The 121,896-nt window shown below is 41.3% G+C and overlaps 1 protein-coding gene across 1 annotated transcript; it reads right to left on the reverse strand.

Annotated features, from left to right (window-relative positions):
* Window positions 1-35,080: 35,080 nt before the first annotated feature.
* PES1 (pescadillo ribosomal biogenesis factor 1) lies at window positions 35,081-121,603 on the reverse strand. The gene is made up of 15 exons (XM_073630964.1): window positions 121,456-121,603; window positions 114,543-114,622; window positions 109,414-109,567; window positions 107,967-108,076; window positions 99,576-99,747; window positions 85,427-85,516; window positions 61,787-61,903; window positions 59,063-59,140; window positions 58,746-58,838; window positions 50,564-50,694; window positions 49,739-49,864; window positions 45,709-45,893; window positions 42,959-43,107; window positions 42,697-42,864; window positions 35,081-38,600 (listed from the first exon to the last, which is right to left on the reverse strand). Exons 1-15 carry the CDS (start codon window positions 121,477-121,479, stop codon window positions 38,517-38,519), a joined length of 1,761 nt encoding a protein of 586 aa, XP_073487065.1. The 5' UTR covers window positions 121,480-121,603; the 3' UTR covers window positions 35,081-38,516.
* Between the last annotated feature and the right edge of the window lie 293 nt (window positions 121,604-121,896).

Here is a 121,896-nt window from a genome sequence, read left to right on the forward strand (position 1 = left end):
ATTGATTTTCTATATTGTTTCTTAGGTTTATTATAGATATGGAAGAGGCAAGTCCAGATGTTTTGTTCTATTTCTTCTTCAGTTATTTATTTTATGTTATTTAACACTTCCTTCCAGTACTCCATTATTATTGGGCATTCCCACCATATGTGTATGATCGTTGCTATTTGGCCACATTTTCTCCAACACAAAGAGGTTTTGTCTTGATGAAATCTGTGTATTCTTACTGGGGTCATATACCATCTTGATACTAGTTTATAATTCATTTCAATAGTCTTCATGTCCCAGGCCTTATTATATCCCATTTCTATCATTTTTTCCACTTTTTGGTTATCTATTTTTATATTAATTTCTTTTTCCCATTGATTTATGTATTCTGGTCTTTCTTGTGCTTCCAAATCTGTCAGTGTACTATAAATTTTTGATGTTCCGTTTTTCAATGGTATTTCATTGCTACATAGCTTTTCCAGTGCGGTTAATTTCGTTTCGTCTCTCAGTGGGTGTGGTATTGTGCTTACTAAGTGCCTTAGTTGATTATAACTCCATTCATTCATCTTCCATCCATTCCTTTCCTCTATTTCTACTCGTGTTCTTATTTTGCCATTTCTAGTGATATCTTTCAATTGTGGGTTACGTATTCCTTGAATTCCAAATATTTCCTTCCCAGGGGTGAAGAAATTCGATCCTGTGAGTGCTAATAGTGGTGAATTATATTTCCATTCATTCTTTAAGTGAATGGTGTCCCAAATTTTAAATACATTTTTTGTTATTTCGTGTGTGTCAGTGTCCAATGTTCTATATTTCCGTGGAATCCAAATATTCTTATGTAATGTGACTCCGCTTATTATGTTTTCCATTTCCACCCATTTTTTTTTCATTTTTCTCATTTGTCCACTCTAACATTCGTGTTAAAACTATGGCTTTATAGTACCTACTTATATCTGGAGCGGCCAGACCTCCGTGCTCCTTTTTCCTTGTAATCAGCGTGTATTTGATTCTTGGTTTTTTATTAAACCATATGTATTTTAACAAAATTGTTTTAATTATTTTAAAAAAGCTCTGCGGGATCTTTACTGGTAACATCTGTAATCTGTAATTTATTTTGGGTAGTATCATCATCTTGAACATATTTATTCTTCCAATCCATGAAAGTGGCTGTATTCTTAACTTTTTCATTTCTTCTTTGACCTCATTGATCAATGGGATAAAATTTGCCTGGTAAATTTTTTCCACTCTAGGAGTTATTTTAATTCCAAGGTAATTTAGTTCTTTTACCCACGTAAATGGGAATTCTTTTTGTAAACACTGAACTTCCTTTTTCTCTAGTCCTATGTTTAATATTTCCGTTTTTATTGGATTAATTTTGAAGTTTGACAGTTCTCCGTATTTTTTTATTTCTTTCAATATGTTTGGGAGTGACACTCCTGGGTTGGATACGTACATCAAGATGTCGTCCGCGTAAGCTGCGATCTTATGCTCTTTTCCTCCTAGTCTCGCTCCTTCTACCTCTTTGTTATTGCGGAGTGTTGCTAATAATGGTTCTAAAGCCAATACGTATAATAGTGGAGACAGTGGACAGCCTTGCCGTGTTCCGTTCTGCATCTTAATTTTTGGAGAGAGTCTACCGTTTACTTTTACGACTGCTGTCGGGCCATTATACAAATTTGTTATCCACTTCATCATTTTTGTCCCGATACCCAAGTGCCGCAATGTATCCATCATGAAACCCCAGTCTACCCTGTCGAATGCTTTTTCTGCATCCAATGACAGGAATAGAACTGGGGTCTCATTCTGCACCTTCTTGTGCAACATCAGTAATGATTTTAGGCTGTTGTCCCGCCCCTCTCTCCCCGGGACAAAACCAGTCTGGTCCGGGTTGATCCACTGTGGGATTAGTTTTTTTATCCTAGTGGCCAGGATCTTGGAGTACAGCTTCGTATCAGCGTTCAATAGGGCTATTGGCCTGTAGCTTGAGCAGTTAACTTTGTCTTTCCCTTCTTTTGGTAGTATTGTAATATGAGCTAGTAGCGATTCACTTCTTATTTCTTCATCTTCCCCTAAGGAATTCATATATTCTAATAGTTTTGGAGTCAGCTGTTCTTCACATTTTTTATAGTATTTGACCGTGAACCCGTCTGGTCCTGGACTTTTTCCTACGGGAGTTTCCTTTAATGCCAGTTTTACCTCTTCTTGCGTAATATTTTTTTCCAATTCTTCTAGTTGGTCTATTTTTATTTTTGGTAAATTTGCTTTTTTTAGATATTCTTGTATCCTCTTTGTTCTTGTATTCGCTTCTTTCCAACTTTCCTGTCCTTTTATTGCATATAGGGAGCTGAAGTATTTTTGAAATGTTATCGCTATATCTGTAGTTTTATTTACCACTTCTCCTTTTTCATTTTTGATCTTCTCAATGTAATTCAAAGACTTCTTTTTTTTTACCAAATTTGCTAGGTATTTTCCTGGTTTGTTACCCCATTTGTATTTTTCTTGTACTACTCTGTTGTACTCCTTCCTTTCTTCTTGTTCCATCCAGTCTTTTAATTGCTCTCTCTTTTGAGATAATAGGCCGAAGATTTTGTTGTTTACTTGATTTTTGTGTTTTCGTTCCAATTCATAAATTTCTTTAATTATTTGTTGCATGTTTGTTTTCCTTTCCTGTTTTTTTCTTGCCCCTATGGCTATTAATTTGCCCCTAATAACAGATTTATGCGCCTCCCATATAGTTGCTTTCGATACCTCTGGTGTATCGTTTTCCTCAAAATATCTTTTAATTTCTTCTATGATACTTTTTTCGGTCTCGCTGTCTTCTAATAAAGTTTTGTTGATTCTCCATGGACCCCTTTCAAAGACTTCTCCTTTTATTTTCATTCTCAACGTTACTGGGCTGTGATCTGAGGCGGTTATTATACCTATTTTTGTTTCTTCTATTTCTTCCAAGTTTCTATGTTCGACCATGATGTAACCCAATCTGGAGTAACGTTTGTGTACTGTTGAGTAGAATGTGTAGTCCTTTGTGCTGGGGTGCTGAATTCTCCAAAGATCTATTAGTTGCTGTTCATATAGTGTTCTTTTTAATTTCTTTAGTTGTTTTACCTCTTTGTCCCTTACTATTGAGGTGCTGTCCATTTTGTTATCCATGCTGAAGTTGAAGTCTCCGGCTAGTATTAATTTTCCTTGTTTGAATTCCATTAGTATTTTAATGATATCTATCAAATATTTTTTAGGGTTCTTATTAGGACAATAGACATTAGCCAATGTATATTTTACCCCTTGTATAGTTCCTGTAATAAAAAGATATCGACCCTCCGGATCTATTTTCCTTTGATCTATTAGAAAACGTACATTTTTCCCTAAACCGATGGCTACTCCTTTGGCCCTTCTTATTGGCGAGTCTCCTTGATACCATGTTGGTATGTTTCTTGAATAAATTTTGGTATTTGAGTTTTGGGTTATATGCGTCTCCTGTAGGAAAATTATTTCTGCTTTACTTTTTTCTAGTTCTCGGAGAATGATGTTTCTCTTCCCTGGGGAATTTAGTCCTCAGACATTATAGGAGATTATTTTTATGCTGTTTACGTTTTCCATTCTTGTGCCTTTTCTTCCCCGCCCGTCCTCCGGCCCTCCCCCCCACCCGGTCCTCTTAGAAGGCCGGGTGGAGGGGACACCCAGCGGACGCACGGGGTCTCCTCATCTCTTGTCTCAAAATAGGTGCGCCTATGTAACCACTCATGTGGATCAGACCTTTCCCTCCCCTCCCTCCTTCCCTCCCTTTTCCCTCCTCCCACCCTCCCCCTCCCTTTTTTCTGATATGGGTTTTTTACCCCCATATTCTCTAGAGCTGAGAGCATTTACTTTGTTTTGTGGGGCACACCCTCTGCTCTATTTATTGTGAGGCGGAGCTCTGTGAGACACCCTATTCCCCCCTCGCCTAAGCACTAATAGGGCGACCCCCTGTCCACTCTGTGAGTCCCTGTCTTCCTCTCCCTGCATTTTTGTTGTGTTTTACCAATCCTTTCACTTTCCTTTTTTCCCATCCCATCAACCCCAGCCCCCCCCCCCCTTTCCACTCTAAGGCCCCTTGCACTAATGTGTGGTATTTTCTCAGTTATTAATTTCCTCGAGGTTCCACATCTTGATGTCTGTTCCTTGAATTTAATTGCCATTGCAGGTCATCTCCTGCCGTTATTCGCTCCTGTCTATTTGCATATTTTTCCAGTTCTGGGGAGGGGATTTCTAGTTTGTTGCAAAAGTCCGGAATCTCCTCCACATATCTTAGCCTCGCACTTATTCCGTTTTTCCTTGCTATTAGACATGCTGGAAAACCCCAGTTGTATTGAATTTCTTGCTCCCGGAGGATTCCTAATAGTGGTTTTAATGTCCGTCGTCTTTTCAACGTTTCTTGAGACAAATCTTGAAATATTTGTAATTTACCTTCCGCAAACTCTATTTGTGTTTTCCTCTTTAGGTTTATCCAGATCTGTTTTTTTTCTTCCCATTTTTCGAAGCGTACTATTACATCTCTAGGTGTTTCCCTTGAGAACCTTTGAGGTTTTTTTACTCGAAAGACACTTTCTATTCCTATTATGTTGGTTGCATCCTTTCCCAAGATTTGGTTGAAGAGATTGTTCATTTTTTCTATTAGGTTTTCTGCTTGTTCTGTTTCCGGTAACCCGCATATTCTCAAGTTTTTCTTTTTATCTCTATTTTCTTGCTCTTCTATTTTATATGATTGTTCCTGTTGTTCCCGTTTTAGTTTCTTTATTTCCTCTTCCAGTTCCTTTATGTTTTTTTGATGTAGGTCTACTTTGATCTCTACTTCTTCCACTCTGTTTAACATATATCCCATGTCTTTATGGAGTGTTGATATCTCTGCTTTTAGGGAATTCTCTAGTGCCGCGAACATTTTTTCCATATCCTGTTTTGTTGGCAACTGTGGCCCTTGTTGTCCTTCCTCCTTTCCTCTGTCTTCCTCTCCCATTTCTGGCTCCATTCTGGGTTCTGAGAGGTGGCTGGTTTCTGTTTGTACTTTATACTGGCCTTTTTTATCCTTGTTGTCCTTCTCTTTTGTATCTATTTGTCTGCCCTTTGAACCCACTGCCTTCCAGAATACCCCTTGGTTGGGGTCTCTTAATGATGAAAAAATCTCCCAGCCTTCTTAAATTGACTTATTTTTACTAATATTTCTTTTGTTCCGTTCTCATACCCACCATCCTCCCCACAATCCAATAATAGAGATAATTAATGAGATATGAGTAGTCTCCGTTTCCCAGAAGTTATGTTACTACCTTAAGTACATTAAGCATTCCTTGGTGCTGTTCAATTGTTTAAACCATAGTATTAAGTCCCCATGCACACGGACATCTCTACAGCTGCTTTTCTAAGCCCTTTCTGCAGCTCAAAAAGGCCTGTCTATGTTAGTCTATGGCTTCATGCCCACCTAGGCGTCTCCGAGCTGCAAGTGGCATAGGCGTTCCTAAGCTGCAAAAAAAAAAAAAAAACCCAGGCCCAATGGGCTCTGAGAGACGTTTTCCAGCTGCAAAAACGCTCCAACGCTAAAAAACGCTCAAAAACGCCCAAAAACATCATTCTCCAACGTCCTCCAGCGTTTTTGATCCATTGAAGAAAAAAAAAAAAAAAAACGCTCAAAAACGCTATTGCAAAAACGCTGCAAAAAGCTGAAAAAAGTTAAAAAAAGTCACTGCAAAGACACCGGCGTCTTCACATCGCTTTTCTAACAGCCCGTGTGCATGAGGGCCCAGGTGCTCAGCAAAATAATTCAAATGTTTTAGCGATATAATGCAATCTAATTCAAGTATTCAGCAAGATGATTTATATATTCAGCAGTATAGTTCCAGTATGAGCTTATATGTTCCACATTTTTGTTACTATGAAATTTCTTCTTATTCTATAGTTTGTACTATCAAGCCTATAGTTAGTACCATTTGCACAAAAAAAAAAAAAAAAAATCACAAGAAAGGGAGATACTGCAGCAGCAGCAGCAGCAGCAAACAGGTGGGGGCTGGGAGACAACTCTTCCGTTGGCTTGTCTCTCTTTCACCTTCTCCTTCTCTTCTCCCCTGTTCCCCCCCCCCTGTTTTTATTATTTTTCTTAGCTCACTTGATTCTACTTTTTCAGCTCTTTCGCCTTCGTTTACTTTCATTTACTTTCGCTTTTCATTCCATTTTATTTCAATGTGTTCTTTCCCTTTCCCTTTCTTTTGTTCTATTACTTTTCCTTTGCTTGTTCACTTCAAGACAATTGCAATAGAAAAAAGCCAAAAGAGGAAAAAAAAAAAAAAAAAAAAAAATACGGTACTTATCTTTTAGTTGTTGTTGAGGTTGGGACACAAAGGGACGCTCACTACTGCTTGCTGCTGCTCTCTGATGCTGCGAACGCTCAGGTGCTGTCTCTGATGTTATCAATCTGCCCAGGTCTGTCTGGCCCGCTGAAGTCGCAGCTGTTCTCCGCTCTCAGCTCTTCAGTGTCCGCTGCCGCTGCTCCTTGCTCCGCTCACCCACCTTCCTGGCTCTCTCCTCCGAAATTCCCCGGTGCACTTCAGCTGGTTCCTCCGCTCTCCGCGGCCGGCAACACCGCTGGGGACTTGAAACAGCCCCCAGCAGCGCACCGGTTTCCCTGCTGCCGTCGCTTCCGAAGCGCTCCGATCTCCGCGGTTTTCCAGTTCTCCTAACCCCCCATCCTCGATGAGCCTTCTAGCCCGTCCGACTACGGAGGGGTGGGGGGGGGGGATGCAGGCAGACGCAGGTACAAACTTCCTCTGGCTTACACCGCAAGACAGCTCAGAGAGTGATGAGAGTGATGAGCAGGGGGGGCGGGGAGGGAAGCTACCTACACCTTCTCATCAGGCCGATCATTCCTCTCAGCTGCAGGGAGAGGGTTCTCAGGATCCTCACGCCGTGCACAGAGCCATTACCAGGCTCCTCGCTCCTACCCAATCCCTGCCCCATTGTTTTTAATGGGAAGGGGCGCTCCTATAGCTCTGCAAAGATCAGTGTTAATTTCGTCGACTAAAACGACTAAAACATTTTAGTCGACTAAATGAATATTATTTTAGTCGACTAAATTAATATTATTTTAGTCAACTAAAATACGTCTAAAACTAAAACAACTGTGATTACTAAAATACGATTAAAACTAAAATGGCACTTTAGTCAAAAGAGTAAAATGGAACTAAAACTAAAATGCCATTTTAGTCAAAAGACTTATGCCCTGTACACACGGTCGGACATTGATCGGACATTCCGACAACAAAATCCATGGATTTTTTTCAACGGATGTTGGCTCAAACTTGTCTTGCATACACACAGTCACACAAAGTTGTCAGAAAATCTGATCGTTCTGAATGCGGTGACGTAAAACACGTACGTCGGGACTATAAACTGGGCAGTAGCCAATAGCTTTCGTCTCTTAATTTATTCTGAGCATGCCTGGCACTTTGTGCATCGGATTTGTGTACACACGATTGGAATTTCCGACAACGGATTTTGTTGTTGTAAAATTTTATAGCAAGCTCTCAAACTTTGTGTGTCGGAAATTCCAATGGAAAATGTGTGATGGAGCCTACACACGGTCGGAATTTCCGACAACAAGGTCCTATCACACATTTTCCATCAAAAAATCCTATCGTGTGTACAGGGCATAAGACTAAAACTAAATTGAAATTTGACTTCAAAATTAACACTGGTCTGTAGTGCATGTTCATACCTCAATGCCATAATAAATAACATATTAGATTTTTCACTCCAGCAGTATATAATATATAATGAGTTTGGAAATTGTAGAGAAATGTTAACTAATGCATTACAATTTAATTACACCTATTAGATTTTAGACGACTAAAATGAGTTTTAGTTGACTAAAATGTACTGGAGATTTTTGTCGACTAAAACGTAGGACATTTTAGTCAACTTAAATGTACTGGAGATTTAGTCGACTAAATACGAATAAAACTAAAATAATTGCAGAAGACTAAAATGGATCTAAAACTAAAATGCCATTTTAGTCCTAAGACTAAAACTAAATTGAAATTTTCTGCAAAAATCAACACTGGCAAAGATGCGGCTTGCAGGACTTTTTTGACCGTCCTGCAAGCGCACCGCTCCAGTGTGAAAGCCTTTGGGCTTTCACACTGGAAACACAGGAGAGGCGGTATACAGGCGCTATTTTTAGCGCTGTAGCGCCTGTAAAGCGCCTGAGTGTGAAAGTAGCCTTAGGCCACAGTGAGCCACCCTGACTGAGATTCTAACTAGATGATTTATTGCCTATGCCGAAAAGTTCTATGTGACAGTCCGTTTCTTCTGATTAGCTTAATGTATGCACCTTCCTATGTCTTTGAGAAAATATCTGTCCATTCTTTTGGGGTACTTTTTCTGCATACCATTGTATTCCGTGGCGGCTGGTGGTATATTTGCACTCACAGCCTCTGGCTCTAAGCACATGCTTCAATAAAAAAAAAACGCATTGGAATTCATGCGTCCAGCACCCTGCATGTAGATTAGGGGGCTGGACGCATGGATGGGGGGGGGGGGGCGGCGCCCCTGCGCCCCTTCTCTATGGGCCGCCACTGATTGTATGCTGTAATACTCATTGTACACAGAGAGAGAGAGAGAGAGTCAATCAAAAAAAGCAACATTTATTCGCTTGAGCCTGGTTATGTCATGCCATCTGAACACTATTGTTTGTGAGTGTTTTTTTTACTTTTTTATTACTGATACATTTTATTCAATATACTGCACTATTGGATCGTTTGCACTGCTTCAGTTTTGGTTTGGTTTCTGCATGCAATTGGAGCCCCCACTCCTCTACAAGCAAGCTAGCAGCATTGGGTCTTTAGTTGTTTTACTTGTATATTTAGTACTTGGGCTCACCTCCTAGCTACAGTAAATATCCAGGTTCCTGTGCGAGTTTATGAGAGTTGGTATTTTATATATCACATTTATTACACTTTGAAGGTTTGTTTTTATTTACTGTAAATGTTCATACCTGCTGTGGTGCAATTGAGTGCTGTTATAAAAGGCAGGTTCAGAGCCAGTCAATTTAAGTTATGCACAAGCTCAGCTGATTTAAATCGTTTGGCTCTGATGTGTGACATCACAGACTGCAAGGTTGGAATCTATTGAGCACAACGCAGGTCTTTAAAGGTCCACCTGCTGCACTGTTCTTGCTGTCTTCATGCTTCTTGGCTTGCATTATATTGGCTTTTGCATAGCTACCCTGCTGCTCTTCTGCCTGGGTTCCTTCTTCCACCAGCTTAATGAGGGACCCATTTAAATCCTCTTGGACTTTTGTCCCTACCTGTGTAAGCTGCCCTGCCCCTGCTATCTCCCCCTCCCCCCTTCTCCTTCTCTCTCTTCCTCTGTCTCTCTCCCTCCCTTGACTGCTGCACTGTATACACTGTGTTGTTACTCTTCATACCTGTACTCTGTATACACTACGTACATTACTTAGCTCTGACCAATGTGTTCAGTGTCTCAACAGTTCCTGGTTATAATTAAGTTCTTCCTTAAGGTAAGCTCACTCCGACAAAGTGATATATTTTTGTGTGCAAAAAAGCAAATGCAATTGAATAATTAAATGTTTAAAAAATAATTATTTGTTCTGAGGTTTGTGTGTGTCTGTGAGACTCGTGGCACAGCATGTAGCAGTTTTCTTGGGTACAAGAACTGGGGGGTAGGTGTGCAGTGTACACAGTGACTAGGCCCAAGTTCTGTTTAATCATCATTTTTAAAACACTTTCACTGGTTCAGGACTTGGTTTTCTGCTTCATCCCAGGGTTCTCCAGGTTTTGATAAAAGGATTTTACACTATGTGAGATTCTTTTTCCCTTTTTGGTGGATCCTGCGCTGGGTGAGGGAGAGAGATTTGCTTTTGAGGAGTGAGAGATTCTGGTCCCCTGCGTTAAAAGGGGAAAAGCGTTACATGATCCACTGCACACTAGAGGGTCATAGTGATCCGATAAGCAGCTTGTGTTATTGGTGGTGGCACAAGTGTGGTTTGATTCCACAGAAGATTAAGTTATTTATTGAAGAATTCAATAAAGCACTGCATGATACCACATGTATTTATGAACACTTATTATGGACACTTTATAAATTGTGTTTACAGGCTTATTTGCTTTATTGAAGCACAAACTATTGCATGATATTAGGTATAAGCATGGACTCTCATTATGGTCATGTTATAAATTGTGAAAATATGCTTTATTTATACCTTTGTTGCTGCATACTGATACACTAGCTTTGGAAGAGTTGGTACACTGTACCTAGCACAGCTATATTTTGGCATATATAAAGACAATGATGCCCTCACGAGCAAAGTATTCTGAAGAATTATGAAGTAGCCATTTGTATTATATGTCAATAGATCAACTGAATTTGTCTAAATCATTAATACTTAGGTAAAATTGAACAAAAAGGTCAAATTAAAAGTAAGGAGGATAACAGGAAACTAAAGAAGAAAAGAAAACGTGTCTCGCTTTTACTTAGATAAGCATTAGGTACAGGGGTGGACTGACCATTCGGGCTCTCGGGCACTGTCCCAGGGCCCAGGGTCGGGGGGCCCCATGAGAGGCTCAGTCTGCCCCTGGAGGTGCCCGCAGCTTATCATGCAGATTGCAGAATTGAGAACACTATACCCGGCCCCGAGGAAACAGTGAACTATTAAATCCTTGCCGGCGGTTGATGCGGCTATATGAGAGGAGCGAGCTGGCCGGGATGGATCAGAGTGAGAGAGCAATCATGGAGCCATCAGCCATAAGGGGATTTATGCAGAGACAGGTGCGCCTCCGGCCACCTTTCCCCCTGGGGAATTTAGCTGAGGGGCGGGGCCATATCTCACTGCCGCGGGGGACAGTCGATAAGGGAGCTGGAGGCTGAAGTGCAGAGTGCAGAGAGTGCACACAGAGCGGACAGCGGAGTCTCATCTTGGAATTGGCCACCCACACTGACCTGCCCTGTGTGCAGAAGCAGGTCAGTGTTATGATGACAGCACAGCAGTTGTATGCATGTTGTTTTTATAAGAACTTGCCCTGTGCCTATTTACCAGGTCCAGGTGCTATTCACTAGTGCACACTGATATCTGGTACATTGAATGCCACTCAGTATATTGATACCAGTGTTATATACAGGGAATAGCACTTAGCCCTGGTTCACATTGGAGCAATTTGGCTTGTGATTTGACGTGTCAAATCGCATAGCAAAATGGCGGTAATTGCCAGCAATGGCACTACCCGAATCGGTGTGGCGCCGCACTGATTCCCAAAAGTAGTTTCTGTACTACTTTTGGCGACTTCTGGGTGTGCGATTTCCATAGACATCTGTGCAGCAACCCGCACAGATGTCTCTGAAATCGCCGCCAAACTCGGACTGACATGCGGGTATGAAATCGTGTGAGTTCAGCTGAACTTGCACGCTTTCATTCCCACTGTCAGTGTGAACCTGGGCTAAGTGAGTGTTATTCCCTATATATCTATATCACTGAAATATATACACTGAGTGCTTTTCCCTAATGCCCCGTACACATGGTCGGATTTTCCAACGGAAAATGTGCGATCGGAGCATGTTGTCGGAAAATCCGACCGTGTGTGGGCTCCATTGGACTTTTTCCATCGGATTTTCCGATACACAAAGTTTGAGAGCAGGCTATAAAATTTTCCGACAAAAAATTCCGATCACATCAATTCCGACCGTATGTGGACAATTCCGACGCACAAAGTGCTACGCATGCTCAGCAGAAATTCCAAGATGGAACAGCTCGGTCTGGTAAAAAAGGGACATAGTTTTAGTTTTTTATTCATCAATCACACACAATTTTCACCTCATGACTGTTGCAAATTGAATGTTAACAAATATAACAGACTATCATTCTGAGCCCAGCATTTTTCATTCTTGTCCCAATTATTTTTGCCCACTACTGTCTATTGATATGTAAAACACTTTATTAAATTAGCAATTAGTGATCAATAATAACATCTAGGAAACATCATTTATTTATTGACCAGAAATCTGTAGAAGAATGCTATACCTGGCTCAAGCTGGGCTCCTCCACTTCTTCCTGGCTGGAAGTCCCAGGTTGGACATCGGAAGCCTCAGCTGGGGTGGAAGATAGGGTGGAAGGAAGAGTGGAGAGGGATTCCCTGACTTCAGTCCGGTCCGACAGAAATCACGGTCTCTCATAGTACCACAGCCTGGGGACATAAACGTCATCTGCTGCAGCTCCGGATCTCTGGAAATATGTGACCTTCTTGCGCTCCCTAAGATAAGTGCTCCACAGGCCACCAATTTTGGCTTTTAAATAAGGGATGGTTGCCGTGGGGACCACCGGCTTCACCAACTCCAGAAGTTTCTCCAGCGCTGTCTGCCTCTTTTGTTTCTGATTATAATGTGGATGTTTCACCTGCCACAGACAAGGCAGCTCCCTGTATTTGTCTATGAACAGGGGGAGGAAGTTGTGGTCATTGAAGCCATCCATTTTCTCTGCAAGACACAACACAAGACAAACCCTAATGTCAGGCAAAACTCTCCTAATCTTGTTACAATATAGGCCTCAATTTAGAAGCAGTATAGGCCCAAGTTTAGATCTTACCTTCGTTATCACGATCAGCGCCTCCGATACTCCTTCCTCCGCTCACAGATCGTACATACTACGCACGCGTGTTACGCTTTATAGACACTGTGCATGCATGAACCTCCGCCCGCCCCTGACATTCTTTCTGGTCTATTCCCCGCCCCTTCTCGTTTGGCGCAGTGGGGGAAGAGCAAATGGCTGAGACACAGCAGGTGTCTGATAATTACACCAATGAGGAGGAGGAAAGCCCAGAGCTTGAAACGTCCCGATCCAGAAGGAGACAATTTAAGGCATCGAATATGTCCTTTGGGGAGATGTTGGAGATGGTGGTTATCCTGAAGAAGGCTAACTATGACGGGAAGTATGGACCTTACCCCAACTCCAATGTCAGAAAAGCCAAGATCATGGCGAAAGTGGTCAAGAGTCTGCACCGGAATTTCGGGGTACGACGATCCAAGGATCAGCTCAGGAAGAGGTGGTCGAACCTCAAATTAAGGGAGCATGAGCAGTACAGAAGGATCAGGAGAGTGCTGCAAAAAAGTAAGTACTTGTCCTGTGTTCCTATTCTTTATGTTTATTACGTTCATGCTGCTCCATGTGCTTTTCTTAACTGTTGTCCAGTTTAAAATGGCAACTTTCATGTTCATGGGCACATTATTCGTTCATATGAAACATTGTTCGTTCGGCCTAGAACACACCATTGTTTTGGCCATATGCATTTTAAAACATTTTTTATAGCCTACTTGTCTGAAAATAATTTGGTTGTGTAGATGGGTTTGTAACTAGAATGAAATGCAAACTAGATTCTGTGTAAGGAGAGGACACTCAGCAGCTGTTTACACATCTGGACGCTGGAGCACTAGTGTGGGACACAAGAATGCCCTTTTTATTAGGGGCCCCACACAGGTGCTCCAGTGTATACTATAGGGGTGACTCCATCTGTGAAGCTTGTACTAAACAGGTAAGTATTCAAGCTTGACAAAGGACAATAAAATTTCAACAACTTGGAACTCTGCCAAAATAGACAATTGTACCCCACTTCCAAGCAATGTTTCATATTTATAGTTCTGCCATCAAATATCTGTGTGCTAAGTATACCTATTTGTTTTTACATAGAGGATAAAAGACTCTGAGGACACCCCTCATCCGAGGAGACCACAGACCCCCCACCTCAGGAAGAAGTGGAGATCCCACAAAGACAACATGAGGAGGAGGAGGAAGGAGATGTGGTGGAAATAGTCACCACAACAGGTGAGTGTCTGCGACCACAGACTCAGGTAAAAGATGGATTCCAGCATATTTATAATACATGGTGTGCTGTTTTATTTTAGGTGATGTGGATGTTGTGGAAGAAGAATCTCATTTCACAAGGGCACACGTCCTCATTGGGGAGATCATGGTGTGCAATCGTGATTTACAGAAGATCAAGGAAGACATCAATGATGTGGAAAATGGACTCAAAAACATCATTGATGTTTTAGGCAGAATCTAAAACACCCCAAAATTCTTCTAGTTTGTTTGTATTTTTATTATTTTCACACATTTTAAATATTTTTTAGAAAGCCAAATTTTGAAGATGCACACAGTGTGTCAACATGTGCTATCTGCCATCATGGGATATCAATGTATGCATTTTGGGGGTGCAACCCCTTCCTCGCAACTAAAGTAGATGAGAGGAAGGGTTGTTACGATCAGTACAGAAAGATCAAGAGAGTTCTTCAAAAAAGTAAGTAGTTGTCGTGTGTTCCTATTATTATTATTACTTGCATGCTGCTCCATGTGCTTTTCTTTACTGTTGTACAGTTTAAAATGGCAACTTTCAGGTTCGTGGGCACAGTAACCGTTCGTAGTAAACATCGTTCGTTCGCCCACTAAGACAATGTTTTTGGCAGATGCAGGTTAACTACATTTGTTCATGCCTATTTGTATTAAAAGAAGTTTGTTGTCTAGATGGGCTTGTAACTAGAATGAAATGCAAACTTGATTCAGTGTAAGGAGAGGACACTCAGCAGCTGTTTACACATATGGACGCAGGAGCACTAGTGTGGGACACCAGAACACCCTTTTTAGGGTTTCCCATACTAGGGGTGTCTCCATGTGTGAAATTTGTACAAAAAAGGTAAGTATTCCAGCTTTATAAAGGGAAAAAAAATAATGTCTTCAGCTTGGAACTCTGCCAAAGAAGACAATTGTACGACACTTCCAAGCAATGTTTCATATTACTATTTCTCGCCTCAAATATCTGTGTGCTAAGTATACCTTTTTTTTATTCACATAGGGGAGAAAAGACTCGGGACATCTGAGGACATCAGGGACCCCCCCACCTCCAAAAGAGAAGCAAATCCCCACACCACAACCAGAAGATGTGGAGGAAGGAGAGGTTTATGAAGTGGGCGAAATAGTGACCACAACAGGTGAGTGTCGGAGACCCCAGCTTCAAGTAATAGATGGATGCCTGCATATTTATAATACATGGTGTGCTGTTTTATTTTAGGTGATGTGGATGTTGTGGAAGAAGAATCTCATTTCACAAGGGCACACGTCCTCATTGGGGAGATCATGGTGTGCAATCGTGATTTACAGAAGATCAAGGAAGACATCAATGATGTGGAAAATAGACTCAAAAACATCTGTCACGGACAAATACTCACCGAGGCCGAGATGCCGAGAGCGGCTCGCCCTTACGACCACGCGCACCCAGACCCCCGAAATGGGTACAGGAGGCTGAGGGCACGCGGAGGCACGGGCTTCCAGACGGATAGTAGGTTCAGAAGCTGGAAGCGGGTGTCCTGGGATCCGCAGGGAGCAGAGCTGAGAACACAAGCAGAGGTTAGGGAACAAGCAGATAATAATCAGGGTATCACAAGATCCAGCAGCGCGGTGGTTAAACAGGCCAGGGGTTTGGTACACAGATCAGGCAGATTAGTAACAGGAGAGTCCAGCAGAGTAGTAGTTAAACAGGCCAGGGGTTTGGTACACAGATCAGGCAGGTTATTAACAGGAGAGTCCAGCAGAGTAGTAGTTAAACAGGCCAGGGGTTTGGTACACAGATCAGGCAGGTTATTAACAGGAGAGTCCAGCAGAGTAGTAGTTAAACAGGCCAGGGGTTTGGTACACAGATCAGGCAGGTTATTAACAGGAGGGTCCAGCAGAGTAGTAGTTAAACAGTCCAGGGTTCAGTATACAGAGCAGGCAGAAAGATACAGGGGCAATCCGGAAGAGTGGTGTTTCAGGCAGGCTGAGGGTTCGGTACACAAGTCAGGCAGGTCACAGGGTAAACACAGGCACAAGGAACAGGGAGAGCTGACGACAAACCAGCAACCCGACTGGGCGCTGGAGCCGTCAGATATAGTCTCCCTGCCCGGCGAGCGCGTCAGTGTGACGTGCTACCGGCACCCGCACGGGCGACGGCGCGCACACGAGGACCGCCGTGCACCCGCGCACGCCGCACCATCAGGCCGCGGACGGGTGTGCGGCGAAGCGCCCGTCCCGTGCGCATGCGCACCGGAGCCCGGCGAGCGGAGACGCTCCCTGGCTCCTGACAGTGCCCCCCTCCTAAGGGCGGACAATGGACGCCAAGGCTGGCCATCAATTCCGGATGAGCTTGATGAAACGTTTGAATTAACTGTGGAGCGTGCAGATTCCTGGCGGGCTCCCAAGAATTATCTTCGGGTGGATACCCCTTCCATTGAATCAGGTACTGTAGCTGCCTGCCCCTCTTTCTACAACCTAAAATGGATTCCACTTCGAATTCATTCTCGCCATCGATTCTGACTGGCGGAGTAGGAGGTTCTCTTCTTCCCGGAAAAGGGCTGGGCACCACAGGCTTCAATAGTGACACATGGAAAACGGGGTGAATCCGATATGTCTTGGGAAGTGTCAACTCCACAGCCACAGGGTTGATAATCCTCCTGACTTGGAAAGGCCCAATGAATTTAGGCCCGAGCTTTCGAGATGGCAGCGGTAATCTCAGATTAACGGTGGACAGCCAGACCTCGTCTCCTACGTCAAATTTTGGGTTTGCCTTTCTGCCCCGGTCGTACTGTTTCTTGTAGTCCTCCTGGGTTTTGCGTAGTGTGTCTTGAATTTTCTGAAAGTTGGATTGTAACGAAATTATCCTGTCCTGGACTGCAGGAACTGCCGTTTCGGGGATGTTGTTAGCGAAGGATGTGGGATGGAACCCGCAATTGGTCCAGAAAGGAGTCTGGTTGGTGGAGGCATGGATAGAGTTATTGTACGCAAATTCAGCGTAGGAGAGGAGGCTCGCCCAATCATCCTGAGAACCCGAACAGAAGCAGCGGAGGTATTGCTCTAGCGTCTGGTTGGTCCTCTCCGTCTGGCCATTGCTTTGGGGATGATAAGCTGAGGAAAGACAAATGTTGATACCCAAAGCCTTGCATAGTTCCCTCCAGAATTTGGACGTGAACTGGACGCCTCTGTCTGACACGATGCTCCTTGGTATCCCATGGAGCCTAACAACCTCCTTTAGAAAGATGTTGGCTGTGTCTACGGCAGAGGGAGTACCCCTCATGGGCAGAAAGTGGGCCATTTTGGAAAGGCGGTCGACAACAACAAGGATGGTGGAGAAACTCTCTGAGCTGGGTAGGTCAACGATGAAGTCCATGGACACATCAGCCCATGGTCGTTCCGGAACGGGCAAAGGTCTGAGCAGACCCCAGGATTTGGTGTTTTGGCCCTTGTTTCTCTGGCACAGGGAACAGGACGCCACATATTCCTTACAATCCCTTCTCCATCCTGGCCACCAAAATGAACGAGAAAGGAGTTCAGCCGTCTTCTTATTCCCAAAATGTCCTGCCATCTTGTGATCATGGCACATCTGAAGGGCTAAGGGCCGAGTCACTTGTGGTACAAATATTTTTCCTTTAATCCAGAAAAGATCTTCGTATCTTTTCAGGGAATGCACAGCTGGTTCCGTACATGCGCCTGATGAAGATTTGATGGAGGATATTAAGTCTGCTTGAGTTAGTCCGAGGAAATTTTGAGGAGAGAGGATCGTGCTGGGTGTTGGTATTTGGGAATCTGCGGAAAACATCCGTGAAAGGGCATCAGCCTTCCCGTTCTTTGCCCCAGGTCTGTATGCTATATGGAAATTAAAGCGAGAGAAGAAAAGGGCCCAACGGGCTTGGCGGGGTTTTAACCGTCTTGCTGTTCTGAGGTACTCGAGATTTTTGTGATCCGTAAAGATCATCACCGGATGAACTGCCCCCTCCAGCAGATACCTCCATTCCTCCAAAGCAAACTTTATAGCCAACAGCTCTCTGTCACCCACGTCGTAATTGAGTTCCGGTGGGCTGAGTTTCCGAGAAGCGAAAGCTACTGGATGTAGAATGGCCTTTGGTCCCTGTCTCTGGGAAAGAATTGCTCCGGTTGCGATTTCCGATGCGTCTACCTCCAGTACGAAGGGTTGAGTCGGGTCAGGATGGCAAAGGATTGGAGCGGAACTGAATCGTTCTTTTAACTTAAGGAAAGCCTCTTGAGCAGCTGCGGACCACTGGAAAGAATGATGCTGCCGAGTTAATTGGGTAATAGGTGCCACAATGGCCGAGAATCCCACAATAAATTTCCGATAGAAATTGGCGAATCCGATAAACCTCTGTACTCCTTTTTTATTAGATGGAGCTGGCCACTCCTGGATTGCCTGAATCTTCTGGGGGTCCATTGCAACCCCATTGGTAGAGAGTATGAATCCCAAGAATTGTATGGTAGATTTCTCAAACTCACACTTTTCTGCTTTCAGGTATAGCTTGTGTTGTAGAAGAATAGCAAGAACCGTTTTAACGTGCCTCCTGTGCATCTCTAGCGTAGGGGAGAAGATAAGGATATCGTCCAGATATACCACAAGGAAGTTGTCTAGATATTGTCGAAATATGTCATTCACTAGATGTTGGAAGGTGGCTGGAGCGTTGCAGAGACCGAATGGCATCACTAAATACTCGAAATGACCGAATCTGGATCTAAAGGCCGTCTTCCATTCGTCTCCAGCCCTGATCCCGACGAGATTGTAGGCCCCTCGGAGGTCGAGTTTAGAGAACACCTTGGCTGATCGGAACCTCTGGAATAATTCAGGAATTAGCGGCAACAGGTACCGGTTCTTAATTGTGATGTTGTTAAGTTGTCGATAGTCTACGCAGGGTCTTAGGGTACCATCTTTCTTCCCAACGAAAAAGATACCCGCTCCGGCGGGTGAGGATGAAGGGCGGATGAAACCTTTCTCAAGATTTTCATCTATATACTGCTTCAGAGCCTCCAGCTCGGTTTCAAAAAGGGGAAATATCCGGCCAAATGGAATCTCGGATCCAGGAAGAAGGTCAATTGGACAGTCGTAGGCCCTGTGAGGTGGTAGGCGGTCAGCCATTTGTTTACTGAAAACCTCTTGAAATTCGAGGTACTCGGAGGGGACGTGTTGGAGATTGCCTGGTGGTACCGCCATCGTGGCGCAAACTTTGGAATCCGGGAGCAGGCAGTGCTGAGAGCAATACTGAGAAGAGAAGGATACTGACTTGGTGCTCCATTTGATTAGTGGATCGTGAGCTTGTAACCATGGTAGGCCCAGTATGATGGGAAAGATTGGTGAACGAATTAGGTCAAGCCGTAAGAACTCCCGGTGGCCGGAGTCAGTAACTACTGAAATAGGTTGGGTCTCCTGGGTGATGGGACCAGAGCAAGGAAGGGATCCGTTGGCCAAATATATTTGTAGATCCTGCTCTTTGGTTTGTAGAGGGATCTTCAATCTGTGTGCCAAGGTGGAATCTATGAAACAACTGCAGGCCCCGGAATCAACGATGGCCTGCAGGCGAGTCTCCCTTTCTGGAAGCTGTAGAGAAACAAACAACATTACATAAGCCTTGGGAATGTTATTGTTTGGAAAGTTCAATACGTTTGACTGAGGGAACTTACTAGGCCTGATCGGACAGCTGCGCAGGAAGTGTCCGGTTCCTCCGCAATAGAGGCAAAGGTTAGACTGCCGCCTGCGCTGCTTCTCTTCGGAGGTTAACGGACCTCGGACCAAGCCGAGCTGCATTGGTTCGACCTCAGGGACCGATGCAGTGGTAACTGAAGATGAAGTTGAGGGTACCGTAGAGTGAGGTCTTGGTGACGCCCAGGCAGGGCGAGGCAGCTGAAACCGTTCTGAACGCCGCTCCCGAAGACGCCGATCGAGCTTTGTAGCTGCTTGAATGAGTTCCTCTAGGGAAGCAGGGGTCTCCATCCTAGCTAACTCATCTTTGAGTAATTCAGACAAGCCTTGACGGTATTGATAACGTAGGGCCGGCTCATTCCAGTTTGTGTCGGCCGCCCACTTACGGAATTCCACTGTATAGTCCTCAATAGGTCTTCTTCCTTGGGACAAGTGGTGCAAGATAGCTTCGGCTGTGGCCATGCGTTGCGGATCATCGTAGAGCTGGGTCATGCTCTCAAAGAAGGCCTCGATAGTGTTCAGGGCAGGACTGCTCTGTTCCATCAGGCTGTGGGCCCAAGCCTGGGGTTCTTCGGATAGCAGGGAAATCACAAACCCCACCTTGACGATTTCTGAGGAGAAGGTTCTCGGCTGTAGAGCGAAGTAGAGGGAACATGCGTTTTTAAAAGCCCTAAACTTCTTGCGGTCTCCCGAGAACCGTTCAGGTGTAGGGACCCTGGGCTCAGGAAGAGCCATGACCACAGTGGGGTTGGCCGGAGCTTGGGGAAGTGAACCCCCACTGCTGGGTGCAGGAGCTGCGGCTGCGGAGGGTAGTAACCCGGTGATCTGCTGCAGACGTTTATCAATTTGTGTATAACCTTCTTGTAACTTCTGTACGGAGTCCGCGAGGGTAGATACTTGTTGGCACAGGATCTCCAGAGGAGAGCGCGCTCTGTCGGCCTCAGACATCTGGCTGGTTTGTACTGTCACGGACAAATACTCACCGAGGCCGAGATGCCGAGAGCGGCTCGCCCTTACGACCACGCGCACCCAGACCCCCGAAATGGGTACAGGAGGCTGAGGGCACGCGGAGGCACGGGCTTCCAGACGGATAGTAGGTTCAGAAGCTGGAAGCGGGTGTCCTGGGATCCGCAGGAAGCAGAGCTGAGAACACAAGCAGAGGTTAGGGAACAAGCAGATAATAATCAGGGTATCACAAGATCCAGCAGCGCGGTGGTTAAACAGGCCAGGGGTTTGGTACACAGATCAGGCAGATTAGTAACAGGAGAGTCCAGCAGAGTAGTAGTTAAACAGGCCAGGGGTTTGGTACACAGATCAGGCAGGTTATTAACAGGAGAGTCCAGCAGAGTAGTAGTTAAACAGGCCAGGGGTTTGGTACACAGATCAGGCAGGTTATTAACAGGAGAGTCCAGCAGAGTAGTAGTTAAACAGGCCAGGGGTTTGGTACACAGATCAGGCAGGTTATTAACAGGAGGGTCCAGCAGAGTAGTAGTTAAACAGTCCAGGGTTCAGTATACAGAGCAGGCAGAAAGATACAGGGGCAATCCGGAAGAGTGGTGTTTCAGGCAGGCTGAGGGTTCGGTACACAAGTCAGGCAGGTCACAGGGTAAACACAGGCACAAGGAACAGGGAGAGCTGACGACAAACCAGCAACCCGACTGGGCGCTGGAGCCGTCCGATATAGTCTCCCTGCCCGGCGAGCGCGTCAGTGTGACGCGCTACCGGGCACCCGCACGGGCGACGGCGCGCACACGAGGACCGCCGTGCACCCGCGCGCGCCGCACCATCAGGCCGCGGACGGGTGTGCGGCGAAGCGCCCGTCCCGTGCGCATGCGCACCGGAGCCCGGCGAGCGGAGACGCTCCCTGGCTCCTGACAACATCATTGATGTTTTAGGCAGAATCTAAAACACCCCAAAATTCTTCTAGTTTGTTTGTATTTTTATTATTTTCACACATTTTAAATATTTTTTAGAAAGCCAAATTTTGAAGATGCACACAGTGTGGGATATCAATGTATGCATTTTGGGGGTGCAACCCCTTCCTCGCAACTAAAGTAGATGAGAGGAAGGGTTTGCACCCCCCGAAACACGTCCATTGATCCCCTATGATGGGAGCTAGCACACGTTGACATTAGGCATGGGATCAGGAGGGAAATCCCCATTTTGACTCTCAATTTGTGTGCATCTTCAAAATTTGGCTTTCACAGGGGTGACATCACCCCATCTGATGAAGGCAATATCAACACAGTTTGGACATACTAATGTCTGATATTGCCTTCACTTTTGTCAAAGTTGAACTTTGTAAGTTCCTGAGTTGTGTATTGTTTTATGGTTTTAAACATGCCTGTTTTAACACAAAAAAGGCTATTTGTACTGTCAAAAACAAAAATTGTATTACTAAAATATGTTGGTTTGTTCAAAAACCATTTTCTAACGCACATGTTAATGTGCACAGAGTAAAAAGTTTTCTACTCAGTGGTGCTTGCTACAAGTTATCAGGGAACCCAACACCCAGTTTAAAACTAGGTGTTGAGGGATGCTTTGGTTAAACTGGTCCATAATTTGGGGATCAGAGACTACAAATTAAGGATTTCCTAATACCGTATATACTCGAGTATAAGCCGAGTTTCTCAGTCCATTTTTTAGGCTGAAACCCCCCCCTCGGCTTATACTCGAGTGAGCCGTACCTTTTATTACTAAAACAGCCTGTCTCCCGCTGTGTTATGCAGTCTGTTCGGCTGTCCATTGTAACAAAGCCCCGCCTCCTGAAGTAGAATAATAACGTATCGAACCAGGCAGGACTTCAGTGATGCAGGTTTTCTCTATTTGACTCGTACGAGGAGACACGTTACAAAAAGGAACAGATATTTGCCTGTTGGTTCTCACCGCTATAACCCGTGCGATAGGGCTGCATATATAGCAGTGAGCCTGACAGACGCCTATCTGGACTTGTCTGTCTAACAATTGTAGAGCTTGCATTTATATACCCTTTTACAAGCCTTATCTTAACCATCTCTCCTAGATATGATTGGTTGCTAAAATCTACGTCAATGTAACTATCCATAAATCTGACACCTGTTCTACAACCAGACAAACTTATTCATTACCAGAATTCCTATACGTTCATTAAAGTGATTTATAACTGGTTTTGTCCAATTAAGAACACCTGTGTAGAGACAGCATGGAACCCAGCTGTGTTAAATCAAACCCTCCTCATCTTGATAAGATTTAACTAACTTCAAGGATTACAGATTTACGACTTTGGGAGAAGGAACTTTCAATAACCCCACCAGATGTGTTATATGTCTGACAAAAAGTATTTATCATCTACATTATATATATATATATATATATATATATGCACATACACAACTACACATATATACATTCCATACAAAGCCAATTACTTTATTCAATATTGTCTAATTATTAATATATACATATATCAGTACTTCCTTATTCAATGTATTTTAACAGTTTTAATGAGGGCACAAGCAGACCTTTGTTTGACCCTGTCAAACTTAATTAATGTACTGTACATAACTTTCCCATTTTCCACATAATTATTTTAAACCACCTGTATCACTTATCTTTGACGGTGCTTATCTTATCAGCTATATTTCAACTGCTGTCAAAAGTTCTCTCTTCTTCTAATTAGCGAGTTTAAAAACTATGAAGCATCCTAATGAACTTTCACCCAGTAAACTATCTTATAAAAAATATCAAGGAAGAAGCAGAGAGGTCATCTAAAGTTCAGCATTTAAAATGAAGATTTTCTCTATATTTATACATTAATAAAGATTATTGCTTTATTTATTGAATAATAATATTGATAAAAACACTACTGTATAATAATAATAATAATAATAATAATAATATGAATAACATAAAATATATATTGGTTAATATGAAATTCTGCTACATTTCCCCCTGTTGAGGCATAAGCCTCACAGTAATTACAGTACAGATCACCCGCCATGCCCTTCAGAGACCCCACATACCCAACAATTATCACATAAATGATCCAAAAAATAAAAAATAAATCAGTCCAATCAAAACACACTGCATCTTCTTCTGTATCTGCAAAGTCCTTCTCCATATGTGGCACGGAAAACATAGTTGTCAGTCTCAGTGGCATCGTGATCATTCTTGCCACAAACTTCTTGCAACAGGCAACAGTTACTCAGCAACATCACACCAAGGATAACAGGGAAGAGGAACAATCTGTTTAGCTAGTGAATGAAAGCCAAATATGTGGTTCCAGGGACCATTCAGCAGACTCAGTCCCATAAGGCTGTGCCTTTTCCTGCATAGGTCTTTTCAGCTTAGCCAAGTGCTTGATGTTTTTGGAGAGATCTTCTTCTTCATCATCATTTGCTGGTCCAGTATCATAGCACAAACTGCTTTGGATGCTGTAAGACACAAGTTCAGTGCATACCTGTTCTGCAAAGATACAAGTCTCAGATTTTCCAGTTCCTCCTTTATTGCATGAAATCCTTCCTTTGTAGCAATTAACATTTGTAACAAGTTGCATCATGTCTTCTGCGATCACCCGATATTTGTCTGGATATAAAATACACTTTAGTGTATTATAGTTGTAAAAAATAAAAAATAGTCAGTGTCAGGATACAATAGGTCTCTGGCAAGCAGTTCAGGGCAACCTACAAAGCAATGGCTCCTACACTCTAATTTTATCTAATAACTTAATTTAATGCGGTCCTTTTACTTCTACAAAATCCGCTAAAATAATATACATGTATCTATATAGTTTTATCATAATACAATACTCTTAGAATATTCCTCAACATTATTAGTACATGTTTTCAGTATGAAGTATTTTATATAGATTATTCTTTTACATTTTATTTCCTAGTTTCCAGCCAATACTATTTCCCATACAATAAATTTAAAATTCTTATAATTTCTTAACCTTGACTCCACCTACCAGTCACTATTACCCTGGTCATGTCATAGGTCAATATAGTCAGTCCAGATATATCATTAGTTTTAATTCTGTAGTCTTCCCACAAAGTTTGCTAAACCCAAAAACATTTCACTTTTTGTCCATCCCTGCACATACTATACTGTAGAATATTATAAAATAACAGTCAGCATGGGTCTCTTCTGTCAGTCACTGCTATACTGTCTAAGTCAGTAGCCTACCTCTCCTATGTCTTAAACCATGAATTATAAAACATCATATTAAATAACTCTGCAAATATCAAGATAAATAACATAACGTACCTTATAAAGCATCAATATACATTCTTATCTTAAATGTCAAACTCATTACATTGCACCTCCCCACTTATTTTTTTCTAGAAATGATAAAACTATTTGTTTATAATGATTGAACATTTACTCAAAGTGGAACTCTACTCATAAAAATGTGATAAAATAAGGTTCATTAGCAAGAAAAATACATTCCACATTAATTATTATGCTACCACTTTACTGAAGCCCAGAACCTTTGAGCAGCAGTAGAATTTCAGACTGTCGGCAGACTGGCCTCTAGATTTTAATCAGTGCAAGAAAAATAGAGCACAACTGAGCATGTGCTGAGCAGGGTGGAACAGTGGATTTAAACAGTATAGGCATTTATTTTTAATGTGTTTCATAGCTATGCCTGCAAAAGGGGTCAGCCTGAAGCGATCCAGCAGGAATTAATTTTCTGACCAAAGTTCAACTTTAAGGTGTTCACAATAATAATACTTATATCATATATAACAATCAAAACAACGGTAATTCTCTACATACAGAGTATCACATATAATTATTTAGAGTTTTCCATTACTGAAATACTTCTAATGTCTTTTTCTGCACCAGTCTCTTGTATGCATTCCACTTACACTTATGTAAATAACACTCCTGCTAATCTCACTCAAACTTTGACTGCTATAGAAACTGAAAATGTCACTGGCACAAATGTGGATTTAAATGGACACTTAAATTGTGAATTCTTCCACTTCCTTTTATGATCTTTAATGTACTTGCAGTCATCAAGAGTTACTGACATACATTCCTTTAGTGGCTTCGATTGGAACAAGAGATCACATCTAAAACAAGGATCTGTTTAGAAACAAAACTACACCAATTTAGTTAATTCTTTTAAGCACATGAACATTTTATCTTCCACTGTACAGCATTAAGTGTAAGCAACTATCATTTGCCTCTAGAACTCCTAAAATGAGTGACAAATCTATCCAAAGTTTCATATGGCCCAGTAAATTATATTTATTTTGGTCTACAACAGTCCATACATCCTATCCACCAATGAATATGAGTGTGGACACAAGGTTCTATCGTCTATGCCAAGCATAGAACAGAATGGAACTGATTTTTCATAAAAATGGGTACAATTATCTGATATCAGTGCTGTATACACCCCAATCCTGGGAAAAAAACTTCCCACATCAGACACTTTGTTGTCTCGTATATTTGCATGACCATATGAAAAACTTCGATTTACTTTAAAAAAGAGCAGACATTTATTAAAGTATATCTATATCTACAGCTTTGTTCTTTCATTGCAATAAAGTCTATATGTAGGAACACAAAATAGACTTTGTAGAACTACATTTTATGAAACTACATTGTGATAATGTTCATAATTAAAAGAAATCAAATAAAACTACACGGTCACTTGCACAGTCTGTTAAATCCAAAGAGGTTAAGAAAATGTGCATTACTATGTCCCTACTTATCTGAAAGAAGACAATAAGACCTAAAAACATTAATCAGTGTAATTATCAATGATGAAACAATGCCTAGATCAACATCCTACAAACTTAAGATATCTAAATATTTGAGTATACCATCACTAGCAACAAATACCACTGTTTATGAGCGAAAGAAAGCTTCACATTTTTATAAGACACAGTTTCTGTTGTCAGTAAAACTTTATAAATTTAAGATTACATGTATCATATGTCCTTTACAGGGGCCATAAGTAAATAGAATGTCATTACAGTTTATTTAATTACATTTGACACATTAGCACATTGTGCTCATGTCTCCATAAAACATTTTTCCCCACATCAATACATGTAACCCTTATAATTGGTGACCAAAAACAAGCCACATATTTGGGATAAGGCTAACCCAATGTTTAATAAAGTAACAACACTATAGATTGATCCCACAATACATATATATACTTCTTGTACAAAAAAGTATTATAATTAATTGGTTGGTTGCAGATTTACATTGCATGCTATTACTGTGTATGATCCCCAAAAATCCTAATTTTAATATATAATGTTATTCAGGAGAGCCCCTCCTAAAATATGTCTCATGTATATTGCACCCATAGCTTCCAGGTCTTTCAAAATTTTATTAGTTAACTAGAGTTTCCTTAAGAATAATTATATACACATTTTATTGTTAATTAGATCATATTAATGCAGAGTGACCCTAATCCAAAAACTGACTTTGCCACCAGTAGTAGCATAACTAGGAACTTGAATAATAAAAAAATCAAAAGGAGTGAAATTTTACAAAGTATAAAACTTTACATATGAAAACGTGCTGGCTGCTCCTGGAATAAAGAAACAAATTATTACTTTACTCAAACTAATAATCAGCCTGATGATTACTAAATATTGTAATCAGGTAAGACAAAATAAGTTATAGGCAATACCAATAAGGGACATTGCTCACCAGAGCCTACAAGCTAAGATTAAAAATTAAGACTAATTATCGAACTCACCCCCCTGTATGTGCTACATATAGCACATATAATAGGATGGTAGCACTGTTTTTACCATGCATCACTCTTCACTATTCTTTTTAGAAATTAAGAAACAAATATAAATTTGGAGTTCCCTTTTACCAAATAAATAAATCCCATTGCTATCTTTGTGAATACTACTTCACAAAGTAGGCAAATATATAAAGATGACAGTATACATAATACTGTACAATAAGATAGGGACAGGACAAAATAAACAACAAAAGCTACAAGGGAGAATAAGCACCCTACTTACAAGAGTGATACACTAAAAATAAAATGCACCTTTCACTACTGCAGTCCATAATATAAAAGACAGAATACCTATGATAATCTACAATTTATATTCTAATAAATAGAGACCTATTCCTATGATAGATATTTCCCTTTTTAGATGCATAACAAAATAAAAAATTAACAAATGCTTAAGAATAAGAACGTATTCTGAGATTTTTCTGGTCAGCTCATCAAGTTTCTGTCTAAATTCACCAGACATAACTCCTTAAACGTGCCCCTTTCAACTCAGCACAGAGTACTGAGATGAACTGTCACAAAAGTGATTTAATGTTGTTGTTGCACATACGTGCAGACAGCTATTTTTAAAATGTGGCTATACTTTCTGCTCTTCTACATTCATACTGAAAGAAATACATTATCTTGTCTAACATGAAAAACCTACAACTGTAAAAATCTTTTTTTTAAGCATGCCATGAATTACATTAGCAGCAACAAAAAAATATGGGTGAACTTTGTGTCGTAAATTACCTAAAACAAACAACATTCTTTTTTCTGTAGTTCCTCAGCTTATTCATGGAGCTATCTAGCTGAGGTGACAAACCAAAAAACTGCCTGCATTCAATCTCTCCAGGAAGAATTGGAAGCAGCACTGGCAAAAGTTGATGACCTGGAGGACCGCTCCAGGCGCTACAATTTCAGGATTAGGGGGCTCCCTGAATCTTTTAACGACACCCCTGCTGTGGTTCACATGTTTTTGAGAGAGCTATTGCCTGATCTTCCTGAACATTGGCTGGAAGTGGATAGGGGTCACAGGGCTTTGCAACCCCTCTGCCCGGATGGTTTGCCTAGGGACATCATTGTAAAACCCCATTATTACAAGGTGAAGGAGACGGTCATGAAATGTTTCTGGGATTTCCCTTCTTGGCTATCCAGGAACATGGAATTCAGGTCTTTGCAGATCTTTTGCCATATTCCATCCAGAGGCGACCGACCCTCAAACTTCTGCTGTTGTCACTCACAAAGGAGGGAATCAAATATCACTGTGCCTTCCCTTTCCATCTTTCATTTACATTCCAGAAAAAGTCTTATGCTTTTTCCTTTTGCTGAAGGGGAGCGTCTGATGTTGCAGCTGGAGATCATCGTTCAAGAACCGGTGGTCTCTCTGCCATGCAGTGGGTCTGGTACATACAAGCATACCCTACCACCACGCCCTATTTCACCTCTGTGCCAAGAGGCTAAATACAATCAGACCAGGGACTCTCACCCACTGTGAACTGCATCCCTAGCCTTGGGTGTTTTTGTCTTGTGATGACAATTGTGGGACTTATGTCACCTAAAGCTGTGATTGGGGACTCTAGTCTCCTTTAGTCTTATATTTGTTACACTGATTTAACAGTTTTTTCATTACAGTCCTTGGGATCATGAGGGAGCCACTGGCTTCTGTGAGTCTCTCTGGGGCAGTCTTATTTTAGTAGTGGGTCAGGTCTCCTCCTTGGAGCTTCTTCACCTGTTTTCCTTAGCTGCTGGGGCTCTTGGTGGGGGGATTCCCCTGCTTATTGTTTACACATTGTAATTGAGTTGTTAATATGATCTTTGTTGAGTTAAATTTGGTGGCTGTAAGGCCGGCTCTGAGAGGGTTGCTTCTCCGCTTGATCCACTGTGCTCAGTTTTGCCACCTTGGCTCAAGATGTGGTCAACCATTGTGTTGGACAGGGTAACTTTGTCTGCAGACAGTGGGAGTGGGCTGGCCCCCTCTCACTCCCCGCTTGTCAATTTGTCACCTTCTTCTGTTCTTATCTGTTCCTTAATGCATTTTCAGTTGTGTTAAAAATACTAGCAGTGTGTTTAATAAAGTGAGTAAAGCTCAAAATCTTTATAATAGCTTTAATTTCCATAGAGGCAAATGCATTGGGAACACTGCACCCCGGGGAGGTTGGAAATTATAGGCCCATTTCTTTCATTAATAATGACTTGAAACTGCTGACAAAAGTATTGGCTAATTGCTTAGCCTCATTCATTGGCTTATATAGTCACAAAGACCAGGTGAGGATTAATCCCTGGATGGCAGGGCCCTGATCAATTCGCCGGGCAATTGATGTTGTGTCTCCGCTTTGGTCCGGAAGGGATAGCAGTCCTCTCCAGGAGGGTTCTTGTTTTCTATAGACCTTCAGAAGGCCTTCAACGCTGTCCCTGAGCCCTACTTATTTAAAGTTTTAGACATTTGGGATTTTGGGCCTCACTTTCTTGGAATATTGCAAGCCCTGTATTCTACCCCACAGGCTCAGGTGTGGTCGCAGGGCCAGTTTCCCTGCCGAATCTCTATTGCCCCAGGGTACAAGGCAGGGCTGCCCTTTATCCCCCAATATTTGCAATTGAGACCCATGCAGTTTGTGATCCAGGCCGACCCAAATATACGTGGTATGTGTTGTGGACAGCAGGAGCACAAGTGTGCATTGCTTGCAGCCGACCTCCTTTTATTCTCGACTTCCACGTTGATTTCTACGCCCAACGTTCTCAGCTTTCCCAAAGTCACGGAGCAGATATCGGGACTAGAAATTAAAGTCAAAGTCTATAGCTCCAAATGTCTCTGTCCCCTCTGGGGTGGTTGATAGTCTTCAAGACCACTTTCCATTCTTGAGGAGCAATACTCATATTCCATAGTTGGGGATACAACTTCCTGCCACTATGGATTTACTTTATAGATGCAACTACCCTCTGCTTTTTAAGAAATTAGAGACAGACCTGCAACAGTGGTCCTCGCATAGTCTTTCCTGGTTAGGCGGGATTCACGCAATTAAAATGACCCTACTTCCCAGACTCCTATGTCTTTTTCATTCCTTACTAATACCTGTTCCACGATCAGCAATAGTATGGTTACAGTCTAAATTGATTCAGTATCTGTGGGGTAGCAAGGGACACTGTTTTTCCAAGAAGATACTATTTTATCCCAAAACACGGGGGGGGGGGATTGGGGGCTGGGCTGGGGCTACCCGATTTGTTTCAGTATTACCAAGTGGCCCAACTGATACAGATCTCGGTGGTATATTCCCAGTTTCTTAAACTGGACTGGGTGTGCATGGAAAGGTCAGCGACCCCAGGAAATACTTTAGATTATCTGCTTAGGTGTTCCCATAAGCGTCAACTTCCCATCCTGGCACCTACCCTCTCACATTCTTTTACTTTGTGGGACAAGCTCCGCTTTAACAGTAACTTGGTTTCCCCATTTCACCAGCTTGTGCATATTTTAACAACCCTAGATTTCCTCCGGGGATAGACATGAAGGCCTTTAAGTAGTGGTCACATAAGGGCTTGTACCGAATCGGGAACTTTTGTACACACAGGGGGCACTTCACCTTGCGCCGTAGAAACCCTTCAGATGCCCCCATCAGAATGCTTTTGCCAGATTTTGCATTTTTTACGATCACTCTGGCCTGAAAAACAGGACCAATACCAGGCGTTTGTATGCAGTGGTGTACGCAGACCAGTGAGAGGGTTTTATCTCATTTATAGTTTGCTGCTGAGCACACCACCTAAATTCTCTTGTATGCTTGCCTGGGACAGAGACCTTGGATAAGAAAGAGATCTGGAACCATCGCATCTGTTTTTTTAGTTCTTATACTGGCATTTTAAATGTTACTTTGACAGAGGCTAGTCTGAAGGTACACACCCGTTGGTACTTATTCCCAATACACATCCAAAATGTACCCCTCTGTTCTGCCTCTTACCTCCAAGGGTGCCATTTGCGAGGCTCTATGTACCATGTTTGGTAGTAATGCCCTCAAATTTGTAGATTCTGGAACGGAATCTTCGCCCTTGTGTGCAGTCACAGGAGTGTCAGTTCACCAGATGCCCCACATTGCTCTCATCAATGCTCCAGTAGATGGTGTCCCTAAACACCTTCAGCGCTTGCTTTTCTTTCTTAGGGCTAAATCCTGGAAGCAGCCTACTGTGTCTCTGGCCCAGGTGAAGACAAGAGTTATGTGGATTATGTTGCACAAAAGGAGAAAATAAGGGGTTGCGCTAATACCTGTGTACCATAATATAAAGTCTACAGTGAAAAGATATTTATATAATAACTATAAATAAAACAAGGATAATGTGCAAAACATTTTGCCCCTGGAAGACGTGATGATGTCACAAAACGCGTAGGGCGGAGCCAGACGACGCGTTGACATCACCCCCAAGCAAATCGCATTCCAGCAGGACGGGTTTGTCCGAGCTCCGGTGGCCACGGAGCCGGACTTAAGGCTGTTTATTGCATCACGCTTTGTAAGTGTGTATTTTGTTACTTGCTTTTATTTAAATAAATTTATCGGTTTTACACTATGTGAGCTCCTTCTATATTTTATGGTATCCTTGCCATGGGTTCGTTGGTGTGGCTGATGATGAGATGACCTCTGGTGGACATCGTTGACAGTTCTCACTTTTGGCTTATAAAGATTTCTGCTTGCTGTGATCCTCTGTGGTGGGGGGTCATGGCCATCTGGTAAGGAGCAACCCCTTCCATTTTCTGGTGGTGGACCCTCCCTTGCTGTCACGGATTAACACCAATCATCACTTGGACTTTTGTTGTTTTTTTTGTTGGTGATTTGGATTCACTAAGATATCTTATTGATGTTTCAACTGATGGGACTTCTTTAGATCACTATCAAATGTTTTGCACATTATCCTTGTTTTATTTATAGTTATTATATAAATATCTTTTCACTGTAGACTTTATATTATGGTACACAGGTATTAGCGCAACCCCTTATTTTCTCCTATGTTTATCCACAATTGATGTTTTTTGTGGGGATTGCAGCTTTTCATATTAATCGATTATTTTGGTTTATAGCGCGGTTTCTCCCAATTTTCTATGTTGCACAAAAGTTCAAAAATTTGAGATAACTTGGAAACCGTAGGCTACAATATGCACGTCTCATTTGAAACAGCTCAGCTTAAAACTAACTCTAAATCTACTAGCAGCCACATTTTAAAACGAATCCATCTAACCCTGTAAAGAAAAAATCGCTATAGATACCTTTTCTGCACCTGCTCTGGTCTGGTCTCCAGTGGCGGATGCTGTGTGGAAGAGACAGCCGACAACAGATGGGAAATGACGTCACCCAAAGACTTACTATGGGGCTTCCTTTATCAGCTGCCTCTCCTGCACATGCCTACACAGAAAAGCCCCCACTTAGTGTGGGACCAGACCAAATGCAGAAAAGTTATGTATAGCGATTATTGCTTTATTGGGTTAGATAGATTAGTCTTCGATTGTGGCTGCCAATAGAGTTAGATTAAGGCTCCATGTACACAGGACGCTGAGGCAAATGTCCTCTGAACGTTTTTGTAAGCTTGAAACCAGCGTTTAGAAACGCCCGCTTAGCTGCGTTTGCGTCTAGAAGCGTTTAGTAAGAATAATATCATAAGACCCTCCCCAGGCTCAAAAAAAGGTTTTAACTATTTCAGCCATTTTGTGAGACCAGAGTTAGTAGCAGCAGCAGAGAGAGCAGCAGTGTCCTTGTAATTGTCCCCATTTCTGTGTTTTTTTTTTTTTTTTACAATGGATCCCATAACGAACATATGTGAGGAAATGCTCCTGACGTTGCTCTTGATGAGGCTAGAACGATGCCGAAAATGGCGTGCGAGGACCAGAATACATCGCTACTGGACCCATCCATTGATCACGCAGCGCATGTCAGTAGGATATTTTACCAACATGTACGTACAGCTGCGTACCTACCCTGATAAATTTTTAAATTTTACATGCATGTCCATTGCCTCATTTGACATTCTACTAGAATAAGTTCGGCCCAGTCTGACAAGCTTGGACACGAACATAAGGAACAGTGTGCCACCGTGGGAAAGTCTGTTGGAGACTATCAAATTTCATAAAACTATGTTTGATCACATCGGTGGTCATGCTCAATGGTGGAGTCATCTTTTTCATATCCAACAACATATGGGTCAAATTACAATTATACTTTGTAAAACAACATTGCTAGTGGTGTATTGGATTGGATCAAGGGCTATATATGGTCTATGAATCATTGCAAGTAAACTACCAGTTTTTAAACTATTTTTTAATGTTTTCTCATCGTTTTCCATCATTTTTTAGTGTATTAATGTCCAAAAAATTGGGTACCTTTAAAAACGCTTATAAACGAAAACGCGGCTAAACCCTGGTACCGCATCTTCACTCATTTTTTTTGCCTTCAAAGAAAGGCTGTTAAACGCAACTGCCTAAAAACGACTGTAAACACACACATGTAGACATAGGATAACATTAAATGAGTTCAAGGGGCAGTTTAAAAAAGCATCCAACTGCCTCTGAATGTGCGTTTAGCAGCAGCAGTGTACATGGGGCCTAAGGCTTTATTACTCTCCAACCAGATTTCTCTTGATTCTTTTTCCTCCATCTCTTGGACTGCCCTGATACTCAGGTTTTTTTTAATATTCTCTAGGTTGCTTTTGCCAGATATATGATCATGATTGTGTACATGTATGATACTTGCTTTGGGAAATGGGCCTTTTAGATGCCTTGAGGTTGAGTCTGGCTCATCTGCCAAAATACCTTTATATGTTATTGTTTTACTTTTGCCCTTGAGGAATGGGAGCTGTTTGTCTTTCTTCCCACCTTATTTGTATATGGGATATGGATGATTACTGGCCTTTTATACTTCTGTTGGCCGTGTGTCTATACAAGCTTAATAAAAATATTGAAAGTAAAATCCCTGTAATGTTAATAGACCACCCAGAGGGGATTTTTTTTCTTAATAAAAGTGGAGTTATTCTTTAAGCTTGTATTGCATAGATGCAACACCACAGGTGGCTCTAGCTTGATAAAGGGGACCCCGCACCCTGAAACATTATGCATCCTTTAATTCAATTGGTCAACTGAATCCTTGCTTATCTAAGCCCTGTCAAAAGTAAGGTCACTAAGATTATTTTTTTTGTATGGGAAACTCACAAGAATTATATGATGTCATGTGTACTGCACTTTGTTAGCTAGTCTATGTATAGTTCAGCAATTGTTGTTTTGTGTATTTTAGTGCAAGGTGGATGTGGAACCTGTATTGTTGAAAATATAAATATATACAGTATATATAAATATATATATATATATTATGTGAACTATAAAGTCTGTTTGGGGCACTGACTATTTCCTACTGTAGTCTAAAGGACACAAGGCTAGAAACAGCACTAGTCGAAAACAAACGTATACTCTAGTTTCAGAGTGATGGACACCACATCAATAAGAGCCAAAACAGTCTTAATATAGGAGTAATAGCAGTGGACTGCAACTTCTCAGGTGCACATTCAAGGAATGGAGTGACTCTGAATCAGAATCTAAAAGGCTGATGGCTCAAAAGCTGCTAATGCCATGGGTAAGTAAATACAGAATCAGCAGAAAGTGCTGGGGTGCACTTGTGACCTATGCAGTTGGAGAGAGCAAATAGCAGAGTGATTTGGGCTATAAAGTCTTGCACGACTATAGTAAAAACAGCCAAAGAGGGGATGAGGAAGTGGCTACACCCAAATGGTACACTAAAGAGGACTCCATTGACAGAACAGACTCTAGGAGTAGAGTAAAAAGATTCCAGGCTGCAGATGTCAGCAATCTTTTTTTTATTCAAATCAGAATTTATTTTTGAAAGTTTTAAATATAACAAATTAGAGACAGAACAAATAGTAAACAAAAAAATTTTTTACAATATTTTAATAAACAATTCCCTTTTCTTTCAGCACTGCAAGCGGCCCTGGAGCCATTAGAGCGTGACCTGGGGGTAGCCCTTACAGAGGGACTGATCATTCCCCCTATGTCTAAGATCAGACATGTTTTGACCACATGAGTGTAAGGCAACATATAAGCTTAGGGTACACAGAGGCTCAGGGAGCTGGTAGCAGGCAAGGATCAGATGGCCAAAAGTGACCAAAGTCACTGTATGTGGCAAGCAGGAACAGAGAGAAGTTCCAAATGGCTCTTTACAAGCAGGATCAGCAGTGGAGAGATGCTTCCTCGACTCTGTATGGTGGGAAAGAGACCATGTGACACTCCACCCATAATAATACATAGGCTGTAAGTAACCTCGGCTACATAGCAGCGGAACAGACTTCCGTTCCTGCTCCTGGAACAAAACTAAGTTGGGCTACTTTCACAAGAAGCCTTGTATTCTATGAATATATAGCTTCCTTTGATTGGCTGAGGCAGGCTAATGACGTCACCAGCTCTGCCTCAGCCAGAGAAAACTGTGCATTCATTAATGTGACATGGTTCACTGGGCTTCATTTCCGACACTTAGCTGACCTTAAATTTGTGACTGAAGAACCCATATCATGTTGTGCTCTAATTCTCCCTGAGCAGGTTTTCAGGTAGTGTATGGGGTGGAGCCTTATCGAGCCCCACCTATAACCCCCCCCCCCCCCCTCTCTTTTTTTTATTCTCTGTCTTCATTATCATTTTGATATCCCCAGTCCTTATATGCTTCATTTCCATTTGGTCTGCCTTCCTTTATCTATAGTAGGTAGAACACTCTTTATTCCTCCTGTGTGTGCTTCTAAATAGGACTAGAGGTTCACAAGTCTTTTTGTTCTAAATATACTTAGTGAACCCTACACGATCTTTAGGTTATGAACCTTAGCATGCCTATTTTTCACAACTAACAATATGTGCCTCATTGATAGCATGTATGGACCATTTAGGAAATTAATTTTGATGGTCAATGTACTATGTACATTGATTATAGTCCATTAATAGACTTACATGTACTAAAATCTTCCATATCAGGTTTTTTTTTTTTTGGTTCATACTTTGTACTATTTATATTCATTTTTCTGAAAAATCACTTTTTTTGCTACATATAAAGACCAGTGCTTTCCAGACTCATATTGGATATATGAAAGGACCCCCTATCCATTCAATTACATCTGATCCATCACATGTAGGTCTGAAAAAATGGAAAAGGACATTTTCTTTCCCCTGAGCTGGAAAGATCCTAAAATAATTGGATGTAAAAGGATGCATGTCCATTTAAGTTTGTTTGCCCACAGACTAACATGGAGCTTTCGATCAGATCCACCTGAAAAACTGAAAGGCGGACCTACTTATGTGAAAGGGGCCTACAGCCAACTAGCTTTTTGGCCATCCCAATTCTACGTTTCTTTTTCCAGGCTTGTTATATCAATTAAGTTTTCTCTAGCTACAATATACACACACAATACATAGATTATAAACAGTGTTGCCATTTATTAAAATTAGTCAATACAGAGGTGGCAAAAAGTTATTCCCTAGCCAGCAAAAGAAATAATTTTTTTTAATAAAAGATTTTGAAGAGAGCTGAATGCTAACAAAATCCTGCCTCACTGAAACTTTAAGAAAATATGGTGATATCAGATTATTAAAGCTCATGACATTATACTGTACAAGTTTATACTCAAGAGTGAACCTAACTTGCCTGTCTCAAGTGATCCACCCTGTGGACAAGAGTTTATAAAACTGCTTATACAAAGGCTCATCTTATGACTTACAATTCACATTGTTGATAGAGCTATAAATAGAAATCTATATAGGTTTCTTTTTTACTTAACGTAATGGAAATGCTGTAAAAATTTGTACACGGGCACATGCAATTTTGCAGTGGTAGACTAGTGGTAGCTTCAGTCCAACCTGGTACAGACTTGCAAAACTACAGGCTTTTTACATCATATACTCTACATACAGTGTCACTGAAAAGCAGGTACTTAAAAATGTATTAGCCAAGGTTTACAAATGCCTTTACCATAACCAACAGAAAATTTCTGTTACATTACATTTTAATATTTATTTCTACATACTATAGGTGCAGGTCTTAAGCCCCATTCACACCGATGCAACTTGTCATGTCATTTGACAGATCAAAGTCGAATGACAAGTCGCACCCTATTTCTGGCTATGGAACCATTTAAAATCAGTGTGATTCAGACTTGCACCAACTTTAAAAAGGTTCCTGCACTATTTTTTGGGATTTCATGTGCGACTTGCATTGACATCTATGCATCAATTCACACAGATGTCAGCAAGCCGCACATAAAATTGCACTGACCAGCAGCTTTAAAAATCACACTGAAGTAGTGAGATTTCTAAGCCAAATTTGGTGTGAACCAGGGATAAAGGTTAGTCTTAAGCTGCCTACAGATATTAGAAAGCAGCTGGCCATGCATGTGTGAGCTGGTCACTGAAGGGTCGCACCTGTAGGGAGGAGCTGATCTGACACTAAATGGCAAGATCAGGCAAATGCTCTTAAATCTCTGTAGATCATAAGACAAAATGTAATGTGCAGGAAAATAAAATTTTGCAGTGATGCACTATAGAGCTGGTCTTGCGTACAACTGATTAATAACAGAGTTTATGCTTTCCAACTTCTAATATATTAAAATGGGCCCCCCCAGGAAAAAAAATAAAACATTGTATATACCTTTGATTAGTCCAGCTAAGTTGCCACTAATGCTGGATATATACTACATATGGAAGGCTGCTGGAGATGCCAAAAATCTTAGTTGCATTCATGCCAAATACTACTGTCAGCGTGATCTTCCAGCTCTGTGTTCACGACACACACAATTTACTAAACCTCTTTTATTCTGCGAACAGAATACACACATTGGAGGCAACTTAGCTGGACCAATCAAAAGTATAGAAAAAAGTTTTCTTGAGTTTCACTTGAAATTCCTATGTTGTACCAGAGGGGGGCTTTGATGCCAGAAGTATAGAAGCCCCCCACTCTCATCCCCTCTCTGCAATATATCAAAGAGTGTTGTGTCCAGGAACATTTATTTACAAAACACAGTCTGTATAACAGGTTTTAGAAGGATATCATCTCCCAGCTGATTATTGGGTCCAAAAACCACTAACGGATATATAAGTCACAATGCATGTGCGGCTTTCTGCATGCATTATAGGAAAGGTGTAGATACCCAAGATCTTCTTGTCATATGTAGTTAAGACTACACTGTAAAAGGCTTTAAAATATGCTCTTTAAAAGGATGGAGAGTGTTAACTCTGGCGTACATCAAGGCTTTTTTGACTTCTTGGTTTTGCGTTCAGCTTTGGCAGCTTCATCATGGGCCTTTCTCTTCATTGCCAGCTTGTTGGCCTGTAAAGAATAAAACAAAAAAAAAAACACTAAGTCTATTTTGACTCAACAGGAAGGGACAGGATATAATTTCAATGCGAGATCCCCTCTTAGGCTACTTTCAAGCGATTGTAAAGTGTCTTTGTTATTTAAAAAAAAAGAAAAGAAAAAAAAACATGTAATACTTACCTGCTCTGTTGCAGTGGATTTGCACAGGACAGCCTGGATCCTCCTCTTGTGGGGTCCCTCTTGGCTGCTCCTGTCCCCTCCCTTCTGTCGAGTGCCCCCACAGTAAGCAGCTTGCTATGAGGGCATCCGAGCTGAGCTGCAGCTTCATACGTCTATTTAGACAAGGAACTGCCATTCAGCCCCGCCTCCTCTCTCCTGATTGGCTAACCGACTTTGATAGACAGCCACAGGAGACAATAGCGCTGCTGCTGTGTCTCAGGAGGGAAAGTCTCGGACAGCCAAGAGGAATCGTGAACATCGCTGGATAGAGATGGGGCTCAGGTAAGTGTTAGGGGGTACTGGGGAGGCTGCTACACACAGGAGGATTTTTTTTATCTTAATGCATATAGGGGGTTGTCAGTAAAAAAAAAAATTGTGTTTCTAATCCTTCGCATTATATCCAAATCTAAAAGGAAAAAAAAAAAAATCCAAACCTATAGTTTTATAGTTGTACTATAAACTATGACATGCAAGCCCTAACAGTATAATGTTTTGTCAAAGCGTTATTACATTTCTCACATGGTTCAAGTAGGTCTTAATAGATATGTAAGAGTTTTCTATTGTCCATTACAGCAACAAAAACAAAGAAAAGCATAGTAAAGCAGTTTATGCATACTAAGTGATTTGCAAGTGTAACACTTATGAGTATTACCCCATAAGAAAGATTAAATAATGCCTTTAGCTGCTTTTCTTTGCACAAACACAGTGCCATCTTTGTTCAGACTTTATCAAGAGTCATTGTCTACTTCCTAGACTGAGATGCTACCCACAATCTAGTAAATTTCGATGCCTGTGAAATTTATTGGTTGTGTTCACAAACACCTGACAAAGAACAACCCCTGCTGCTTTTCACCGTGTAACCTGCTAAAAAGATATAACTAAGTCAGTGATCAGTGGAGAAAATGAGACAGGGAATTCTTCCTCCTGTCTGCAACAGACACCTCAGCTTAAGCAAAGTCATAAGACTGGAGCCCAAAGACTGTTTTTCAATGATACATTTTTGGAAAGTCATACTACTGATGTGCAAGTCAGAAATTTATTTTCATGCATACCTCTAAAGTTGTCAAGAGTGGAAATACAGCGCTGTCTCGTAAACAAATCAGCTAAAAAATGTATAGCATAAACAATAAATTTTGCTGCAGCTCAAATGTGAAATACACACAGTGCAATATTAACAAAAAGAAAAAGCTGCGCAACATGGGATTAAGAAGAAATAGTTAAAATCCTCATATGACTGTATTAGGTGGAAAAAATGGTTAATTTCAGTATATTGCTAGACACAAATCAATAGAATAACCATATATACATCATGTGATCAGAATGAATGTGCTATAAATTGGACTACACAATATGTCTCTGAGATGTCCTGAGTGCAGTTCTGAGTCACAGAAAGTCCACATAAAGAGCAATATATTAGACCCCAAATGAGTATTGTCCTCAATTCGCTGGTTATTTGTGACTTCAAACCGAAAAAACACCTCAGAAGGAACGATCAGGGATAGAAAAAGATTCCTCCACCTGGAAAATGACAGCCGCTTACCAGCTACATAGATCTCTTATTACGGAGATCATATCCGCTTGTGGCAAATACCCCTGTCAAGGTCTTTATAAACTTCAGCCAGATGTCACCTCTCTCCCCACAAAGATCGCCTCTGAATGGCTCCCGATCAGTAATTCCCCATGTTGAGGAAAGGACTTACATAGTGTGATACCGTAAACACTTTATTGTAGTTTAAAGGATAAGGTTACACTTACAAGATGGTCGTATTAGTAAAGGCAGATCAAAAACTCGAGCCGGCCGGCTCTCGAAAAAACGCCTGCTGCTTCCGGGACTGCGTTGTCGTTGTGGTGACGTCAGCACGTCGCTCCTCCCTATGCCATTTCCTCACAGAAGACGTCGTCCAGGGGCCCTAAGTGTTTATGGTATCACACTATGTAAGTCCTTTTCTCAACATGGGGAATTACTGATCGGGAGCCATTCAGAGGCGATCTTTGTGGGGAGAGAGGTGACATCTGGCTGAAGTATATAAAGACCTTGACAGGGGTATTTGCCACAAGCGGATATGATCTCCGTAATAAGAGATCTATGTAGCTGGTAAGCGGCTGTCATTTTCCAGGTGGAGGAATCTTTTTCTATCCCTGATCGTTCCTTCTGAGGTGTTTTTTCGGTTTGAAGTCACCAATAACCAGCGAATTGAGGACAATAGTCATTTGGGGTCTAATATATTGCTCTTTATTTGGATTTTTTTTTTCTTCTTTCCACATCAGCGAGAGGGTTTTCCCCGGGAATAAATTTTTTAATTATTAAATTTCAAAATCTTCCCGCTTTGTCGTCACATCATAGTGGCCATATAAATCTGTTTGAAAAACTAAGCCAACGTATTACAAAAAATATTTACTCCACCAGTTACGGTTACTTCCCTCCTGAAAACTCTTCCCCCGCGAGACCGTACCCCATCAGTTTCCCCCCACTCTTCTCCTCCAGCTTCCTCATATCTCCTCCTATCTGCCCCTACTTTAGGTTCCCCTCTGTATCATTCACTGGTGCAGTACCCCCACTCTAGTCTATGTAGTCCACATCTCGACTGCTTTTGGGGATTCTTTGAATTTTACCCATTCTCTCCACTTTGATTCATAGGCCCCCATTTTCATCCCTTCACTAAACCCTAAGTACTCTAGACAATGTATCTCGTTGATTTTATTAAACCAGTCTCTCATCGTGGGTCTCTCTTTCTTTTGCCAATGCTTAGGAATTAGGCTTTTAGCCGCATCGATAAGGTATGGCAAAAGCGTCCTAAGGTATGTTTTAGTGGGCATATCGCTCAGGTGAAATGGGCATACCCAGGGGTCGTTGGGTATGTCAAAACTTGTGATTTCTTTGATATATTTTCTTATTTCGCCCCAAAATATTCTCATTTCCGGGCAGAGCCACCAAATGTGAGCCATTGACCCTAGATCTTTACAACCCCTCCTGCAATACTGTGAGGTTTCCTTTTGAAATTTATGTACCCGATCCGGGGTCAGATACATTCTAGCCATGCACTTGTAGTTTAGCTCTAACATTTTACAGTTGACCGACGTGGCCGAGGCCCTCTTCAATATCAATGACACTTCTGGAGCTGAAAGCTTTCTTTCTAATTCCTTCTCCCATTTCCCAATAAAGGCCGGGGTGTCTGGGCTTCCCAAATCAACTAAAACTTTATAGATAGTTGATTTGGGAAGCCCAGACACCCCGGTATTTGGACTTTCTGTGAATCAGAACTGCACTCAGGACATCTCAGAGACATATTGTGTAGTCCAATTTATAGCACATTCATTCTGATCACATGATGTATATGGTTATTCTATTGATTTGTGTTTAGCAACATACTGAGATTAACCATTTTTTCCACCTAATACAGTCATATGAGGATTTTAACTATTTCTTCTTGCTTAATCTCATGTTGCGCAGCTTTTTCTTTTTGTTAATACCTCTAAAGTTACTGAAAGGTTTACTTAAGGGAACAAGAAGTCTAAATTACAATCCAGATATTTTAATTTTCACTTCACGCATAAACCTCACTTTTAAGAGTGTCGAAGGGAAGCATTATCTTCTCAGTGTTCCACCATAGCTTCCAATTCATTTTTTTTTCCCTTTGTGCGAAAAGGTAAAAGCTCCTTGATTTCTATGAGTTAATGAATTATTACAATTCATCTCCTGGTCACTTGCATAAAGGTGGCAAACAATGGCTTTGTATAAGGTCAAATGCAGCAGTGGAAGCAACAGATATTAACTTACATTACATTATCACAAGATTTCGATTCTGGAAAGGGTTCCTAAAATTTTAAAAGTTTGATTTTAAAAACTGACTTTCATGTATTAATCCCATTTTTGATAGAGAAATCTTACCTCTCTAACTTTACGTTTCTTGCCAAACATGATTTTGTTGTACAGATACTTCTCTTTCTTTTTCATCATCATGATAGCCAGACGCTTCTCCTCATTCTTTTCGTGTTCAACTGCTCGAGCTTTGTCCTCTAGCTTTACAGTGCCTGCCGTTACCTTTACATTTAGCTTCTGTGTGTGACAGGACAAAATAAGCAATGTAAATGGAAATTAAGGCAGAAATACATCTGGCCAAAAGAGAAGGTTTGAGCAAGTTGTACATTACCTTCCCCTTAAACTGTTCATCTTCTCTTTCTCTCAACTTCTTATCACTCTCTATATCCTCTTCATTCTCCTCCTCTTCTACCTCGTCATCCTCTTCATCCTCCTCCTCCTCATCATCTTCCTCCTCTTCATCTTCCTCCTCCTCCTCGTCTGTTGGTTAACAAAATAAAAAATAGTCATCCATCTCAATTCAAGCAAGGTATTATCTTTGGATAGGAGTAGCTATGCTAATAATTCTGACAACGCATTCCACATAACACAGAATCGAATCAAATGTTGAGCTGTACATATAAGGTTAGGTGGGTTGTGCAAATACAACCCTAATTCCAAAAAGCTTGGGATGCTGTGTAAAATCGACATAAAAACATAATTCAATCATTTGCAAATCTTATAAATCCATAATTCTATTCACGATAGAAAACATAAAATGTTTAAACGGAGAAACTGCACCATTTTAACCACTTTTATGCCCCGTACACACGGTCAGATTTTCCGATGGAAAATGTCAGATCGGAGCGTGTTGTCGGAAATTCCGACCGTGTGTGGGCTCCATCGGACATTTTCCATCGGATTTTCCGACACACAAAGTTGGAGAGCAGGAGATAAAATTTTCCGACAACAAAATCCGTTGTCGGAAAGTCCGATCGTGTGTACACAAATCCGACGGACAAAGTGCCACGCATGCTCAGAATAAATAAAGAGATGAAAGCTATTGGCCACTGCCCCATTTATAGTCCCGACGTACGTGTTTTACGTCACCGCGTTTAGAACGATCGGATTTTCCGACAACTTTGTGCGACCGTGTGTAGACGAAACAAGTTTGAGCCAACATCCGTCGGAAAAAATCCTAGGATTTTGTTGTCGGAATGTCCGAACAAAGTCCGACCGTGTGTACGCCCTATAAGACTCTGGCTTTTCTTACATTGTTTACATGTAAAAATCTGTATTTTTTGCTAGAAAATTACTTAAAACCCCCAAACATTATATATATTTTTTTAAAGCAGAGACCCTAATAAAATGTTGGTTGTTGCAATTTTTTATGTCACACTGTATTTGTGCAGCAGTTTTTCAAATGTAATTTTTTGGGAAAAAATACACTTTTTTGAATTTTAATGCACAAAAACACAATACCCAATTGTTCGGTACAATTTATAGGATAATGTTATGCTAAGAAAATAGATACCAAACATGTCATGCTTTAAAATTGCACAAGCCCGTGCAACAGGGTCAACTGACGTAAATTTTGTTAACCTGCAAAGGCTTTTAAAGCATCACCTATGGCTAACACTTTAGATTTAAAAAGGAGATCTGGTGCTAGAATTACTACCCTTGATCAGATGTTTGCGGTGATACCTTACAGGTGTGGGACGATCGTATGCATACGTGCAGGATCAATGTATTTGCACACTAGCACGGGGGGATGGGGGTACTTTACTTTTTTTTTAATTGTTTTTTTTCTGTGTGATTCTTTAAATGTTTTTCTTTGATCACTTTTATTGTTATCACAGAGAATATAAAATATCCCCTGTGATAGCAATAGGCAGTGACAGGTAATCTTTATGGAGGTATTTGGAGTCCATTAGACCCCAGATGTCTCCCCTGCCCTTAAAAGAATCTGATCACACCAAGATCTGTGTGATCAGATGCTTTCCCAATTTAAAAATGGCACTGTTTAGACCCCTTTCACACTGGGGGGCTTTGCAGGTGCTACAGCGCTAAAAATAGCGCCTGCAAAGCGCCCTGAAAGAGCCGCCCCTGTCTTTCCAATGTGAAAGCCCTCGGGCTTTCACACTGGAGCGGTGCGCTGGCAGGACGCTAAAAAAAGTCCTGATAGCAGCGGTGAAGGAGTGGTGTGTATACCACTCCTGCCCATTGAAATCAATGGGCAGCGCGGCTATACCGCCGGCAAAGCGTTGCTGCAGCAGCGCTTTGCGGGTGTGGTTTTAACCCTTTCCTGGCTGCTAGCAGGGGGTAAAAGCGCCCGGCTAGCGTCCGAATAGCACCGCGAAATTGACGGTAAAGTGCTGGTAAAAATAGCGACGCTTTACCGCTGACGCACCCACCGCCCCAGTGTGAAAATGGCCTTACATCCAGCGAAACCGGAAGTGATGCATGCTCATCGCTTCCAGTTTCTAATACCATAGATTGCTTGGGGAGATGGGAGAGCCAGAGAGAGTGCAAAAGGTGGCAGGAGGGCATGGACGTCCCCTCACACTGCTTGTAAAAACAATCCTGTAACTGCTAATTCTCCGTTAGGATGGCTTTTACAAGAAAGCCGGTTGTCGGCTCTAAAAAACAATACCGGGATGACGCATCATCCCATTATAACCACTCGAAGTCCAGTGGGTAACGTCACTGGTTGTCAAGTGGTTAAAAAAAACAAAAAAAAAACGGTTGAAATTAATAGAAGCATCACATTTTAAAATATTATGTTTTTACACAGGTTCCTAATTTAAGGTTTGTATTAAACCTATTGTACATTATTGAGTATTGGTGCTAGGCTATTTCTATTCCATACATATCTATTTCTGGAATAAAAATGTTCATGTTCACGGTCCTCTAAATTGAAAAGTACCCATTTATGGGCTATTTATATAATTTGACAAGATGCAGCTCAGCTCTTAGAAGCCCCCTGCTCATTGCGGTAATCCCCTTTATATAAGTTTTATTTCTTGTACTTGTATGTAGCAATACTGGTAATTATGCATTTATTCTATTTTTTTTTTCTTTTATCATTATTTGATGAATTACCAAGTCTCTCTCCTCTCTGCAGTGCCAGAAGACGCTGCTTCTCTGGTGGAATGTAATCTCCTTCCTTCTCCACTACAAATGGTGAAAGATGGGGAGGTAACAACACTCCTGGAAAGTAGTCTTCCACAGGCAAACGTAGACGGGCATTCACAGAGTCAAACACCCACTGTGGCTGAACATAATATCTGCAGAGGAAAGACCAAATTTTTAGTGTATTGTTAGAATCAAATCTCTGTCATGCTGGAAAATACAACAGATACAAAAGTAATTTTTGCACTAAGTTTACAAACAGATGCAGCAGATTTATTGGGTATAGGCCCCAACTTTGGGACAGTACAAGACTGCAATGCAGGGCAGTGAAACTAAAGCAAAAATCACTCAATCACAGTATACAAGAATCCATTAAGTAAGCTACTGTTCTTTCGCTTGTTTTTACACTGCTCCATTGAAAAAACAGTAAAAACGCATGTGTTTTTGCCACAATTTTACAGCATTTTCTGTACTCCTGACTCCAATCATGCACCTGTGAAACTTGGACAATATTGATGCATTTTCTATAGAATTCAATGGGAGATGTATTTTCGGTGCTCTTTTGAAAAGCGCACCAAGGATGCAGCATGCAGGACTTAAAAAAGCACAGCAGCCGCAGTGTGATGATTTCCATAGGGTTTAAAGGAATACATTTTTTATGCATTTTTTGTTCGCTTTTTTTTTACCCCAAAAATGGATCTCTTTGAAAGGGCCCTTAGGCTTTGAAAAATATTTTGTAACATACACTAAACATTGGAAGATGCAACCCACACTAGCAATTATGATGCAACTAAACTAGTATTGCAGATCTCATTAATAATCCTGCTTCATTAGGCCTCATGCACACTGGACGTAATAAAAAAAGCTAGTAGCGTTCGCTCTAGAACAAGTTTTGCAGCGTTTTTGCGGTATCGTTTTATAGCAAAACTATACTCTCACACAAGCTTATGGCTCAAAAACGCTGATAAATACAGAATAGCCACGTTTTCTTTTTTTTTTAATCTATGCTTTTATCAGTTAGGAGCGTTTTTACAGCTGAAAAACTCCTCTTAAAATCTACTAGTTCTGGGGGGTTTTTCCAGCCAGGAAACACCCCTGCCAAAAAATGTTGATATCAGCCTATGTGTGTATGGACACACAGGATAACATGCTAGGGAGTTTACTGGCTGCAGAAAAAAGTGCCTGAAGTCAAAAACAGCAGCTGTAAAAACATCCAGTGTGCATGAGGCCTAAAAGATACACGTCACAGGGAGCAAATGTAAATGTAACCCCAATCCCAACCATAAACGTAACCACTTCAGCCCGGAAGGTTTTACCCCCTTAATGACCAAAGCATTTTTTGCGATTCGGCACTGCGTCGCTTTAACCGACAATTGCACGGTAATGCGACGCTGTACTTAAACAAAATTGACGTCTTTTTTTTCCCACAGAGCTTTCTTTTGGTGGTATTTGATCACCTCTGCGGTTTTTATTTTTTGGACTATAAACAATAAAAACCGACAATTTTGAAAAAAAGAACCAATATTTTTAACTTTTTGCTATAATAAATATCCCACATTTAATTTTTTAAAAACAAATTTCTTCATCAGTTTAGGCTGATATGTATTCTACATATTTTTGGTAAAAAAAAAAAAAAAAATCTCAATAAGCGAATATTGATTGGTTTGCGAAAAAATTATAGTGTCTACAAAATAGGGAATAGATTTATGGCTTCATTATAATTTTTTTTTTTAACTAGTAATGGCGGTGATCTGCGATTTTTATCAGGACTGCGACATTGCGGCGGACAGATCGGACACTTGACACTTTTTTGGGACCATTGACATTTATACAGCAATCAGAGCTAAAAATAGCCACTAATTACTGTGCAAATGTCACTGGCAGGGAAGCGGTTAACACTAGAGGGCGATCAAGGGGTTAACTGTTTTCCCTGAGTGTTTCTAACTGTTGGGGGGGGGGGGGTGGTCTTACTGGGACATGACAGAGATCACTGTTCCCGACCACTGATAACAGTAGATCCCTGTCATGTCACCTGTCAGAACGAGGAAATGCCTTGTTTACATAGGCATTTCCCTGTTCTGCCTGTGTACATGGCAATCGCGGGCCGCCGGAGGACATCGAGTTCTCCCGACCCGTGGGCATGCTCCCGCAGCGGCGTGTGCCCGCAGCGGAGCCTGCGCGAGCCGCTGTACAGCTACAGCGAATCGCGCAGGAGAGCCATTGTGCCGCCGTCAAACTATGGCCGCCGGTCTTAAAGCGGTTAAAATGTCAATGCAATTTCAAAATTTAATTTTCAATGTTTTCAAAATATAAACCATAACTTAGTTATCTCAGACCCTGGTTAGCTACTTGTTATAGGGTGATAAAAGCTCAATCCCTGTCTCCTAATTATGCTTCTGTGTTGTCACCCTGTTATATGGGCTTCAAATGGAGGCTACAAATGACAGTCCCAACACACATCACACAGGCATGGTTCACTGTTGTCAGCATCAAAAGCCCATCCTGGAGAGCATGAATGAAGACAAAGTGGTTTTTATGTGAGATACAAAATGCTTTAACAAAGTAAACGTCATCCAGTTAAATTTTACATCTACTTGAATAATATAATTTAAAAAAAAGACTAAAATATGCTTTAACCGCTTGCAGACCAGCCGCCGTCATACTGCGGCAGGTCGGCTCTCCTGCGCAAACCGCTGTAGATGTACGTCTGTCTTTGCACAGGAGATAGCAGGCCGTCGCGCCACGGGAGCCTGCCCACGTGTCCGGCGTACACGATGCCTGCTGGCAAACCGCGATCCCGGTGTACAGAGGCAGAACAGGGAACTGCCTATGTAAACAAAGCGATTCCCCATTCTGCCAGATGACAAGTCAGAGATCTTCTGTTCCCAGTGATCAGGAACAGCGATCTCTGTCATGTGCCTGGTAGCCCATCCCCCCTACAGTTAGAATACACCCAGGGAAAACACACTTAACCCCTTCATCTCCCCCTGGTGTTAACCCCTTCCCTGCCAGTGTCATTTTTTACAATGATCAGTGCATTTTTATACCACTTGATCAATTGTAATAATGTCACTGGTCCCCAAAAAGTGTAATTTGGGGTCAGATTGGTCTGCTGCAGTCCCGCTAAAAAAAATAACAGATCGCCGCCATTACCAGTAAAAACAATACATAAATAAAAGTCCCTAAATCTATCCCATAGTTTGTAGATATGATAACTTTTGCGAAAACCAATCAATATACGCCTATTGCGTTTTTTTTTTATACCAAAAATATTTTGAAGATATATCGGCCTAAGCTGATGAATAAATTGGTATATATATATATATATATATATATATATATATATATATATATATATATATATATATATATATTTTTTTTTTTTTTCAAAATGGTCGGTCTTTTTTTGTTTATAGCGCAAAAATACCACCAAAAGAAAGCTCCATTTGTAGGAAAAGGTACAACATTGAACAACCGCGCAATTGTCAGTTAAAGCGATGCAGTGCCATATTGCAAAAAATGGCCTGGTCATTAAGAGGGCAAATCCTTCTGTGGCTGAAGTGGTTATATTGTAGATGTTATACTAATTTCTTTTGTAATATTCTATTAGCTTGGACTGTACTACAATCAGAAAGTTCACAAATGTAACAGTATGCTGACAAAATGTGCATGAATTTTTTTTTTTTTTTTTTTTTACACAGGAGCCTGCAAAGCATTGCACCAGCAATCGGTGGATCACAGGTTCCTGCAAACTCTTCTTTGTATATAATCACCTAGAGGGCAAGGTTTATACCACAAATGGCCTGCTGCAGTGAAGAAGAGCAAAATACCTAGAGAAATAGTATTTACAGTAGAAGTAAAGTTCCGTCCGAAAAAATGCTAGTGAACGGTGTATACTTGCACTATATGACAAGAGCTCTGGGGGCTCTAAATAACCACAATCCATTTTTAACACCTAAGTATACAATAGGGACTATATCTAAGATTTCAATCTGGTTACCTGTTGATGATCTGAGTCTGCACATTTGGGCGGTCCACAATATGATGTGTGATGGTAGGCTCAGAGCTGTCATATGTTGCTCCTATGTAAAGTGTGCTGTCCCATGACACTTCACCCCCAAAACTCCTGTTGAGACACAATGCATGCAAAACAATACATCAATAACAGTCTGCAAAATAGTATAAAGAAAAAAAAAACGAGGACGATGAAAGTATAACTAAAAGGCAAAACTTTTTACATACTGTGAGGGTTAGATGCCCCATCATATTTATATATATATATATATATATATATATATATATATATATATATATATATATATATATTTTTTGGCATTTGTGTCAGTCATACCCATTTTCCTTCACTTCCTGTCCCATAGCCAAAACAGGAAATCCTGGGGTGTCAACAGAACTAGTGCCCTGATTTCCTTTAGATTACTGTTCTGGTGTTTACCCAAAACTTGGAATTTTCTTTCACTTTTGATGAGAACAGTAAACTGAACAAACAGAGAGGGTGAATCTCCCTAACGGGGACACAGATAGCAATAAAAACCTGCCGGGTGTTCTAATCCCTCTCTGCTCAAAATGGAAAAAAAAGTGTTGGTTTTAGTTGCACTTTTCCGTTTAATGTCATAATAAAGTTCCTTACTTTCTATGCAGAAAAAAAAAACATTCCTCTTCTACATATATTGACTTTTTTCAAAGAACACAATTTTATTGAAGAATTTTACACAATGACAAGAAAGAAAAAAAAAAACTGAATACTGCAACAACTACATTTGACAAAGATTCCAAAATGATAAATTGGCACTCCTTTCTGACTCACCGAATGACAAACGCCAATGCTTCTCTAGGTACCTCCCGGTTCAAGAAGAATTTAAGACCCACAAATAAAGATTTGTGTTTCTCTTCCTCCTGCTGCTGCTTTCTTTGCTCCTCCTGAAGGTTGCCATTCTCCTGCACGAGAATTCAGAATGAGAAATCCTATTATGCTGTATAACCTCTCAATACATCAAATAAAGACCGTTCAGAGAAACCTGTATAGTGAGAAATATGGGGAGGGATCCCACTACTGAGCAATTTTTGAAAATGTTACATGCCTGACTGTCTCTGGCATCATTCCTGTTTAAATCCCTGACCTGAAATGCAACAGCCAATTCAGAACTCTAAACCAGCTTGCTTTATTGGGGGTCAGTGAATCAACATAATGAAGATACTGCATATGAATATCTGCAAGGAAAAGACTGCTTTCAGAAAGAGAAGTTTGTAAAGGCAGCCTGCCTATTTCCGGAGTACAGGCTTTCTTTAAAAAGAATGCCAGGTTTTTTAACTACACAGATACCATACCTAGCTGATGCCCCTGAAGGCTAGGAACCACTGAATAAGACGCCGCTACTCCAGTGTTCTTCACTAGCCTCTAGGTCCCATGCTGAGGGGCTTGGATGCTTACTAAAATACAGGAGGTCCGCTGCTCAGCACAGGTGCCATTCAGAGAATGCATTCTCTGCTTAGACAAGTGTGACATCACTGTCCCACCTCATCCAGTCAGAGAACACTTTACATGCATAGAAAATCCAAAGCAAAGTATTCTCCTAATGGAGCCTGAGCAAAGCAGTTGACTTCCTGCATTCAGACTACTTGACGGTCTTTGGCTTCAATATTTTCTGACTCACTGACTTGGAATAAATATGTAGATATAATCAAAGTGAACTCTGAACAAGCATACTTGTTCTTGGTCACTGACAAAAACAAAATCTAAAAGTGTACGTAAGCCTTTGTAAGAAGTCGTTTGAGCTGAAAACTTCCTGTGCTTTGTCTGCACTGTTATCAGCATTGTAACTCGCTATCTGTGTGGACTAAAAAACACCTCTCACCTATGTTATAGAGATGAGGAAGATGTTCTATTTCCTTAACACAATTCCTGGCCTAGACTGACAACGTTCCAGCTCCTCCGTAGATACAGTATGGTGAGTGAGAGTTGTCACTTTAGGATAAGAAGATAAATAAATACATAGCAAAAAGAAAAAGCATGGGGTTTTTAAGGTGCCAAAACGCAACAACAAAAACGTATAAAATATCAAACTTTTATCTAGAAACATCTGAAAATCAACATATTGTCATCATATATAAACCATACGATACATAGAACAAATGCAGCAGATTCTATTCTCTACATTATAAAAATATTACATTATAAAAATTACATAATTTAGATAAAATTCATAAAGACCAAAGATAATTAAATCATAACATGCATTTACACAAAAATATTTTTCATACATCTCAAATGTGTACGAACCTGTACATTATTCTTTAGATCTCCATTACCTGAATGTTGATGAATATTATAAAATCCAACAAGTGTTTGGCTCCAGAACCACAGGGGTAGATAGATATGGACAATTGGTAAAATCGCACAGGGAGGCATACAGACGCACCCCTATTGGCCCATCTGGGAGGGAGATTACAATATAAGTGACCGTCACAAGACTGAAATCAAGAAAGACAGGATGACCGATTTCCTGCCTACCTGTATTAACAGCAAGCAGTACCAGAATCTTGATTGTTAAATAATGAATCCAAAGATTTCCAGCTATTTCCTTTTCCCAAGCTGAAGAAGAGGGGAAAAACAGTTTTCCCCAGAGCAAAAAATGCAGAGAAAACCGCCATCAATCCTATATGAAAAACATAGTGGGATATTCAGGAGATTAAAGCGGGGTTCCACTCAAATATTTAACTTAATCTTACCCCCTTCAGTTAATTGCATAGATGTTCAAATGCCGCACGAAATTTTTTTTTTATCGCTGTAATTACCTTTATATTGTACTTTATTGTGGCACTTCCTGTCTCTCCTCCCATGGGAGTAGGCGTGTTTATTGCCTTTCCTCGGCGCCGCACTGTCTCCTGGGAGCTTAGTGTCAGGCTTCCCAAGATTCAGTGTGGGAACAATGATTATGCTTGTGAACAGCATTCACCGCATCCAGGAAATCAATGCTTGTGGGCTTCACATGCCCACAAGCAAGATGGAAACAGCCAGCATCACATTTTTAAAGTTATTCTTCAGTACGAAAACAGACAGAGGTGGAAATATTACACCCAAACTGAGTATTATTTTGGGATTAGCAAAGTGTCTCAATGACCTAAAAAAAAAAAAAAAAAAAAAAAAAGTTGGTAACCGGACTCCCACTTTAAGGTTGCATCGCATGCGACTGTCAATCTGTCCCAGATTGAGTTGCAGACACTATAAACATTTACGGCAAATCCCAACATTGCCATAAGCCAGCTGACAAAGGCGGTAACATCATTATTCAGAACAACATTGACTACATACAGTATGTGTATCGACATCTTGAATAACCGGGAACGGTATTGCCCAATATTTAAGACCTTAGTCAAAAGTTTTGCTGATCAACTCAACAATCTTGTGGATGAGGCCTTTCATTGTGGAATACTGGATAAAAATACTTGGGAATTTGTAAGGATTAAACATCCTAAAATAGCCACTTTTTATGCCCGCCCGAAGGTGCATAAAAACTCAAATAATCCACCAGGCAGACCCACTGTCTCAGGAAGAGGTAGTCTCACTGATAACCTCAGTAAATCTATCGATAATCAGTTAAGGCCACTAGTTGAAAAGTTGCCTTCCCATGTTAAAGATACTATTCACTTTTTTACAGATTCTTGATAGCCTCCACATCAATGGCCAGACCATTTTAGTGGCCATTGATGTTGAGGCTTTGTATAGCTCGATGCCTCACGAGAAAGGCCTGATTGCTCTAAGCGATATTATTGGGCGCCAGAGTCAATTTGAGCGTGCAAGGGTTCAGTTTGTATTATCAGCTCTAAATTTTGTATTATTATTATTAAAATTTTTTCTCTTTCCTCGATTCCCACTTCCTCCATGTACAGGGCGTGGCTATGGGCACTTCGTGTGTGCCCCATCTTACGCCAATCTGTACCTGGGGGAGTGGGGACGCCACTATTTATGGATGACAATGTTTACTGACCATGTAACCACATGGTACCATTACATTGATGACATTTTTGTCACCTGGGACAGTTCAGTTACACTTCTCAACCAGTGTTTGAATCATATCAACTCTAAAAAATGAATTACATTTACCATGAATTTCAGTATGGAAGCAATAACATTTTTGTATCTCAACATAATTAAACATCAAGATGGACACTCATTAAGTAGTCTTTACCGTAAACCCACTGCAGGTAACACCCATTTTGGAAGCTTCCAGCTCTCATCACGCACCACTGCTCAATTCTATTCCGTATGGCAAATACATACAAGCCAAGCGGAATTGTTCTACTGAAGTAGAGGCGGCCAATCTAAGAGTGAGACTAAGAGCCTGTGGTTACTCTAATTCAGGTTTGAAAAGGGCCTATCATAAGGCAAAAAACAAAACACGTTCAGCACTCTTATTTCCACACAAGGTGGTGGAAACTGACAACTCTATTCAAGTTGTCATTCAATACACCTCTGAACATCAAAAAGTCAGGAATATCTTACAAAAACATTGGCATTTGCTCTATAACGATGCCACGTTGGTGCCTCTATTGGGTGAACGCCCTTTAATTACATTTAGACGGGCACCCTATCTCCGGGACTGATTAGTGCACAGTGGACTTATCACTAAACAAAACATTCAAAAATATTGTGGTACTTTTCCTTGTGGTCATTGTGGGTACTGTAAATACATGGATACACAAAGGGATATCACGTTGCCAAATTGGGAAAAATTTTAAACCCAGACAATACACGAATTGCCGCACCACGGGTGTGGTATATCTACTCACCTGTGAATGCGGCAATTTTTATGTCGGTAAGAGCAAATTAGAGTTCTGGCGCCACATTTACCGACATATAGTGAGTATTCAGAAACAAGATTTGGCCTTGCCTTTAGGTAGACACAGTGCCCTCATACATGGTGACAGATGTCCAGAAATTAAATGTTTGGCACGTGATCACATTGGCCCTACATCTCGGGAGGTGACTACAATTATTGTTGCAGGAACTCAGATGGATTTTTCATCTGAAGGCCATTGTGGCCTCGGGACTCAATGAGGCCTTTAATTTTAGGCCTTCTCCTCCAGGATTTGAGTCTAGAGCCTGTGAACTGGATATGTAAACTAATCTTTTAATTTTTACCTTTTGATAACGGTCTTTCAATAATCACTTATACTTCTCATATAAGGTGGATGGGTCTCAGTCAGAACCTGTTGGCATTTAATAATTGCTGACACTGATATCCTTTAGGAGTAATAATTGATATTTGTACTGTTTTCGGTATCAATAAATTATGTATGAACCATTTGCTTACCACTTTGATGGTAGGTACTATCATGATTTGGAAATTCATTCAATTTGTTCAATGTGCTGTATTTCAATGTATTTCAGTTGTCCTACGGGTTCTGTTTAACACATTTGACTCATTTTTTCACTGTTATCTACAGCAGAGTATATGCCCCTCTCTTTTATGATCTATACTTGATGGTCTGTGGGTGTGGCGCTCTCCTGTCCATCCGTTGACAGACCTGGATGGGACTTCTTTGCCCCAGGCGTGCTGGGGTCCTGACACGCTTCCACCAATTTACAGTGGTGGCACGGCTCCGGACATCCTCTTTTGGGCAAAGTTGGTCCCTCCTGGGCCTCCGTATGTTTGTGTTCCATTAGTGGAGCGCAGGTGTTGCCATTGCGCGTCGGCAGCGTCATGACACGGTCCCGCCCCCGTTTGGTGGGCGGTGCTGCGTGCCGTGTTGCCGGGGGGCTCCAGGGAGACGGACTGCACAATGTTTTTGCGTGGTGCCCTCCCATTGTCTACACCAGCTGTTCCCCATCGCGATTGGCTCCTGTTCTCCTCACAGGTGCTCATATACCGACCCCAGGCCGCTTTTCAGATGCTGATGGAGCGGTCGGTTGTGAGCAAGCATAACTCTTTCGTAAGGTTAGTTCACTATTCTGTTTGGTTCTGGCACTCTTTGCCCTGTACAAACATACTCTTTGAAATGTCAGGGCATATGGATTGTTGGATATATCTCCACAGCGATTGTTTTTTTATACAGATACATACATACATATCTTTTTATACCATTTACAACAGCAATGGTTCCAGTTTTGGTGGGTGACTACCTTGTGCCCTACCGTGTCTAAGTCCTCGTAGTAAAGCCAGCCCCATTTCCTACATTAGTTTGGTTGCCTGGTGGATTTGGAGAGTGCCTGTCCCACTGATCAATGAGTTTCCTGACCCAGTCAATTCCTTCGGACATTTGCCTTATGTGAATTATTTGCCATGTAAGTAAATTAATTCATGTATTATATCACATATCATGTCAATTTGCTGCTTGGTTTGCTATCTAGCTGAACAATGATAAATATTTTTACTTTGTACTAATGATGAAATTATTTGTACACTTCCTTTCTCGTAGTAGAATTTGATACCCATTTGAATCAATAACATAAAACCTCTGAAGGACTTTCAGGTAACAGGTAAGATGTTATATACACGGTATCGATTGCTGCCAGTCCTTAGCACCAGGATGGTGTTTCATCTATACAATTGTATCAATCAGGGTATCATATATGGCTTTTATGCTTTTTATGTATTGTTTGTACATGTATATTATTGATATTTTGTAATAAAATTTATACTTTTATACTAACAGTTTGATCTGTCTATTAAAGACCCTAAGGGGTTCTTCACCGTACCACTGGTGCCAGGTGTTTTTTCTATAGTGGGAATTATTTACAACAGAACACAAAGTGTTAACTTCAGATAAAATCTCTGAGTCAAAGACTTCTTATATTGCAATGTAAAATACGCTAGTTATCTCCTCCTCTTCTGTATTGAGCCATGGCATTTTGCCACAAATTTGCATCCCCTTATAAACCCCGCCATCGGCAGCCAATGACACTGATGGAGGCACGGACGCCGAAAGGAAGCTGGCACGCATGCGTGAGCCACGCCAAGAACTGAGGTCATGTGCTGCACGACGTGCATTATCCCGTGTCACGACGCAGGCCAAGCGCCATCAAGGAAACAATGCCCACAGGAGGGCATGGTTATAGATGGAAAATACTGCCCCTATAAGGATATCACTGCACGGATTGTCAATTAAGCCAACCGACAGACACATCTCACTGGAGGGACATGGCACAACCCCGATGAGCAAACACAGGAGAGATTTCCTTGGGCACCCAGAATGACGCCCCAGGCATCCATGTGATCACCAGTTTATAATCAACACCCCCATTAACTGACCCACCAGGGCACCATCTATTGTATATTCCCATATTTATACAATAGATGGCACCCTTGTGGGTCAATTAATGGGGGTGTTTATTAGGGCAGGTGATCACACGGACACCCAGGGCGTCATTCTGAGGGGCACCAGGAAATATCTCCTGTTTACGCTCATAAGCGGGCCTTGTGCCGTGTCCCTCCAGTGAGATGTCTGTCGGTTGGCTTAATTGACAATCTGTGCAGTGACATCCTTATAGGGGTGGCATTTTCCATCTATGACTCAGAAGAGATTTTGTCTGAAGTTACCACTTTATGCCCTGTTGTTGTAATTAGTTCCCACTATATGTTTTTCATATAGGATTGATGGCGGTTTTCTCGGACAGTGTGCTCTGGTGAAAACAGTTTTTCCCCTCTTCTTGAGCTTGGGAAAAGGAAATAGCTGGGAATCTCTGGATTATTTATTGAACAATCAGGGTTCTGATACTGCCTGCTGTTAACACAGGTAGGCAGGAAATCAATCATGTCTATCTTGATTTTAGTCTTGTAATGGTCACTTATATTGTAATCTCCCTCCCTGATGGGCCAATAGGGTGTGTCTTTATGCCTCCCTCTGTGATTTCACCAATTGTCCATATCCATCTACCCCTGTGGTTCTGGAGCCAAACACTTGTTGATGAATATTATAAAATCCAATATTCAGGTAATGGAGAGCTAAAGAATAATATACAGGCCCGTACACATTCGAGATATATGAAAAATATTTTGTTTGTAAAATGCATGTTATGATTTACACAAATTTTGGCATTTTTAATTCATAGTAGAATTCATCATATATGCAGTTCCTGATAAAAGTTCTCCTGAGGAAGCCATCGTTTGGTGAAACATATAGAGGATAGAATCTGCTGCATTTGTTCCATGTATCATATGGTTATATATGATGACAATATGTTGATTTTTTAGAGGTTACCAAATAAAAATTTAAAATATTAAATATTTAATTAATATATATTTTTGCGTTTTGGCACCTTAAAAGTTCCATACTTTTCCTTTTTGCTATGTATTTATCAATTAAGGGATGTGGTGCTGATCACTTGGACATTCAGCAATTTTCTCTTTGCAATTTCAAGACGAGAGGAGCCTAACTAGGAGGATCACCAAGAAAAAAAAAAAAAAAAAAAAAAAAGAAGAAAAAAAGGAAAATAATGCAGCCACATCTAAGGACTGGTAAGCTGCAATAAATTACATTTTTGTTCTTCGGTTAAGACAAGCTTTAGGCCTTTGGATCAGCATGACAAGCCAGCCAACTAGCATTTTTAAGAGTTCAGCAACTACTGCCTATTTAGTTTGCTCCTACAAATTTTTCTTTCTGATGTGTTATGATTTTTGGAGGTATGGGATAACAATTTTTTTTTTCACAGAAAAGTTTAGTTCTATGAAACCGCATTGTGGTTGCACTTAATTATTACGGTGGTGCTGATTGTTTCACACATTTGTATAGCATTGTAGTTATGTTATCACATCAGATGGGAAATATACAATTTTGAATGGTCCCTTCAAACAAATGCATCCAGGTGTGATCAGGAAGCCAATCCTAAGGAATCAATATATTTAAACACAGCAATATGGTTTTCATATTACATTACTGTTCGTTCACTTGGGTATAACCTAATATTCATGCAGAATAATTTTCTTGGCAGCACCTGGCTGAGCACTCACAATGGTGAAATAACTAGCTACCACAAAATTCCTACTCACTGGATCTGTGGGAAATTCATCAAGCTCCACTTCTGGATCTTCAGGTTCAGATGGAATCACTCTGGACAGACTGGCACTGAAAGCTGTCAATTTCTGAAAGAGTAAGCAGACTCAGTGGGCTGAATGTCAGGCAGACTGAAATAGACACTTGGCAACTGGATGCATAAGAGCAGATGAAGAAACAATGAGAGGACAAGAAGGGAAGTACAAACACATCAGAATGAGCACCAGTTAAAAACGGCAGATGTAAAACATAGTTATATGTAAGTGAGTTAGTCAGTTATATTGTCATTTTTCCTTCTGTCCCAGCAACATACCTCCATGTAGGCTTCAGACTCCAGAGCATATTTGTCTTCATCATTCACTTTCAGATCTGCCTCTGAATGCGAATCTAGCTGATGGAACACAGGAAGTAATACAATGTTAAAACGGGCAAAAACATATGAAGAAAAGTTCTTAGTCAACAGAACAACATATAAGCAGCCATTTACAATTAAGGCTGCATTCACACCTGAGCATATCGGTTTCAGGCAGAAAGTCACACATTTTTTACAGCGATTTTGCACAGGTCAAAAGGTTACCAATCTAAAAAGCAGAAAACACCTGCCTAAAAATAAGTGTAGCACCCTGGAGTTAGGCAGGGATGCTCCTCACAAATTTACTTGCCAGGAGTCATTATCCTGGTTGATTGATAGAGATCGATTGATTTCTTGCGCCTTGTTGCACTTTTCTCTTCTACCACTAGGTGGCCGGGTACTTGGTGGTATTATATATGGAAGGGCAACCCAAGGTCAGGTTACGGGTATATGGGCTAGCTCAGCCAATGGGCAGGGGTCTTCTTGAATCCCTTGGACTGCTGGAAGAATCTATATATTCGGGTGGAGCAAGGTGATCTATGTTCCGTGCCACCTGGACAGCTGTCTGAGTGGACGTGTGTCATCTGCCCCAGGTTGCTAGGCTGAAGATTGGGCCTATCCTGGGGGCTTCTGGCTGCTAGGCTGACTGAGGGCTTATCCAGAAGCAAGAGAGCAGCGCAGGGTTGGGATTGCTTCTTGCAGTCCAAACAAAAGTGACGATTCTGCCGGCCGGAGAACCTGTCAGTGGTCGGAGGTAGAAGGGAAGCTGTCGCCACTAAGGGACAAACCACCTTATTACCAGGGACCACAGTGAGTAACCGAAGCAAGTACCGGAGCAGCATTCTCACCGAACGGGCACGGTGGAGAATCGGGAAACTTCAGGCGGTGATCAAGTCAGGGAACCAGCCAGTTGAGGCCACGCTTGCAGAGCAGCCTTGTGTGTCAAGCCAGGGACCAAACAGGCCAGTGGGGTAAAGCTTGAGAAGTATCGGGAGTGTCAAGCTAGGGACCCAGCAGACAGGCGGGGGGTGGCGCTTGAGGAAGGTACCACCGTGAAGATTGGAGAACCTCAAGGTATTGAGTGGCAGTGATTCAGAGGATCTAGCAAGAGACCGGGAGCTCAGTGTGCTGAAGAACTACAAGGAGAAGTTGTAGTGAAGGTGAAAGAACTGTTACCCTTTGTGTTAGCAACTGTTAAAGACTGTTGCCATAGGAGACCGCATTTCTGCACGTGCAGATGTGGCTTCTTGCTGGAGGCCTTTCCCTGCATAGCTGTCCTCTTATTGACGTCTCGGATCCTGCTGATTGAACTTGCAACTACTCAAGGGTGTTCTGGCCCTAACCTTCTTTCCCCCATAAAAGTTTGTAAGAGAAATAAACATCTCTTTTGCATTCAAGAAGTGTCTAGCGCCCAATAACTTTATCCATCTTGCACCCACTATGCCTCACAACCCACCACATATAGAAGGATGTCACCAATCTTTGGCCCTGGAGGTTCTCATGAGACTGAAGGAGGCCGGAGACCTTGTTACAGAAGCTCATGTACTTTGAGCTTCAGGCGACAGAATGATCAGATGTGAACAGGGGCCATTTAAATGAATGGGATTTTGCTTGTTGGGCGTTCTGGAACTTTTGAGATGAGCGTTTTCCAAGCTGAAAACGCTCAAGTGTGAAGGCATGCTTCAGACGAAAATGTGTACTTTTATTTTTAGTCACCAAAAATGTACATACATCATCAACCTCATCAATGTACCTACTTACATCAATCAACCTACCTTTTTTTAAGCAGGGTTGTTGTTAAAAGTGGAAATGAACGTCACTTTTTAAATTTGTTTTATCCATGCATGCTAAGCAGTGTGGTAAACATCCCTACTACTTAACATGCATGGCACCTGTGCAAAAACACTTACCTTGTTCCTATTCACCCCCACAGTCTGTGTCCCACGGCGCAGGCTTCTCCAACTTTCATTTGGGTGACAGTGTATGCTCACCTAGGTCAAAGGGAACAGCACTAGCAGCCAATCAGCCTGGTGGAAGGAGAAGGGGATTTGCATGCATGAATCGTGTTTGACGATGCATGTCTACTCCACTAGTCTCAGTCAAAAGCTTGCACACAAGGGTGTGAAAGGAACGAAAACAAGAGAGACAGCATATTAGGTAATTCTTCACCTTAGCAGCTTAAATTTATTTTGAAAAAATGTAACCTTTAGTTAGTATCATTTTAAGGGTCTCACATAGGCAGTCTGGATCTGTCTCAGTTTTTCAGATGGATCCATTCTGAACCACAATGTATTTCTATGTGCAGGTGGATGTATACAGATGATCATTTACATCCGCCTACATCCGTGTCCTTTCAGGTATGTTTTTCTTTTTTTTAACGCAACAAGGCTGTGTGCTTTTCCGTTTAGACTGATCTGAATGGATGTAAACGGATGTCATTGGTTTCATTTTTTGTAAAACTTTTCTTAGCGGTGATTGGTTTCTGCAAAAGCTAAACAAAAAATGATGCAAAAAACAGATGTAAAATGAACTGAAGTGCAAACTACTGTAAACTGATGTACCCCGAATCCGTATTAATCAGCGATGACACCTGTGTGAAAGGACCCTAACAGCTGTAAGCAACCAATTCATGAGGATGCACTAATTGTAACTTAAAGCAAGACACGAGGGCATCTTTATTCTTACCTTGGGGGGATATTGCAGGTTAAGAGTCTGATAGAGGCGAAAGTTGACAAATCCCAAGAGGGTGGTATAAAACTCTGTAAATGTGGCCATAACCCTATAATCCACATCTGTAGGGTGCTGCAGAGAGATCAGCATAGTAGTGACGTTAAAAGGGTAAAGAATTATAGATTCAGCAAAAAATAAAATATTCATGTCATTTTACTATCTGACAACATGAATATATCAGCAAAGCTGCCTATACATTGCTATCAATAACGCTGGCAATTTTAAGTCAATTTCAACCATATTCCCTCCAAGAATCACAATACGAATACAAGTAACAGTCAAACTGAGCAACTGACCAACAGAATATGGTTGCTTTTAAATTCTAAACTGGGCAATAAATTGACAGCTTCTATAAAGTTTGTTAAAAGATCGAACCAAAAACAGAAAAAATAGCAGCAACGCTGTGAGTTTCAAGGGGATTCGATTTTTCTGTCAGCTTTGATTAACGCAATTTCAATCCCAACTTTTTTTTTTTTTTTTTTGCCTTTCGAAACCATACTACCACCTCTGATTGCTTCAATTGGACAAAATGACTGACATGTTTAATTGCTTTATGAAATAGCCAAGTATATAGCCAGCTTTAAGATACATACAAAAATTGGTTAGGCGCTCGAGAAGCACTACAAATGACTTCTACAGAGCATTTCGAAAGTAGCAATAGGTTTGTTTAGTGCTCAAGTTCCATGACAACCATCTTTAATGAGTGCTTGGGATTAGAGGTCGACCGATATATCGGCCGATATTTGGCTTTTTTTACTTAATCGGCATTGGCGGATTGTGCTGATAAAAAAAGCCGATTCAGCGGGACTTGCAAATGACTTCTGTAATAGAAGTCAATTGCAAGTTGTGTGAAGTTATCTACTTTCCTCCTCTGGGCAGCCTGCCAAGTCTGATAAGAAGATACATTTGTATCTCTTTCAGGTTCTTTTATCAATAGACTGAGTGGAGAAGTTTTCAGTTTAACCATTTAGCCCTCATGCACACAGGCTGTTAAAAAAACGTTATGAAAACGCCAGTATCTTTGCAGTGAATTTTTTTTAACTTTTTTCAGCTTTTTTCAGCGTTTTTGCAATAGCGGTTTTTAGCGTTTTTGAGCGTTTTTCCGCGTTAGCGTTTTGAGCGTTTTTGAACGTTTTTAAGCGTTTTTGAGCGTTTTTCAGTGTTAGAACGTTTTTACAGCTGAAAAACGTCTTTCAGAACGCACTGGTCCTGGGTTTTTTTTACAGCTTAAAAACGCTTATGCCACTTGCAGCTCAAAAACGCCTAGGTGGGCATGAAGCCATAGACTAACATAGACAGGCCTTTTTAAGCTGCAAAAAAAGCTCAAAAAAGCAGCTGTAAAAACGTCCATGTGCATGAGGACTTAAAGACTAAATCTTTTCTGACACTTGTTGCTTACAAGTAAAAATCCTGTATTTTCTGCTATAAAATCACTTGGAACCCCCAAACATTATATATATATATTTTTTTAGCAGAGACCCTAGGGAATAAAATAGCGGTTGTTGCAATATTTTATGTCACACAGTATTTGCGCAGCGGTCTTTCAAACGCAATTTTAAAAAAAAAAAAATACACTAATGAAATTAAAAAAAAAAAAAAAAAAAAAAAAAAAGCAGTAATGTTAGCCCATTTTTTTTCGTCCAAAAGTTTTGATTACCTGTTTTTGTGTATTTAATATTTAAGATATAGTTATTTTTTTTTAATCTAAATTCTACATACAAGTGAACTGATTGGAGGTTTGTTTTGTTTAATAAATGTTTAAATATAAAAAAATTACTGTATCACTTATTACTTAAGGCTGCTTTCACACTAGAGCGGGCAGGCGTTGACGGTAAAACGCTGTTAATTTTAGCGGCACTTTACCGTCATTTTAGCGGCGCTATTCGGCTGCTAGCGGGGCACTTATAACCCAGCTAGCGGCCGAAGAAGGGGTTAAATGCGCCCCTGAAGCGCTGCTGCCGAAACGCTTTGTAGGCGCTTCGGCAGCGGTGCGCATTCATTTCAATGGGCGTGGAGTGGTGGAGGAGGGGTATACACCGCTCTAAAGATGCCGCTTGCAGGACTTTTTTTTAACGTCCTGCCAGCGCATCGCCTTAGTGTGAAAGAACTCGGGCTTTCACACAGACTGCAGGGGAGCCGTTTTACAGGCGCTATTTTTAGCCCAAAAGCGCCTGAAAAACGCCCCAGTGTGAAAGGGGTCTAACTGTTAGATTTTATGAGATGAAAGGAAAAAAAAAAAAAAAATCGGCCTAATATATCGGCCCAAAAAAATCGGCATCATATATCGGCCATCGGCCACCGCGATTTCTAAATATCGGCTTTGGCATCGGCCAGAGAAAAACCCATATCGGTCGACCTCTACTTGGGATATTGAGAGTACATGTACTAGGTGTCCCAGTAGCTGTGTTGTAGCAGTCCAGAAGAAAGGTCACTTGTTGGATCACTTTATGAAATAGGTTAGTATAAGAAATTCACTTTTGAACACCCACAGTCTGTACACTAGTCTCTTCTTCCGCTTCATTTCTCACCCCATCGCTTTCCTCACCACTTTCTCCAGGGTACTACCATCCATACTAAAGGGACAGGTGTAACTTCCCTAAATAGATGGATTAAATGTAAATACTGATTCCCACTTGTTAAGATTTATATGCAAAAATGCACTTTGATAAAGATTTGTCCACACTGTGCAGCAAAAAGTTACAATATAAAAACAAAGATTTGTGTTATTGTAAGATCAACAGATCCCTTGTACATGACATGAATAAAACATGCAAACTGATTAAATGAATGCTAAACAATTGCCTCCTATTCTCCAGTTTGCTTTATTTCTTTGATACCATATAAAACTAGCTGAAATCTGTTTCATGTAGCAGATCAGATCAGTTTTTTATAGTACGACTAGCAAAACTGCCTGCTTGACTGCATGAGCAATCTGGCCACAATAGAGTCAAAAAGATCTACAATGTGAATATCGCACCAAGATATGCTACCTGAAGCAACAAGACATGACAGGCCTTTCATTCAAGAAACACCCTGAGAAAAGTTGCATTTTTTGTTACAAGAAAGCATTACGAACTCTATGAAAAACAGGCACTTTACTACCCCATCCATGACTAGAGTGCACTGACGTCAAGATGCCCATAGCAAATTTAGTAGCTTCAGTATGCATCAGTGAATGTGGCAAAAATACTGTCCAACAACATGGACATAAAAATACTTCCATTTTCTGTCCAGTCTGAATGAAGTTGGTTGCATAAGCTAATAAAAAAGCCAGACTGAGGTATTAATAAAAGAAAATGTGTGTGTATATATATATATATATATAAAAAAGACTAAGGCTGGGTTCACACTGCAGCACGCTCCGGCTCACAGCAGGAGTCCGATGCATCCCCATTTACTGTTTCAGGTCCGATTTCAGCCCAATTTTTTTGGGCTGAATTCGGGTGAATGGAACTCCCCACGGCGGCTCCGTTGAGAATTGCACAGGAATCCTGTGCATCTTTTGGTCCGTTTCAGGTCCGAATTCAGCCAAAAAATTGCAAAATGATCCTAGAGCTGTCCAGTGGATGAATCATCTGGTTTGCTAGCAGTGTTATCTATATTCTACACTATGATGCTCAGCTCGAAATCTATAAAAAAGCTCCTAGATATAACAGGCATACAAAGGCACTACCAGTAGGAACACAAGAGTTCTGGAATGGCACTACAAGCAAAGACATTTCATGAATTGATAACCAGTTCAGATCCAGGGCAATTTTTTTTCTTTGTCGCATACATTAAAAAATCATTAATTTTTGGCAATAAAATTACATCAACCCCCAGAACATTATATATTTTATGAAAGCCGAGGCCCTGTAGAATATAAAAGGTGACAGTTGCAAATTTGTGTTTCACGTGATATTTGTGCAACTGTATATTAAAACGAAAATATTCTGGAAAAAATATAATAAAATTAATTTTAGTGCAAAATCCATGCCATATAATACCCATTTTTGATTAAAATCTAGAAGATGAGGTTGCATCGAGTAAATAGATACCTAACATTCCATGTTTTAAAATTGCGTGTGCCTGGGATATTGCCAAAAACTATGGTGCCCAAAAATCAGCATAGGCGATGCTTTAAAAGCCGTTCCAGCACATCAATTTGGAGTTAACTAGGTGCTCTTGTGTTGGAATTATCATTCTCACCATGTCACTTTACATACGTGTTTACATACACGTGTGCACCCTGAGTGTGCGTTTGTGCAAGGCAATGGGGGGTTTCGGCAATTTTTATTTTATCTTATTTTTACATTTTAATAGATTACAATTTTTAAAATATTTACTACTTTTTTTTCCTTTCAGTGATTTCTATCACAAAGGGTTAATAAACCCCTATGTGACAGCATTAGGTAGGTGACAGGTACTCTTTTTTAATTTTTTTTTGGAAACATTAAGGGTCTAATAGACCCCAATGTCTCTCCTGCCCCTTACACCATCTAACCAAGCACAGATCGGCTTGGTTAGATGCGTCTCCTGGCTTTACTGTTCAGGGAAGTGTGCATTTGAAACCGCAAGTGACATCACTTCAGGTTTCATCGTTTGCATGAGAGATCGAGGCATGAATATGCCTCGGTCTCACTGCAGTCTCTCTCCCCCACTGGTGGATGTGTTCCCGGGCATCGGTAACCACTGGACAGCCCGGAAAGCACGGGGAGGGGGGCGGGCCGCCGGCAGGAGGGGTGAGGAGGGCACCACGTGGCCAGCTGTGTGAAAGTGGTTGGCAACTATGGAGCTGCTGCATCACTGGTACTTTGAAGCCGGTCGCCGGCTGTACAAATCCCACACAAGCTGATGGCTAACCAAAATGTTCACTCTATGGATGTACATGGTACAACCAAAGAGCTGAACTGGTTAAGCAGCACAAGACTGTTGACCCAGAGGATAAAGTAATAAGGATAATAAAACACTAAGCTGACATTTTGCTGAAACTGGAGAGCACAAAATCTGGTACAGCTGTGCACAGTAGGCAATCAGCTTCTAACTTCAGCTTGTTCAATTAAGCGGACAAAAAAATTGGAAGCTTTATGCAGAGCTGCACCAGATTTTGCACTCTCCAGTTTTCGTAAATCAACCCCTACGAATGGGACCCAATGCATTAACCCTTTTGCTGCCAGAGCCATCTTTGCGGTTTTGGCACATGTTTAAAGAAAATTTTAGGCCTGAAGATTGTGCAACTCCCCAAAACATATATTTTCTGAAAGCAGACACCCTAGAGAACAAAATAGTAGTTCTAATATTTTATATTACACAATATTACCGCAAAGGTCTAGGAAATGCAAAACTTCAGCAAGATGTACACTAAAGTCAATTTCGGGGTGCACAAACAAAAAATTACCCATCTTTTTGGTAAAATATAAAAGATGAGGTTGCACCGAGTAAATAGATATTAAACATGTCAAACCTTAACTTTGCGTGCGCCTTTAAAAGAGTGACAACTTCAATACCCTGTATTTTCCATAGATGATGCTTTAAAAGCCCCCTATAACACATCCATTTAGCATTCTGCTTCTAGATATATTGCTCTCACTCCGGCATGTGCCGAGGGAGAGGAGAGGCTGCTCTTGAGCACAGTGCTGGATTGAGAATGGGCTCAGGTAAGTAAGGTTGTTTTTTTACCTTAAAGTGGTTGTAAACTCTTACATATATCCAGTTAAGTCACTAGATTCACTTATGTGATACACATGGAAAAAAAATACTCTTACGTAACTTGTACCTGTTTATCTGCAGTTTTCTCTTCATTCGTTCAAAGTTCAGACTTTATTAACCACTTAAGGACCGGGCCCTTTTTTTCAAACTTGTTGTTTACAAGTTAAAATCATTTTTTTTTTTGCTAGAAAATTACTTAGAACCCCCAAACATTACATATATATATATATATATATATATATATATATATATATATATATATATATATATATATATACACACACACACACACACACACCCTAGAGAATAAAATGGCAGTCGTTGCAATACTTTTTGTCACAACGTATTTGCGCAGCGGTCTTACAAGCACACTTTTTTTGGAAAAAAAAAAGAATACATATATATATATATTTTTTTTTATTAAGAAAAAGTGTAAGACAACAGTAAAGTTAGCCCAATTTTTTTTTATATTGCGAAAGATGATATTACACCGAGTAAATTGATACCCAACATGTCATGCTTCAAAGTTGCGTCCACTTGTGGAATGGCAACAAACCTTTACCCATAAGAATCTCCATATGCAAGGTTTAAATGTAGGATGCATGTTTTGAGTTACAGATGAGGTCTAGGGCTAGAATTATTGCTCTTGCTCTAACGATCACGGTGATACCTCAATGTGTGGTTTATATGCGGGCGCTACTCACGTATGCGTTTGCCTCTGCACGCGAGGGACGGGGCGCATTTAAAAAAAAAAAATTCTTATTTATTTTACCTTTTTTTATTTTTACAGTTTTTTTTTTTTTTTTTTAAACAAGAAGTAAACATCCCTTGTAATAGAAAAAAAATCATGACAGGACCTCTTAAATATGAGATCTGGGGTCAAAAAGACCTCAGATCTCATATTTACACTAAAATGCAATAATAATAAGAAAAAAAAAGAAAAATTTAATGTCATTTGACAAAAAAAAAAAAAAAATAAAATAAATAATGTTGCTTTAAGAGCTATGGGTGGAAGTGACGTTTTGGCATCAAAGTATGGTAATAAGTACTTGTGCGCACACCAAAAAATAAATAATCCAACAATAAAAATATAAAAAATTAAAACTCGTCAAATAAGAAAAGAATAGCGGCCACAAATAATAGTGTTCACACACCTAAAAACAATTAATAAGAGGGATAAATCTGCGGCGCTAATCTAAATAAGTGAATTCCTGAGACGCCAAGAAGATAAAAACTAATATGAAAGATGCCAATAAAAAACTCAAAAAAATGACAATGGTTCTAAGGTGCGTGGATAGCTGATAATAGAAGGAATATGCTATGTAACAAAGCCAAATACAGGATAAGTAAAGCAACAATAATATATATCAAGCTCATCAAAGGAGCAAAGGATAGCGACCCCAGATGATAGTGTTCACACACCTATAAACAAATGATATGGGGGGTAAAACTGCGGCGGTTAACTCAATGGGTATATTCCTGGGATGCCAAAGGAAAAAAAAAACAGTGGACACCGAAGGAATAAAAGCCTGTAGGAAGATGCAGGTAGCAATTCAAAGAAATTCCTATGATGCGTGAATAACTGATAATACCTCAAAAAGGGATAAGCTATGTAACAAAGAAACTAATAACCACACCAGGAAAGGAAAATCCAGGTAAGGATCCAGTTCATGTAGATTAATATTCCACCATTTTTGTGCAACCAAGAGTCATGGCAAATCAATGTTGCATCAAAAGAGTGCAGCTAGTTAGGGAACTAAATGACTGGGATCCAGATAATTGGTGACCTCTTTACAGACCTTAATTATAAAAAGCAATAAATTAAGCTCGTGACTCCAACAACACAGTGTTCCTAAAAAAATGTGTGCAAACAATATTTCGGTGCAGCATCCAAGGTGAAGGCAAGTGAATGAATAAATAATTAAATATATATTGACTACGGTCCTAGTGATCGAAACACAAATTCACATAATTAATAATGTTTAAATAGTCCATAAATCTTAAATGAATAAATCCAAAAAATAATTGGAAACAATAATAATCTCTGAATTACACTCTATAAAAATACACTCTATAAAATAATGTGCAAATGTTTGTGCAGCATCCAAAAAAATGATATAAATAAATATAGGAATAAGTTTCCAGTTTGCAAAAAAGTGTATCAAATTGGACAATTGTTTCTACTAAGTATACAATGTATCTTCCACAAAAAAATATATAAGTGAACAAATAATAACACACCAGCAAATAGCAAAGCCAGTGTTCAGCATAAATGACACACTGAATGTGATGTGTGTGTGTCATTTATGCTGAACACTGGCTTTGCTATTTGCTGGTGTGTTATTATTTGTTCACTTATATATTTTTTTGTGGAAGATACATTGTATACTTAGTAGAAACAATTGTCCAATTTGATACACTTTTTTGCAAACTGGAAACTTATTCCTATATTTATTTATATCATTTTTTTGGATGCTGCACAAACATTTGCACATTATTTTATAGAGTGTATTTTTATAGAGTGTAATTCAGAGATTATTATTGTTTCCAATTATTTTTTGGATTTATTCATTTAAGATTTATGGACTATTTAAACATTATTAATTATGTGAATTTGTGTTTCGATCACTAGGACCGTAGTCAATATATATTTAATTATTTATTCATTCACTTGCCTTCACCTTGGATGCTGCACCGAAATATTGTTTGCACACATTTTTTTAGGAACACTGTGTTGTTGGAGTCACGAGCTTAATTTATTGCTTTTTATAATTAAGGTCTGTAAAGAGGTCACCAATTATCTGGATCCCAGTCATTTAGTTCCCTAACTAGCTGCACTCTTTTGATGCAACATTGATTTGCCATGACTCTTGGTTGCACAAAAATGGTGGAATATTAATCTACATGAACTGGATCCTTACCTGGATTTTCCTTTCCTGGTGTGGTTATTAGTTTCTTTGTTACATAGCTTATCCCTTTTTGAGGTATTATCAGTTATTCACGCATCATAGGAATTTCTTTGAATTGCTACCTGCATCTTCCTACAGGCTTTTATTCCTTCGGTGTCCACTGTTTTTTTTTTCCTTTGGCATCCCAGGAATATACCCATTGAGTTAAGCGCCGCAGTTTTACCCCCCATATCATTTGTTTATAGGTGTGTGAACACTATCATCTGGGGTCGCTATCCTTTGCTCCTTTGATGAGCTTGATATATATTATTGTTGCTTTACTTATCCTGTATTTGGCTTTGTTACATAGCATATTCCTTCTATTATCAGCTATCCACGCACCTTAGAACCATTGTCATTTTTTTGAGTTTTTTATTGGCATCTTTCATATTAGTTTTTATCTTCTTGGCGTCTCAGGAATTCACTTATTTAGATTAGCGCCGCAGATTTAAGACGTTTTGACATCGCTTACGCCCTGCAATGGGATGGAGACGGGTGGGGGCCATCTTCCCCTCACTCATCTCAATATCCAACAGGGAGAAGGACGCGATCGCCCCCGCCGGTGGAGGGAGGGGGGGGGGCCCCCCTCTCCTGCCGCAGATAAAAGTTATCTCACGGCGAATCCGCCGCAGAGACCACTTTTATCTGAAAGCAAACCGCCACATGAAGAAGAGGAAAACCGGGATTATGGCAGCCCAGCTGCTGCCATAACAACGATATCCCTCTTCAAACAGCTGACATAACGATGGCAGGCGGTCTGGAAGTGGTTAAGCTTTTCTAAGCTGTCAGATAAAATAAAAAATAAGGGGGGGGGGGGGCTGAAATTACACTCTGCAGAGCTCAGTAAGGAGATGCACCCCTCTTCACACAACACACAGGAAGAGAGCTGAGAATGTCAATCAGCTGGAGATCCCTCCCGTCACCTTTTTTCTTTTGGTGTCGGGAAACCTTGTCAGAAGTGACTACAGAAGCAGGGGACTGAAGCAGCAGACAGAAATTACACTTGGTGCTCTTAATTGAGACAAGTACACACTATAGAAAGATATGCTCTGTTCATATTTCATGTCTGAGGTTTACAACCATTTTAATGCATAGAATGCCAAGGTAAAAATTAAAAAAAAAAAAAAAAAAAAAGAAAAAACCTTCTACCTTTACAACTAGTGGTGCACCGAAATTTTGGCCGGCTGAAAACTGTTTTCGGCATCGGCCAAAAGAAGAAATGGTGCGAAAAATGGCCCCGAAAAGTGGGCGGGGTACACCCCATGTGCTGCACATTGCAGGGGTGTCATCCTGGTGGTTCCAGTTCAGGCTCAGTCCGAGTCCTCCCCTCCCTCCTTCTCACACAGAGCGGCGATCTTCCCGTGTCATGGAGTTGAATTGTCTGGATGGCCACAGTAACAATGTCCCGCCTCCTGTGATAGACGGCATACTGATCCAATGCCTGGACATAGAATTAGTGTGACATATCACAGGAGGCAGGACATTGTTACTGCAGCCAGGAAATTCAAATACAGCTCCCTGACACAGCGGGAGATCGCCACAGTGATCCAGACCCCAGCGAGGCTGCATCTGACAGGCACCGGCGAGGCTGCATTTGATGTACACTGGTGATGCTGCACTGATCTCTTGTATCATGTCTGCAGTCTCTGACTATCTCCTGTATCATGTCTGCTAGAGGAGCACTGAATGGAAATTTTGCTAATACTATTAGCAGTGTTTAAGTAAGAGATTGCAGACATGATACAAGAGATGGTCAGAGACTGCATTTTTCTTGAGCTTTTCTTGCACTAAAAGGTGCCAATAATGGCCATTAATAAATTCATATTAATTTAAATTGATATTAATCCCTTCCCGCCGACCGTACACAGATATGCGTACTCGGCTTTCCGGGGTTATACCGGGATGATGCCGGCAGCTGCAGGCATCATCCCGGTACCGTTGTTTACAGCGGGTGATCAGCTACCCGAGTATAACAAACGATGCGGCTAAAAAACGCTCGGCTGTTATACCAGAGGAGCGGGAGGGGACACCCCCCCCCTCCCGCCGCTCTTACCGGGCCCCCCGTGTGATCGGGAGGCCCGGTGTCCAATCGTGTGCCTTCGGCGGCTGGGGGCGGGCTGGAACGAAGCAGCCTTCTCATTGTAAGCGCGGAAGCGACGTCATGACGTCACTTCCCGTTTACTCGGCTGCCAATGGCGCCGGTTTTTAAAAAATCTACAGTATTCAGAATCGCCGTTTTCAGCGATCTGAATACTTTGAAGTGCAAAGGAGGGATCGGGGGTCTTTTAGACCCCCAATCCCTCCATAAAGAGTACCTGTCACCACCTGTCACAAGGGATGTTTACAGCAATAAAAGTAAAAAAAAAAACAACAAACTTTTTTTAAACACAATTTATAAAAGTAAAAAAATAAATCAAATAAATAAAAAAAAAAAAAAAAAAAAAAATTTTAAAGTGCCCCTGTCCCCGCGAGCTCGCGCAGCGAAGAAAACGCATACGGAAGTCGCGCCCGCATATGTAAACGGTGTTCAAATCACACATGTGAGGTATCGCCGCGATCGTCAGAGCGAGAGCAATAATTCTAGCCCTAGACCTCCTCTGTAACTCAAACCTGGTAACCGTAAAAATTTTTTAAAGTGTCGCCTATGGAAATTCATAGGTACCGTAGTTTGTCGCCATTCCACGAGTGCGTGCAATTATAAAGGGTGACATGTTTGGTATCTATTTACTTGGCGTAACATCATCTTTCAAATTATACAAAAAATTGGGGTAACTTTACTGTTTGGATATTTTAAAATTCATGAAAGTGTCCCTTTTCCAAAAATTTGCGTTTAAAACACCGCTGCACAAATACTGTGTGATAAAAAAATATTGCAACAATTGCCATTTTATTCTCTAGATTCTCTGCTAAAAAAATATATATTTGGGAACTCTAAGTAATTTTCTAGCAAAAAATACGGATTTTAACTTGTAAACACCAAATTTCAAAAATAGGCTTAGTCATGAAAGGGTTAATTAAAAAGTCGAGTATAATACAATTATATATAAAAATATATATTTTTAAAAACGGTCATTTTCGGTTTTCGGCTAAGTGCATCCAGCATTTTTATATCAAAATTTCCATTCGGTGCACCCCTATTTACAACCACTTTAATGTATTTGAGTGACAGGTTGATTAATTTCTTATTTTTACATTATTCTCAATGGCTAGCACAAAAGAAAAAAAAAAAAAAAAAAATCACCTTACCTGTGGAAATTAGTAAACTTCTTGCTGACTACTATACAATACTATACCAGATGACAGCAGAGCCCTTCCTAGCTAAGATCCACCTACCTAAGCTCAGCTCCACTCACTTAAAAACACTCAATGCTCCCATCTCCTTAGAAAACATCTAGCTGACTATTAAATCTCTAGCATCTGCCGGGCCCAGATGGATACACGGCAGAATTCTACAAAAATGGCAAGAGACTTTATTCCTGACACTCTGAAACATGTCTTCACCGCTATGTGGGATGGTGGCCCTTATCTCCACACAGGAACGCAGGCACACAAACTAATTTCCAAAAAAGGAAAAGACCCCCTACACCCGGGCTCATATTGCCCAATCTCCCTGATCAATGTAAACATTAAAATTCTATCTAAATTAATAGTCTCAAGTCTAGCACCATTACTCCCTTATTTACTCCACCCAACCAAATCTGGTTTTGATCCAGGGTGCTCTGCCACCATCCGTAAGGTTCTGATGGCGCTGGAGCACGCTAAATCACACCCAAACCAAGACGTAGCCATCGTCTCACTCGATCCAGAAAGAGACTTTCGGCAATATTAGTTTGTCGTGGGTATTCAAAGTGATGGAAGTATTCGGTTTCTCTGGCCCGATTGTACACTTTCTACAACAAATGTATGCATCCAACAGCTCGCGTTGTCACTCCTGATTTTGTCTTAGACACAATCCCTTTGACAAAAGGAACGAGAAAGGGATGCCCCCTCTACTCTTCAATATAGCTATTGAGCCTCTATCCAGGATACTTAACTCATCTGACAGTCAGTGAGTCAGTGGCAACACTGTGGGAAACCAAATATTTTGTTCCGCCCTATTCGCGGACGACATTACTATTCTCCACCGACCCTCTTGCAGACTTTGAAAAACTCAGAACTCTTTGCAGCCTTTCGATTAAGCTCGGGCTTTAGAATTCATTTTGACAAAATCGAGGTTTTACCATTACACCCCCGGGTATCAGCTTAATGGAAGTCATCATCCCCTTTTACCCTAGCAGCTCACCACATCACCTACTTGGGTATCCATATAAGCAAAGAACCTTCCTCTCTATACAGTCTTAACTACCCACCTCTGATAACCAAAACTGTAAAGGAGTTGGAAACTTGGGCAACCCATCCCCTCTCGCTCTTTGGGAGATGTCACCTCTTTAAAATGGTGTCGTTTGCACGTCTACTTTATCCAATGCAAATCATACCCTTTTTATTAAAGCACTCTGAAATACAGAGGAATTTCTGGCCTTCATACGGGCACACAAAAACCACGTATATCGTTACAAAAACTATGTCTCCCTAAGTCCGAGGGTGGTGCAGGCTTACCTAATATAAGTTTTTACAACCTCTCTTGCCTGCTTAGACAAGGTCTTGACTGGTTGCCTGGAAAATCAAAGTACTCTAATAATATACTCGAGAGCGCTCGGGTCTCTCCGCACACTCTTTCAGGCGTCCTTCATTCGAATATTCAAGCTCTACCACCCCACCTTAAAACAAGTGTTCTTATCAAAGACACAATTATTGCATGGAGAGAAGTGCGGAGACTGCTGGGGATACCCTCGAGTATATCATGCCTTTTAACCATTCAGGACAGCCCTATGTTCCTTTCATCAATCATGCATAAAGCCTTTACCCTATGGTGTACCTGTGGACTCACTAACATAACCTCCCTGTATCAAGGCAAACCTGGTGAATTCAAGTCTTTTCAAACCCTCTCACGAGAATTTTCCTTGCCAACATGGCACTGCTTCTATTATCAGCAAATTCTAGCCTGTTTACGGTCTTGCTGTGGACCTCAAACTGATACCCTTCAACAATTGTTCATTGATGTAGTGCTCCAGAGAGACAATTACTCCATCTCCAGTTTATACTCCTACCTCATTATGCACTAATCTGATAAACATCATCTTGCTCCATTCCAGAAATGGTCTGCCATATTCAACGACAACACACTTCCAGAAAGAATCTTAGAGGGGTACTGACACATTCACAAACTCACGATCTCAGACATGACGTGAAAATCAATTTAAAATTATCCATAGGGCATATTACCCATTCCGCACCAATAAGGCAGACTCTACTCAAGCACAATGCCCTTGGTGTTCACTACCACGTCCTATTTTAAGGCACCCCCTCTGGGAATGCCCAACCATTACTAGATATTGGAACTCGGTGCTAGCATACATTTTCAAACTCGAGAGATTCGGCTACCCAACAATCCGTTATTGGGTATATTTGGATGTGAACCACTACCTTCCACATCATCAGCAGGCTCACTCAACCTTACACAATGGACTCTTAACTCTCCTAGTTTCTCGTAGAACGATCATGTCCCATTGGATTACACCAACACCACCCAGCCTTCCAGCAGTGGAACGCTCAAGGTTATCGCTCTTCAACCTTGAGAGACTGGACACCATTGTACTGAACTTCCGTTCTACTTCACGCTTCTCTGCAAGACAGCGTAACGTTCACACAAAAGGAGCTGCTGGATATTATGCACCCATTTAGCTTCACAGACTGGTATCTGAAACAAGACCTCTTAAACGCCCTAGGTAAACTTAAAGTATCCAACGTGAAAGGGTCACCGCTGCAGTTAAGGTGGTTGACACCATTTCCCCCATATGCCACTTTGGGGGAATCCCAAACTCCCACATTTCCGATCTATACCAGATCCTAGTGTCTGGGCTAGATTTGGAGTGGTCAAGATTCAACAGATCATGCCTGCTGGAGTCCTCCTTCCTTTTCCAGAACTGAAAGAGACATATCAACTTCCCTCGTGGATGCTGTTTTGCTATTTACAGCTGAAACATGCGACTCAGGCGCAATTTCTGGGTGGGATTTCAGTGGAGCCACATGTAATAGAGAGGTTTCTTAGCTCTCGAAATGTGGATAGGATCCTTTCCTCTCTATATCTTTGCCTGACGGGTGGGAAACCGGTGGGAGTATCGCCCCTGCTACAATCCTGGAGGGAAGACATCCCTTCCCTGTCAGAAGAATGGGGCCTAGCCTTACAACAATATATCCCTAAGGTAATCTCTGCAAGGGATAGATTTATCCAACTAAAATGTATCCATAAGGCATATTATACCCCCCCAGCGATTAGCCAGAATATACCCTGCACAATCTGAGACGTGCTCTAAGTGCCAACAAGCGGTTGGAACATATTATCATGTCATTTGGGACTGCCTGACTATCCAAGGCTTCTGGGAGCGGGCGCTTGTGGAAATTAATGCGGTCACTGACCTTACAGTATCAATGGATCCCAAGGTGCTCCTGTTGGGTATAACTGACTTGGTAACACATTCTACTCACAAGGTGCTCCTGTTTTATTTGTGTTTCTATGCTAGGAAAGTGCTACTACAAAACTGGAAATTAGTGTCTCCCCCTACAATTACCCAGTGGCACTCACTAATAGACTCGGTATTGCCCCTATATAAGCTCACGTATATGGGACGGAAGTGCTCACAAAAATTTGATAAAGTATGGAATGCATGGGTAAAAGCTTGATCACTTACTGTTTAAGAATAGAAATGTAGGAGGCCGACCTCTATGATACGTTGGTATGGGCTTTGATACCATCCAAATACCTGAGACAACTCCTTTCCTCATGCAAACACTTCAAGGTACCTCTCTATAGATGATGCCCAGACTGATATGCTGTATGGATTCCCTCAATATATCTCTTTGCTAATCCTTTCCTTACCCGGCCTCTACGCCCCTGACCTACTTCTGTCCGGTAATGCTCTAACAAAATGATGAGATGTGATGATCTGTACAACCATATGCTTTGGTAATGTATGATTAAGCTGTAATGGCGCTTTATTTTCCTAATAAAAATGTTTCTGTTAAAGTATCCAACGTATCGGATCCCTCCATCTTTCTACCACCCTAGAACTGCCACGCCTTCGAACCTCTTTCGAGGATTCAAGATCTTATATTCCAAATAGGTAGATTTATCTGTTGCTATCATTGTTGTCTTGCCATTCCCTGAGATTACCACTCAGATGTACCAAACGTTACTTCCACTCCTGAAAGTATTAATATCTACCGTGTCGTTTCACTTTGATATATTATTTCACATTATTGTTTACGGGTAAATATAATAACCCTGTCACCTTCCCTTTCCTTTCCCTTTTTAGTGTTCAAATTTTGGTTCTCTCTTTTATGTTCATCAGAGCTACTGAGCTCTAAGTTATATACTTGCTTCTATTCATGTACTGTGAAAATTTCAATAAACATTTCAAAAAAAAAAAAATTGCCCTTCTGTTTATATCACTGACAAAATTATGACCAAAAATGTGATTTTTTTTTTTTTAAAAAGGGCTTTAAATTTCTGTAGTACTTATAAGAGACAGATAAAAAAAAAGGTCAGAACTGCATTTACTATGATATCAATTATTTATTAAAGCAAACTAAATAAAAATACATATTGTAAAAGCAATAAATTGGTTTGCGGATTTAATATAAATTTAATCATGTAATATATGGTAGCATATGCAGCACATTTAGAGTAGTTATACTGCTCTAAAACACAATGCCATCAGCATGAACCCACTAAAGGAAGAGTTAAAAAAAAAAGTTTTTGTACCTTATAGATTATATAAGGCAACATCAGGCGTTAACGGTACATGACCTATGTCCATATCGGATTCTGATAGTGATTAATAAGTGATCCGTATATTACAACCAACGCAACATATAGATAATGGTTTTATGGCATGGTGATAGGAGCAGCCTGTTACTGCGGTTTTCCATTAGCGTACCTGCTACACTGCAAAACCTTACAGCGGAATTAGCATCATGTAGGTTTTTTCATATAAAGTGCATGCATTCTTAACCACTTCAGCCCCGGAGAATTTTACCCCCTTCCTGACCAGAGCACTTTTTGCTATTCGGCACTGCGTCGCTTTAACTGACAATTGCGCAGTCGTGCAACGCTGTACCCAAACAAAACTGATGTCTTTTTTTTCCCCACAAATAGAGCTTTCTTTTGGTGGTATTCGATCACCTCTGCGGGTTTTATTGTTTGCGCCATAAACAAAAAAATAGCGACAATTTTGAAAAAAAAAAAAGCAATATTTTTTACTTTTTGCTATAATAAATATCCCGCAAAAATATATATATATATAAAAAAAAACATTTTTTTCCTCAGTTTAGGCCGATATGTATTCTTCTACATATTTTTGGTAAAAAATAACAAAACAAAAACCCAATAAGTGTATATTGATTGGTTTGCGCAAAATTTATAGCGTCTACAAAATAGGGGATAGTTTTATGGCATTTATATTTTTATTAGTAATGGCGGGGATCTGCGATTTTTTTTGAGACTGCGACATTATGTCGGACACATCAGATATTTTTTACACTATTTTGGGACCATTGTCATTTATACAGCGATCGATGCTATAAAAATGCATTGATTACTGTGTAAATGACACTGGCAGTGAAGGGGTTAACCACTAGGGGGCAGTAAAGGAGTCAAGTGTGTCCTAGGGAGCGATTTTAACTGTTAGGGGCTGGACTTCAACACACAGGACAGTGATCACAGCTCTCGATCAGAGAGAGCTGTGATCACTGTCCTGTCACTAGGCAGAACGGGGAAATTCTTTGTTTACAAAAACATCTCCTCATTCTTCCTCTCCATGACATGATCGCGGGCACCCGGCCCACAACACCACTTCTTAGAGGGGACGTACCTGTACGCCCTTTTGCCTACCAGCACCATTCTGCTGACGCACATTGGCGTGCGCTGGTCGGCAAGCGTTTAAAAAATATGTTATTCCTAATATTGTGCTGTTCTACCATATATTTGTATGAAAAAATATCCCATTCTCGTATTGCTTTCCATTGTGTGAAATCCCTGGTGATCCTGTCAGTCCCCCTGCTTTCCTATTAAAAACTGACCACACTAAGCATGAGAACATACTGTGGTCAGTTTTCTAGCTATGCTGGGAACACAACCTGCTCTCCTCTTATGATCAGACTTATCCTGACATTCTCCTCCCCCTCCCCCCCCACCTTTCACTGGGAAGCTGAGTGTACTACTGTTTCTCTTCTTCCAGCTCTTATGCAGCTGAGAACAGAGGGAATGTAATCTCTTCTGAAAAAAAAGAAAAAAAAAAAAAAAAAAAAAGGGGGAAGGTATTGGATGTTTTATTTATATTTACACACAACGAAAAATGTTGCCTTAAATTTCCAATTTAAACTCAATGGGTTCTTTTACAAATCACTTTAAGCCAGACATAAGATTGAAATCCTTCCGGTTGAGCAGGGACCAGCCAAATTTCTTACCATGTACGGGCAGGCTGATAGTACCCAAGTCGATCCATCAGTCGACTTGGGTACAATCAGCCTGTCAGATTTTTCTACATGTGATTACTGCCAGCGGCTATAGTCGCAAGCAGCAACTGAAGCATTCTGCTGGCCGGGACGGCTCTCCTTGCCCCCCCTATCGGCAAAATACAATAGCACTACCGAAGGCACTCCCCCCATTAACACAGTCAGTCCAGCGATTTTCTTTCCTTACATCCGTGGTGTAAGGAAAGAAAATGGATTCTTTTATGGCTTGCCTTAGTAATATGTGCATGCTTTCTTCTCACAGAGATCACAGTACTCCCTCTGAAAAGGTCTTTATTTACTTTTCTACTCAAAAGAACGGCACCATTTTGTTCACAAATTATCTAGGGTCAACATCTACTTCCTGAACTGAAATGCTGGCTCAGAGATGACAAAATCATGTAAATAATGCTACTTGAAGTCCTTAAGCTGGCCATGCAGGGGTCAATTTTATTCAACCAGTGGGTTGAAAAGAAGAAAAAAAAAAGAAGGGAGACTTCCCATCCAATCAGAATACACAGTTCAGGCTATAGCTTGCAGTGCTGATCGAACGAGAAAATATCAGCAAGGCAGTTGAACAGAAGTCAGCTGGCAGTTCAACTTCTGTTCAACCACTGTGAACACACATGGATCGAAGTTCAACCAGTCCCTGCTGAACTGGCCGAATTTCGATCCATGTATGGCCAGCTTTTGTCTTGTTTATAAATATCTGACACAGATCAGCTCCCAGCTGCGGACTCTCACCTTGTGACTTAAAATAAAGTGATAGTGCTTCCACCTGCAGCAAACTGATAAGCTTATCACAATCAATGTAAAGTCGATTTTTTTTTTTTTTTCTATCACAAAAATTCAAAGGGACGGGGGGGGGGGAATTGTTCCTGTATACTGACACACCAGAAATGTATTCATGCAGAGTTACTGAAAGGTCCTTCCTTTTGCCTGTAAAGTAGGAGTAATTTTTAAGCGACACTGCAACAGTCTTACAGACAGAAGAAATGGGCATTGTAGTTTAAAGCAGACCTTGTGCTAAAATACATTCTCTGCTTTTAGAAATAGACAAACAAAATAAAAAAAAAAAATAAAAAAAACAAAAAACACCACTGTAAATTACAATGTGGCACCCGGCACAAATAACACCTCTTTGGATCTCTTTAAAAGGGGGACTTGGCTTCCAGAATATCCATTGTCTATATTCTATGGCTTTCGTTGAAATCCCTCACAACTAATTCATGCCTGGTGACTAGACTATCCTTACAGATAGAAAAGCACCTGAAAAATGTACATAGCTTTATGTCTTCGCATACCTCTTTCATTTTTGTTATTAAAAATCTGCTGCTCATGCTGGAATATAGAAATCCACAAGAATTTTCACCATAGTTTTTTTTACCTAAACCATTACTTTTTTTTTTTTTTTTTTTACAGACTCTGGCTTAAACCTTTTGAGATGCTTCAATCTGAGAATCATTTTTACCATACAGCAGTTTTCAAATATTTACAAACCAAGCACCTTTCTTCAATATATACCTCCCTAGGATGACTTTTCTTCACAAACAGCCTTTGAGAGTCTAATTTCAGGGGACCTACAGAGCTCACTCCAGACCTTGCAGAGAAGACACTCCCAGCGACTTCTGACTAGATCTAGAGTGCTCATTATTCCCTGGAATCTCAATGACAGGAGGATGGAGCACCATAAAAGTCAGATTAGCTGCATTTCAGTAGGTAGGGAAGGGGGCATCTAAAAACACACCTAAATACCTTAACACCTAAATACATTGCGCTCGATTCTCATGCAAATCAGGGAATACATCCTGATGCATGTGCTGTTTACAATTTTTCTCTTCATTTAATTATCACCAGTTACATTTAAAGTTTGCTGGATAGTCTGAATTGAATTGGTGCCTTGGGGAAACTTTATTTATTTTTTTTAAACACGAGACAGCAAGGTGTCCACAAAGTGAGTATTTGGTAACAGATCTCCAACATGACAACCTAGGTTTATCATCAGATTACAGAATAGTAGCTGCCTGGATGAAAAACGGAGTTGGAAGAGATTGATATTCGTGCCTGCAGAGTTGGGACGTTGTGGAAAATCTACATCAAAACAGAATGCAAACTCATTTCATTCACAAAAGAAAACATATCAAATGTTTAAATTGAGAACATATGTCATTTTAACAGAAAAAAATATGGTCATCTTGAAAATGACGGCAGCAACATGTCTCACAAAAGTTGGGACAGGGCCATGTTTACCATGGTGTAGCATCCCCTCTTAACACTCTGTAAACTTCTGGGAACAGAGGAGACCAGTTGCTGGAGCTTTGGGAGAGGAATGTTGTCCCATTCTTCCCCGATAAAAAAAAAAAAAAAAAATGCTAAAATATGCAAGCCCTTCCCTGATAAAGACAGTCTGGATGGGAGCATATGCTGCTCTAAAACCTGGACAGATCTTTCAGCGTTGATGGTGCCTTTCCAGATGTATAAGCTCCATATGCACTAATGCATCCCCATACCATCAGAGATGTAGGCTTTTGAACTGATAACAAGCCAGAAGGTCCCTCCCCTCAGTCCAGAGAACATGGCGACCATGGTTGCCAAAAAAAAAAAAAAGAAAAGAAAAAATAAGTACAATTTTGATTCGTGTGAGCACAGAACAGTTTTCCACTTTGCAACAGACCATTTTATATGAGCTTTGGCCCAAAGAAGATGACAATGTTTCTGGATGTTCAGATATGGCTTCTTTGCAGGATGGTGCAGCGAATTGTATTCGCAGTCAGCGATTTTGGAAGTGCCCATGCAGTGATGTCCATAAGGCCTGTTTTAATTCAGTGCCGTCTGAGGGCCCGATGATCACGGGCATCCAACATTGCATTTCGGCCTTGTCCCTTGTGCACAGAGATTTCTCCAGATTCTCTGAATCTTGTGATATTATGTACTGTAGAGAATATATTTAAAGTCTTTGCAATTTTATGCTGAGGAACATTATTCTGAAACTGTTCAACAATTTTTAGATTTAGCTTTTCATAGATTGGTGAACCTCTGCCTAGCTTTACTTCTGAGATACTCTGACTCTCTAAGAAAACTCTTTATATACCCAATCATGTTACTGACCTGTTGCCAATTAACCTAATTAGCTGCCAAAAGTTTTTCCAGCTCTTCATTCTTGCCGCTTTCGGTTACCCTGTCCCAATTTGTTTGAGACGTGTTGCTGCCTTCAATTTCAAAATCCGCTTATTTGTTATCTGAAAATTGTACATTTCCTCAGTTTAAACATTTGATATGTTTTCTATTGTGAGTAAAATATGGGTTTGTGAGATTTGCAAATCATTGCATTCTGTTTTATGCAGATTTTACACAGCGTCCCAAATTTTTGGGAATTGGGGTTGTAGTTGGTTCTTGTGGTGGACCTCTTCCCCAGCATTCCCTTATTCTTCACTCTTTCTCTTTTCTATACTTCTCTTTTGACCCTCTCTTTGTGCCAACACCCATTGGAATACTTACTTTTACTTGAAGCTGCATCACTGGTAGAAAGTTTAAATATTTACACTGATACATACCAGAAACCCCCACCCCATGCGACTCTGGAGTAGACTGTATGAGTGGTGATGCTTAAGGGCTTTTTTTTTTTTTTTTTATTATGTCAACATTAGTTCCGTATGACACACATGAGACTTCAAACGAAGTATACACAGAAACTTACAAATTCTTGTATCCAGGAAGCGCTGCTGTGCTATTGTATTCTGACAGCTGGGACTCATCTCCACTCATTTGCCCCTTCAGTCAGAATACACAGATCAGTGCTGTGGCCAACAGCTGCATGCACTGATCAAATGCTGATTTTCCAGCAGGACCGTTCGACTGAAATCGATCTAACGACCAGCTTCTGTTGAACAGAGACAGATACAAACACATTAAAATTTGGTTGGTTCCAGCCGAATTTTGATATGTGCATACCCCGCTTAACATATAAAATCTGGTTTGTTGTTTTAGAATTATTTATACATCAGGTTTCCTTGAGTGGGCATTTCTCAAATAAATGTCAATCGAAGGTCTGCACAAGCTGTCCTTTAAAACAATGGGAAATAAATACTATTGTTGTATACTGGGCCAATGTAAACGAGACAATGACATTTTTAGTTGCTTCCATTGTTTTAGGTAATTCATGTCAAACATTGATTCCAAAACTATATCAATAAGTGTCAATAGCTTGACCTTTTGAAATATTTGACCTATGGCATGTATGATACAACAGTGCCACCTACAGATTGAGTTAGGAAGTGTTTCGCTCATAAAACTGATGCATTAAAAGGATACGCCCATGGGGGAATGGCTACACTAATACTTTCCAAACAAAAGGTCAGAGCATGGTTGCATACAGAGATCGTTAAGTCACAATAAACCAAGCTAAGCGACTTTTAGAGCATCCCTATTGTACACTGATCATGGTTCATGCTAATTCATTAGCAATGTAAGGTAGCGTGTGCATGTTTTGTATGTATTCCTGTAATACATTGTAAGTATTGTTTTTCAACAATCATATGTAGATTGCATGTACAGCATTCTTGTTTAGTAGAAGCACGTAATATACTACAGAGGCTTATGCTTCCTTGCTTTCAAGCTGGGTATGAGCTAAGTTTTTTCTCGCTAAACCCAACGGGCTGAACGAGAAAAAACAAACAAAAAAGAAAAAAACACGTACAGATCACCATACTTAAGCAATTTTAGTACAGCGATCTGCCCTGCTGAGTTATTGTGTTCTGTTAGCGGGGCTGCGCAGTCAGTGGCTGCGAGCACTGATCAGATGCTGGATTTCCAGCATGCTCGTTTGACAAAAGGCGGTGGCGAGACAGGAAGCTGTACACATGGGCGGACCGATTTGAGCCCGTGCGTACTCAGCATTACCCCAAAGTCACTAAAGTTTTCAAAAGCAAAAACACTAAGAAGCAATACTCAGAGCCCTGGTACAAAATACCTGGCCTTCTGAGCCTTTGGTCCGCTACTGCTGCATACATGGGCATTACACATAGTGTTACATCTTTTTTTTTTTTGGATGTTGCAAACATGAGCATTATACTAAGCATCTTCACACCTTGATACTGGATTCTAAAACCCCATGTACTATAACAATGCATTGAGGTTGTATTCAATAAAAATGTATTGACAAGAAAAACTGAGTAAGAAGTTTGAGTAAAAAACCCATTTGCTTTGCAATGCTTAAATTGTACAGTTGACTGGAATATACCTGTAATAAAACTCATTTTACATGGAAAATATAAAACATTCTGCACATATTTTATGGTTATGAAAGCAATTACTTCACTGCAATATTCTTCTCATAAAACTATTAACTTACATTATGTGAAAAAGCATATGGGGTGATCCACGTCACAGTCTGCCCTAGTATGTCTGCTTGATAATAAATTCCTTTGATGGACAAGAAGATCTGAAAAAATATAGGTTAGAGAAACTAGATGAAACATTTAAAAAAATCCCTCCTTTAAAATTGCCAGCATCTTCACGTAGGCCTAGAATAGACAATGTGTTACCAGAATTACCAAAGTAGGAGAGAAATAAGAATTTGATTCCCATTATTAAGTGCCAGACTGCAATTCATTTATACATGGAACCTTTTTGGTGAAATGAGTAAATAACCCAACAGTCCCATCCCAATAAAGTGATATTGAAGTAGAACTATAGGCAAAACTTTTTTTTTTTTTTTATAACCCGTCAGATTTTTATTTTTTTTGCCATCTGTGTCCCATTGCAGAGATTTCACTTCCTGTCCCACAGAAAGTGAGGGGAAATCTCTGCAAATTAAGGGAACTAGCGTCACCATTTGTAGTTTTTCCTGCTATTACTTTTCTGAGGACAACCCAAACGTTGGGATTTTCTTTTACTTACACTTCCAATGATAATGGTAAACAGGACCAATAGAGAGGGTGAATGTCCTTAATGGGGGCACAGACAGCTATAAAGACTGACACCATCAATCCCTCTCCACTCCATCCAAGGCTAAACATTTTTTTTACATGCATTTGAAGCGCGCTTGAATGTGTTTTGCGCTGCGTTTGCAGTGCATTTTTCTATACGTTTTGGGGCTTGGCTTAAAGGGGTGTGGTGCAGCGCATTTGAAGCACGTTCCTTGCATTTGCAGTGCAGAAAAATGCAGCATGCTCTACTTTATTTTTTTTTTTTAACTGCACTGAACTGCAACGATGTGATCTATGCACATAGGATTACCTTGAGTTTGTGCAGTCTATGCAGTTGGAGCGCAGTTCAGAAAGGGCCCTTCGTTATAATTTAAACGGTCAGTTTTTTAAGTACTTTCAGCAGTTGACTTAAGCTTTTACTGACTATGAAGAATGTAAGTTTTATGGAGAGCATAGGGAAGGGTTAACACCCCTGTAACATTTGTTTTGTGGTCTGTGCTTCTGTTCAAAGATTTTACCTCACTTTCTGTCCCTGTGACAATCAGATTTTGAAAATTGTGGGATGTTGGGGAAACAAGGATTGGTGATAAAGCTATAGTGGAGATACCTTTGTCCCATGATAACTTACAGGAGTGAATTTCCCTTCCTAGAGGCAGATTTCCTCTCACTTCCTGTTGTCCCCCTCCGTTTCTAAGTAGGAGTTTTATGCAAGTCGGATGTATGCAACTCAGGTACTGCCTTGTACCAGCAGGTGTAGGTTTCTGCTCAAATTCGTCCACACCATGTTCCCTTCACAGCTGCCAGATATTACCCTTGCGTCTGTCTTCCGGCGCTGTGAACGTTAACAGCAGTGACTCCCAATCAAGAAAATTGCCCGCCCCCTCCTGTCCTGTGGCATTTCACAAGCGTGCAACAGGTTTAATCCTGGGGCCAGTGCATTAGTGAAAACCCAAGTAACTGACAAGAGATTAAAGGACAGGGCAACAAACTGGCAGTGAAGGGGCCACACAGCTAACTGCAGGAAATGCTAAAGTGCTGCAAATATTGGGACACAGGTATGCATCCTTGTCTAGAAAAGCCATAATGTCTCACTGGTGCAAAGAAGTGATGAAAGATCAGGTGGATTCCATATGGATATTATGGTCTCAAAAAGACATTTTGAGTTTTAGGATCCAAGATGGGGTGGATGCCGCCCCCTTTGGGTTTGGGTACAGCGAACAGGTTGCTGTAAAAGCCTTGAATCCCTTCTGTCACAGGAATTGAGGCAATGACATCCGTGAGAGCTTGATGGAGCTTCAGATGAATTGAAGTGCCTAAATTCTCAATATAAAATATATAAACGTAAAAAACAATGTGCACTCTATGAACATCCAAATAAAACCATGATAAACCAGACATAAAATTAAAGAAAATAAAGCTGTGCAGTGTCAATATTCATACAGCAACCAGTAAAGTGCTATATGAACAACCCCCAATTTTGGAATGGTTATGGATGATGTGGTTTGTTCACATGTCCATTAGTTATTTTATCTCTGTAACATATATATTTATATTATCTGTCATGCCCATGTTTATGTGTGCTTTTATGATATAATTTTTACTGTTTTTAAACCTTTTTTTATACCGCGGCTGAAATATTTGATTTTTTTTTCATTACTATTATTGTAATTATTATTACTGATTTCAGTACTTCAGGGGTTGCTGGATGATCCTCTAATTCAGATTTTATCCAGTACCCAGAGCACTATATTGATCGATTTCTGTGGAGCCGAATATATTCTGCTCTCAGTCCCTTATGAGCTTGTCAGCTGAATCATGAATTAGGCTACATAAACATGGTGGATGCTAGAGGCTCCCAAAGACTTTCTACTGGATGAAACTCTTACAGTGGAGCTCTTGTGCCAAAGTCACGCTGCTGTATCGGTTTCCTGATCAGTAGCCATTCGTGTGAGTTTTCTATCCTGGACTATTCGTTTTTATATGCTTTTATCGTATTCGGATCTTTAATCAAACCATACATCACCATGGTCCTGTCTATTTGTGCTTTCTATATGTGAGCTTTGCAGCATAATAATTACTTAGCGGGGATATCACTGGAAGCAGCAACAGAAAGGATTGTCACTGGCTGTATATGACATCCCTGCAGTCTGGCTGAGTAAGGAAGCACGGCTTTTGGATTCCGCTGTGCTTTGAAATGCACTGTAGATATAAAGTTCTGGTGAGTGTGCAATCCACTCATTGGCATGGCGTGTCATCATATATGGGTTGATTACCTCATGGTTGAAGATGTTAGTTTTGAAGCTGTGTATTTCACTTGTGAGATTTGTGCACTTTTGGGACTATATAGATTTTTGATAGACTTGGGTAATATCACTTTTGGGTGATTCATGACTTTTTTGATTACTGAATGAATAGTGACACTACACAGCTTTATTTTATGTTTATTCTACCACTTTGTTAAATTTGGATTTTTTTTATTGCATTGTTTTCAACTTGATATAATTTATTTTCTGTTTGCTGCCTTCACCACCTACTACTTGTTTATTTATTAAGTTGTGCAAGTGTTAGCAAACATCCTCCAACTCTGTTAAGTGGGGGTGCACTAGCATGCCGAGGAAGGCTTGTCAGAGGGTTTGGTGGTAGGTGGTGTGGAGAAACGAAAGGAGCATTTCTTAACTGGCAGAGAAAGAGAAGATTTTGCAGTATGTGCTTTAGGTTTCTGCCATTGGGGAAGACTGGTGTTCCTGCCACCAGTTACCCATCAAGAACAGAACTGAAAAACTGCTGTCCTATGAAAGCCACATGAATCACTTGCTACTTAGAGGCAGGTTTCTGATCTCCATAGAGAAAGAGTTAGAATAGAGTGTGCAATGGAAAAAGCCTTTGCAGCTCAGGGTAATGCTCACTGCATTAATAGGAGACAAACTGTACTCTTACTTTCGGTGTAATACCAGAGGCATGTGTCTCCTCTAGGATAAGCTCATTGGGCAAAGACTGAGGCTCAAAAGCTGTTAATGGATAAATCAGATAGAGACTCTGTGGGGGAGGATGCGAGTGTGTGCTTGTGGCAAATAAATGCTCATCTGGGCCATAAAGTCCTACAGGACTATAGTAAAAACCTCAGTCAAAAAGGCAGAGGAACCAGTCAACCAACAGAGCTAAAAAGGACTGATGACAAAAACAGACTCTAGGAGCATAGGGAAACATGATTACAGACTGCAGATGCTGGACCATCTATGGGAGCGCTGCAAGCAACCCAGTAGCCATGAATATGGTGTGAAAGGGGAGCACCCTTTACATAAGGAACTCACCCCCACCTTTTCTAGAATCAGACATGTTGCAACCAAATGGCAGTAAGACTCAGAATATGAAACAAGGCCTCAGGCAAACAAACCCAAAAAGCCGACAGCAGATGAGGGTCAGATGGCTGGAGATGACCAAAGCCACTGTAGCACAAACAGACCAAAGAGCAAAGTTCCATGTGAGTCTTTTGCAACCAGGAGCAGCAGTGGGGAGATACCTTCTTGAGGCTGTAGGGCTGGGAAAGGCACAGAGATTACAGACAGAAATAACGTTTAACGCTTCCAATTTTTATTGCTTGCAGGGGGTGGGACACATGCTCCAGGAACAAGTGTCTAAGAGAGGAATTCCTCCAACTTCCTGTTGAGTCTGGGACAGGAAGCAAACCTCTCCAATATTATAGAAACAAAAAACAAAACAAAACCCTAGCAGGTGGTTTTAATCATTCCCCACTATCCAAAGCTGAAAGATTTTGTGCTATACAGAGACTTTAAGACCCCTTTCACACTGGGGCGGTGCAGGCATAAGCGGTAAAGCTCTTCTAGTTTTATCAGCGCTTTATTCAGCCGCTAGTGGGGTGCTTTTAACCCCCGCTAGCGGCCGAAGAAAGGGTTAATAGCTTTGGCAGCGCTGCCCATTCATTTCAATGGGCAGGGGTGGTGGGAGAGCGGTGTATTCACTGCCCCAAAGATGCTGCTTACAGAACTTTTTTCCCGTCCTGCAAGCGCACCGCACTCGGGCTTTCACACTGGGGTGGCTTGAGAGGCGCTTTTTAGGCGCTTTTTAGGCGCTATTTTTAGCGCTAAAATGCCTGAAAAGTGCCTCAGTGTAAAAGGGGTCTAAAAAGGGTTTTTTTATTGCTGTCTCCCCACTGCATATATCTAGGCTCTATTTTTTTTTTCCAAGAAAGAAAGTTATGGGAAATTTATAATTTTAGTTTGTCAACAGAAAAAGTAGTGAGGGTAAATCTTTCATTGTCAACACTTGTTCCCTTGACAATAGTCTACTATAGGCTACTTACCTCACTTCAGCAATTTCTTTTTACTTTTGTAAATAGCTGTATCAACACAGAGTGGTACTGTGGATACTATGCAGATACACAGTGCCATGTCCCATTCAGATTAAGGAGAATTGGAGAAAAAAAAATACTTTATTATATAAACATAGGAAACATATATTAAAATCCACATTAATGAATCAAATTCTAATTAAAATAATGCCGCTGTATATAACCGACTTGCAGCTACATGGAATCTGGAAGAAGAGAAAATAATTTAATTGTAGCAGTGAATCCAAGAGTGTGGTTATATTGTAGTAAAGCGGTGTATATTTGATCTTGTTCTACATGTTACGCACCTTGCGCTTCTCCAGGAGAATCAGAATGACTATCAAATGTGGATAAGAAAAAACAAACAGAATACAATATAAGCATGTATTCACATATCCCAAAGGTGGTCAGCCCACAGGGCATCCACAGAAACAGGACGAGCAAACCAGGCAACTATGGGGGCGTACATGATACCTTATATAGTCCCGGGGTATCCAGGGAAAACATGGACAAGGTGTCTATAAAGATGTGTGCTGCATTTTGGAGGGGGGGGCGCCACCAGTCACATCATGTTCGTTAACTGAACTGTAAAAGAAATCATATGTAAAGCTAGCATGTATAATAAACCAATTGAATAAAGGAGTGATACTTAGTACATAATATGAAGTATAAATTCACGGCTAAAAACAAAACAGAACAAACACAGTGCAGGGCAGCTGCTGGGGGGGTCATGTAGTCCCATCAAGAAATATGGTTTGTGTCAGAAGGCCAAAAGGTAAATGAGACATATGGCAGATAGGGAAGGACACTAACAGAGTCCTCACTTCAAAGTAGTTATTGCCACTAATTTTATAGGGGGCCAAAGACTACAACCTCCCCACACAACCTAAGAGGCCGGATAGAATACTGGATGATTTGGCAAAAGAGAAGGGAATAAAAAGGAGTCTCTTTCATGAAAAATAATAAGGATGAGAGAGTTAAAAGCAGACATTTGGATGCTGCAGAATGAAAATACCTTATCAAAGGGAGCCCCTCAGGAACGTCAGCCGCCACTGCAGTGGCACACCAATGCATGTAGCTAGATGGGACTCTGAAACAGCGTGCATAAGTATGCACACCCCACTCGTAGTCAACCAGTAAGCAGTGTGCCGAGACATCATCCGTACCGGCCGCAAATCGCCACTGCGAATGCACCCGACCCCGTGCAATGGCCAATGGTGGGTGGTAGGCTGGTAGTGACACCTGAGGACCAGAGAGGAAGACGGCGCCCTCAAAGCTGATCCTCCACGCGCCACACACACTGCAAACTGAATAGTATGCAGGATGTGGCGCTGGGAGGCCACATAGTGCTGGGATAAAGCCAGTACCTGCCAATGGAGTTGCCAAGGTGCAACCAACAAGGGGAAAGAGACACAGAAGACCAAATAGTACAATATACATACCAACATATTGTTGCAGTAACAATAAACAAGGGAAATATCCAATACATGAGCAGCGATCTAGGTGTCAAGTCACTCTCTAATGAAATCAGGTAATACGATTTAAAAAGATTTAGCAAATGGAAACATGATTCAGAGGCAATAGGTATTGCCAATTTTGAGGGCTTGGACAAGGACAAGAAATATGCAGAACAGCAGCAAAATAGTCAGGGTGGGAAACCCTGCCAGTTAAGTTGCTTGTCCTGTACCTGTGGATGCCCTGTGAGCTGACCACCTTTGGGATATGTGAAACGGAATGCCTTATTATTGACTGTATTGTGTTTAATACATGCTTATATTATATTATTCTATTTATGTTTTTTCTTGTCCACATTTGTTAGTCATTCTGATGCTCCTGAAGAAGCGCAAGACTTAACATGTAGAGCAAGATCAAGTATACACCGCTTTACTGCAATATAACTGCCCTCTTGGATTTACTGCTACAATGAAATTATATTCTCTTCTTCCAGATTCCATGTAGTTGCAAGTCGTTTATATACAGCTGCATTATTTTAATTAGTATTTAATTCATTAATGTGGATTTTAACCACTTACCAACCAGGCCAATTCTGACATTTCTCTCTTACATGTAAAATTCATCATTTTTTTGCTAGAAAATTATATAGAACCCCCAAACATTATATATATTTTTTTAGCAAAGACCCTAGAAAACACAATGGCGGCCATTGCAACTTTTTATCTCGCACGGTATTTGAGCAGCAATTTTTCAAACGAGTAAACAGTAAAGTTAGCACAATTTTTTTGCACAATGTGAAAGATGAAGTTACGCCGAGTAAACAGATACCCAACATGTCAAGCTTCAAAATTGCACACGCTCGTGGAATGGCGCCAAACTTCGGTACTTAAAAATCCCCATATGCGACGCTTAAAAAATTGTTACTGGTTACATATTTTGAATTACAGAGGAGGACTAGGGCTAGAATTATTGCTCTCGCTCTAACGTTCACGGCGACACCTCACGTGTGGTTTGAACACAGTTTTCATATGAGGGCGGGACTTACGTATGCGTTCGCTTCTGTGTGCAAGCACATTGTCAATTTTACTTTACATTTTTTAGTTTGACACTTTAAAAAAAAAAAAAAAAATTTGATCACTTTTATTCCTAATACAAGGAATGTAAACATCCTTTGTAATAGGAATATGGCATGACCGGTCCTCTTTACAGTGAGATCTGGGGTCAATAAGACCCCACATCTCACCTCTTGGCTGGGAAGCCTGAAATAAAAAATAAAACAATCTCGGCTTCCCAGCCGAGGCAGCGCCGTTTTTATGAATGCAGAGGTCGGGCGTGACGTCATAGCATCGCGCCTGGCCGCCGACGATCATAGAGACTCCAGCGACCATCTGGTCTGCAGGAAATCTCTATGGTGAACATCCGGGGATCCGTTCTCCAACTCACCAATCGCAGTGGTGAGTCGGTAGACGTCCCCACCACCTGCCCGTAAGAACGATCAATCGGCTGACCAGCCGCTATGATCGTTCTTATGGTGTAGGGAATCACCGGCTGAAAAAGCAGATATCTGAATGATGCCTGTAGCTGCAGGCATCATTCAGATATAGACACAAAGCCCAGGACGTCATATGACGGCCAGCCGTCGGCAAGTGGTTAATATAAATGTTTCCTATGTTTTTAATAATAAAAGTATATTTTTGTACATTCTGTCTGGTCATGCCTAAAAAGTCCAAGCTTTTTATTTCTCCAATTCTACTTATTCTTTTTACTTTTGGTTGCATTCCAGGTCAGGAAATAAAGGGAAATTTCCTTGACTGGACACATCCAGCAAAAAAAAACAAAAAAACACATTGTAGGGTTTTTAATTCTTCCCTTCCCTCCTTCCCTAAATAGGAAGGTTTTGACTATACATACACTTTAACCACAGTACAATGGTTTTAAGTGAGGACATTCAACCACATCCCACCACCCGTCCCCCAGATTCTGTGACAGGGTTTTGGGATCCAGCAGAGCCCTGCAGCACCTCTGCTCACAACGAATGCGCAATAAAGGAATAGGTATGGAAGACCTAAACCTCGCTGTGTCTGCACATGCGTGGAAACTTCCCTGTGCATGTGCAGAAGGACTCTGCTGTAACCCAAAGGTTTGAGTAACAAAGATGGCAGCTTTGGGAAGGGGGCAAAGCTAAAGGGTACTGAAGTTCCTCTTTAAAGGACATATGCATATTGGTACACTGTACTCATGGCAATCTGGCACATTACAGTATGCCCATGAGGCTCACAATGTGATACAAGGAGCAATAAACAATCAGAAAAGCAGTAGTGGCAGAAAGTCTTTAGTAACGTCTCATTGGTAATTATAAGTTATTACACTTAAGGATCTTAAGACTTAGTGAAATCAGTTCAAATTATTTAGGGGCCCTCAAATGGGGCATTCCCATAAACGTCTATACAAATGCAAAACCCCCTAAAGCAAGTCAAATGTAGATCACAAGGATGTCAACTGCAGGTCAGCTTAGGGGACAAAACTGGGGCTCAACTGCCTGTTTGTACTGCTCCCAACCACAAGTGCAAATGAGCCCCTTAAGCAGTTGTCAGTATTCTCATAACAGCAAACAACATTTGGAGGAACAAATGGTAATTTAAAACACATGCACCAGGTAGATTCACCTGTAGTGCATGTGTGGTGAATGTCATATCCACTCCTTTATAAATATACCCCTACGTTTCTTCCCATATATTAGCATTCCAATATTCTACCAAGCAATGCACATCTGGCTTACCGACAAACAACCCTACTAAGGGCACTACAGTCAACTTTTCCCCAGTTTGATATAGCTGATAACCTAAAATAATCATAGCCTTATGATAAACCATTGTGCTAACTAGGCACATTACACAGAAAAAAAAAAAATAATAAGACACTTGGTCATAAATAATAGGACCATCCATAAAAGAAGAGTTTAAGTAATGAACAATCTTCAGAACTGATTTTCTTTCAATGACTATTAACAGATCTAGCTCTAGCCAAGTAATTAGTACTTGGTACATAAAAGATAAGGAGGCTTTAAGAGTCATTTAGGTTAATATTTTACTTACCTATTATAAACCATGCCTTGGTTTATGTGTAACATTAACAAACAATACCCAAACAAACATACATAAATAAATAAAAAAGTTAATTAACGAAATTAAACAGCATATATTATCTCTGTATAAAATGATAAATGGCAGGGCAGAAAGCTGGGCAAACAAAGCCAAAAGCTGAATACACACTATACAATTTTATGTAGATTTTTTCCTTCAGATTTACCAAAACCATATAATATGGAGGAAAAAACCTTAAGAGTTTTGCACTACATGGTTTTGGTAAATCTAAAGGAAATCAGACAACAAAAGTTGTATAATGTGTATGGGGTCTAACACACAGTACATTAATAACATTCAGCTTTGCCTTACTCTTAGGTGTACTGCCTGGGCATTATACCAACTCAAGAGTTGGTGCTTTCTGTAATGCAGCTACAAGATGTGGTAAGTCCCAGAACCTTGTAACCCTTGCACCTTTTAAATGGTACATATTTAATAGCTTCAGAGAAGTGCATGAGTCCACCACTGTTTAAAATAAAACTTATTTTAATTCCTTGTTTTTGTGCAATGCTATACATGCCTTATTTTATGTTTCCACGTTTAAAGCCCAAACATCTTGCTCTGCACACAACATGACCACCATAAAAACACACTACTAACGAGAACAAGGACTTTGGCTCTACCATTCTATTGGGGATCATGCACATGATTTATAGGCTTTTGTTTCTTTTGCTAGCATAAATCTTCCAGTGCTTTCCCACGTCTGTCAAGCTGCAGGTGCCGCATTCAGCCTGCCATGCAAGTAAATGGCTGTACGCGACTGTACTCTTGTAAACACAGATGCTTCTTTAACCACTTCAATACCAGGTACTTTCGCCCCTTCCTGCCCAGGACAGCTTTCAGCGCTGTCACACTTTGAATGACAATTGCAAAGTCATGTAACACTGTACCCAAACAAAATTTTTATCATTTTATTCCCACAAATATAGCTTTCTTTTGGTGTTATTTGATCACCTCTGGGGTTATTTTTTAATAAACTAAAAAAAAGACCAAAATTTTTGAAAAAAAAAAAAAGTTTTACTTAGTTTGTCATAAAATTTTGTTTTCCCCTTCACTGATGGGCACTGATGAGGCGGCACTGATGGGCATTGATGAGGCGGCACTGATATGTAGAATTAATGGGCACTGATGTGTTACAGACAGGTGAGACTTCTGGGCACTGAGGTGGGCACTTGAAGGCTTTATTTATTGGGGGAATGCCAGGCACCGATTGGTAGCTTATTTACACATCTGAGGGGGCTGTGCTGATAATCCATGTGCTGATTATCATCAGCACAGACCCCCCCGAGAGGAAGAGCCGCCAATCATCCCGGTCAGCGAGAAACGAGGAATGCCATTTACCGGCACTTCCTGGTTCACGCTGTGCTTGGTCACAGCTAATCATGTGGCAAGAAGCCTCTGACAGAGGCTTCTTATCACGATTGGAGATGCGTGGTGTCAGACTGACTCGTGATCGCCACAGGCACGTGCCGGCATGTTATCCTGCTGGATGTCATATGATGCCCAGTCAGGATAACAGAACCACTTCCCGGCCGTCATGCTGCATACGGCGGGCGGGAAGTGGTTAAAGCGGGAGTCCGGCGACCAATCTTTTTTTTTTTTTTTTTAGGTCATTGAGACACTTTGCTAATCCCAAAATAATACTCAGTTTGGGTGTAATATTTCCACCTCTGTCTGTTTTCGTACTGAAGAATAACTTAAAAAATGTGATGCTGGCTGTTTCCATCTTGCTTGTGGGCATGTGAAGCCCACAAGCATTGATTTCCGGGATGCCGTGAATGCTGTTCATTCACAGCTTGTTCACTCGCATGATCATTGTTTCCGCACTGAATCTTGGGAAGCCTGACACTAAGCTCCCAGGAGACAGTGTGGCGCCGGGGAAAGGCAATAAACACATCTACTCCCATGGGAGGAGAGACAGGAAGTGCCACAATAAAGTACAATATAAAAGGTAATTACAGCGATAAAAATTTTTTCGTGTGGCATTTGAACATCTATGCAATTAACTGAAGGGGGTAAGATTAAGTTAAAAATTTGAGTGGAACCCCGCTTTAAATCAGCATTTACCTGTAAATGCGTGTCCGATGTATTTCCTGAACACAGAAAGTTGTATATGGCACCTACAGTTCCCCAGGCATGAAAAAGCAACAGGAAATGACCTTATGCATGAACCCTTAATCTGTTAAATGGGCAAGGGGGGGGGGGGGGGGGGGGTTGTAGATAAAAAGGTGAGCAAGCACTTGCTGCTGGAGGAATGAGGCATAAGGCAAGCAAGAGCCCTTTATGCTAGTTTCCCAGTTACAAAACAAGCATTTAACTCTTGCAGTGTGGGAGGAGCCCCAGTGCAAGGGTAGTTTTTTCAGTTTCCAAAGATCAGCTTTAAAGTATAAGTCCACCCTAAAACTACAATACCTGCATCTACAGACATCCACGTTCTAACACTAACCTACCTAGCCCTGTAAAGAAGAAATAAGTATACATAACTTTTCTGCAGCCGATCTGACCTGATCCCACGCTGAGCCGTCAGCCATGGCTTTGCTGTGGAGGCGGGCGCTAGAGGACAAATCCGACAACAGAAGCCCCATAGAAACTCTATGGGTGATTGATGTCACCCCCAATTCATTTCACAGCCGTTGTTGGTTGTGTCCTCTGCAGAGCTTCCAGCGCTGAAGACCGGATCGGATTCAGAAAAGGTATGTATACAGATTTCTTCTTTACAGGGCTATATACAGTATCTCATAAAAGTGAGTACACCCCTTACATTCTTGTAAATATTTTATTAAATCTTTATATGTGACAACACTGAAGAAATGACACTTTGCTACAATGTAAAGTAGTGAGTGTACAGCTTGTATAACAGTGTACATTTTCTGTCCCCTCAAAATAACTCAACACACAGCCATTAATGTCTAAACCGCTGGCAACAAAAAAGTGAGTACACCCCTAAGTGAAAATGTCCAAATTGGGCCCAAAGTGTCAATATTTTGTATGGCCACCATTATTTTCCAGCACTGCCTTAACCCTCTTGGGCATGGAGTTCACTAGAGCTTCACAGGTTGCCACTGGAGTCCTCTTCCACTCCTCCATGATGACATCACGGAGCTGGTGGATGTTAGAGACCTTGCGCTCCTTCACCTTCCGTTTGAGGATGCCCCACAGATGCTCAATAGGGTTTAGGTCTGGAGACATGCTTGGCCAGTACATCACCCTTACCCTCAGCTTCTTTAGCAAGGCAGTGGTCGTCTCGGAGGTGTGTTTGGGGTCGTTATGTTGGAAAACTGACCTGCGGCCCAGTCTCTGAAGGGAGGGGGATCATGCTCTGCATCAGTATGTCACAGTACATGTTGGCATTCATGGTTCCCTCAACGAAGTGTAGCTTGCCAGTGCCGGCAGCACTCATGCAGCCCCAGACCCTGACACTCCCACCATCATGCTTGACTGTAGGCAGAACACTTGTCTTTGTACTCCTCACCTGGTTACCGCCACACACACTTGACACCACCTGAACCAAGTAAGTTTATCTTGGTCTCATCAGACCACAGGACATGGTTCCAGTAATCCATGTCCTTAGTCTGCTTGTCTTCAGCAAACTGTTTGCGGGTTTTCTTGTGCATCATCTTTAGAAGAGGCTTCCATCTGGGACGACAGCCATGCAGACCAATTTGATGCAGTGTGCAGCGTATGGTCTGAGCACTGACAGGCTGAACCCCCACCCCTTCAACCTCTGCAGCAATGCTGGCAGCACTCATACATCTATTTCCTAAAGGCAACCTCTAGATATGATGCTGAGCACGTGCACTCAACTTCTTTTGTCAAACATGGCGAGGCCCGTCCTGAGTGGAACCTGTCCTGTTAAACCGCTGTATGGTCTTGGCACCGTGCTGCAGCTCAGTTTCAGGGTCTTGGGAATCTTCTTATAGCCTAGGCCATCTTTATATAGAGCAACAATTCTTTTTTTCAGATCCTCAGAGTTCTTTGACATGAGGTGCCACGTTGAACTTCCAATGACCAGTATGAGAGAGTGAAAGCGATAACACCAAATGTAACACACCTGCTCCCCATTCACACCTGAGACCTTGTAACACTAACGAGTCACATGACACTGGGAGGGAAAATGGCTAATTGGGCCCAATTTGGACATTTTCACTTAGGGGTGTACTCACTTTTGTTGCCAGTGGTTTAGACATTAATGGCTGTGTGTTGAGGTATTTTGAGGGGACAGCAAATTTACACTGTTATACAAGCTGTACACTCCCTACTTTACATTGTAGCAAAGTGTCATTTCCTCAGTGTTGTCACATGAAAAGATATAATAAAATATTTACAAAAATGTAAGGGGTGTATTCACTTTTGTGAGATACTGTAGGTTAGGGTTAGATCGTCAATGTCTGTAGATGCAGGGATTTTACCATTACAGATCAGGCACAGGCTGCATTCAATTAGCGCCATCTAGTGTTCAATGACAACTCTCTACATATGAATAAAAAATCCCCCCCCCCAATTATGCTGTACTTCACTGCCCAAAAACAGCTTCAAAGGTAACTTATCCATTGCTAATGCTGCACTTCTGACTGAACGCCAGAATTCCCAAACAAGTCTGATTTTGTTTTCTTTATATCAACTCACCTTGCGCAATGAACGGGAAGCAATTACATAATTGAGAAATTCTACAGAAAGCCTACGACACAGCTGTATTGTCTGCACATGGCATTTGCCAGTCCGCCGGAAGGTAGAAAAAAGGAAACACATGGAAAGGGAATCGTCTAGGTCTCTGAGAGCATCAATAAAGGTTGGATACCTAAGAAGAAAAAAAAAAAAAAAAAAAAAAAAAAAAAAGAAAGTTGTGTGATCCAGGCAGGTTATTTAAGAGCTTTTATTACAGTTATATACACACACACACACACACACACACACACACACACACACACACACCAGCCAGATAAACTGTGGGATGAGGGAACTATTTCTTAGATCAAACAGAGGAATCTGGGGATTTCTATGGATGTATCTGTCTATTTGCCTTAAATAAAAATATTGTACCGAAAAACAGAGGAATCTGAAGCATGGGACAAGCGTGTAAATGGATCTCTAATATCAAGACAAAGAAAGGCCAAAAACAACAAAAACGGGAAGGACATAGGGTAGGGGCTGGGATCTCTGCATTGAATCATTTTGGTGTGAAAACTGCATGCCATTGATACATAGGCTCCAACTGCAGGATGAAGTAATTATGCAGCAGTATAAGGAGGGGGTGAAACATTAAAGGGGTTGTAAACCCTTGTGTTTTTCCACCTTAATGCATCCTATGCATTAAGGTGAAAAAACACCTGGCAGTGACTGGCCCCCCAGCCCCTCCGTTTTACTTACCTGAGCCCTGGAACTTTATCCGGCGGGGACGCGCTCTTCCTCTGCCCATGGTTCTCGGCTCTTGATTGGATAGAATGATAGAAGCGCAGCCATTGGCTCCCGCTGCTGTCAATCAAATCCAATGACGTGGGCGCCAGGGCCGAGTCATACATTCGGCGGCTATGGACACGGAATGATGGACTCGGGAGCATGCCCTCAAGGTGACCCCCTGGGAGAGAGCTTCTCCTAGGGGGTTATCTGATGTGGGGAGGAGCCGCGAGAGTCGCCGAGGGACCCCAGAAGGCAGTGTACGGGGCCACTCTGTGCAAAACGAGCTGCACAGTGGAGGCAAGTATGACATGTTTGTAAAGCTTCGTTTATTTAAAAAAAAAAATAAAATAAAAAAAAAAAAAATCACTTTAAGTACTCCAATAAGGGATTAAATTAACCACCTCAAGACTAGGTCATTTTACCCCCTTTCTAACCAGGCAATTTTTCAGATGTCAGCGCTGACAATTTGAATGACAATTACTTGGTCATGCAGCACTGTACCCAAATAAATTTTAGATCACTAATTTTGAGACCGATAGAGCCCCCTTTTGGTGGTATTTAATAACCAATGCTTTTTTGCTATATAAAATGAAAAATAGACCTAAAGATTGTGAAAAAAAATTATTAGTTTCTGATAAAAAAAGACTTTGCAAATAAATCTTGCTTCATAAATGTAGGCCATCAACAGAGACACTGTTGATGGCTACACTGGCTCTCCTGGCTAGCGAATCGAAACATTGTTGCTGGCTGCACTGGTCCGGTGACCTTGTCACTGGTGTGGCAGCGATCAGAAACACTGTTGCTGGCTGGCGATACTGTGACTAGTGTGATGGGGATTAGGGACGCTTTGACTGGATAATCACACTGTCTGCATTTGGGGCTTTACACCCACATGGATCTCAGATTGGGAGCAGTGGCTGTGTCTTTGTAGCTCTGTTCATTCCCATGTGGGTAAACAAGGCCCTGACACAGGGTACGCATTAATATGCCCTGTGTGAACGTGGCCTTATGCGGACACTGGGATTTGTGTGGTGGTGATTGGGAGCATTGTGACTGGATGTACGATTAGTTCACACAGTTTATCAATATGTACCCCATGCAAGGGCCGTGTTTACCCTCATGGAAATGGACAGGTGTTCTCTGCATTCTTGTGCAGGCAGTCCCATTTATGGCTACTGGAATGCAGCGGCTTCTCCCAATCGGACATCCATGCGGTTGCAGGTCCCCAAACTCACACGGTCTGCGTTTGGGCTATGCACCTACACAGATGTTGGATTGGGAGCAACAGCTGTGCCTGTGCAGCAACTGTGTCCCAATAGACATGAATAGGACTAGCTGCATGGGGAAGCATGGAACACCTGTGCATCCATGTGCGGTTAAAACATGGCCCTTGCACAGGGTATGCATTGATATGTCCTGTATGTATGAGGCCTTTTGATGACTTTGGGAGGTGTGGTGGTTTTCAGGTACACTATGACTGGCTGTACTGGTTTAGTGAGTAAGGGCTTGTTTACACTTGTGGTTGGGGGGGGGGGGGGCTGTAAAAGCCCACAGTTGAGCTGCATTTTTACTGCCCCTCAACCAATCTCCCTTTTGATGGGAAAATAGCAGGAATTATACTCCATGTCGTGTTTGGCAGGCACTACCGCTGGGCTGTAACTGGCACACAACATATGTAATTGTGGTGTGGTAGCCTAGCATTTAAGGGGTTAAAAACAGGCAGTGATGAAGGTTAACAAAAAAAGAAACGAAAAAAAGTAAAACCACTGTCACCAGAGCAGTGCGGTGTCACCAAGGTGACATTGTACTGCACTGGCCAATGATCACAGACATTGTGCAAGGTTTCGGAGTCACGCAGGACCCCGAAACATTGCACTGTTCTTGTGATCATGCAATAAACAATCCGTTTGGATGCTACTTCGTTGATCCATGGTGTGCTGGCAAATATCTCCTTTGTAACTTTCTGAACCAATTTCCAGTTGGTTGTTGCTGCAGCACCCAAACTTTTGAGAGCTTATCCAGGAATGTGAGCGATGGGAATATGGAGCATTAGTTATGATCACTAACCAGAGCGGTAGGTCACCATAGTGAACACTGCTCTATCAACATTGTTCCGTTTTTCAATCTTCAGGTGTATAGTACGGGTGGCGCACAGAGTGGCAGAGAATGAGAGGATGTACTTGCATGTCCCCCCCGAAACGACACATATCCAACCTGGCTATATATAATTATTATTATACAGGATTTATATAGCGCTGACAGTTTACGCAGCGCTTTACAACATTAGGGCAGACAGTACAATACAATTCAATACAGGGGGGAAATCAGAGATACATATATGGTCATTGATTCTCTTGAAAGTACTCATCATTGAATCTACACCTGGGAACTAGTACTTTCAAAAAAGGACAGCTTGTGCCTTTATCCACTACAGGTTTCCATAAAGGAGCAGGTTAAATAAATAAAGCGTCTATTAAAAGCTTACTTTAGCTGTTAGGTCAAGTTTCAGGTAGGGAAAAGTTACGAGTTAAAAGGGTGCTGGACTGATAGCACCAAGAAAAAAATAATATTGCCAAATATGGTCCTACAATGGCATAATTGCACAGCCATCTGATTGGAAAGGGATATATGCAACTGTAAGTAATCGGCTTCTACAAAACCAGATAAAGGGATGAGTTGCATGGGTTCTCCAGTCTCTGCACTTCAAGGTAAGCAAGTGCAGGGAGAAGGATTAAAAAAGGTACCTGACATTAAAGAAACATTAAGGCTGCCATTGCTGGTCTTCTAAAAAAGTTTAGTTGCCTGGCTGTGCCTGACTTCAATAAATCAAAGTACATCTGGTTTAAGTAGGCAGCAAATGAAAATCAGAAATCGCAGCATTCCTGTTCTAAAGTTGATGACTTTAGAGACTCAAAAGGGGAAGATTTACTAAAACTGGAGCACTCAGAATCTGGTGCAGTTTTGCATGGTAGCCAATCAGCTTCCAACTTCAGCTTGTTCAATTAGGCTCGGTTTCCACTAGTGTAACTTTTTATGCGACTTGGGACTGCAAAGTCGCATGACAAGTCGTACCCCATGATTTCCAATGAGTACAGTTCATATCTGTGCGACTTCAAAGTAGTCCCTGCACTACTTTGGTCCCATTTTGATGCGACTTGAGGTCCATAGACCTTAAGAATACACAGGCAAAAAAGGCAACCAGTATTTTGGAGGACAACAGATGTACCACAATCTAAGGGATTTAGAGCATTGGTTTGCTTATAAAATTAACAAGTAAAAAGCCATGGTGTGCGTTAACAAAAAGCCAACCAAGAATGGAAAGACTAAAGACATGGTCCCTGTGGAACACAGTGTTACTAAGCACACCTAGAGAACCTGTATTTCCTAAGCAGCTCTACAACTGACTGCTCTTTTTTCTGACATCATAAATACAAACCTGGTTCTTTGCAAGTACATCTGTAATGTTGTAGTTGATCAACAGGGCTTCCAGGAAGAAAAAAAAAAAACTTAGACATAAGACCAATAGTGGGCTCTAATCTGAAAATTAAGAACTACTATGCTTATTACTTAGCAATCTGCACTGAATGTACATGAAAGCCAAGTAAGTTCAGCACCTCAGTCTTCTATTATGTAGCCACAATGTGCATTAGTGTTTTAAAAAAATGTTCTAAAAAATAAGTAGTGGGGAGGTAGGAGGGGGCAGTGGTTGATCATGGAGGAAGGAGTGTGCTAGACGTGCTCCAGCTAAGACCGGGACTAATGATTCCCCACTGATCCGCAGAAGCATCACCTGAGATCGGCAGGTGAAAGTCCCAGCTGTCCTTGCAATCTTTGCTCTATTTCCTGTGCTGTGCGATACCTACTCTGGTAGTTCACAGTGTTCACACTGTTCAACTGTGTCTGTCTGCACATGATCATACCTTGTGGCAACCCACTGCAAAACCAGCGCTATTACCAGTTATCTATTGGCAACCTACGGCTTTTCTCCCCCCACCCCCACCCCCCCCCGGGGTTCCATGGGACGGAGGAGAAGGCCAAGTGTATCCAACACATCGAGCCTTCCGCCTACAGCTACCACGGTATCTACCAGCCAGCAAGGCATCCTAGAGTTCTTCCCTGTTGGTGGCCGGACTCACTCCCGCACATCAAAGCTAGAGTTGGGAGGCTGCAGAGAAGTCGCTTGTGTCCCCGCTTGTGATCCCCTGCAATCACCGGCTTCAACTCTGTTTCTACCAGCTCCGTTTCCAACAGCTGCTATGAGTGCCGTGAGAGCGCAGCCTTCATCTATGGCTCCACCTGAACCCCACTGGGTTAGGTGCGGTAAGTGGAACAAGTGCATCAGCATCAGTTATATTAAACACAGCAAGCACAGCAAATATAAATGTGATTGATCCTATAGAGTCTGCCTCACCTCTTTCCTCCCCTATCTCCACCACCCTTTCTTCAGCTGGGGTTAAATATGATATAAAAGTGTCTGGAGGTTTAGAGGGAGGTTTAGAGAGAGAGGTAGAGAAAAGATCTGCTCTGAGTTTAGAGGAGGGAGATCTAAGGGAATATCTTCGCGTACTACCTACTCGCAATGACATGGAGGCTTTTGCGCAACATTTGGAGCAGGGTTATCACAAAGAGCTTCAATCTGTTAAAATGGAGCTGCGGGCAACAGGGGTAAAGACTGTAGAGTTGGAGCAGTCCTTAGATATCTTGACGGGCTCACTACAAATCACAAGTACAACGTTTAGATACACAAGAGGCGCACATCCATACATTGTTCCAATTATTGGAGGACCAGGAAAATCATAATAAGAGGAACAATATCCGTATTAGGGGGTACCAGAGATACCAGGTACCGAGGACCTTATGTTAACAGTCAAAAAAATATTAATCTTTTTGCTGGAAAAACCCGAGACATCAACTATAGAACTTGATAGAGTTCATCGGGACCTAGAAATATAGATTCAACCAAACCAAGAGAGATATTATTTGTCGTGTACATTTCTATAGAGAGAAGAAGGAGGAGATTATGAGGAAGGCCAGAGAAAAAGGTCAAGTTAACCTAAATGGGACATGTCTATTTATTACACGATTTGTGTCGGTTTACATTAGAGAAAAGAAGAGCACTAAGGCCACTGCTTAAAATGTTGCAAGATCGAAAACTCGTATATCGTTGGAGCTTCCCATTCCGACTCCAAATCAAGAAAGATGGCGGTGGTTTAATATACGTGATCCATCCGATATCCCCGCTATACAAAAAAACTTTGGTTTGCCAGACCTTCCAACAATAACATGGCCACAGACTTATACACCATTTAAGAGAGCTGAACGTTTGGGAGTTGATGAAAGGACTGAAGCAATGGCCTCATCAAGTGCTGAGACCAGCCTACCAGCTGTAATAGCTGCAACAATGACTATTAACCAGGAGGGGGGAGTGAAGAGTTCCATAAGCAACAATAAATAACAAATCAACTGTAAATTCCCTTTCTCTTGCCCCCCCCCCCTTTTTTTTTTTTCCTAATACCCCCTGTAGTATGCCGTGAGTATGACCATCAATGAAATTTCAAAGTAGTTATGATTTTTTTTTTTTTAGTTGAGTTATGCAGTAGTATTTTATAGAATTATGGATTTATATATAACATTGACAATTAATTTGGTCAGGATGGGATCAAACCCAGATTATCAACTATTAAGCCACTCAAAAAGAAATGAGAAATTTTTTTTTTTTTGCTTTTGTTTTTTGTTGTTTTAATCACAAAGGAAACAACTAAAAAAAACAGTATCTATTAAAGTGTATGTGATACATGGTGGCACATTGGGGCTATGTATGAAGAGCATTGTTGTGCAATCTGATTAACTTGTTCTATAATCTTACTAAGGGGTTATGTTACCATTAGGCTACCACCATGTGCTATGTATGTGGGAGTGGGAGAGAGAGGGAAGGAGGGGGGAAAATAGATGTAGTCGATTTTTTTTCTATTCTTTTTTTTTTTTTTAAACTGCAGAACGGTTCAGGGTTAGACATTGTATGATGCTGTATGTGGTGGGCAAAGGTTAAACCAGTCCTATATGTCTGAATCATGTTGTAGTACGGAACATTTGCGACTACTACGCAACATGATACACGCTAAAACGACTGTGAGTTTTGGTTTAGACCAAACTTGGACTAAGGCTATGGAAATCTTTTTAGAGCCCCATAGGAACCGATTATATGGGTGTTTAAACCTATGTTATCCGATTCACTATTGAAATCAAGGTCTGCTCTGACATGCGAACTGTTCAGTCAGGGTGTCATTTACCCGATTGGTTCCCCCAGCGGTTGAGGTGACTAGAGGGGGGTGTGGATGAGCTATGTTGGGGATACCTATCTGGTTGCCAAAGGTTACGTAACATAATAATGAGATTAGGGACCCCTTAAAGAGAAACACATGATAGATGAACGAATGTGCTGGTATCTACATGCTCTTGTTAAATACACACACACACATATATTATATATATATATATATATATATATATATATATATATATATATACACACACACACACACACACACGTGTGTGGCACCAAATATATCTGGGTAAGCGTACGCACAACCACTGGGCAATGTATGTATGTGTGGGTATGCATATATGTATATGATAGATTTGGGGAGAGAGGGAGGGAAAGGGAAGAAAGGGGGGAAGATTATATAAACATAATACCTTACTCTTGGAAGAGAAAGAGGGATAAGAAAAAGGAAAGGGAAGATTTTTTTACATTTTTTTCCTTTCTCTCTTGCATCCCTCCCCTCCTTCCAGGTGGACTGCTCACACGGCCCATGCTTCTCGGACCACCCCCCCTTTCCTTTCCTCCCCCCCTCCCACTCCCCTTACATATTATAATTTGTGGGTTTTTTTTTTTTTTTTTTTCCCCACTCCCGACTCTAATGTATATAATGGGGAGGGGGAGGAGAAAAAGAAAAGGAATTATAAACTATGTGGAGGATAAGATATATATATTTTGTTTGTCCTGGGTCTCTGCTGTGACACAACATCTGGGTCTACCTACTTAACCCCCTTGTAGGTACACCACCTCTCTGGTAGGGCTTGGTGATTATTCTTTTGTTTGGACATTGTCTATATCCTTTTGTTGTTGTTGTTTTTTTTTTCCGAGTGTTTTGTCCTATTTGTGGACCTTGAGTAGCTCAGGGCCCCTAGAGAGGGAAGCTCTCTTGTTATAAGTCGTCGTCCCCCCCCCCCCTTTTTTTTTTTTTTAAAGATGGCTAGGGGGTCTTCCTCGGCATCTCTACTGAAACTCTGTACCTATAATGTCAAAGGTTTAAACAACGAGTCAAAAAGAGGACAGATCTTATACAGTTTGCATAAAGCTTAATCTAAAAAAAATTGGGGTATGCGTAGATGTCTTCATGTTGTACCCCCTGGCCATCCTTTTTCTTTTTTTTTGTTTGTTTGATGCTATAGTTATGATAGTCTGCAAAATGTTATTATAAGATTTTTTTTTTTTTTGGTGTGGATATACCACCAATGTATGTTTGTATTGCCTATTTGTAAAAACTTAATAAAAAGATTGAAAAATTAAAAAATAAGTAATGTGGAAACAAAGTTGAATCAATGGGAATAGATTACCTTTCTTTAATGATATGATCCAATTTATAAGTTGGTTTGTTCTCTCTAATTCTGTCTACTGCATCCCATTCTTGCTTTCCATATGCTTTACGTAGACGACGTACAAAAACCTTGAAAATAGACAAACATATGTAATGTATATCATCTAAACATACAACAGATTTACATGTGCTGAGTTTTCTACACCTGTATAACAATTCCTATAATTCTATATTATAGAATTCATATTCCGCTACATACCAGTTTGCAGCAACAGCAATTAGCCCTTTTTCTGGCAAAGGTAGTTGAGGAAAAGCCCTTCAATCTTCAAAAGGCAGGTGGTAGCCAATACAGTGAACTATGCTTTACTGAATAACACATTTGAGGAGGAGCAGAACACCTGCTCCTAAGTGACTGATACTAAAGGTTTAGCTTTGACATTTAAAAAAAAAAAAAAAAAAAAAAAAAAAAATCATGTTACACTTACCTGCTCTGTGTAATGGTTTTGCACAGAGCAGCCCTGATCCTCCTCTTCTCTGGTCCCCCGCCCTGCTCAGTGCACTCGTTGATGCACACTCCTGAGCCACCTTTATGGGAAAAATTTACTCAAATCTGGTGCAGCTGTGCATAGTAACCAATCTGTTTCTAACTTTAGCTTATTCAATTAAGCTTTAGCAGTAAAACTTAGAAGCTGATTGGTTACTACGTACAGCTGCACCGGATTCTGTGTGCACCAGTTTTAGTAAATTTCCCCCTATATGTCCATAAGACACAGAGTGGGGTTCAGCCCCGCCCCAGCTCCCTCCTCACTGGCTGTGATTGCAGTCAATGAGGAGGGAGAGACCTAGGAGAGCAGCTGCTCTCCTGCACATCGCTGGAACAGGATCGGGCTGGGGCAAGTATTAGGGGGGGCCGAGCGAGGAGCTGCGGATTGCAGCTTTTTTAAAAAAAAGCTTCAACCTTTACAACCACTTTCAGCGAAGTGATAAAAAGTTGCCCCAAAATGAATTTGTGCTGGAGGGTCCAGCTCCAAAAGCAATTCATAGATTGAATACGTATGACTGCAGCAACCCTTCCTCTTCGGCGGGTGCCCCCACGAAAAGACACTTTTCCACTGGGGCACCCGTGCGTGCTCGCTCCTGAGCCCCGCTGCTGCGTCCAAAGAGACAGAGTAGGACTCAGAACACCCACCCCTCCGTCCAGTATTTGAGAGCAACGCAAGTCAATGACTCCCGCTGCTATCAATCTGCCCAATGAGGAGGGAGACAGCAACGGATCAGGCTCAGGTAAGAAAAAGGAGGGGGGGGGGTTACTGCAGCAGAGAAGGTTTTTCACCTTTAATGCATTAAGGTGAAAAAACCTTAAGGCTTTAAAACCACTTTAACATTTTATTTTTTTCATTGTGCTGTAAGATCTTTAAAACGTTATATATACAATTAAATGTTAAAAAAACAAAAAACAAACACACCTTATATTCTCTGAATTTTGTCACAATGGGCTCATGCAGCAGAAACTTGATATCCTTCAAGAGGTAAAACGTACGAGGGGCTGTGGATCCTTTATTGACTTTTTTCTTATGCTTCGGCTCATGGGGATAGATGCCTTTTAGGATACAGAGCCGCCTAAGGAAAAAAGAAAGAGCAACATGTCACTATTTATACTAGTAAGGCTTCATGCACACGGGACGTTGTTTAACCTCTCCTGAACGTTTTAACTTGACAGCTAGATACCGGTGTCTAAAAACGTCAGTTTACCCGCGTTTACATGCTGCGTTTGCGTCTAGAAGCGTTTGTTAAGGAAAAAAAAAAAAAAAACACCATGACTAAGGCCCCATGTACATGGGACGCTGTTAAACGTACGTTCAGAGGCAGTTGGACGCTTTTTTCAACTGCCCCTTAACTCATGTTATTCTATGTGACCATGTACATAGTCTTGTTTATTGCTGTTTTTATGCAGTTGCGTTTAACAGCATTTCTTCGGAAGCAAAAAAATGGGTTCAGACGCCAAAGATTTCCACGTTCCAGACGCCAAACGCGGGCACCGGCGTTTAGACACGTTTTCGTTTTTAAAGGTACCTATATTTTAGACCTGAAAAGACAAATATGATGGAAAAGAATGAAAAAACATAAAAAAATATAGTTAATGTTCATAGACCATATATAGTAGGTACGCAGCTGTATGCACATGTTTACAAAATATCCTGCCGACATTCACTGCGCAATCAAAGGATGAGTTCAATAGCGACGAACTCTGACTCTGGGCCTCTCATGCAATTTTCTACGTGGTTCTAGCCTCATCAAGAGCAATGTCAGGAGCATTTCCTCACATTTGCTCATTATGGGATACATTGCAAAAAAAAAAAAAAAAAAAAAAGCACAGAAATGGAGGCAAATACAAGTAGACAACTGCTCTCTCTGCTGCTGGTACCCACTCTAGTCAAAATGGCTGAAACAGTTAACTTACAATGTTTTTTGGGCTTGGGGAGGGTCTTAAATGAGGTAATCTTAATAAACGCTTCTAGACGCAAACGCGGCTAAACGGGCGGTTTAAACGCCAGTTTCAAGGTGTCAAAAAAATTTGTTAAGAGGACTTTGCCTCAGCGTTGTGTGTACATGGGGCCTAAACGAAACGCTGCTAAATGCAAGTTACTGCGTTTAGCAGCATTTACAAGCTGTTACAGGCATTTGCCATTTCAAATGCCTCTGAACATCTGTCTGAACCCACTTTTTTGCATTCCAAAAAATGCTTCTAAACTCAACTGCCTAGAAATGACTAAACAACCCTGTGTGCATGTACTGATAAGATAACATAGAGGAGAGTTCAGGAGCAGATGAAAAAACTGCCGAACTGCTCTTAAACGTCCGTTTACCAGCAGCAGTGTACATGAAGCCTAATAGTGACGCCGCATACTGGGAGCTTGGGAAAGAGTTTGTAAATCCAAACAAACTTCTCTAACTTGCTCCCTTTTTATTTAGCTAAATATGATTTTGCCAGGAATCTTGTGAGCCAATCATTTTCTGTGTTCTCTACCTGTGCACAAGTAGTCTGGCGATGAAGATAGGTCTACGTTCTTTGTAATATTTCAGAATGAGGTAGGCAGGACTAAGGCTTCATGCACACGAGGTGCCAGTGCAAACTCTGAACACGTTTAAAAAATGTGGGGTTCCTAGCACCAAGTGACCCTGAGATACGGGGCCCCAAAATCAGAGAATGACATTTTGCGACCCGAATTTGGGGCCCCGTATCATGGGGCCACTTGGCGTCTGAACTCATTTTTTGGCTTCTGGAAAAACGAGATTAAATACAACTGCCTAAAAACGCCAAAAAACGAGACTGGACACATAGGATAACATCTGAATGAGTTCAGGGGCAGTTGAAAAAAGTGTCCAACTGCCTCTAAACGCTCGTTTAACAGCGTCTTGTGTGCATGAGGCCTAACACCACAGGCTTGGCAATCAGAAGCGATATTTAAAAGAGGTAGGTTGGAGCACAATATATTTCTGGCATATTAAAGTTTATTTTTCTGTACATGCTGCATTTTTAAAAGGATAATACATAACTAAATGTACATGTATTCCAGGTACTAAAACTTTTATTTATGTGCAAGCATGTCTCAACATATGAGTTAAACAAGTCAAAGGTCAGAATCGTTTTCACATGAGCCATTTTCACTGCCGATTCTGGTAGCGACGCAGTGATAAAAAGAAAAAGCCACAGTACTTGGCGAGAGGCAAACATCTGACACTCCTAGGAGTGTTGACTGACAGAGTCTTAGGGTACTTTCACACTGAGGCGTTTTAGCGCTAAAAATAGCGCCTCTCATGCCTCCCCAGTGTGAAAGTGTTTTCACACTAGAGTGGTGCACTTGCAGGACGGGGGAAAAAAAAAAAAAAAGTCCTGCAAGCAGCATCCTTGGGGCGGTGAGGGAGCGGTGTATACACCGCTCCCAAAACACCCTGCCCATTGAAATGAATGGGCAGCGATGCGAAAGCGCTTTCGGCAGCACCGCAACATGAGCCCTCTTAATCCTTTCCTCGGCCGTTAGCGGGGGCTAGAGGCCAAAAAAACGCTGCTAAAACTAGCGGCGATTTACCGCTAACGCCAGCATCGCCCCAGTGCGGAAGTACCCTTAAGGAAACTGGAGGAAAAGTAGGAGACAAGGAGACATGGGCTGCTGGAGAGGAGAGTCCTACTGTATATGTATATAAAAATACATATACCGTACACACACTGTATATAAAAAATTCTTGGTATTTGCTGCAATGACATCTGTGTAAAATTAATACATTTTACAAACATGGGTGCTTTTAAATGCTGTAAATTGTTCAGTGTCAAAAGAGTCACTAACAGCTCTGCTCACAGACCAAAAAACTGACAACTGTCTGCAAGTCTAAGCAAGTACTGTAAGGAGGTATTTCTTAGATCATAAACTGGTTAAAGATGGTGCAACTCAAACATACTCTACCTGAGTTTTTTAATTGGCCTATGGTGTCTCTCAGCTGAGCCTGTCAGCCAGTCTGATCTCTCTACGTGGATGCATTCTTTATACATATGTTGTAATCATTTACCTTGAGCCTGTCTGCACTGCGCTATTACTGTATGAGACATGAAAGCAGGTGTTGGCATACTAGCAATTGGCACCAGATGACAGTACCCTTAGATCATCTGAATTTACATCTACTCCACATCGATGGGTCTGAGAAGATCATATGGCTACAGTATCTAGGCATCTTTTACAGGTCTGGCCAGCAGTGCTGTGTGTGCCGTCAGGACAATGACAGAGATAGCCTGCTCTAATCCACCTCCCTGATGGCCACCTCTAAGGATTGCACACCACAGTCAGAACATGTTTCAGGGAAATCTTCCTCCTCTTTAGTCGCAGCGGGACGAGGATACCACGCTTTCTAACTGCTTTGTGGAGCTGACATACACTCGGTGATCAGAACGCTGAGTCTGTGTTTTCCCCCTGCACACTGGTATAGTAAGCCGACAGCAACTTGTACCTTTTTTTTCACTACATTACCCATATTGTTTTCACCTTTGGGAATAGAATTTATTCAATAAAGGCTTGTCATGGTTATACTACACCAGAGTGATTGCACTGTCCCTTCCCCTGTTTTTTGCACAGGTGGACACCCTCCTCTTCTTCTGACAGCAGCACACTTTCAGTGATAGCTTTCTTTGTCTAGCCTATGGCTCGAATGTAATTATTTAAACATTGTACCTTTTTGCACTCAGTTTGTTTTAGCATTGTGTGCTTCCAGTTTCAATGTGTCCACATGTGTCAACCTGAAAACTTGTTGCATTTTAGCTGGTTAACCGTCAGTGAAAGCTTTGAGTGCTGTGCACTGAGAGCCTAGCGTGATGTTCGGTTTCTTCTTGTGGTGTTCAAATCAGGAGATCACCTGATCCTGTAGTGACTGCTCACAGAACATTCAGATCAGGGAGCACTCACTGCAGCGTCTGAAGTGGAGTCAGCAGAATTGAGAAGCGCAAAACTTTCCCTGATTGGCGAAAACACAATAATTCAAAGAATTTGGAGCATTTATTATAACTTTCAAAAGCTAGTAACCAGTTAAAATAAATAAAAAACTGTAGCAAACTTTCTAGCAGATACTTGGCCTGTAAGGCAAAGGCATAATGAGCTAGTATGTACTGCATACTAGCTCATGAAATACTTACCTTAGAACGAAGCTCCAATAGGGCCGCCCGGTCACCGCTGAGAAAGCAGACATGTTCCCTCTGCATTTCTTCTGGGTTTGCAGCTCCGGCACTGTGAGCAGACGGAGCCGTGATGACATCACTCCCGCGCATGCGTGTGGGAGCCCTCCGTTCTGGCACGATACGCCAGACCTTCACTGCACATGCGCCGCTGACGTCAGCAGCTGAATGCAAGGTGAATATCTCCTAAACCGTACAGGTGAGTTTCATTTTACCTACAGGTAAGACTTATTATAGGCTTACCTGTCGGTAAAAATGACCAAGCGGACAATACAACTGCTTTAAGCAGACACAAAAATACGCCATTCCAGTGCACTGCAATGAAGAGCCCACCTACCAAGTAGTAAGGGTCCTTGGAAATGCTCTGGCACCTCGTTTTTCAGTAGGCGGGGGTTCCATTAAGAGTTAATAGCACCCCATGCATTTTCTTAAAAATAGTATGATTTTTGTGTTGTTGTGGGAATGCGTGCGACTTACCTAGCCTAAGAGACGTGATCTATTGCTTGGCCCCATAAGGGATGTGCTGGGAACCCTTGACATCAAGGGAAGGTGCTCACAGATAACCAAAATGTAACAAATACACATTCAAATGCATGATTTCCAGTTTTAATTGGGGGTTACTTTAACATTTCAACAAACATCCCGAGGACACGTGGATTGTAGTAACAATACGCCCCAGCAACTAGATTAAAGTGGAACTCTAGTCAAAACTATTTGGATAGATTTGAGTGTTGCTTTCAAGTTTTTAGAGTTGTGTATTTCCAAGAACTGGAACAAGTAGCAAAAACAAAAGTGCTAAAGAAAAAGCTAAATTACTTCCACTCTACAAGAAATTGGAATTACAAATACATGTCAGGTAAAATGTATTTTACGAACCTAAAATCTGGTAAGCTTAGCTGGAGTTTCTTTCGTGCTTTATTTCTTGTTATGTAGTTGGTGGCAGAGCCACTTTCATACTGAAAGAGAAAACGCATTTGAGTAAACCACATTATTGAAAGAAAAATATGCCAATGCTAAGAATTCATTTTTCTAAACCATTTCAACACTGAGGACTGTTCAATTATTCAAAGGTTTGATTCACCTATGGTGATTTGGGGAAAATTTTAGGTTTCTGCTCTGACGTTTGGTGCAGCCCCCACAGACCTCACCTCCTTTTAACACTTCCAGGATGGCTCTCAGAGAACTACACAAGAGTTTGTTCTTTCTTGCTTCCAGGTGCATGGAGATCTGCCACCTGTGACTCAAGTTTGATGAAGCCTCTACTTACCTTCTATTAATATTGTGCTCATCCCATCACATCAACGTGTTTGAGCTCAGGCCAGGGGAGCCCAAGCTGGACAACAGCAGTGACAGAGTACACAGAGCACTTCTATTTGTGTGACTGACCTGGGAATGAGGAAGACACTGTCTGTGATTGAGATCATGCCTTGTCACCTGTCTGCGCCTGTCTCCATGAAGCTATAGGGGTTGATTTACTAAAACTGGAGAGTGCAAAATCTGGTACAGCTGTGCATGGCAGCCAATCAGCTTCTAACTTCAATTTGTTCAATTAAGCTTTGACAAAAAAAACAAAACAAAACTGGAAGCCGATTGGTTTCTAAGCAGAGCTGCACCACATTTGCACTCTCCAGTTTTAGTAAATCAACCCCATAGTGTCCTTGGTCTGAGTGTAGGCGATGGGGTACCACATGGGAGGCACATTTTCATCTCAACTGCAAAAGTAGTAGTTTGGGGTGATAGCATTTATTGGCTAAATAAATAGATTGTAGTGAAAGCATTCAAGGTACCCTGACTTCTTCAGGCAATATGAACTAGTGGTAGAAAACAATTTTAGACCTGAAACAAAGAGATTCAAATGTTATCAACCTGACAAATACAAGTGGTTTGGGGTGCTAAAAAAATCAAGTTTTTGTATAACTGCATCCCTTTATTATTTCACGAGTAATATCATTCTATATACAAAATTCTCTTTTTTGTCGATGGCTAACACAATCACAACATTTTGCTACTGTCATCTCCAATCAATCAGTGTTTTTTATGGGATAGTTGATGCCCTGTGTGAATTGGGTACAGACTAAAAACAGTGCAGCGCTAATGAACCTTGCTGGTACCTTAATAAAGCCCCTCAGAGGAGGCAGAAATGTGTTTTTCAGTGTGGTAGCATTGATGTTTGTGTTGGATTGCAACCTATGATAGTCTAACCTTCAAGGTTTCTCAAGCAAAATAGGAGATGGGATGCCTTGAAATTTTGCACTGTTATAGGGCTGCCATGACTGAAAAAACAAAACGGAGTTTCTTTCACACACACAAAAAAAAAAAAAAGTGACTGAAACCCCCACTTGTACTTCCCATAGGCTTGACAGAATACAATTTAGGAGGTGCTGATATTAGTAAAGCCAGACATAGACTGGCTAAATCGACCGAGATCAGAACCATGTATGGGCAGGCTGAATGTACCCGAGCTGATCGATCAACTTGGGTACAACCAGCCTGTTGGATCTTTCATGCGATTATTGCCAGCGGCTATAGTGGTCAGCAGTGATCACTTTATTCTGCTGGTGGGTAAAGCTCCCCCTGACAGAACAAAATCATTCCGGAGGAGGGATTCCCCATCAACACTGACTGTGTTGATGGGGAAATTGATTGATTTCTTTCCTAGAACCAAAATCGTTTCATCTATGGCCGGCTTAAAGCTGTTTCATACAAATGTAAAAGCTGATTTCAGACTGATTACTAGTGCCACAGTTGCTTTGAATTTCTTTGCTCCTGTTTTTTTTTACTTTCTTTTCTCCTCTATTTGATGAAGGGTCCGACTTGTCATCACAGAGAGTTTGCATGGTACAAGTCCCATACATGTCCTCTAACTACTGTGCACGTGAACTCACCCCATTAATATTATAGCTTAGGCCAGCAGGGGTAAGGCCCCTGCCATAGCAATTAGAGCAAGGGATGTGCATTTGCAGAAGGCACAGGGAGCAGTTTGCACATTTGTCACAGTAAGGGTATCCAAAGAGGGGATGAAGGTAAGTTTTCTACTTTGTATGGGATGAGAGAGGGAAGAAGTAAATCACAACTTCAAGAAAGAAAATGAGAAAAACTCATGAGGCCTAAAAATCAAGGCTGGATTCATAGTGCTCCAAGCGCATGCATGGTAACGCATATGTATAGGTGCGAATGGGCCCTTGGTCTTTTACACTAAACTGCAATGCATAGATGTGAATCAGCCACATAGGAAAGAATAGGATATCTGATATGCATTTTAATGCAGCAAAATGCAAGTTCTGCTGCATCCAACTGCAAGTGAAAAGGTATGCATAGCAAAAATTGCTGGCAGGTTTGTGTGTCCCACTGCAAAGATTTTCCTTCATGTCCTGTTCCAATAACACAACAGGAAGTGAGAACAAAATTGCAGAGTGAGGGGAAATCCCCAATAAGCAAGTCATCACCTCACCCCCTGTTCTTGGGACAACTTTTTGCCATCTTCCATCACTTTTTATAACAATAGTTATCAGAACAAATATGGGAAAGGGACACAAACAAATAAAATATTGACAGTGCTGAGTCCTTTCCCACTCAATTAAAAAAAAAGGATTTGCTAATATATGCTTTAAAGTAAATTTGAAGGCAATTTTTTTCATGTTTGGATAAAGTAAAGAAGGATTATAACCCCCTATTGGGTTTTTTTTGCCATCTGTGTATAGCTCAAAAAAGTGAGGGAAATCCCTGGAAGTCACCAGCATGAGTGTCCCCATTTGAAGATTACCCCTCTACTCCTGTTCTGGTGACCACTCAAAACATGGGATTTCATTTTCTTTCACCCTTGGTAAGAACAGTCACCGGGACAAATAGAGCATGTGTTTTTCCCCAACAGCAATAAAACCTTACAGGATTTCTAATTCATGCCTTACATATGCGTCCTTGCTGAGGACATTTGTGCATTTGTTTAATTCCTCTATTTACATTGACAGAAATTAGTAAGGTTAACAGGTCACATGGGTATTAACTGCATATGTGTATATATATATATATGATATTTTATTGTGAATTATGTAATGCTATTATCATAAAAAAGTGTTTAAATTTAACATAAGATATTATATATTATGAATTAATAAATACATTTTTTCACTAATTTATTTGCTACCATGTGCTTCATGTAAAGTTCCACTTCTCGCTCCCCCCCCCCCCCCCCCCCCCCAATATTGATAGGGATGGACCGTTAGGCCATTGCCTCATTTAACACAAGTAAAGAGGCGCCTCTGGGTGCAGACGTTTTTATAGATTTAAAATGCTTTAATAAGATATAGAGAGATAAACTCACATTGTGGCGATAAAAACAAGCATGATAGTAAGAGTCATGGATGGCGCTCCCAGTCCTGTGCCTGTGAAAAGTCTCTGTGGTGGATGTAGTGACAGCTCTTTCTGGTTGTAGTGAGCCGGCTTCAGACAACGGAGGAGCGGCCTCAGAACGAGGCTTGACACACACGAGACAGCTGGCTGCAGGGGGATGGCGTCATCAATAGTGGACGCGTTTCCTGGGCAAGCCGCGCCTCTTTCTCAACAGACTCATTGCCTCATTTAAAGTCGCAAAAAATCCTTCCCTTTGTACTTATTCTCGCTGGAGAAAAGACACAGCAGCGATTTACAAATACCTCAATGGTGATCCCAGCATAGGAAAAAGTGATTTAGTCTCAAGGAGTCCAAGGCTCGATTCACACCTATGCATGTTGCTTTTGAGCATTTCTGCAGTGGTTTTTGTGGTGCTTGCCGCGTTTTTGCCACGTTTTGCTTTTTTTTTTTAGTTTTTTTTAATACTGTATACAGTGGAAGAAAAAAAAAAAAACGCAAAACGCGGCAAAAACGCGGTACTTGTGTTTTTGGATGCGGGTCCGCTGAATTCTATTACATGCAAAACGCTGCATTTTGCATGAAAAAAAGTCCCTGACCCTTTCCAAAAACGCAGAGGCACAAAAATGCATTGATGTGAACATGTTCCATAGGAACCCATGTTAAAAAATTCCCATGCATTTCTGCAAAATGCATCAAAAAACGCATTATTGTGAATAGAGCCTAAGAGGACATGGGGCTACACATTGAGATTGGAAGAATAGCAGTTTAACCTTAAACTGCCAAGGGGGTTTTTCACTGTCAAGGCAATAAGGATGTGGAACTCCCTTCCACAATTGGTGGTGGCTGCAGGGAGTATTGATAGTTTTAAGAGACTCTTAGATGTGCATCTTAACCACTTCAATACCAGGCATTTAGACACCTTCCCGCCCAGCCCAATTTTCACCTTTCAGCGCTGTTGCAATTTGAATGACAATTGCGCGATCATGCTACACTGTACCCAAACAAATTTTTTATCATTTTGTTCCCACAAATAGAGCTTTCTTTTGGTGGTATTTGATCACCTCTGCGGTTTTTATTTTTTGCGCAACAAATAAAAAAAGACCGAAAATTTCGAAAAAAAACAAGTTTTTCTTTGTTTCTGTTAAATTTTTTTGTAAATAAGTACGCTTTCTCCTTCAATAATGGGCACTGATATGGCTGCACTGATGGGCACCGATGAGGTGGCACTGATGAGGTGGCACTAACGGGCACTGATGATGGGCACTGATAGGCGGCACTGATGGGCACTGATGGGCACTCATAGGGGGCATTGATTGGTATATATGGGTGGCACTGATGGGTACTTATGTGTGGCACTGATGTGTGGCACTGATGGGCACTGACAGGTGGCACCGATGGGCAATGACAGGTGGCACCGATGGGCAATGACAGGTGGCACCGATGGGCAATGACAGGTGGCACCGATGGGCAATGACAGGTGGCACCGATGGGCAATGACAGGTGGCACAGATAAAGAATTGCTGGGCAGATCTGGGCATTGCTGGGCAGATCATTGATATAATAGTGCCAATCAGTGCCCATTTGTGGGCACTGATTGGCACAGATTGGGCACATGTGGATGGCCATGGGGTACATACCTGGCCATCCACGTTGCCCCTTCCCTGGTGGTCCTAGTGGCATCCCTGGTAGTCCAGTGGGGTGATCTGAGGGGGGGCTGCACTGATAAACAATCAGAGCAGACCCCCCCTGCCAGGAGAGCCGCCGATCGGCTCTCCTCTACTTGCGTCTGTCAGACGCGAGTGAGGAAGAGCCGATCAACGGCTCTTCCTAATGACAGCGTGATCAGCCATGATTGGACACGGCTGATCACGTGGTAAAGAGCCTCCGCCGGAGGCTTTTTACCAAGATCAGTGTAGCGGTGTGTCAGATTGACACACCGCTCCACCGATCGCCGCGATGCGCGCCCCCAGGGGCGCGCTGCGGCATGTTATCCTGCTGGACGTCATATGACGTCCAGTCAGGATAACAGAACCACTTCCCGGACGTCAATCCGCTATAGGGCGGGTGGGAAGTGGTTAAGGAACACGACATACAGGGATATGGGAAATTATAGACACCGACACACGTCGAACTGGATGGATTATTGTCTTTATTCAACCTTACCTACTGTGATCAAACAGTCCTTTCCATCATCCCTTGGGCGTAAAGACCTAGTTAACCACTTGCCCACTGCCCCATAGCAGATTTACTGCTACAAGGTGGCCGCGTTGTGTAGAATCAGGTATACATACACGATCATGCACTTCTGGGTTTTGGGCGTGAGTGCCAGCGGCTCGCTCCCGCTGTGGTTTTGACCCGATGTCCGCCGGCACCCGCTGATTGTTCAGTACACTAACAGAATGGCAGTCTGCCTATGTAAACAAGGCAGATTGTAATTAAGTTAGTACAGAAGACATGGATCCTGGTGAGTAAGGATGGGCTCTGACGTCTTTTCGCAACTCCACGTGCCCACCAGGAAGCTGACACTCTGCAGTGCTAATCACAGGAAGTAAGACAATTCCCGATCCGCGGCTGCAAAGATCAGTAAATGTCTCACTACCTGCGATTAGCGCTGCAGGAGCGTCAGTTTCCAAGTGGGCGTGGTCACGTGGAGTTTTTGAACACGTCTGAGCCCATCCTTACTGGTGAATGGATGAAACCAAAAATATATATATTTATTTTTCCGAAATCGTTGGTCGTTCTTTGTTTAAAGCGCAAAAAATAAAAAATGCAGAAGGTGATGAAATACCACCAAAAGAAAGCTCTATTTGGGGGGGGGGGGGGACGACACAACAATTTGGGTACAGCATCGCACGACCGGTCAATTGTCAGGTAAAATAGCTCAGTGCCGTATCGCAAATAGCCTGGTCATGAAGGGGGTAAATCTTCCGGAGGTGAAGGGGTTAAGGTAGGGTTGCCGCCTCATCCCTTTAAACACGAACACATATTAATTACACAGGTTCTGTGGCTGATTAAGGTGGTAATTAAACTCACTTGGTGCCTTATCTGCAATTAATCAGCCTCAGAACCTGTGTAATTCATGTGTGTTCACGTTTAAAGGGATGAGGTGGCACCTCTATGTTAAGGGGGGTTAGGTGAGAAGGGGTTAATAATTAAGAATTTTCTACATAAGTAAATGACAGAAGCAGGTGAACAGACTAAATGTCTAGGACATGGTCGAAGCATGCTAATGTATACTCTGTATTTATGTATCTGCAGTATAAACAGCACACATGGCAGGCCGACATGGTCTCCTCACAGCCCGTGTAGGTGTATGTGCATGCTGGGATCACTAGGGCTCCAGGCCTTGTCGTGTGTGTACAGCAGGGAAAGCAATACTACACCGCGTATTACAGCACACTGTGACTAGATAGGAAAACGTCTGAAAAGTCATAATCACCTTCTTCTTCTCCAAGCCACCCATCACGTCTCGCTGAGCAGACCTGACCGGAACAACACACGTGTAGTCCACACACTGCGCTCAGGACCCCTGCGGCCGCCCGCGACGTGCCTGATGAAAACGGAAACAGGCACGTAACGGACGCCTCAAAGGGGCCTTCTTTGCTTTTGGCATCCTGCGATCAGCTTAGTACTAGTGTGTGACTGGTGCTAGTCTAATGCTTGTGTTACTGTATGAAGTCATGGAATCATTCCCTTATATGTAACAGAAAGTTGTTTAAAATGACAAGGGAAAGGTTTAAAAATAACGAATCACATCTCATCGTTTTTAAAAAGTTGATGTCTTTTAAAGCTGTACACCAGGGGGAAAAATAGTGTGTCCTATGCCTACATACATTTGTTATAGGATGTCCCTCCATCTCTAAAAATTGGGAGGTATGCC

This window comes from Aquarana catesbeiana, linkage group LG01 (assembly GCF_042186555.1).
Source record: "Aquarana catesbeiana isolate 2022-GZ linkage group LG01, ASM4218655v1, whole genome shotgun sequence".
Classification (NCBI taxonomy): Eukaryota; Metazoa; Chordata; class Amphibia; order Anura; family Ranidae; genus Aquarana; species Aquarana catesbeiana.

Bases quoted from the DNA above. Each gene is read 5' to 3' on its own strand.
- PES1 (XM_073630964.1), bottom strand. From the start codon at position 121,479: ATGGGTGGCTTGGAGAAGAAGAAG. The intron at 114,623-121,455 runs GTGATTATGACT...TTTCTCTTTCAG, and splicing joins GTGGCTTGGAGAAGAAGAAG to TATGAAAGTGGCTCTGCCAC. The intron at 99,748-107,966 runs GTAATCTATTCC...TTTTCTTCTTAG, and splicing joins GATCATATCATTAAAGAAAG to GTATCCAACCTTTATTGATG.